Below are 138709 nucleotides of genomic sequence, written 5' to 3'. Positions count from 1 at the left end.
CCCTCCCCCACATCCTCTGCATTAGCTCCTCTCTGACGCACCCAGATAACAGCATCTGATGCACATTCCTGAGTTGTTTTACAGATGCTAAAACTCCCACCAAATGGATGATGTTAACTGCTTGGTGACCATGAGCACGTAGCCCCCAGACCTACTGGCATCTGAGGATTGATGGTGTGAACACCTGTGACCCCTCCCTGTTACCTCACCATCAACCAATCAGAGAATCGTGCACAAGCTGATCACACACCATGGGACCCCGTTCCTCAGCTGGCCTTTAAAGATACTCACCTGGGACTTCCCTGGTGGCGCAGTGGTTAAGAACCCGCCTGCCAAGGCAGGGGACATGGGTTCAATCCCTGGTCTGGGAAGATCCCACATGCCGCAGAGCAACTAAGCCCGTGCGCCACAACTACTGAGCCTGCACACTAGAGCCCGCGAGCCACAACTACTGAAGCCCGCACACCTAGAGCCCATGCTCCGCAACAAGAGAAGACACTGCAATGAGAAGCCCATGCAGCGCAATGAAGAGTAGCCCCTGCTTGCCACAACTAGAGAAAGCCTGCGCGCAGCAACAGAGACCCAATGCAGCCAAAAATAAATAAATAAAAATAAACTTATATATATAAAAAGAACTGCTCCCCTGAAAGCATTTAGGTGAGTTTAGGGGTCTCGAGCACTAGCTACCCTGGACTCCTTGTTGGGTGCCTGCAGTAAACACTGCCCTTTCCTTCTCCACAACCTGGTGTCAGCAGATTGGCTTGACTGCGCACCAGCGAGCAAACCCAAGTTTGGTTCCGTAACGGGCCCAGTGATGAACAGCCTCTTCATGGCAGACTGAACATCCCAGGAGTCGGGGCCCCCAGAACCACCTCAACCACTCCTGGCCCTTCCCCTCCCAGACTCACAGGTTTTCCAAACACTCCCAGGACGTGGCTGTAGCATAGGCCGGACTTTGTCCTGGGTGGAGCACACCCAGGCACTTGCCTTCACCAGGGAGGTGCTTCGGGGTTCAGCTTTTCTCTAAACACACACGAAGGAGGAAATGAACAGGCCCAGCGAGGAGAGCGCAACCAGGTCTCCTAAGCAACCACCCGTCTGTTTGGCTCCGGCCAAATCCTGAGTGGCGAGACTCATGAGACTGCCTTGGGAGCTCGGGCCGGGGAATTAGGGTGTTGCAGCTAAATGGCTGCGCTGGTCTCCCCTACCTGAGCCTCTCTGTCCGGTGCTAATTAAGAGAAGCCGTGATGTGGCAGACAGGCACGCAGGTAACACCTCTCTCTCCAGGCTCTGTGAACAGCCTTGGTGACCGTGCGTGCAAGTTCCACCAGGAGTCCCCCGCCCCGCCCCACCTGCACCCCTACACACCTGCACGCACACAAGCAGAGGAACAGATGTTGACTTCAAAGCACTAACAGTCATGCAAATGTTTAGGCAAAATAGAAGTTACTTTAAGCAGAATCTACACCATATGGCAAACGGGGACCTGCTAGGTGAAGTGTGCTGTCAGCAGGCAACCAAACCCTCGTATCAGCTTATGGAAAGGAACAAAGAGCAATTTGGGTAACGTAACTGTATTCAAAAGAGAAGAGGAAAACGGGATGCTGGCATCTGGGAGGAAACCTCGTTTGCTGTAAGGTAGAATCAACACTTAAAAAGAAACTGCATGGTTCCTCATACCTGAAGTGTAAATTCGAATCCACTGCAAATCTTTTTTCTATTTGTAGGTTCAGAGCCTAGTGAACCACGGGAGGGGCACCGGGCGCAGAAACCAAACTGTTACCATTTTGAAAACAAGAGTTTCCCCCCGAACAGGGGAGATAAACCGTAACTTGTCTTGGAAAAAGATGGAAAACCTTCCACGCGACCAAGGTAGCTGGGATCTGCCTTCCGTCTGGTTTCCACCCAGAGCTCCGGAACCCGTCCCTAACCTGGACAGGCCTGGTTTAGTCCCTTCATCACTGTTGCTATCAGATGAACCAATTGTCTCCCTTCCCGTAAGCCGAGCTGTGCGAGCTGGCGGGGGCGGGGGGGTGGGGAGCAGCCTGGAACAGGATGCCTGGGCTCACTGTCTCTCTAGCCGTGTACCTGTTTCTTCATCTAAACATAGAGGATGAGCCATGGCACCCACGGTGCCTGGGCTCTATGGGGTGACGTGTGCGATGCACTCAGCCCGTGCTTGGTCCTGCGTGTCTGCCGTTAACACTGAACTGACAGGTGGCCCCGGGCTCCGTGAGCCTCCTCCTGCATTTGGCGGCCCGTGAAAAAACCCAAAGGTTGGCTGGTAGGGATTTGGATTGGTTATAACTGACAGAAACTCAACTCAAACTGCTTCAACAAACACACAAATAAAAGCCAAGGGAGAGATCATCTGCATCCTGTATGAGGGGCAAAAACATCAGGACCTGTCTGTGTGTCTCTGCTTCTCTTTATTTCATTTTTCTCTTTTGAAAACAATCTCTATGTGCTACTGTAATAGGGAAGAGCTAAGTCAGACTCCATGTTCGATCTATTTCTATGACCTTAACGTTTGCTTTACGTTGCTTTTACTACTATAATCGTACATAATGGCCTGCCTCAGGGAACCCTGCCCACCTGGGGATGGCTGCAAGAAAGAAAAAACTAACACGTCCCCTCCCCGAGGCTGGACATTCCAGGAGATGTTTTGCAAGACTGGTGGCCATTTTACTTGACTTCCTCACCGCCTCTCCCTCTCTGACTCTATAAAAGAAACTGTCATCCAGACCCAGATAAGATGGTTTTTCGGAGACACTCGTCTGCCATCTTCTCAGTCTGCCGGCTTTCTGAAAGAAGTCGCATTCCTTGCTTCAGCACCTTGTCTCCGATTCATTGGCCTGTCGTGCCGTGAGCAGAGCGAGCTTGGACTCAGTAACGCCATTAGGAGATGGCTGTAAACTCCAACTGACCTCCTTCTTATAGCCTTTAATTCCAGATGAAGAGACCTAGGTAGCCGTGATCTAATCTCAGGGTAGACCCTGATTGGTCCTTCTTGGGTCAATCAAGAGGAAGGAGAGCTCTGATAGGCCACCCTGGATGTGAGCCCACCTGAAAACTCTAGGAAAGAGATGGAGGGAGGACCCTGTTCCCAGAGCAGGTGAGCAATGCCACCTGCCCTCTGTGTCGGGGGAGTGGGAGAGAACTGGACAGTGAGGAGGGGGCTGATGCTCCCCCGGCATAACGAACCCTGGTGATAACAAACCCTGGTGACTGCAGTAGGAGGAATGTCTCTCTGGACAAAACGAAGGTTTTCTAAAGAAATTGATTCCTGTAGCTGCAGTGTGCTCACTCTGTGAACAATGGATGAGGATGTAAAAACCCACGACCTGGAGGGGCAAAGTCAGGCTCCGCCACCACCACACACCCACCCCCCACTCCTGTCCTTCCTCACCACGGACTCCATCTCCTCCTCAGCCAGAGAAAACAGGGAGAGGGAACTCCATTGATTGAGCAGACCCTGGAGGCGCAAAAATCACATCAGAGAAGGGCCTTGGGCCTTAATTACCAAGGAAGGGGTAATGCTTCCTAGAAAATGAGAGAAGCAGGAACTCCCTGAGGATGAGGGCTTTAAGGAGACTGGAGAGAAGGAGCCTTGCCCAGGAGAGGCAGTGTTTGCAGGGGTGGTGGTCAGCTCCATGCCTGACCGCTCCGCCACTGAGCACCCACTCAGAGGGGCGGCCGTAGCTCCGCTGGACCCTAATGGTGCATCCTCCCAACTCCTTACTAGGGTAAGTTAGCCCATCTCTTTGGATGTGTATTGATCAGCTCATACTAGGTTGCGCTGCGGTAACAAACGATCCTCACATCTATAGCTTTATTTCTCACTTCCATTCTACGTTGGTTGAAGGTTTGCTGCAGTTTTGCTCCCATTTATTCTTCATTCCCTTTTATTCTTCATTCTTCAGGCAGGGGAAACAGCCAGGCTGGAGCATTCACTATCACGGCAAAGAGCAGAAGTGGAGCCAGGTGATGGTTCTCAAACCTCTACCTGTAAGTGGTCCATCACCCTCCTCCTCATTTTTCAATAACCAAAGCAAGTCCAACGGCTAAACCTGACGTCCATGGTGGGGAATGGCATCCTCTCATGGGAAGGAGCAGGGAAGATTCCAGAACAGCACAGTCCACCACAGAGTGACAGCCTCTTGGCCCCTGTCCTACCTCTAACCTGAGAGGACCCCTTCACAGGAGCCACAGGGTTCCCCAGCCCCAACCTCCCAAGGCCTGAGACAGGGCAGGCATGACCCCATTTCTTCCTGGACACGTGTGTGTCACGGTGCCTCCAAGCTCTGATGGCACAGGGCTCTCCTTTGGGCAACTCCAGACCAGAAAAGAGCTCTGGCCTCTGTCTACTGCTGCAATTATTCATTGCTCTATAAGAAATACCTTAAAACTTGATGGCTTAAAACAGTCATTTTATTTCACAATCCTATGGATTGGGAATTTGGCAAGTCTCAACCGGACAGTTCTTTTGCTCCACGGGCATTGATTGGGGTCACTCACTGGGCTGCATTCAGCTGGGTGCTCAGCTGGGGCTGGAAAGTCCATGGTGGCTCAGAGTCTTCCTATAGGGCCTTTCTTCCTCTCCATCAGGTTGAATTTCTTACATGGCAGCCAGCATCCAAGAGACAGCATCCCAAGTAGAGAAGGTGGGAGCTGCGGATCTCTTACGACCTAGCCTTAGGCGGTCACTTATATCACATTCTGTTGGTCAAGCTCCATAGGGCCAGCCCAAATTCAAGGGGAGGAGAAACAGACCCTACCTCTTCACGGGAGTACAAAGGCTTTGCAGCCATCTTTAATCCAGTATATTCATACATGTCCCCAAACTTTACATGGCATGTGGTGAGAACATTCTCACCACACTGTTCTCTAGCCACAACCTGGGTGGCCTGGTAGGTATCCTCACTCCGAAAGCATGAAGCCAGGGAATGCATGGCAGCCTTCCCTTCTTGAGACGACTTCTCACAAGATATTCTCTCAGAGCCCTCTGACTTCACTTTGCGGGAGGAGATCCTGCACTGCCCCAAACGCCCGTGACCCTGACCCCCTTCCCTCCCCACCCCTTTTACATAGACTCAGTGGGCAGGGGGACGGTGATGGTAGGACAGGATATGCCCCTCTTGAGCCAGTCCCATCTCTTGGTAGCTCCTTGGTGCTTTCAGATAGGGGGAATTTGGCTCCTTTGTTCTAATCCTTGGGTATTAGTTACTTCTCTAAGACAACAAGAGAAAATTCACCTCAGCATGCTGTTACTCTAGACTAAGGGCACACAATCCCATGATTACCATCATCCTCACCACCACCACCACCATCATCACCATCATCCTCACGATCACCATCTTCACCATCATCATCACCATCACCATCATCATCATCCTCCTCACCATCACCATCTTCACCACCATCATCACCATCCTCACCACCATCATCATCATCACCATCATCATACCATCATCACTGTCATCACCATCTTCACCATCATCATCACCATCATCAGCACCATCACCATCATCATCATCTTTATCACCATCTTCCTCACCACCACCATCATCACCATTAGCACCACCATCATCAGCACCACCACCAACATCATCACCATCACCACTAACATCGTTCCATAGCTGAGGAAACCCAGCCACAGGGAACTAAGTGATCATCACATGATAAAGAGATTAAATTAATCTAAAGCTCAAGAAATCCTCTTTTTCCTGGGTTCTCCTAGGCCAAAAGGAGCAGCAGTGAACCCAGGCTGACCGGACCTCATTCAGCCAGTGGATGGGATGAATGGGAGGGGTTCAAATAATGTCATCAGAGCATAATCCTCTCTCTTTCTGCCTCTCTCCTCCCGCTCTCCCTCTTGCCCTCCTCTCTCCCCCGCAGCCCTGTTTGTCCCATGGTCAGCTCCATCCTCCCCCAGGTGACTTCTGGCAGCTGTCCTGACCCAACCCCACCTGCTTGCTGCCCCCAGGCCTCTCTTCCTTTGTCAGCCCCACCCAGGGCTCCAGGCAGCTCGGATCACAGGCTTGTCCCGCACCAATCAGAGCTCTGAGGAGAGTGCTGTCACCAGGCCTGGGGCAGGAGCCAATCAGCAGAGCTGGACAGGGGGTGTGTCCAGGCCCAAGGACATCTGGGCTCAGGAGGCAGAGGTGATTCTAAATGGAGACACTGGGGCTGTTAGCAGCAGGTGAGACAGAGGTACAGTCAGGACCGTGATCTGCCCCCGGATGGGGTGGGGACTTTGCCAAAGACTAGCGGGAAAGAGTCTGAACTGCTCTGGTTGAGCACGGCCTGCTCAGCCACGCACTGGCTGTGTTGCAGGATGGAGGACCCTTCCAGGGCCCGAGAGTGGGCTCTTCTCTAACACGCGAACATGAATTTTCCGAGGAGACCCTCGTGCTGACGAAGCAAGAGACTTTGTTGGGAAGGGGCGCCCGGGCGGAGAGCAGCAGGGTGAGGGACCCCAGGAGAACTGCTCTGCCACGAGGCTCGCAGTCTCGGGTTTTATGGTGACGGGGTTAGTTTCCGGGTTGTCTCTGGCCAATCACTCTGACTCAGGGTCCTTGCTGGTGGCGCACGCATCGCTCAGCCAAGATGCATTCCAGAGAGAAGGATTCTGGGAAGTTGGTAGGACATACGGACTGGTGTTTCCCCTCTCTTTTGGACCTTTCCCGAATTCTTCCAGTCGGCGGTAGCTTGTTAGTTCCGTGCTCCTTAACGGGACCCCCTGTTGTAAGATAACTCACGCAAGCGGTTACTATCGTGCCTGGCCAGGGCGGGCAGTTTCGGTCAGTGGTTCCCCTAATAGGTGTGTCGTCCTGGATAAGTTACCCTCTCTGTGTCTGTTTCCCATCTGCAAAATGGGAAAAGCAGTATATCTACATCTCAAGGATGAGTGTGCATTAAATGATGAATGTGTGCATACGCTCAGACATAGCTGTGTGCCTTGAGGTTACCGTTAGGACAGCAGAAGCTTCATCCCACCAGGGAGAAGAATTCACCTGGAACTAATGGGGCTAACTCACAGGACTTGGACACTCCTGCCGGCCCCAGAAAAGACACTGGAAAGAGCTCCTCCCACCATACCCCAGCAGGGTGCAGGGAGAAGGGGCCCAGGGCAGACCCTGAGAGGTGAGATGGCCTCAGGCCGGCGGCATCCCGGGACACGACCTCCAGGCCCAGGCCTTACTGTGTCTCCTTCATGCCTAATTGGATTCCGTTGTAAAGAGATAAAGGCTGTTACTTTGTATCAGCAAGGCATCTTTTTCTGCAGGATTGAGTTCCTGAAAGGGGGGAGACTCTTGAGAGAGACGAGCCGGGACATGGAGGGAAAGAGCCGGGTGTGAATAGACTTTGGGATAAAATCCTGACAGACTGAAATTGATTCTGCCGCCGGAGAAAGCTGAGCGCAGAGGGAATTAGATTTATGCCCTGTCAGATGTAACTGTCTCCTGGTGTCTGTACCAAGAGCTGTTAAAGTGGTAATCTTTAGAGATGTATGGAAATTGTGTGTGAATAGACCCATGCTCCATCCGGGGAACAGGCTTCTTCTGTGGGGATGTACATAAGACGGCATCATGATTATTAACGACACGATAAACACGATGCACTGTGGGTGGAATTTAATCAGAGCATCTCAAAGCACAGCAAAGCTGAGGCTCCTGGCAACTTCTCCGTGTCTGTGGTCACTCAGGAACTCTGCGGGCTACTGAGGAAGGCTCTGGGTCCATCGCCCCGGGCAGTTGATGGACTGTGGGGTCCCCCAGCTGAGGGTGGGGAGGGCAAGATTCACTGTGCATCCACCAGCCTCAGTCCAGGACGCGCTCATGAGAGGGCTCAGACCTGCCCCTCCCTCGTGACGGAGCCCTGGGACCCTCATAATCCCAGTCCTCCAGACCCCTTGCCCCCCACAGCCAGAGCTGTGCCTCCACCCAGCCTTGCCCACACCACACAGAGCACCCCTGGAGCCTTTCTTTTCATTCTCTCTGACACCCTAGAAGTAAGGTGTTTTGAACCTCACTGAGAAGCAGACCTGTGCCCACTCCCTCTGAACCAGGAGCAGAGAGACAGCTGCCTATACATGTTTGGGGGAGTGTATCAGTCAGGCTGGAACAGGGTCTGCTGTGTAACAAACACTCTCCACACCAGCGGCTGAACACATCAAAGGTACGCCTCTCGCTCATGCTATGTGTCCAATGTGGGTTAGCAGGGCCCTTTGCTCTGGGTAATCACATGGGACCAGGAAACCAGGCTGACACAAGCTTCCACAATCACCAAAGCAGGAACTAGGAAACACCATAAACTGACCTTTAAATGCTCACATGGGGTTTCCCTGGTGGCACAGTGTTTAAGAATCTGCCTGCCAATGCAGGGGACAGGGGTTCGAGCCCTGGTCCAGGAAGATCCCACATGCCGTGGAGCAACTAAGCCCGTGCACCACAGCTACTGAATCTGCCCTCTAGAGCCCGCGAGCCACAACTACTGAGCCCATGTGTCACAACTACTGAAACCCACGCACCTAGAGCCCGTGCTCCACAAGAGAAGCCACCGCAATGAGAAGCCCGCGCACCGCAACAAAGAGTAGCCCCCGTTCACCGCAACTAGAGAAAGCCCATGTGCACCAGCGAAGGACCCAATGCAGCCAAAAATAAATAAATAAATAAATTTTTTTTTAATAAAAAAAATAAATGCTCACGTTTCATTGTCCAAAACAGGTCATATGGCCAGGCCAGACTTCAAGCGAGCAGAGAAGCATAATCTCCCCAGGTGTCTGGAAAAGGAGGCCAAATGATTGGTGAACAGCTCAAACGACTCCGGGCCAGCTCATTCTATTCTCCCTCATCTCCCCAAGCAAGACGACCCCAAAATTCCAGCCACATACAACCAGGACCTGTGGGCGAAGCTTTGTACCCTGTCCACATGGGCCCCACTGCATCTGAAGACCCCAAAACTAGAAAGATAAATCCTTTCCTTCCACACACTCAGTGTTGCATGGAACAGAGACAGGAAAACCACCGTAAGCGGGGGAAGGACGGAGGTGCAGCTGTCGTAGAGGAGGAGCCCTCCCTCCCGGCAGACACTCCGAGCCCCTGCAGTGGGCCTGTTTCTTCCTGGTGGCCAGATTCGGGGCCTGCCTGGAAGCCGCCCCCCAGCTCTGCCCGCTGGGAACTTCCAGACTTTCCTCTGGCCTCTGGGCCAGTGTGACGTGGGACTCGGGTGGACGCCGCCCAGGAGCGGCAGTTTTCTCAGCCTGTTCTCTGGTCGCAGGCGGTTAGTGGAAGTTTGTCTCAAACGTTCCCATTCCTCTTTTCTCCTAAACGGGTCTTGTTTTGTCATCACAGCTGTCTCGGAACCTTAGCAGGTGTCTTATTTCTAATCCTGGTCAGCTCTGATGCCAACAGCACCCACAGTTCTTTTGCCAACACCCGCAGGTTTGCATGGTTGGGCGCCTCGCCCTCCTCTGTCAGCGGGTGGCCACGTTCCCTGCCCCCGCACCATGTCCAAAAAGCGAGTCTGACACGCCCTTAGGCACAGGGAGATTTTAACAGAGGCCACGATGCCACACCCTTAACTTGGCTCTTGTCATATCTGTGTTTTAATTGAGTTTAAGTTGGGGGGTCTTAAATTCAGTCCGCTTTTCCAACTTGGTGGAAGCCCTTTTTTCACTTTCACTCCTGCTTCAAGATGGCCAGTTCTCCTCTGAGTTTGGCAGCCGACAGCTGCCACCAGATACCACTACTGGCCTCTCGCCCCGGAGCTATGGTTTCACTAGGTTCACGGTCTGAGGTCCAAGTCGCTGCAGTCACGTCCGATCAAACACTTCCCACTGCAGAGCGTGGAGCTCTCTCTCCATCTTCCGACTAAGCCAGTCCACATGCTTTCCAGTGTTTATTTTCTGTTACAGCAGCACCGTTTCTGGGTGTCACTTTCAGTATTAGTCAGGGCTGGTTAGGTTCTGCTGCACCTACTAAATGATCCCCAGTCCTCACGGATGGAAAGTGACGAAGGCCCACTTCTCACTCACATCACTACCCTCCCAGGACCTCAGGTCACCTGCGCCTTGAACTCACTCACGGGCCCAGGCTGATGGGCACCCCGTCCACCCATCCGGCCATGACTGTGGGCAGGAAAAGGGGACATGGTGACAGGGTGGCTGCTCGAGGCCTCTGCCGCCCAGCCTGTGGTCCCGTCTCATCTCCTGATGGTGTCTGCAGTTTCCTAACACACATCAATAGGGGAGTTTGGTGGGTAGTTACTTGCTGTTATAGAATTTTTTACAAGAATGATTCAGGCATAAACTTGTGTGGTTAAAAAATGTTTCTTGTGATTTTTAAGAAGAAAATTGGGAGAAAAAAATTGGAGTGTTGTTGCAAAGTACACATTTGTACAATGCGGCAAAGGGAAAGAAAACAGTGGAGGCCCCCTGCACAGCTCGGCCGGCTGCTGCCAGCCCCGTGGTCCTAGGGCTCTGGGGGTTCCCGACGCCGTGAGCTGGCGCTCTGAGGCCTGCCTTTCTTCATCAGAGCCTTATCAGAACAGATCTAGGTAGTGTCAGTCTGAGGATTAAGTTTCTTCTGATAGGCTCAGAGTTTCACATCCTCACCTGTGTCCTGTGGGACAGATCCACTCAGTAAATATGTGTGGGGCACCTGCTGTTGCTGAGCACAAAAGGGCGATTTTCTGCTGGATTCGCTCTCTGCTCCCTTTGTTCATTCATTTATTCAACAAATACTTATTGAGGATCTGCTCTATGTCAGACATTGATCTAGACCGTAGGGATGCTGCAGGGGAGAAAACACAGGCACACACAGAGAAACCCCTGCTCTCATGGCGTGCACATCCTAGCAGCAAAAGGGGGAGCCAGGAAACAGAGTGCCGAATGCTGATGACAAATGTGCAGGAAGGGACAGGGCTGTGGGAGGGGGTTAAGCTTAAGTAGGGGGTCGTGCGAAAAGCGAGAGGGTGACCTAGTCGCATAGCTCAGGGAAAAGCATCCCAGGCAGACGAGACAGCCAGTGCAAAGGCCCTGAGGCAGCTTGGACTGTCCAAGAAGAACACAACATGCACGGGACTGGAGGAGAGGGAGCAAGGTGGAGGAGAGTTCAGATCGAGGGGTGATGAATGAGGCAGGGCCTGTGGGCTGCTTCAAGGACTCGGGCCTTTGCTTGGAGTGTGAGGGGGGCCCTGGGGACTGTGTGCAGACACGTGATGTGAGCAGTCTGGCTGCTGGCCGAGAGCAGGGTGTGGGGCATGTACCAGTTATCTGTGGCTGCGTAACAATTGACTCCAAAATTAGCAGCTTAAAACAACTCGAGTTCACGCCCTCACATTTTCTCAGGTCAGGAACCTGGCGTGGCTTAGCGGGCTCCCCAGCTCAGGGTTCCTGGCAGGCTGCAGCTGGGTGTTGGTGGGCTGAGTTCTAATCCGAAGGCTTCACTGGGGAAGGGTCCACTTTCAGGCTCACTCACAACTTCTCAGCAGGACCAGTCCTCCGAGGGCTCGGTTCCTGGCTGGCTTTCAGTGGGGCCATCCTCGGTCTCTTGTCACATGGGCCTCTCCACAGGGCTGCTCTCAACGTGACAGCTGCTGACTTCATCAGACTGAGAAGCAAGAGCAAGAGAGGGGGAGAAGGTGGAAACCAGAGTCTTTCTACAACCCCACTTAGAAGGGACCTCCCATCACTTTGGCCACTTTCTATTCGTTGGAGGCGAGTCACAGGCCCCACCCACACTCCAGGGGCAGGGATACGCCAGGGTGTGACCAGCATCAGGTGAGGCCCCTGGACAAGCTGGAAGCCCGCACAGCGGGCAGGGTCAAGCAGGCCTGGATGGCAGCAGCACGGAGCAGAGTGAAGGTGGTAGGAAGTGGCCAGATTTGGCTACTTTTTGAAGGTGCTGAAAGTGGTCTTTGGGCTGTGAGACCACGAGAGGCGTCTTGGTCTGATTGTCTTTCAGCTTGAAGGGGTTTTGTCCTGACCTAAGATGGGACTAGCCGGGACCCACTCTGGGTGGGGGTCCCTCCCATACTCTGCGACCCTCCTCCCAGCAGAAGAAGGACGTGAGAAGAACGTGTGGGAAACCCCAAGTCCCAAAGCCCCCTGAGAGCAGATGCCCACCCAGGCCCCAGCTCCAATCACCCCACCCGCTCACATCCCCCAGTTACTAAGTGAGTTAATCGCTGTGAAAAGGGAGCTGCAGAAGCCTCGGAGGCCCCCCTGAGGCCCTAAGCCAGCTAACCCTCCCACTTAATCTGCTTTAAGACTGAAGCCTCAAGGGGAGGACCAGTAATCAGTTTTTAAGGTTACAGACAGCATCCCCACTCCGGTGGTTGCCCAGGGCAACCGTGTGGGGCTGAGCACTGGGCCTGAGATTGGATTACTTGCCTTGTGGATTCATCCTTACAGTTTATCCCGCTCTGCCTGAGGCCGAGAAGGGATCTGTGGCTGTGTCATGAGAGCGCGTGAACGCAAAGAATTTACGTGGGAAAAAATGCAGACCGACGACAGGGATTCATCTCAGCCAGGTCTGGCTTCCTCGTGCACCTTTCGGTTCAAAATATTCCCTGAACTGATTGTCTCTGACAAGGACCCGGCCAGCGGAGGGGATGCTCAGCACCTCCCCCGGGAAGACCGGGTTCTGAAGGAAACCGATCCAAGACCTCAGCCTCCGTTCTCTGGGGACGCAGGTTAAGGCCGTCTTCCCAAGGCCGGAGAAAACAATCCTGCCCCAGAACTCGGTCTCTGAGGGCTCTCGTAGGGAAGGGGACCCCCAGGGGCTTCCACAGCTCCATCTCCCCACTTCCCTGACCACATGCCTCCTGTCCTCTGCATCAGCCATGCCGGCCTCTGCCTCGGGGCCTTTGTGCTTGCTGGGCGATTCCCGCCTCCCCCTTTCACACGCCCGGTGCCCCTCCGCAGGTCTCAGCTCGCTGCCTCTTCCTCCTGGACGCCCACCTGATGCACCGCCAGCACTCTAGAGCCCATCTCAGGGCACTCGTCCCCTCCTGAAATTAACTTGTAGTGAAATTCCTTGCCCAGCACCCGGCTCCCTCCCCAGGATGGATGTCCCGGAAGCTTACTGGCCTTGGTGCAAGTGTTCTCCCTGATCCAGGGAGGGCCTGGATGAATGAGTGGGTGGGTGAATGAATGAATCAGGAGGACATGTGGGGTTGGACAGGAGCAGGTTGAGAGGCAGCGTCTTCTCTCAGCCGGAAGTGGGCGTGGGCCCAGCACGGATGGGCGGCACCTTAGCAGACCACGCTCGAAAGGCAGCCCAGCCAAACAGTGCTGGGGTCGGGGGCAGCTGAAGCCACTCCCACCTCTTCAAGGACACAAGCCCAGTCGCCACCTCAGCCTGTCCTGCCAGCGCCCTGTCCCACGCTGGCTGGGTGACCCCTGCACCCTAGATGAGGAGTCAGCCCAGGCACCCACCAGGGGATGGAGGGAGCTGCCTGGAGTGGAGAGGCTCCTCCCTGGGCTGTGGCGGCTTCGATGGGGCGGCTGCAGGGACATCGGCTTCCTGGAAGCGTCCTCCCGTCCGCGGCACTTTGTCACTGTGTTAGGCAGAGGGTCTGGGTGCTTCCAGCCCAAGTGTTCCAGAGGGTCCTGCCCTTCTTCAGTCTCCAAATCCTTCCCAAAGCTCCTGCAGGATGATGCCCAGTAGAGGATGAAGCAGAAGGTGAAGGAGGCTGGGGAATGAGGCGTCTGGGCCAGGCCAAGTCTTGTGACCCGTGAGACATGCCCCTGCCAGCAGGACTCTGGGCAGGGACCACCGCCGAGTCTGCATCCTGTCCCGGAAGAGCCCCAGGTGTGCTGGGGCCAGCCTGGGAGGGCTGGAATGTCCCTGCGCCGCTCGGGGCAGAGACCACCAGGTGGCAGTGTGAGAACATCCCGCCTGGGTCCAGCCCCTCAGCCCTAGCTGGGCCAGAAGAGACTTGGAGCGGCGTGGCCGAGAATTGGGGAAAAGTCCCATCTGCTTCCTGCGCAGGTGGTCATAAGGCATCAGCAGACCTCCCACACTAGACCTCGGGCCTCAGGAGTCTAGGGTAAGACATGCTGAAGTGCCTGGATTCCTGGTCCTGGCACCCAGCACACCTGCACACACCTGGGTGCACACCTGCACCTGTACCTGAGCACACCTGTGTACACCTGCACACCACCATGCTCTTCTCACTTGGCTGTGGCACCCTCCCAGGCAAGCCACCAAAGCTGAGGCCGCACGAGAACGCGAAAGGAGTTGCAAGGCGGTGAAGAGCCTGTTGTGACGCAACAGGGAGTGGTGGGGACCGGGACACGTCAGACCGGGAGCCCACGTGCGGGGGCAGCCGCTCCACGCAACACCAGCTGACCGTCACCCTGTAGAAATGACCAGCATGCCCACATCTGGCCCTTCGAGAGAAGCTGCAAGCCTGGATCTGGGGGTGAAGATCCCATTTTTAGAAGCATCCTGTTGGCCAAACAAAACGTGTCTGTGAGTTGGATGTGACCTGACAGGCCCTGGAGTGTGACTTCTGTTTCAGAGTCCAGGTGGCATGTGGATTCCACGTCTGCACTGACCACGTCCTGCGTGGAGGGCCAGGCCTCCAGCAGGCCTCCACTCAGTTTTCTCATGTGTCAAAAGATGTCATCCCCTGACCGGGCAGCTGTAGGATGACAGCGATGGTCCAAATAAAACCCCTGCACCTGCCCTAGGGCCTGGCACACAGCTGGTGCTCAATAAACCAATTTGTGTTTGAGAGCATGGGCCCTGGATCTAGAAGGCCTGGGTTTGGAACTCACGTCTATTCCCAGATTGTAGGTAGATTGCATCACAAATGGCCAACCCAGTATTTTTCAGTCCCCCACACTCTTCCAGAAACTGCCACACCCCTCGTCGCCATGAGGCGGAGCCTAGTCCCCTCCTTTGAATGAAACTGGATGGGCCCCAGTGGCGGCCTCATTAAGCAGAGCTGTCAGAAGGGATGCCGCAGCCTTCTGAGGCTTGGTTGTCTATAGCCAGAGTCTCCGCCTGGTTTTCTCTCTGTGCTCGGGATGCTTGTGCCTGGAACCAGCCGCCAAGCTGTAAGGAAGCCCAGGTGACATGGTGAGGCCAGGGTCCAGCTGAGGTCTCAGCCGACAGCCAGCTGACCCACCAGACCTGGGAGAGGACCTCACCCCCGCTCCTGCCAAGTGGAGCAGAGACCAGCTGTCCCCACCCACCAAGCCCTGCCCAAACTGCAGACTCACGATCAAAATCAATGCTGTCGTAGTTGTATGCCACTAAGCTTGGGCTGGTTTGTTAGCTCAACGACAGGGAGCTGAAAATGTCTGCTCCCTCAGGGACCTTGGACAAGTCGCTTAGGGCCTCTGTGCACGTTTCCACGTGTGTAATTACAGATAGTAAGGTGCCCACCCCTCGTGAGCATCATGAGGATTAAGTAAGAATGTATATGTGATGCACTGGGTTGAATAGTGTCCCCTGAGCATGCAGGCCCCTCCCGGAATTTCAGAATGTGGCTTATTTGGCAGTAGGGCCTTTGCAGATATAATTAGTTAAGGTGAGGTCATCCTGGATTAAGGTGGGGCCTAAATCCAGTGACTGGTATCCTTACAAGAAGAGAAAACAGAAACACAGCAGAGATGCAGGGAGGAAAAGGCTGAGTGCAGGTGGAGGCTGGGCTGGAGGGACGTGTCGGCACAGGGAACACCCAGGCCCCAGAGCTGGGGAGGGCAGGAGGGACCCTCCTGGAGCCTGCGGGGGCAGCCGCCCTGCCCGCACAGTGATCTGGGACGTGTGGCCTCCAGACTGGGAGAGGATAAACTGCCCTTGTTTCTAGTCGCCCAGTTTGTGGTGACGTCACAGCAGCCAGGGCAGCCGCGCTTGGAGAGATGCCAAGAAAGCATCCGCTGTCACTCAACCTGCACCCAGATCTGCTGCCGGATTCCAGCTGGGGTGAAAATGCTAACTTTAAAGTAATAATAAAATGAAATCCCCCTCGCCGCAGGCCCCCTGGCTCCTAACGGGATTCCTGGGATGGAATCTTCTAGCGAGCACCTGCTCCTCAGTGGATAGGGCTGTTCTCGTGAGAGGTGGCATCAAGCATGGCGTCCACGGGCATGGGGCCGAGGGCAGGAGACCAGCCCCCGCCGGCCCTGGGCACACACTGCTGCCGCCCCGCGCCAAGCCCAGGTCCCCCGCTGGGAAGCTCAGCCATGGGGTGGGCGCAGTCCTGGAGACCCCATCGCAGCTCCCAGGCCTCTGCCTCCTGGGTTGCCTGGTGGAGGGAGTGCTCGGCACTTGCAGCCCTGCAGCCCCCTCCTGCATTTCCAGGGCTGGCAGCTCAGAGGCTGTCCACCTCGGGGAAGATGTCGCCACGTGGGCCCAGGGCAGGGCTGGGCTGCAGCTGCTCGGGGCTTTTCCTCCGGAGCACGGCCTGCCTCCGCTCCTGCCTTGGGGAGTTTTGCCAAAGGCATTTAAGCGAGGAACATGCCCCTCTCCCCACACCCAGGTCCCAGAACAGAGCCGGTTGTTCAATCCAAGTGGAGGCAAAGACCCCCCCAGAGGCCAGGGAGCCAGGCCCTGGTGTGCACGGCCCTGCGTCCTCGGGCCCATCTGTCTGTGAGCACATGGGCCCACATGAGCACGCGTGCACAAGGAGATGCAGGTGTGTCTGTGGGTGCACACATGTGTGCCTCTGCTTATGGACGCATGGAGGCCCACAAGGCACGTGCGTGAGTCAGGCGTGTGAGTTTGAATCTGGACGCTCATGTGTTTGTGAGTGTCTGGAAGTGTGCGTGGCCACCTGTGTCCGGGTCTGCAGCTGGGCCCGGATGGGCATGAGCGCGAGTGTGCGTGTGTGAGCACGCGCGTATGTGGGGGGTGTTTGCATGTGCACGGGGTTTGTGACATGCATGTGCGCATGTGTGAGAGTGTGTGTGTGCAGGCGTGCTCGTGTCTACCTTGGCGGGGTTTCTACATTTGAAGTACACTCGTGGGTCCGTGTGTGTCCTCCTGTCCAAATGCACGTGTGTGCTTGAGGCATGTGCAGGATGGGACAGCGGGGGGGCGGGGGACAGAGAGGATACACCTGCAGGGGCGGGTCCTCCACGGTCGGGAGTCTGTCCTAGCTGCCGTCGGAGAGCTGGGGTCGGCAGTGTCCTGGGCACGGCCTCTCCTCTGCTGCGCGGCCCACCCAGGGTGGGCGTTTCTCCAGTGGGTGCACAGGTTGGGGGGGGGAGGGGGCACCTGCCCCAGCACCCGGGTCCCCCTGCAGAGGTCCCCTGACCTCCCAGGCATCTGTCCCTCTGCCTGAAGCTCAACCTGCAGGAGGAGCAAAGTACAGAAAAGGGAGAGGAAACCAAAAACCCTCCAGAGAAATGGAGCACAGGTGCCTGAGAACAACTTCCAAGGGGCCCCCGCCCTGCCAGCGTCCCCGAGTCCCTGCTGGTCCAGGCTGTCTCCTCCTCCAGGGCCCGTGTCCTGCCCCAGCCCCAGGATGCAGGGGAGAGCAACCCTATTCACCGCCAAACCCTTCCCATTCCAAACTTCCCTTTGGAGGAATTTGATGGCTTAATCCTGTCACCGCAGGGATGGGCTTATCATCAATAAGAGGAATTTGCCACGTTTGAGGCGGGGCTGGCTGGGAGCTGGGGCCTGGTGGGCTGACTCAGAGAGGTTGCTGCGAGAAACAAAACAGGAGGGCCGGGGTGGGAGTGAGGGTTATAGGAAAACAATAGAACAAATGAATTGGTGGAACCTTAATGCTGCTTCCTGATCACCGTGTGACCAACCATGCTCAGCGTCGTGGGGTCCTGAGAGCCCAGGCCTGGGCCGGATGGGCCTTCCCTGAGGCCTGAGGTGGGCGCCCAGCTCTAGAATAGTAGGGCCTCAGCTGGGGGACTTCGGAAGCTGGGTCTGAGATCACGGGGACGCTCCTATCTGCCTTCTTTCCACATCACGACCCTGATGCCCCCAAAGGTGGATGGGAACCCCGTGAACAGGGTTCAAGATCACTTTCCGAAAGCACCGTCCCCAAATTTGCTCCAGGTTTTCCCCACAAACGTGCCGGGATGCTGGGATGGTCCTTCCTGGGCTGGGTTGGTGTGCGGCCGGTCAATGTGGCACACACCCTCCCTACCGCCCAGTCCATTCTCTGTCCTGGGCCGCCTTGCCGTGCCACAGATGCCTTGACGGCTGCACTTCCCAGGCTCCCTGTCCACTGGCTTCTGCACTGGCCGGCCAGTCAGCTCCGTGGGCATCCCCTCCCGGTCTCCAGCGCTCACTGGACTCACGTAACCAGTGCTCGCTGCCCAGTTACTTTGGAGGCAATGCCTCCCACTCTTGTCAGTCCCTGGGTATCCCAGCATCCCTTAGCCTTGCCTGAACGTCTGCAAATCGTCAATTTATACGGTTTCTTTGTTTGAATTCTGTTTCCTGCTGGTAGCCTGAATGTTACAGGCAGAAACCCAGCAGGGCTCCACCACTGCCTGGAAAGAGCCATGAGCCTAGACGCGTGAGAACCAGAGACGGGGGTCTTCATGTGAGTCCTTTTCCTAAAAACCAAGCAGATAGGGACTTCCCTGGTGGTCCAGTGGCTAAGACTTCACCTTCCGATGCAGGAGGTGCAGGCTCCATCCCTGGTCGGGGAGCTAGGATGCCCACACGCCTCGCAGCCAAAAAAACAAAACAGAAAACAGAAGCAATATTGTAACAAATTCAATAAAGACTTTAAAAATGGTCCACATCAAAAAAAATCTTTAAAAAAACCCAAACCAAGCGGACATCCGCATTCCCTCACCACCACCACTGTCACCCACTGTCACCAACAGCCACGCCATTATCCACAGCACCCCAAACACAGCGGCACCGCTATTGCCGACACCGCTTTTGGCATCCCCCCCCGCCCCGCCCCACCGCCAACAGCGCCACGAACCAATCATCCATCTACCGTCCCAGGATTCAGGAGCCAAGGTCCGCACCCTCAGGTAGCTTGCATTCCAGTGACATGGGACAGAAGACGAACAAACCTCCACGCAGATACACAGCACTTGTGGGCCGGCTATGTGGGCCCGGTGTAAAAATTGAAAAGCAAGGCCCCTTGCTCAAAGCACAGGGGGAGAGGGTCGTAGGCACTAAACTCTTTTTTCTTTTTTCTCTTTCTTTCTTTCTTCTGCTGTTTCTCTTTCTCTAACTGTCATAGTGTTTTCCACTTGCTATTTAATGTCATTCTAACTAAATAAAATATTGACACTATTAGCACGAATTTTGCTCTTCAGTTCTGCATCATGCAGCGCACATGCCAGAGCATGTAATCTACAGGCAGCGTCACCAAACTCACATGATGTGTGTGGCTCCTCCCTCAGCCGGCCCAAGAGAAAACACAACCTAGACCAAGGGAAGTCACAGGGGGAAGAGAGGACCCCCCAAAGCTTGGAGCCTGTCTGAGGGACGTTGTAAAGCACAGTGTACTGATGGGAATGTGAGGTGCCACCAGGCCAGTGGATCAGGAGACCACGTCCACTTGATGGGAGGGGGTTACTCCCAGCTCCCAGGAGGAGGGGCCACGGGGAGGTCAGGAGGTCAGGAGGCAGAGGGTGGGGTGCACCAGGGTCAGAGCCTTTACTGGGCTTCCCAGGGGAGATGCCTCAGGGGAGCCCAGCAGTGGCTGGCTGAGCCGTTCCCGGGGTTCTGGGGCGCGGGGCTGGCCCAGCCCTGGGTGTGAGAGCCCACAGAGGGGGGTCAGGGTGGGGCTCAGGCTGGCTGGGTTACACGTGACAGGGGCGCTCAGGTGAGTGGTTTACAGCCTCCTGGAATCAGGAACCTGGGAGAGGCCATCCCTCCGGGTCAGCGAGGCCCCAGACACTCATAATTACAGAAGATGGAAGGCGTGGTTGATACCAGGGAGGGTACCAGGCATGGGGATGTCTGTGGGGCCTGTTCCTGCCACACGGGCGTGTGCTCGGACCTGACGACTGAAGGGCCTCCTCCTGATGGTCTGACGGCCAGCCAGGGTCTGGGGGTGTTGGGCCAGGTGTCTCCCCTTCCCAGAGGCCCGCACCCCAACAGACCACGCAGACGGGTGATGCCCCAAGGAAATTAGACTTCCGTGCCGGGACGCACGTGCTTCCCTGATCAGGGTCCCAAGGGGCTTGCGTCCACCAGGCTTGCTACCGTGCTGCCATCCGGGTGGAGCGGCCACCGCCACCCAACGCTGAGACACTGCAGGGTGGGCTCCCAGCCTGATCTGACCCCTCTGCCCACACCAGGCCCCTTGGAGGGCAGGGAGCCAGGGCCTGGGGCCCTGGGGTGAGAGAGGGTCACTCTCCTCCATCCCATCCAACCCCACTCGCCAAACAAGCTCAAAGACAAAATCATTAGACGTTTCAAGGCAGGGACCGCAGAGCATTAAACTTAAGTGTGGTCCCTTGGGTTGGGGGCCCATGCGGTGCTCGGGTGACACTCTGTGACGCCAACCCGAGGTGGTGTTTTGATCAGAGGAGCCCAGGGGGAGAGCTGTGCTGTTCAGTCCTGGATGGAAGGTGGTTCCCGGCCGAGGCCCCAAGGAGGGAGCGGGGTGGCCAAGCAGGTACAGGCGGGAGGGCAGTGTGGCCGGAACAGATGAACAGGGTAGAGGATGAGCTCAGACAGGATGCAGGGAGGAGGGGCTCAGCCGCGGACAGACAGCAGGCCAGGGGAAGAAAAACAGAAGCTGGGGGCTATGGAGGGAGAGTCACGTGTGTAGATGGAAGAGCGCCTAGAGAGAGGCTGTGGACGATGCAAGAAAGAGGCAGCTGCTGGGGGGCCACGCGGTCCAGGTGAGGGACGCGGGCCTGGGCGCAGAAAGCCAGAGGATCCTGGCAGCTGCCCCTTGCGGGCGGGCAGGCGGGCTCCCAGCAGATCAGGAAGCGGGCGGACGCAGGGTGCAGGGCTGGGGAAGTCCTCTTCCAGCTGCTGAAGCAGGAGACGAGGGGGTCGGGCGAGAGTGAGGATGGGGAGGGGGCACCTGATGTTGGAGAAGGGGAGAGACGGACGCCGGGAGAGAGACCAGGACTGGGAAACGCAGGACAGACAGCTGCGGCCGCACCCAGGGGTCAGTGGCTGTGGATCTAAAGCGAGAACGGCCGGCACGCTGTCCTTATCTCCCCCGCAGCCAACTGCAGCTGAGCGATGCAGAGAGCGGCCCAGGATGATAGCTTCTCAGCAAAGCGCGATGAAGAGAGAGCTGACGGGGCCAGGACACCTGTGCAGGAGGGACCGTGAGGGCTACCCGCCGAGGAGCAGCGGGCGGGAGAGGCGGGGGCGACGAGAAGGCGGCGGTCCTGGGGCAGCAGAGGAAGAAGCGGGACGGCCGGACGAGGCTCCGGAGACGGGGCTGGAAACCGAGGTGCCGAAGGACGGGGCACTGCAGACGAGGCTGAGCATGGGGGGAGGTCAGGGGACCCGGCACATGCCAGAAGGTCACCTCTGTGCACCCTGAAATAGGCAGGGGGGCGACCCAAGTACAGCGGATGGGTGTGGGGGGAGCCGGACCTGAATGCCTCAGGGAGTGAGGGGCGCCCAGCAGTGGGCAGACCAGACCCCGGCGGGGAAGGCAGAGCGGGAGGGCGGCCCAGGCCCCGGGGAGGCCGTTCAGGAGGGGCCCACGGAGGCTGCACAGTCACACCAGCCGGTCTGACTATGTCGACTTGTCAGGGACACGGGGTGCTGTCCTGCTCCTGCCCGCTCCACCAGGGAGACCCCACGATGCCAGAGCAGCAGGTGGGCACATGCAGGGCACCAGAGCCCACGTGGCAAAGACGCCAGGCTCCAGTGGGCTCAGGTCTCCGGGCCTGGAAGAATCTGATGTCGCTGCTACCCACGTGGCCAGCAGAGAGGCGGCGGGGAACAGGAGTGTCCCCGAAGCCTGCTGCTCTGGGGTCAGAACAAGACAAAGGCAGATCCTACACACACAGAGGCAGACCAGGACCTCGTACCTTCACGTGTGAGACTCTGGATCCATCATTTAACAGTGGATGGACCTCCCGTGACTTGGGGGGGCGGAAGCACCCTCCTGTGTTCAGGCAAGTCCCCATAAGCGCAGGGGTGGTGAGGGGCGGACCCTGTCTCCCACTGTCTATGCTGACAAGTCCAGACGCCGCCTCTCAGCCCCCGCGGCACGGGACCCAGCTCTGGCCACCCAGACACTCCTATGCCTGTCTTTGATGCAGAGCAGAAGTTGTGCTCATAGTAGCCGTGGGCAGGAAAGGGTTAACTCAGAAGGTCCCGCTTGTCCATACTCTGCAAGCTCCCAAGGTCCTTAGGACTGGCCCTGGCCAGTTTCAGGGCAGTGACCTCTGAGTCCTGGGGAGGTCCTGCCTGATAAAAGTGTCTTTGTTTACCTGGGGCCTTGAGCCACAGCACACTGTCTCTGCTGCAATGTGATTTATGGTCAGGCCTTTGGCCACACAGCATCAGCTCGACTTCCAGAGGGGCGGGAGGCTAAGAGCAACCACATGGGCAGGCAGCTATGTCTATGTGATCAAACCCAGTGAGAACCCTGGACCCCAAGTCTCGGTGACCCTCCCTGGTCGGCAGCACTGCACGTGTGGTCACTCATCACAGCTGGGAGAATCCAGCGTTGCCCACGCGACTCCCCGGAGAGGGCAGGACCGGGAGCCCACGCCTGGCTTCTCTGGGACTTGGTCCTGTGTGTTTCTTCACTTTGCACGTTCTAACCTGTACCATTTGCTGTAATAAACTGTAGCCCTGAGCATTACAGCTTTCCTGAGTCCTGTGAGACTTAGCAAATCATTGAAACTGAGGGTGGTCTCAGGGACCCCCAGACTTGCAGTGGGTGTCAGAAGTGAGGTTGTCTTGAGGACCCCACACAAGCAAGAAATGTGCAGGTGTTTCCAGGTGCCTGAGCCCCGGCACAGGGAACCTGTCACGCTCTGGCCTCTGACCTCCCCGTGTGTCTTCTGCACCTGGGAGCTAACCAGCATCCTCTGTACTAAACTCATTTCCTGCGTAGATCACCGAGTCGATTTCTGCTGCTCCAGATCCAGAATGCTGACTGATCCAAAGGATGCAGTCTCGCCAGGACCTGAGACGGGACCACTGAGAAAGGTCGTCATGCCAACGGCAAATCCACCTGGAGACCAGGAAGGAGCAAGTGTGCAGCCCTGAGTGGGAACAGGTGTGCCACGTCAGCAACAGCCGCAGGTGAGATGGCTGGTCATGCTCTTTGAGGCAGAAGGAGGGACAGACATGAAGTCCAGAATGGGGTTTCTCACTGAGACACCGGGAGCCTTCCAGGCCCATGACGGAGTCAGGGACACGCTCGGATGAGGGCTCAGCAGGGCAGCTTCATTCAAGGTCGGCTCAGCTATTTTATCTAATTCCTTCCTTGTCACCTGCAGTTTGGGGGTCCCCGAGACCACCCTCGCCCTAACCCTGATTCTCTCCAGCAATCGTGCATAATGTGCATTTGTTTACTTATGGTCTGTCTCCTGCACAGGGGCAGCCACTGAGGGTGGAGGCGTCCCTGGTTTATGCACTGCTGGGTCCTGAGCGCCTGGCGAGGACTCGGGGAAGGAGGGGTGGGGACGCCAAGTTCCTGGGGCTCAAGACCACCCCCACTCCAGCCTGGTAGTGAGGACTCACCAGGGGTGACAGGCCCAGGCCACGGCCAGAGAAAAGGCCTGGAAGGTGCCCTCCATCACCGGGAACTCGCTGAAGGCCCTCTTGACCGGCAGGTGTGGGGCAGGGCTGGGTCTGCTTTGCCAACACATGGTCATGGGCACATGTTCCCGCTCAGCATCACCACGCCCCGGGAGGAGGATGCCCCAGATACCCCCGTCAGCCGTGCTGTCTGAGTGGGGCACCTCGGGCGCTAACCCAGGCCTAAGGTGTCGGCTCGTGACCCTCCCTGGCCGTGTGACCAGTTCTGGGATGGACACTATGGGAGCCAGTGTGACGAGTGAACCGCAGGACTTGGGAGGCTGCTGGGACAAGGGCTTCCTCTTTCAGGACCCTCCACGCCGGCAGGGCCAACGCCCTCTGTCCCTCCCCCGTGCAGCCGCCGGTCACCAGGGCACCTCTCCCTCCCCGCTGCTGCCCTTGGCCCTGCCAGCACTCTGCTGGCTGCCCCCTGCATCCCACTGCTCTGTTTGGGCCCCCCAGAGGCTCCTGACTGACAGATTGCAGCCACAGCTCCCATGAGGAGTCCCGACGCCTGCCCTGAGTCCAAGGTCACAGCGTCTCCCTCTCTGTGCTGTTGGCACCCGTCCACCCGCCCCCGGGGCCACCCCCTCGGGTCCTGGGAACACAGCCCGTAAGTCCTCTGCAGAGGATGGCTCAGTCCTAAGCCCCCAGGAGAAGTGCTGCTCCACCAGCTCTGCGAAGAGAATCCAGTGTTAACCCACTGGCCGCTGCTCAGAGCACCTGCCGGAAGCCGTGGCCCCCATCTGCCAGGCGAGCTTTCCAGCTGCATCCTGGCACCCGCTGCTCACGCTGTAGCCCCGGGGCCGCAGGGGACTGAGAGGCCAGAGGACCCTCAGGCGGAGGCCACAGGTGCTGAGTGTGGCCGAGCTGGGCCAGAGGTCCTGCGCAGTCAACCTCCGGGTACATTTTCCAAAGTTCAAGTGTAACATGCTTCCGCTCAGCTTGGACTGGCGACCAGAGATCTCCGGGCGGTGACAAGTGACTTCCTCTGAGCTCACCACCCAGGAACTGGATCTCCCAGCAGGACCACTTGAACGGGAGGGTGTCCCGGGGACCCCTGGGCTGACGTAAGGGGTGTAGATATCTGGGTCTGGGGGTCAGACTTCCCCCGCCCCGGTGTGTGGACACACCCTGTCAGGGAGGGCTCTCAAGGCAGGCACTGCCCGTACAATCCCAGACACCCGAGTGACCCCCACGGGAGGGCCCCCAGGAGCCAGGGCCAGGCCTGATTGCCCCTGGGAGACGCCCCCTGGCCTGTGAGAAGAAGCCACGCAGAGCCCAGCAGAGAGGAGGCCGGGCCCGCTGCGCAGCCCCCGCCCAACGGAATAAAGGGTCCCCAGGAGGCCAGGCAGGACTGAGCGGTCCCCGCTCACGAGGCCAACGGGAGGAGGTTGAGCCCAGCCAGCTCGGGATGGCAGGGGGCAGTGAGGGCCACCCGGCACCGCCCGGGAGCCTCCAGGGCCTGCCCGCACCGCCCCCATGCCAGGACCGCATCCTCTCTGGTGCCTCCTGCCACTGGTCAGAAGTGTCTGAGTAAAGAGTTCCCAGGGCTCGCTGTCTGGGGGATTCGTTGAGGATTTCACTGGTTTTCCTTCTGCAGCGTCAAGAGTGAGCTGAACGCCCTCTTAACAGGAGAGGCTGGGCGGGGGGGGTGGCGCTTGGGGGCACACCCATCCCTCCTTCCACTGAACATGCAGCAGCCCAGGGGGCCAGCCAGGCGGGCTCGTGTCACGGCTCTGAGGACACAGGCCCCCCCAAGGGCAGGCTCAGAGGCCAGGCCGGGGTCCCCACAGGCTGAAGTGCACGGAGGCTGGATGGATGGTGGCCCCAGAGGTCAGGCCCACGAGTCACAGGGCAGGATGTCCACCGCTGGCGAGGAGTGGCCAGGCCTGGAAGAGGCGACTGCAGCGCCCGCAGCGGGGCTGTGCTCTCCTGCGGCTCCTCCGGCCCCTGTTCGCAGCCCTCAGGTCCCTGGGAAAGGCATCCAGGGCTGCAGAGCCGTCAGGGGCAGGTGTGCAGCAGGGCCAGGCCCAGCCTCACCCCAAGCGGCTCCCACCACGGGGGCTCGTGCAGGTGTATGAGGGGGTGTGTGCTGGTGTGATGGGCCCCATCCCCGGCCGCCTTCCCCCAGGCTGACCCCAGAGCCCCGGTCAGGTTGCTGTCAGGGCAGCTTAGCTCCTACGCCCTCTCTATCAGGGCTGCCGGCTCCCCCTTCTCAGCCCAGAGCCCACGCAGGTTCTCCCTTTTCCAGAAAGTTCTAGAATATGGACACATATACCCACAAGGAGATAATTTCTGAAAGTGAAACCACTAGGTCAGAAGGGTCTGAACCACTATGAAACTGCCCTCGAGAAGGGCCAGGTCTATGTAATTTGTCTGCTGACTTCCATACTGAGCTCCTGTGCTAAGGGACAGAAACCCACAGTGACTGCCCATCAGGGCACCCATATCTCTCCCAATCAGTCCCCCCATGGCCACACCCGGTACCTGCTTGTATGTTTTTTTTTTTTTTAAATAACTTTACTTATTTCTTAACTTATTTTTGGCTGCGTTGGGTCTTCGTTGCTGTGTGTGGGCTTTCTCTAGTTGCCGCGAGTGGGGGCTACTCTTTGTTGCGGAACGTGGGCTCTAGGATGAGTGGGCTTCAGTAATTATGGCACATGGGCTCAGTAGTTGTGGCACGTGGGCTCAGTAGTTGTGGCGCACGGGCTTAGTTGCTCCGCAGCCTGTGGGATCTTCCCGGACCAGGGCTCGAACCCGTGTCCCCTGCATTGGCAGACGGATTCTTAACGGCTGCGCCACCAGGGAAGCCCTATTCGTAAGTCTATATGCATGTTTATTCACCCTGCTGCCTCTTCCAGCGTCCCGCGGCTCCTGCAATCTCTGCTCCGTCTTCAGGGGGCCTTCTCCTCTCTGTGTCTCCGTCTCTGTCTCTCCTCTTATAAAGACCCCAGTCTTTGGATTCAGGGCCCACCCTAATCCCATATAACCCCATCTTAGTTACATCTACAAAGACCCCATTTCCCAATAAGGCCACATTCTGAGGTAGACATGAATTTGGGGGGACACTCTCCCACGCAGCACATTATGAAACCACAGTCCGTATACAGGCTTTGGAGGCCTGTTCCCTCAGCCACCGGCTCCCCACGCTGTGCTCTGGTCACGCGTCCCCTCAGGGTGTGGCCAGCATTCCAGCTTCGTGTCCGAGGGCCTTTGCATGGGCTGCTCCCTCTGCCCTCTGCCCCCATGGTCCCGGGGCTCGTTCCTCACTGAATTCTAATATCACCTTCCTTGTCATCCAAAGCAAACCAGCCATCCTGGGCCTCCTGAGCCCCATTGCGAGGCACTAACCTCCGTATGGCACACAGCGTGGCTTCATGAGGCCACATGTCCCTCTAACTGGATGGCGCCCCCAGGGCAGGGCTCTATCTCTGCTCACAGAGGCACCCCAGGCACCTGAGCAGCATCAGGCACGTGACCTGTGTGGAGGGGGTAAGGGTCCCAGACAGAGCCGGCAGCTGGCAGGTCCCCCAGAGCAGGCCTCTCAGCATGCCCAGCAGCAGGAAGATGGCTGATTTAATTGAATTCCAGAATCCCTGCAATAAGCTAGGAAATTTATACCTGCAATTTGTGGGGCCGAGCTGAGCAGGCAGACGCCTCAGGCCTTGTTATGCATCCCATGGGAGGATTTACTGGGGCCAAAGTCACTGCAGCCTGGCTCGGCTCCAGCCCACCAGCTCGCTCTGGGTGGCTGAGCGGCAGGTTTAGGGGCACCCGCCCAGCCCTGCCCAGCAGGCCTTGGGGGGTCAGGACGAGCTCCCAGCCAGTCTGGGCAGTTCTCTCCGGTCTGCTCCCTGGCCTGCGTGAGAAGGGGTTAAGGGAACATCTGTCCAGCTACTCAGTTGTGCCAGTGTCATCCAAGGGACCAAGCGGGGACACACCTGCCAGCTGGCAGGGCAGGACCAAACTAAGGCTCAGTCCACAGAGTAACCGGCGTCCCCAGATGGACACGTCAGAGCCCCACGTGAGACCACAAGGCAGCTGTGAGGCCAGCGCCCAGCGTTCGGAAGGCTCTGTCCCTGTTCCTAGGCCCAGGGGGGCCTCCTGCCACCCAGGGAAGAGTGCCAGCAGAGAGAGCTGTCAGCACAGAAGCCCTGAGGAGGCCACCTGGCCGGGACACAGGAAGGTGGGGGCCAAGGAGGCCGCGAGAGAGCAGGGCCACCCAGGCCATTTATAAAGACTGGCTTTTATTCAAGTCGGGGGACCACTCGGAGAAGAGGGAGGGGTGCTGAGCAGTGCAGGGTCTCGCCTTTTCCCTGCTCAAAGGCCCAGGGCAGAGGGCAGGGATGTGCCTGGGGGTCAGCCAGGGGGACCAGGACGAACCTGAAGGGCTTGCTGCCCCCGGCCCTGCACCGGCTCCGACAGGAGACGCGGGGGAGGGGAGACATTAATTTGGAATAAATAGGGGTGTGTGTGGTTTTACGGGTTACGGCTTTATAAAGAAGATTCTGGGTCTGTATGTGAGCATGTGTGAATGTGTGTGCATATGTGCGGGAGTGTGTGGGCATGTGTGTGAATGAGTGTGTGAGCATTGAATGGTGGGTGTAGTGTGTGAATGTGCTGCCTGACTGGGGTGGCCTAAGGTGACGTGTGTGACACACCCTTCCTGAAGTTCAGAACAAAAGAACAATCGAGTGCCCCCCTGGGCTGTGGGGCAAGGCCTCCTGTGTGCCGGCAGTCGTGGCAAAGGCGGCCAGGGCGCTCCGGACCCCTGCACCCACGCCCCGTGACTTGTGACAGTCTTCCCATCAAGGTGGTGGAGGGAGGTATACTTCCCCTCCCCCGGAATCAGGGCTGGCCCGTGTCCCACCTGGATGGTCAGATCAGGGAGTGTCATCGCTCGAGCCCCGGACCCAGGCCTCAGGAGGCCCCCGCTTCCGGGGAGCCCCTGGGGAGGTTTCCGGGGAAGACAGAAGACCTGGGCTAGGCAGCCGAGGCGAGAGGCCACCGCTCCACACCCCCCGTGCCCCAACAGAGCCCCGACAGACCTGGAGCAGCACGTGGAAGGGGTTTCCTTCCCAGCACAGCCGAGCAGCTGAGGCCGGGCCCTCTGGAGGCCGAGGGGGTGGGCGGGAAGCCCCGAGAGGATGAGAAGGCCGACCCCAGGCCTCCTGCTGCACGAGCTTGCGGCCAATATAGCACAGCACCGGCGAGCATCAGCACTCATCTAAGGACGTGTTACGGGTCGGAGGGTTGAATGGCCTCTTCCAAAAGGACGTGCCCAGCACCTGTGGATGCGACCTCACTTGGAAAACATCTTTCCAATGTGATCAAGTTAAAATGAGGTCTTCCTGCCACACTAAATCCCCAGGACCAGACGCTGCAGGGCACGAAGGCTGCTCATCGGCTGAGCTCAGAATAAGATGATCCTGGTGATCAGGCGGGCCCAGCGCCACCCCGAGCCCGTAAGTGGGAAGGGAGGAAGGGAGGGGCTGTACGTAGAGTGGGTGTCACTCCTGCCGCCGTGCGTAAGTCAGAAATGTCTCTAGACAGGCCCCGGGGGCAATGTCACCCCAGTGAGACCCGTGCCCCGCCTGACGTGCCGGCTGGGGTCCCCACGACCCACACACCCTGTGCCACGTGGGGCTCAGCTGCTGGAGGTGAGGGCCCAAACACAGAGGAGGCGCAGGCCAGGCGCCCCGCACCCACCCCTGCGCGCCTTGCACTTACTGAGCACTTTCCCACCGAGCTAAGTGCTTCACGCGGGCCCTCAGTTCTCTGTCGCCAGCTGACAAGTCGCCCAAACTCGGTGGCCCAACCCAACTGCACTCAGTTCTTTTGCTCATGCGCCTGCCAGGTGGGCAGGGCTCAGTGACCACACTTGCCTCTGCTCCACACCTGGGCAGCTCAGCTGGGCGGGAGGACCCACTTCCAAGATAGTGCCGTCGCATGGCTGGGGGCCAAGGGCCTTGGTTCCTCCCCATGTGGCCTCTCCCCACGTGAGCTGCTGGGGCTTCCTCACAGCATGGCGGCTGGTTCCAAGTGCAAACATCCAGCGTCACACAGCCCAGCACACGGCCCGACGTGCACTGTGCTGTGTCAGCCAAGGCAATCACAAAGGCCGGCCCGGTTCCAGGGCAGGGAGCAGGCCCCACCAGGACCAGAGGAGGGCATGCAAGTGGGAGATGCTATGCTGGCATCTTTAGAGACTCGCCGGCTACACGTGGATCAAATCACTGTAACCCTCACACCCCCATCTGAGGCAGATGTGTGCTCCTGTTGAGCCACCAAGGATGCAGCGCGGTCAGTAAGTTGCCCAGGGCCACGCACAAGGACAGCGGAGCTGGGATTGACACCCAGACCATCCGTCCCCAGGGGGTGGACATTCCCTTGTTGCAGCTGAGTGGAATCTTTTGGACCATCAGCACGATTACAGCCACGAGGTTGATGAGTGTCCCCTAAGGATCCTCGTCCACCTTCAGGACCGGCGAAGGAGCGGCCCGGTTGGCACACCCCGTCCGTCCCCAGGCGGCAACCCGCAGTCCAGCGGTCACTGTCTGCTTCAGCATCCAGCCTTGTTTGCTGTTCGCCACAGAACAGGTTGGAAGTCTGGCCAAACGCTAAAATTCACACACGTTTCCCCAGCCGCCTTATTCCTCGCTGGTCTAGCACGGGGGTGGGGTGCAGAGTCACAGCCCCCAGAGATGCCAGGTCCCAAACTGTGGGATCTGTGAATAGTTACCTTATAAGGCAAAAGGGCCTTGGAAGAGATTATGAATTAAGGTCCTCAAATGGGGAGATTGTCCTGGGTGATGAGGGTGGGCCCAGTGTCATCACAAGGGTCCTCATAAGGGGAGGTGGGGGGTCAGTCAGAGAAGGTGACATGACAGCGGAAGCAGAGGTTGGAAGGATTGGCTCTGAAGTTGCAGAGGGGCGGAGCCAAGGGTGAGGACAGCTTCTAGAAACTGGAAAAGGCAAGCAAGGAAAGGACTCACCTGCCCAGACCTGACCCCCCAGACTGGGATTCGCGGGGAGAAGAAGGGCGGGTGGCTGTGAGCCACGAGCGCGTGGGATTGTCACGCAGCAGGGGAGCCTGCCACCCGGTCACTGTCCCCTCTCCCAGGGCCACCAGTGTCCACTCGAGGTCTGCCCTGGAATTGTGCCCAAGACCACGTCCACCTCAGAGGCCCGAGGGCTTGGCCCCCATCCTCTCCACCCTTTTGGAAACTGAAATCTCACTTTGTTTGGTCCCCAGCCTCCTCCCCTGGCCGCGAGGTCTCTCCCTGAGCTGCTGGCTGGGGCGCAGTCAACACCGCCAGGCCAGAGGTGCCCCTGGGGAGGGCTTCGTGGAGGGGTCAGGTGTCTCTGGCCATCAAACCGCGTCAGTCCGATGTTTGCTGGGAGGGCTGGAGGGCCGGGCTTGCATCCCATGGTCTGATGGTCACAGGCTGGGGGTAGTGGGCGGGAATCAGGAGGCAGAGGCAGGGAGCCAGCCCTCCTCGGGGCCCCAATGCGGCAAGCCTGGGACCCCCATAAAGAGGACTTCCTCTCCCGTGATGCCAGCTCTCCCAGGCCAGCAGCCTCCTGCACCTGCAGCCAGGCCACCTGGCGGCCAGCAGCCACACCCCGGCCCCCAGACCAGGATTGGCTTTGGGGGACATCGAGGTGCTGGTGTTTGCACCTTTCTCTCCTATTTGTAGGTCACACTTTGAATTTAATTTTTAATCTGCATTTAATTGCCATCATTGTCCAGATATTATATGCTCAGAAATGAAGTCTAAGATGGAACAAGATGAAAATCGGGGTCATCCCCCCGACCTCCGGCATCCCCGTCTCTCGTCCCATCCCTGAGAGGCCCTAACAGAGCTGGCTCTTGATTTACAGTGAAAGCAGCCTCCCCCTGGTGCTACCCGTATCACGCCTGCATTTACGAATTCATTTATTCCTGGGCTGGGGGACTCCTGTCCTCCTGAATTCCAGCTCTCTCACTTACCATTTGGTGGCCCCCAAAGGTCATCAGATGAGAAAGGGAGGGGACACAGAGAGGTGGAGGTGACGTGATGACGCAGGCAGAGACGGGGGCAACGCAGCCACCAGCCCAGGACAACGAGGATGCTGGCAACTCCAGGAGCTGGAGGAGGCCCGGCCCAGATTCGCCTCGGAACCTGCAGGAGGGAGGGCCCAGCCCTGCAACCCCTGATCCCAGAGTTCTGGCCTCCGGGCTGTGAGAGGACAAAGTCTGCTGGATCCAGCCCCCAGTTTGTGGTTACTTGTTGCCGCTGCCCAAGGTGACCTGCCCAGCTGGATGGCGGGTGTGAGCTGGGTGGAGAGCAGGTACAGTAAGTGGTGCAGTCGCGTCTGGACGATGGGCTGTGCGTCTGCACTGGAACATTCTTTCGGCTTCCCCGTGTGATCAAAAATTTTTCATGACAAAGTGCTGGGGAAGAAATGAAATGTTAGCAAAGTAAAAAGCTGTCTCTCCCCACCACCGCTTAACAAAATCTGAACAAATGTTTAAAGACTAGCAGTCTGAAGGACAGCTGAACTCTGGCCAGCGGATCCAGGCCACCCGGACGTCCCCGTGCTACCTGTGCAGAGGCCTTCCCCTCCCCGGCTCCACCTCAGCTTGGCCTCCCACTCCTGCACCCCAGCCTGCCTGACCTCCATCGGGTCACCCGTCCTGGTGGGGCCTTAGCAGGAGGACCCTATTTCTCGCCAACGTGTGAGGCCGGACATTCTAGGGACGGAGGGCGGGGCCACGTCCTGCTCCGCCCGTGGCGGCCACCCCGAGAGCCCTGGAGCAGGACAACCCCATGGGGGCAGGGCCTCTCCGTGCATGGGCTCTGCCTGCTGCCAGCGCCCAGACCAGGGCCTGACCCACAGGCCACAGTCAGCACTTGCCCATTCAAGTGACAAGTGAATGAGAGCGTCAGCCACCACCCCGCCGTTGCCTGGCCTGGGGACGCCGTGGTGGACACGAGGGCTCTCACAGCCATTTAGGTGAGTCCTTGTCTCGGGTGGAGAAAATATCTCTTAGCTCTTTTCATGTCGTTGCTGTTGTTAGTCAAGCAGAATAAATATGACCAGCCACCAGCTGGAGGCTGGCCTCCTGCCGCCCCAAGGAGCCGGTGGGCCTCCACCAAGAGCGGCTCTGGTCCTGTCCCCTCCCCTTTGCGATACGGCCTGGAAGCAGGACACAAGCCTCTGTTTGGACCTCAGCACCACAACCTCTTGCTGAGCAATCTCAGGCAAGTCGCTTTGCCTCTCTGGCCCCCATATTCGTCATGAAATGGGTACAGCGCCACCAGCCTCGGAGGCGACCTGAGAGCCAGGGGCGTAATGCAGGTGAAGTGCCATAGAGAGCCTGCAACTAGCTGAGCAGCGATGCTGTTGCAGGTGCTCGGATGGCCACCTGGCGTTAGACGTTTTCTCCTGGAACGAAGTCCATGTTGGGGTGAAGGAGGGGAAATCCCTGTCGAGAGACAGGCCACACCCACACAGACAGATCCAGGTCTTATTCCCGAGCCCTGGGTAAGTAAGCAAGATGCCTGGGAGGGGCCTGCACCCTGGAGAGGAAAAGGGCGGGAGGAGGGCTGGGCAGAGGAAGAAGTCCAGGTGGGTGCAGGTCAGAGACAGGAGTGATGGGGCCACAAGCCCGGGGCACCTGGGGCCCCCAGAAGCTGGAAGAGGCAGGAAGGATCCTCCCCTGGAGCCTCTGGAAGGAGCGTGGCCCTGCACACACCTTGACTTCAGACTTCGGGCTTCCAGAATGGTCAGAGAATGCACTCCTGTTGTTTCTGGTTTGTGGTGCTTTGTTACAGCAGCCCCAGGAAGCAAGCACGACACCCCGAACCTGCCCCTCACACAGCGCCCCCCCCGCCTTGAGAGACGACTGCTCCGTCCTGGTTTCTTAGGTCGATAGGAGGACCTTCACGCCTTCCCATATTCCTGTCCTCCCGGCCACGTCCAGCGCATTGGCACGTGCTGGCGCATCACCGGCAGCTGGGTGCCGGTGCGCACAGTGGTCCAGGGACATGGTCTCGGAGCAAGTGCACCTGACCAGGGCGAGAAGGACTCGTATCCAGATGCACGTCCCCAGCCCCGCCTCTGCTGCCTAGGTTTGCAGTGGCGTTAGCCAGCCTCCTGCTTGTATTCATTCATTCATTCATTCTAGGATTGAGCTCACGTGATTATGGAGGCTGGGAAGTCCCACAACCTGCCGCCTGCAAGCCGGCGGCTCAGGACAGCCGGTGGGGTAGATCAGCCCGCCTTCTAAGGCCTGAGAACCAGAGGAGCCGACGGGGTGAATCCCGGTCCGAGGGCAGGAGGAGGTGAGACGAGGTGTCCCTGATCGCCAGTGAGGCGGGCAGAAGGGCCGCGTGCTCCTGCCTGCACCTCGGGTGCTCTTCAGGCCCTTCCGGATTGGAGAGGCCCTACACCCGCGAGGCCTCTGCGGCAGGGGCCCGCCCTCAGAGGCTCATCGCTGACCCTGAGCGGTGTTGGGTGTGGGCTCCAGGGCCAGGCAGGCTGGCACACGAGGCGCTGTCTCCGCCTCTCCTGCCTCCCGGGTCTCACGCCCTCCCCGGCGCCCCTTTGGCTCAGAGGCCGCGTCACAGCAGCGATAGGGGACGGGCCTGTGCACACGCCCCGCTGCTTCCCCGCTGGGCAGCCCGCTGGCCCCCCGCTGACCTTCCCCGGGCATCACGTGGCTCGCTCCCTCACCCCCTCCAGATAAGGCACCTTCTCAGCTGGCCCTGCTCTGCCCTTTGAGTACCCTCGTTCCCTACCCTCTTCCTGCTCTATTTCTCTGTGTGACACTGGACAGGACACACAGCAGGCCAGCTGCGTCCTGGGCCCAGAACATCAGCACACAGAGGGCACCCAAGCCGTGCCACCCGAGGGAGTGACAGCTGGAGACCGAGGCACAGCGCTGGGGCAGCGCAGAAGCCCCACACCATGTGGCCACTTAGTGTGCCCCCTGCCCCCGCCCTGGCCCAGAGCACGGGGACGGGACCCAGATGGCACTGTTGGCAGTTGTAGCCGTGAGGCTCTGCCTCCTGGAAGGACTTTGTGTGGCAGGTAGCACCTTCTGACCCCCCCTCGGGGATTCTCAGTCGGCTCCAACCTCAGTCTGCTCCAACCAGAGGTGCTTTGCAGAGACTGTAGAACTAACCACCCCCCAAATTGAGGGCTGGACTTTGTCCGGCTCCAGGAGGGACCCGAGGCCCCGGGCGTCCTGATGGGAGTGCCATCCGTGGGGCCACGGCCTGTCAGAGTCCCAGATGGGGGTCACGGCGGGGCTTTGGGCTGAGTGGCATCCGCTCCCCCTCCAGAGGGGCTGGACACTGGGGGCAGCCATGTGGGTCCCACAGCCCTGGTAAAAACGGGATGCTGAGGCGGGGAGCCCCCGGCTGGCAGCACCCCATGCGTGTGCTGTCACACGTCAGGGCCCACGAGGAAGACACCGGACGCTCGGGGTCGGGGATCTCCTGGGTCTGTCCTGCGCCCTTCCCTTGGCTGAGGCTACTTCACGCTCCCTCCCTGCAGTGAACCAGGACCGTGAGAACAGAGCCCTGAGGGGGCTCGGGTAGTCCTCCCGGGGGGTTGTCCAACCCGAGGGGATCTCCGGGGCCTTGGACTTGTAGTCGGTGTCAGAAGCAGGGCTCTTGTGTGCGCTGGGCTCCCCCTAACTTTGAGGGTGGCTAACGCTCACACAATAGCCAGCACAGCTGCTTCCAAAACTCACACGGGGGCACCTTCTGTGCTCTGTCGCGCTGCACCCCAGTAATGAGAAGAGAGCCTGACACAGAGCAGGTGCTTAATCAGTATCGGTTGGAATCAGTCAATTGCCCGGTTGGATGTGAGGGTGGGGGAGAAGCAGGGGTGCCTTCCAGATCCCAGGAGCGCTGTCTGGGCCTGAGGACCCAGGCACTGGGTCACAGCGACAGAGAGAAAGGCCAGGGGTCAGGCTGACCCCTCTGCTAGCACCTGGCCCCTTGCTGCTTCCCCGGGAAAGCGTTGGCCCTGTGAGAGTCGGAGATGACCTTCCGTCGCATCTATGTGGACGGCGGGTCCTCCCAGGCTGCAGGGGCTTCCTGCTCCGAGGGCTCCGTCCCGGTCCTGGGAGCGCCAGGTGGCCTTTGATGAGCCAAGGGTCCCTCAGTGCACGGTCTGACCTTGACCCAGGCTGCAGTTCACACCCAGGTCACATATGCTGAGCCCACTGGGCGCTGGGCCGTCGCCCCCTTGTACTCACAGCCTCTGTCCCTCACTCAGCGGTGGCCGCGTGTTCACGCGCTATCCCCACCGCCACAGCAGGGGCCGCTCCTCAGGCCTTCACCCAGGCTTCTATTTGACGCCTCCCCCGCCCCGGCCTCCTTTTTAACTGACCTAAGCCCCCTGGGCCCTGTCTTTGCCAGCCCTCACCACCGACTGTCACCCATCTGACTCACTTATTGTGTCTCACTGGGGTGAGGATTGGGGCCTGACTGCAGGCAGCCCTCAAGAGCAGGGCCAGCCGGCTGCCTGGGGCGCCTGCCGACTCCTCGACCCCTTGGCCCCCGTGAGACCTGCGTCGGGCTCCTGGCCTCCAGACCAGGGAGCGCCTCTGGCGTGGCCCTCCCTCCGGCAGCCAGGAACCCGCACGCCCGGTGACAGTTGTGAAAGCACATTCATCCCAAGGGCTTTGCCAAAATCAATCTGTTTGAACAACCCCCTGACAGAGCCCTGGGGTGGGGGGACAGACGGAAGCAGCTGTCACCAACAGCTGGTGGGTGCCAGGAGCCTCCCCCAGGGCCTCCCCGCAGCCCCAGAATGGCCCTGGGCCGTCCCCACCCTCTGGCTACATCCCTGCTTCTACTCGCTTGTGGTCGCCTGGAGGCTGTGGGGCGGAGAAGGCTTGCATTTGTTAGATGAGTAACGTGGCTGATTAAATTTGCTGGGCAGGCTCCTGGCACACCACGCCGTCTCTCCCTGGTGGGCAGAGCATCTGTTTGAGGTCGTTAAAAAGACGGTGATTGAAACATCCTGAGGACTAGGTCCAGCCCTGAGAGAGCACAGCTCCCAAGGACAAAACCCTGGCCCCGTCACTTAGGCTCCAGACCCCCCAAGGCGGGGCGGGGAAGTGAAGCCCAGGAACAGAAACAGGCGTCTAGCAGCTCCCAGCTACTGGGAACGGGGGCAGGTCACCATCTGTGCCTTTCCTGGAATTTCCCTGTCCCACACTTCCCCATCCTGCCGTGGGCCCGGAGAGGGCAAGTCACGGGCTCCCTGCCCTCCGGCCACCGCTGAGTCCAGCCCAGGGAGCGTCCGCAGGAGAGCAGGGCCAGGGGCAAGAGAGGGAGGGCCCCTGGCTGCCGCCCTTGACCTACCTGGACCACAGCTCCTGCGGGCGCCCTGCCCACGTAGCGTCCCCTCCTCTCCCCCTCCCCGTGTGTCTGTCTCACTCCCTCGGTTCCCACGTCTGTCCCCTCCCCTCCGCCCTTCAGCCCCAGGTGGGACGGCTCCTCCTGTGCCAGCCGCACCTGTGGACGCCCACGCCCCAAACACACCTGTGTCCCTTTGCAACACGGCAACTGTACTTCCTGTAAAAAAAAAATGTTTGGTAGTTGCCCTAGAGTTTGCAATGTACATTCACAACCAATCCAAGTCCACTTCCAATAACACTGCCGGGCTCCACAGGCATGTCAGCACCTTCATGGAACACTGCTCTGTTCACATCCCCATAAGCTATAATCACCCGATACATTGTGCCAGTATCATTTTGAAGAAACTGTTACGTGTTAGGACAATTAGAATGAGAAAAAGCGAAGATTTTATTCTGCCTTCATTTATTCCTTCCCCAGCTCTCTTCTCTTCTGCAGACCTGAGCTCTGGCCTAAATCGTTCTCCGTCTGCCTGAAGGCCGTCGTCCGCCATTTCTTTCGAGGCAGGTTCCTGGTGCCTGTCTCTTTTCTATACCTTCCTCAAAGGGCCCCGGTGGAGGGTGCCTGACTCGTTCCATTTCGTTTAAACCTACGATTTTCAACAACCCTATGACATGGGCATGATTTTTCGTTTCCTACAGGTGAGGGAACTGAGGCCCAGATTGCTGTGTGCACAGCATTGGAGGTCATTCACCCACACGATGACTTTAAAGTCAGGCTCTGAACCACTGCACCTGCACCCAGGAGACTCTGCAGGATGGGTGAGAGGTGAGCTTCGGTTGGTCCAGCCCTGCCTGGCCCTGCTGGGAGCCCCCGGCCTCCTTCCACCTCCTGCCAGCTGTGTCGCTAACGCCGCTGTGGGCCACACCCTCAAGCCTAGCTTCTTCCCTCATCAGGATGCAGGACACGGCCTCATGTCCTCTGAGAGGCTCGTGAAGTGCCTTCCCAGCTGCCAGCTGGCCCAGTTGTTGCCATGGAAAAGCCCAGAGCGTGTGGGCCGCCTGGCAGCCCGACACCCGCTCCCCTGGGACCCCCCGGCCAGGCTGCTGGCCCAGTGCCCAGAGCACACATGTGGCTGGGGACCTGCTCCCAGCGGGCCTCACTGAGGAGAGCCAGGGGCCTTCCCTGGGAGGGACAGGCGATGCTGGGCCCCTCTGCATCCGTCAGGGCCAGGGGAGCCCCACTGCGGGGGACAGGGCTCTTTCTGCCTGCCTACCTCCCTCCCCCTTTTTGCTAATGGCACCCCAGCCTGCTTTGAGGAGCAGCCTCCCCCTGTGAGTACAGACTCAGGGGCCCCACCCTCACCTTGGTCGAACCCAGGTCTGGCCAGTCAGCAGGTGTCACTCCCCCTACCTCTGGCCGTGTCACACAGGTTGGTCCAGGTCTGGGCAGGTAACCTTAGTCAGACCAGTGATACTCCTGGATACGTGCAAACACCTAGCAAAGGTGAATGGCTGAGCACCGAGCCAGAAAGACTCAGATGTGTCGGCCTGGGTTGACCTCTGGTTCAAGCCATACCTGAAACCAGTATCCCTGGCATCTCCAATTGCCTGAGGTAGCACAGTTCCATTTGTATTCATGCCTGATTGGGTTGGGTTTTTGTCATTTTGGGGAGAGCCCTCACTAACACTCTTTGGGTCCTAAAAAGATCCCTACAGGTAGGCTGTGTCCTGACTCCACACTGACCCACCCTGTGTGCCTTTAAACAAATCACCCCCCAGGGGCTTTGGTCTCTATGTCATGGGGACTGGGTGCTCACAATGGCCTCTCACGCTGAGAATCCTCCACTCTGTGCCATCCGGAGAACGTCAAAAGAATCTCCTGTGACGTCAGCCTTTCCCCATCTTCAGAAAAATGTCAGGGCACCCAGGGAAGAAAGAAGAGCTGAGTGTTATCTCTTTAACAGAGGTTTGAGCTGCCTGCCTCACTGCAGCAAGAAGAGACTTGTCTGCGCATAGCCAGCCAGGAGGTTCTTTCTTGTTTCCACCCTTGTGTTCCAACTTGTGCCCAGCTCTTTGCCCTGGGACTCATTCCTTGCCCATTCCTGACCCTGCAGGTGGAGCCTCCCAGGCTGGCTTCTGCCTGGGCTCAGCCAGGAGCCTTTGGTGGGAGACTGTGTGTCCATCACCCTGGATAGGAACACATGGCCCTCAGCGCTTCCTGCAAGACCTGGTGTGGGTGTTCCGGGTGGGGCTTGAGGGACTGGGAAGGAGTCACTCCACATCCAACTCTGCCTTCTTGGAGGAAAATTCCACAACTTTCCCCAGCTGTGAGCAAGTCCTCATGTCCCCCCAGCACCTCACATCTATGAGTAGTGACACTGCAAAGAAAGGGAGCCTGAAGCCAATATATTGGTCCTTCAGCAAAGGCTTGATATTTCCAACGTGCTTCCCTGACCCTCCCCATGCAGGCAAAGCACTCTTGCCTGACATCTGGGCTGGAGACCCCAGTGCCAGAGAGGTCTTCCCTGCGACCCTCACCACTATCACCACCTCCATCTCCACTTTCACTCTCAGGATGTTGATGATGGTGGTGGAGACGATGAGGAGGAGGAAGATGGTGAAACAGGCGATGAAGAAGGTGATGGTGGTGATGATGAAGGTGAGGTAATTTGGGACCCATGATGCCTGGCTCATGACCAAAAGCTATGTGACTTCTAGGTCAAGTTATTCAACCTCTGTGTGCTGCAGTGTCCTCAGTGATAAAATGAGGATAAAAAAGGATTGATCTCACTGGGTTGCTATGACAATTAAATGTCTAGGTAGGAAGATGGAACTCTGGCCATTGATGAGCACTCTAACTGCTAACTATTAGTGTCATTGTCATCATGCCCCCAGTCACAGTGTTTGATCAAGGATCCCCACGTGAGTCCAATCACAGTGAACCCTGGGATTTTACTAGGACCGTCTCACTGGGGTCACTGCCCTGGTAGAGTGTGATCGGGCAGCTTCAGTTCCGGGCCATTTTTCCCCAACCTGCACCCCAGGGTGTGAGCCTGGCCAAGAACAGGGCCAACATAGGGGACACCGGAGCTGATGGAGGGAGACAGGGTCTTGGCAGATTATCTGAAACCCTAGGTCAAGCTGGGTCTGCCCTTTTCAGCAACATGAATAAAGTCCTTTCATTCTACGTACACCAGTTGAGTTGGGTTTAGGTTCTTCACAACAGCAGGGGTCCCAATGGATCCTTGTGAGCCTCTGCTGAGCCCTGAGGGCAGGTGATAAGTGAAGGATGAGCCATGCAAGGTCTGAAGGGTGAGGGAAGGAGGGAGAAGAGGATATGGCCATGGGCAGCAGCTTGAGCTTCCTCACACCATGGTGGTCAGGTTCCAGAACTGGCCCATCTCTCACTCCCTTCCAGAAAAGGGTCGTCGTGTACACCCACACAGGTTGTACACTGCACAACTTCAGGAGACGCCAACCTTCAGCACTTAGGCTTTCCAGCCTGTATTTGGAGTGACAATTTTCAGCCCAAATCTCTAAAGGTCAGCTCAGGTCAGGTTAATCATCAATTCTCTGGAACCACCTGAAACAAGGCTTAGAGAGTAACCTGGACAAGCAGGTAAGGAAATCCAGGGGCAACAGATATCTGCGGAGACAGGCAGGAACCAGATGAGCGAAGCATCTGGTGGAAGGGAATAGGGAGTGGTGAGGATTGTGGCAGGGAAGCACGGACTCTGCCTAAAGGTGTTCAAATGCCTTGACCTTCCACCTGCCCAAAAAGTGAGCCCACAGCAGAATTCAGATCAAGTTCAGAATCTTTGAAATAAAGATGCTATGCCTTAAGCAAGGATGGAGTCTTACGTGTCCCTCAGAGAGCCCAGCAGAGCAGGTGCTCGGTGATAACACGGACCTGGGGTAACCTGAGACTCGAGACCTCGTGTGATCTCTGAAGGACCAGAAAATAGGGCTTCTGCGTACGAGTCCAGAGAGTTATAAGCGCAACAGCTGGTGCGTATCGAGCCCTGTCTACGCTCCAGGACCGTAAACGCTGTTGGAGAGACATCTACTGCTTACAGATACCTGTGAGCTCCTCTCGCTTCCCAGCCCTCTCGTGTTTTGGGGACCCATGTGGCTGCTCTGCCCTGTGTCACTTCAGGGCCACCGCACGACGGGTTGGGGCCTTCCCTCCCAGCACCCTCTTACACGGCTCGGGCAACTGATACCGTTCCAGACAGTAGACCCTCCACCGGCCTGGGTCCCTGAATGCCCACGTGGATAGGAGTAGAATGAGCCTGTGAGAAGCACTGCACTTCCAGCTCCACTCGCACCGTAAGCTAGCCTGTCGTGGCTAAGGCCTAGGTGTTCACAAACAGTTCAAGGCAATGGAGAGGGAAACAGCTCCAAGAGCAGCCGCCGCCCCTCGGAGCACGTGTGGACGTGCACCTGAGCCCCCATTCCGGTGGCTCCTGAGCGCCCCCGCCCCACCCTCCAGGGGTTATTTGCTCAACCTCCCTCCCGTGTCCTCGATATGCTCCTCCGGCCCGAGTCAGTGGAACCTGAACTTGGGTGTCTGCCATTTGCAAGAACAGCCAAAGAAAACCCGACAAATCCATCGCTGTCCTGCTCTTCTCTGCATTCTCCATAACCGAAGGTAAGTTCTGGAGTTCCAAGGAGCTCAGGAAACGTTTGCTGGACAAACAAAGAAACCGAGCGTGGCACGGGTGCCTGAGAGCTGCCGGGGCCGGACTCCTCAGGGGCCACTTCCTGCCTGAGGAGGTGGTGGGTGGCATCAGCCCTGACTGAGGGACAGCCAGGAGCCTGGGAGGGAGTATCAAGCTTCAAGGCACAGGGAACCAGAGAACCCGGGCCCCATCCCCTTGTTTTCACGCGCTTTTGACAGGTAACGGGGTCATTTCAGATCCACTCTTTCAGTAAGATGTGCTTGTGGCAGAAGACTCAAACTGGATTAAGCAAAAAGGGAATATATTGCATCATGTGTATGTGAAGTCCATGCATAGCACTGGCTTCAGGTACAGCTGGATCCAAAGTTAAAAATGTCGTTAGATCTCAGTCCCCTCAGTCTCCTTGCTCAGTTGTCCTCCATGTGGGATCCAGTCTCTGGCAGCCACTCCCCCTGTGATGACAATACCCCAGCTGACACCTGCCTGCCCCCAAGACCTGAGGGAAGGAGGGAACCTCCCTTCCATGGTCACCACCAAGGCCCTGGGTCATGTGCCCACCCCTGGACCAATCACTGGGCACATAAGTGGGATGTTCCAACTGGCAAGGCTTGAGTGACACACCTGGAGCCAGAGATGAAGTTAACAGCTCCTTAATTTCATGGACTGAGTACAGGAGAGGAGGGATTCCCCAGAGGAAAATCAGGGTGCCAGCACCAAAGACATGCTGCACAATGTATGATGGACAATGCTCACTGTCCACCAAATAGCCATCCATGCCCCTCTTCCTGGCTCACAGAGCCCCATTTTGTTCCTTTAGAGGCAGAAACCCCAGGACCACAGGACAGTCTGACCCCCAACCCCAGCTTTATGACAAATCATATTTGGTTGAAGACTGTCATTAGTAAATCCACCCCCCTTTGCCAGATTTTCACTTTCCCAGCTTCCTTTACAACAATTAATGGCCATGAGACACACTATTCTGGTGATGAGAACTCCTGGGACTTGGCATCACTGTTGCTTTCCTCTCCTCATGGGGTGCTGGAGTGAGGCCATGATGGCTGGAACTGCAGCAATCATGTTGTATCAATAAAGCATCAAGTAAGATAAATAAAAGCCAATGCTGTAAGTAGCGTTCTATTTCTTGATTGTTACATGGGTAACACAGAACACATAACATTTTATGAGAATGTGCCGAGCCCTGCACTTTTCCAGCTGGAGACAATTAAGAATTGCAATTAAGAATGGCAACCTGTACTAAGAACACCTACAAAGAGCCTCGTGTTAGCTCAACTAAGAGATTAAATGAGTTAATGCAGGAAAAGGACTTGGAACCACATCTGATAGGTACATTCTCAAAAAGCGATGGCGATTAGTGCCCTTGTCACCATCACCACTGCTGCGCCACCACACGGTGCTCCCTCCGTGGGGAGCTTCTCCCGGCCCCACCTTTCTCTCCAGGTACCGTCCCACACCATGTTCCCCTTCACTGTCACACTCATTGAAAGAGGTGCCTGTGCTTCCTAACCTCACACCCACAGCCAACCAGCCATGGCAGAACCTGGTAACTTCGAGTGTAATGACTTGCTAACTACCCACCTCCAGTGCTGACCGCAGGCCCCCGCAGGCCAGGTCTGTGCCCCTCGAGGTCACACTGCCTTTGCTGCACACACAGATGTCCTGAAAGTCACTGCAGAACCAACAGCTGGCTCCCACAGGCTGGCAGAGCAGAAACGTTTCAGTCCCTGACCGCTGGGCTCATCACAGTCCATGCCTGAGGCACCAAGCTGTAGCTAAGGAGCTATGTGAGGTCTTTTCTGAGCCTGGCTGCACATCCCCTCTGCCCTCCTCATCCCCATCTGCATCAGTCAGCTAGTCCACAACATGCTGAGTAACAAACAGCCCCAAGATCCCAGCTTCTTTGCACAACAAGTGTTTATGGTTCATGTGTTTGGACATTGGCTGGACTGCTCATTTCAGCTGGACTCACTCTAGGATGGGCATGCCCAGCACTGTAGCCAGGGCACTCAGTCCTGGGTGTGTCTCACCCTCCCTATCCTCCAGTGGGCTAGCCTGGGCACAGCCTTCTCACGGCCCTGGCAGTGGCGTAAGAGAGCAAGTGGAAACACACAGGGTCTCCTGAGTCTAGGCTCAGAATGGGCCCATGGCCACTTCCATCCCTTCCATGGACCAAGGCGAGGTTGTAGGGGGCTCAAGGAGGGGGTGCTGGTAGGGGAAGCAACAAACCCCCCTCAGGGTAGCAGCCTGTAGTCATTTCTTGTGGCCACAAAATGGGCAGCTTAAAGCAACAGAAACTCACTCTCTCCGAGTTCTGGGGGCCAGAGGTCTTAGATCAAGGTGCCAGCGGGACTGTGCTCCCTCTGAAGGCTCTGAAAAGACTGCCTCTTTACTGTTGACCTGAACTTAGCAGGATGAGACTGCTGCAACCCTCACCTGCCCAGGTGAAGCCAGTCTGAGTCCAGCCCGACCTGAGGCCCAGGTGCACATCTGAAGCTCCACAGCAGAGGAAGCCAGGCTGGGTTTGGGCTTCTGTCCACTTCAAGTGGAAAAGCCCCAGGGGTCCCCGCGGCCCAGTCCTCCCTCCCACAGGCTGCCACCCCCAACCTGCCGTGCATACTGCTCAGGGCCATGTTGGGGACACAGGGACAGTACAGACAGGATCTCCCTGCCTTGCAAACACCCCTTTCTTTCTTTTTTAAATAAATTTATTTATTTATTTATTTTTAGCTGTGTTGGGTCTTCGTTGCTGCATGCGGGCTTTCTCTAGCTGTGGCAAGCCGGGGCTACTCTTCATTGCAGTGTGTGTGCTTCTCATTGCAGTAGCTTGTCTTGTTGTGGAGCATGGGCTCTAGGCACGTGGGCTCTGTAGTTGTGGCTCGCGGGCTCCAGAGCGCAGGCTCAGTAGTTGTGGTGCACGGTCTTAGTTGCTCTGCGGCATGTGGGATCTTCCCGGACCAGGGCTTGAACCTGTGTCCCCTGCATTGGCAGGTGGATTCTTAACCACTGCGCCACCAGAGAAGTCCCCAAACACCCCTTTCTTGCGTGAGCCTTCCACTCCTCCAAGGCTGGACCTGCTGGAAGACACCTTCCAAGGAGAATCAGGAAGCCGGGACTCCTGGGGCACCCCAGACAAAGGATACTCAGGGCCCCCAGTACGTGCCGGCACGGAGTCAGGCCCACAGCTGCTCTTCTGGAACTGACGCACCCACGAAGGAGAGGATACCAAGATGGCAGGAGGGAGCCTGTGCCTGGAGAGGCCTCGGGGCCAGGGAGGTGCACTGCCTGTGGGACTGGGCACCGAAGCCTGTCCTTCCGCGATGGGTGGATAGGGGTGGCGGGGACAGCGCTACGGGGTGTTGCCTGTGTGTCTCTAGCATGGCCAGGAGGCTGGGCAGCAGCTGTCAAGATAGAGCCTGGACAAACCCGAGCTCCAGAGGGACCTCTCACAGCCGTCCCAGGGAGCCAAGCCCTTCCTTGGGGCTCCAGGAGGGGCAGGAGATGGAGGAAGCCCCCGGGGCTGCAGCCCAGAGCTGCCTGAGCCTCTCAGGGACGGGGGCTGGTGGATCCTGACTCCGTGGGTGACGCTGGCAGGCCGGGCGCCTTGCAGGGCCCCCGGAGGTGAACTGACGGCTCTCGCTCTCACTTCTGCCTGCCAGAGCGCACGGACTTCTCACGTGGGCAGCCCTGACCGGCCACTCGGGGAGGGGAATTCTGAGAAATGTTCCCACTCAGCTGGGCCGACCCAGCACGAAGCGCCCAACTGCACTTCGGGAAGGAGTGGCATCTGAGTTAGGGCTGATGAAGAGGGAGGTTGTGGACGGGGGTGGGGGGCAGTAGGGGGTCAGGACAGCTGGGAAGCCGCCGAGCAGCAGTGGCTCAGAGCCCAAGCACAGAGCAGGTCCCGAGCAGCAGGAATGAGTGGGGGGGCATGCTTGGGATAAGCACATCCAAATCCCAATCCCCTGGATACCCTGCTCAAAACAGATTCTAGGGACTCCCCTGGTGGTCCAGTGGTTAGGACTCTGCGCTTCCACTACAAGGGGCGCAGGTTCCATCCCTGGTGGGAACTAGGAACCCACAAGCCTTGCGGCGTGGGCCAAAAAAAAAGACAGAGTCTAATTTCAGGCAGAGGCCATTGGATTGGCGTAGCCTGGGCCCCTGCTGTGACAAATGGGAATATGGTCTCCAAATCTCTACCTCCTTCCTGTAGCAGGGCCACACACACACACACACACACACACACACACACACACACACCCGCCATGAGAACACAGTGCCACCCTCCCGTCCCCACACTGGAGCGGCAGGCCTCAACTTCCTGTCCCAGGGGTGGCAGTCTTGGCCGAGAGACTTGCTTTGGACGGGATGTGAGCAGACATGATGAGGCTCAAACATAGACTTTCAAAGTGCCTGTGCGGTGTGGCTTGGCCCCATGAGTTTTGCAAAGAAAATGCCTCAGGTAGCTCACCTCTTGCAGCCTGGGTCCCAGAGAGAGTCCCTTGAAACAGGCCTGAACTTGACCCACAGTCTGAAGCTGAGCCCCTCCAGGAACCTGCAGCCCCACCGGCAAGAAAGAAAGAGTTATGTTCTAAGTCACAGAGATTCCAGGGGCTGTTTGTCATGCAGCAGTAATATGGCAGGACCTAGGACACCTGCCCGTTCCTGGGCTAGGAGAGGGGGAGCATGCAGTGAGCTGTCCACCCCTCCCAGCCTGCGCCCATGGAGGTGGGCTAAGTGTCCAAGTACGTTGAGGCGCTCTGGCCAGAAGGAGGTGGAACGGATGCCGGGAAGGTGGAAACCAACATCATCTCTCACCGTGCTGGAGCAAACAGCTGTTCACAGACGGGGCAGCAGGGGCTGGCCTGTTAGCAGGAACTCATTTTCTGGCTGTCACCCTACAAGCGAAAAGTATGTTTGAACCCCAAAGGAGCAGCCGACTGATGATTTATGGGGCCTGAAGCGGCTCTGTGAGGGCAAACTGCATTCTGAATACAATTCCACACCAATTAACTCTGCTCAGAGCCTGACAGAAAAGCGGTGACTCTAACGCAAAGCCAAACCGCGGAGACTGATGGGGCTGACAGGCCACCCTGGAAGCAAATAACTTGCAGCGATGCCTCTCAGAGCTCTGCTGGGGAGGGCACTCTGCTGTGTGTGGTGACCAGGCGAGGGCCTGGCTCTGGGGATGAGACCAGGGGAAGGCTGGGCTTCTGGCCTCACAGCAATGGGCCAGCAGGCTGGGGGTGGGATGGGGGGCTTCTCTCTGGCATTGTCCTGCCCTTGGGGAGGGTCCCCTTTCCCCTGTTGGACTGGGAGGGATGAGTCCTCAGGGATGGGATGAGGCAGGAGAGACCTGGCCTGGCTGCAGGCCAGAAAGCTGAGCCCCAGGGGCCTGGAGGGAGCTCGTGGGAAGGCAGAGAAGAGGGAGGAAATCCAGGTCATCAAGAGCCAGGTCCCGCACAACCTGTGATCCCCAGACCCTCAGCCCAGCTTGTTGGAAAGGCAAATCCCCAGGACCGGATGAGTCTCTGGTAGGTTAACAAGCCTCCTGCCCCTGTGTCACTCGAGGTGAAGCTCAGACCACCCACCACAGGGAGCATCGTCATCACGCCCCCCACCCAGGGTTCATGGAAGGGACAGCTGATGCAGAGCAGTTAGACCACCTGCCCACAGTCCGATGACAGAAGCTGAGGTTGGAGCCCAGGTCCCAGATGTGCCCTGCCCAGCAGAGTAGCCACCAGCCACAAGGGGCTATTTCATTTCAGATTCAAGTTAATAAATAAAATGTCCAATTCACTTCTTTAGTTGCATGAGCCACATCTCAAGGGCTCAAGAGCCTTGTATGGCTGGTGGCCACTGGACTGGACAGCATAGATCCAGAAAGTTCCCATCACTAGCATGGTCTAGAAGCTATCCCTTAGCCACTGTTGGTGTCCGCACTCCAAAGCCCTGCCATGTCTCTCCAGGAAGAAGAGGGCAAATGTGTGTGCAAGCAAACAGGTCAAAACGAGAGGCACAGGGGGCCCTGCCACCCGTTACACCAGCAGAGAGTGGAGGAGTCAGGCGCTCAGCTCTGCAGGGCTTCTGCGAACCCTGAGGAGCAGGTTTAGAACCCTGGGAAGGGTACCCAGTCATTCTGTTACGATGTGCATAGCTGGGGGAAAAATGAGCACAAGGCAGGCAGCAGGCTTCGGCCTCAGATCGCCCCACCCTGCCCCTCTCCAGAGGGGAGGTTCCCTGGGCCCAGAATCCTGAGGAGATGGCGGCAGCTGGTCCCTAAGGCGCTGGCTAGCCACCTGGAAATGAATCGAAGGAGGGGGGTTGCTCCCCAGGAGAGCTAAGAAACTCAGAGAGGGGTTCCCACAGGGGTCTACAGAGACCCCATCCTTCACCCTGAACGCACATCCAAGCGTCTTCAAGAACAGATGAGCAGACACAGTCATTTCTACACTTGAAAATTTCAACACTAGAACCTGGACCTTCCCAAGCATTGCTCTAGGAGGGTGGGGAAGGGGTGACAAGGAAGGGCCCATAGGAAGCCCCTACAGTCCCCAAGGTCAGTTCAGCAGCCCAGGCTGCAGGTCTCTGAGGCCTCCGGAGCAGGTATGGGGCCTGGAGGCCCCTCTGGGGATGGGCAGGCAGGCCCAAGGGCCTAGATCCAAATGAAACCCGAAAGTATTTCCCCTGGGACCACCCCCCAACACAGGTTTTCTGGCCTTCTGTCCTCAGAGGGGAATTACGGGAGGACGAATGCAAAGCAAGTTTTCTGTGCTCATGACAAGGCTCTTAAAAATCAAAAGGGATGCTGCTGGGGGAAGTCAGAGTTATAACAAAATCTGGAATGGGAAGAGGGGGAGGGGGACCCTGCCCCCACCCCAGAGAGGCTAGGAGAGGCTGGGGGAGGGCCCAGAGCAGAGGGAGCCTGGCAGGATGGGCCTGGGAGGACTGGAGGATGGTCTGGAGGCCTGAGCTCCCCACCCCCTGTATCCAGAAGTTTGTAGAGCAGCCTTTCCAGCCGCCCCCAGGGACAGCCCTGCCAACAGCCTGTGACAGCCCGGACCACACAGCTCCCTGCCCTGTGCACGCTGGGGCCCTGGGCTGGCTGCTGGCTGGCCCCTTCTCATCTGGTGGGTCTCAGCTCGGATTGCCACTCCTCAGAGGCCTTCCGGGACCACCCCATGCCCACTTCCTATGACACTTCCCTGTTCGGTTTTCTTCAAGTCACCCTTCCATATTACGTTACTTGGCGCTGTGTTCATGTTCTCTCTCACTTCTAAAAGAGCCATCTGTCTCGTCGACCACTGCACCACCAACAGTGCTGGGATGTAGGGCATTTGGTAAATATGTGCTAAATGAATTGATGACCTTAAGATTTGAGGAAGACAGCTGGCCCCTCCCCACCTGCAGTCGGTCCTCACCACAGTCTCCACCGGTGAAAGAGGAAGGTCCTCCTATACCTACCTAGCTTTCAACTCTCAGGCTGCCCTTTCTCATCCGTTCCTGCCATGATGCAGCCCTGGATGGGGAGCAGCCCCTGCACCCCAAATTGCTGTCTCTGTGCCAACCAGGCACGCCCGGGGCCTCCCACCCAGAGGGGTGAGGTGGGGAACTTGACCCGGGAGAAGGGAGAGGGTTCTGCACTTCGTGTAGAACTCCCCCTTCCCAGACTAGAACCCAGAGGTCGGGGTGCCTGGGCAGGGGCCGGTGGAGAGCACGGGGAAGCCGTGGAGGGGCAAGACCAGCCTGCAGGAAGACCCCGGGGGAAGAGGGGCAGGAGACACGTGAAGAAGCCCTGGACTGGGGTGCAGGGTAGTGAGGGGCCTAGAAACTCTCACCCGACTTTCACACGCCCCCACTATGGGCGGAGGTGGTCTGTGCCCCTCCACAAGCAGAGTAAGGCCCTTACCCTCCCCTGTATCAGGAATTGGCGGCGAGGACGCCCCACCCTCGGCCCTCGCATCAGGGCTGGGACGAGGACGCCTCATCCATGCTCACCCTGCGGGGGCGGGGGCGGAGGGGGGTGACGGTGAGCGTGGAGAGGCCCCCACTTTTCTGCTCATGCGCTCCCATTTAAAGATTCTTCGGAACGAGGCTGCGCCTGGGGAGGCGCAAAGACGCCCCCCCCCACCCCGCAACTGAAACAGCGGGCAGCGATCCAGCTCCCCACACCTCCCACTTTCAGGGACGCTGGCCCAGGTGCGAGCGGAGGGGCGGGAAGGGGGGCGGCCTCCCAGCTCCCTCCCCTGAGGGGCGGGGTGAGGGCTGGGCGGAGCGCGGCTCGGGCGGGGCGGGGCCGGAGGCGGGGCGGTGGGGCAAAGCCGAGGGGCAGAACGCGGCCTGGGCGGGGCCAGAAGGGGCGGGGCCAGGACGGGGCCAGGGCGGGGCGGGGCTCGCGTCGGCCCTGCTGAAGCGCCCATTTCCTCTGGCGCCGGCTGCCTGGCGGAAGTACGTCAGTTGTTATCCGCTCGGGGCGCCGCTGCCACCGCCGCCTCACGAGCCCAGGCGCCTCAGCCCCGGTCTGCGCCCCGCCCGCCCACCGGGCCTCCGCCCAGCCTTCGTCCGCCGCCAGCTGCCCGCCGCCAGTCGCGCATGGGGCGTGCCCCCGGGGCCGCGGCCGAGGGCCGCTGAGCGCCGGCCGCCCCGCCGATGCGCGCGGCCTCCCGAGCCGAGGCGCCCAGGCCGCGCCGGGCCCGGGGCTGAGGCCACCCGCGCGGCATGTCTGGCCCGACCCGCCGCCCGCCGCCGCCCACGGCCGGAGTCGGCGCGATCCGCACCGAGCCCGGCGGTGCCGCGTAGCGCAGCGGCAGCGGAGCGGGAGCCCGACGGCGCGGCCGCAAGGTCACCGCGCGCCATGGAGGCCAAGGTCCGCCAGAGCCGGCGATCGCGCGCGCAGCGGGACCGCGGCCGGCGCCGGGAGGCGGCCCGCGACGCCCGCGATCAGAGCGCGTCGTCGGGGGACGAGCCCGAGCCCGGGCCCGGCAAGGAGAACACGGGCCTGCCCCGCGCGCCCCCGCCCCGCGCCGCCGCCGCGCGTCCCCCGCGCCGCCGCCGCCGCGAGTCCAGCTCGCAGGAGGAAGAGGTCATCGATGGCTTCGCCATCGCCAGCTTCAGCACGCTGGAGGCCTTGGAGGTAGGTGGGCCCCCCGCGAGCATGCTGCCGCGGGGTCGCGAACGGGAAGCCCCTGGGGCATGGGCACACCCACCCCTTAGGGCTCCCCGGGCTGCGTGGGCCCCGCGCGCCCTGCGGGTTGCTCCTGGAGGACCCGGCACCCTGCGTTGGGTGCAGGTGTGTTTGTGTCTTGAGGTGCTGGGGAGAAAAGTCTCTAAATTACACTGTCCGAGCTGGGGGCTGTCTGGCTACTCAGCCGGTCTTTTTTCAGCTGTGTTTCTGTTGCCAAAATATCACTTGATTCGGTTCAGGATGTGCTAGGGAGGTGGACACTGCTGGACTTGGTGGAGGCCGTGATAAAATGGATACATGGGGAATTCCTCCTGTTCCTCCTCCTCCTGGAGGTTTCTGTTCAGACGGGGAGAGGGAGGGTCATGTTTTATCCCCCTCTCTGCGACCGCTGTTTGCTGCGTGGTTAATAGGATGGCAGAAAACTATTGTTTGTCTGGTTGAGTTATCATGGACAATATTTGTTGAGCAAATGCTTCCGTTCTCGCCTGGAACCAAGTGAGTGGAGAAGGAAATGGATGCTGTCAGAGTTGGCAAGTGGACTGGTTGGGGGCTGCTGTCTCCTAGAACCGGCCTGGGGAGGAATGCCGCCTGGCTGCGGAGTTCCGTGGGCCCCAGCCAGCTGGCCAGCCCCTCCACCCTCCAGGGGCCCCAGGGGGACCGGCACCCGCTGGGTTTGGGGCCCCAGGGACCGCTCAGTTAACAGCTCCCCTTTTCCTGGGGGTTGGGGGCCAGTGGCCTAGGACTCACCAGTCGCAGAAGCTGAGCTTTGGGGGAAGGGAGGTCCCCACAGTGCCGGTCTCTGCAGTGAGCCCCCTCCCAGGGGTGCCCCGGGTCCGTAGAGAGCCTCAGGGTCAGGTGCTGGCAGCCAGGGAGAGGTGGCCCAGGGACAGGTTTGCCCCTTCTTGTCTGGGCACATGGATACACAGAGGTGGGGCACCTGTGTCAGAGCTTGTGCGAACGCACAGCCCCAGGATCGTCTGTTGTGCACATCTGGGGGGCCTGAGATGGCTCCTGGGCCTAGGGGTCCTCAGCGAACGCGCTTTGGTGGGGCGTGGTGGCACGTGCCTTGGCTCCGTACTGGGCAGGGGAGGTCCCAGGGCTGTTTTCTGCCTTTGTACAAGCCAAGTCCTGCCCTGCGGCCTCTGAGAGGGGATACACCACCCGCCTTCCAGAAGTGTAACCGCTCTGCCCCGTGGGGAAAAGACAAAACCCCTACTGCGGCCTCCAAGGCCCTGCGTCCCATCAGCTGGCCTCTGCCACCTGACATCCTCTCCCACCAGCATATCAGCCCCTTTCAGGTTTTGCCTCAGGGCCTCCGTACTTGCTGTTCCCTCTGCCTGGGTTGTTTGGCGCCTTCATGTCTCCGACGCAAATGTCACTCTGAGAGGCCCTCTCCGGGCATGGCCTGAAGCAGCATGCCTTTCCCCCCAGTGTCCATCTCCCCGTTTTATTTCACAAACTTTCTTTGCTGTCAGTTACCACTCTTTCCGAAGCTGTCTGCTCTGTTGTGAAGCTCTCCCTGCCAGAACTTGTAGCTGAAAGAGAGCAGGCACCGTGTCTGTGTGTGTGTGTGTGTGTGTGTGTGTGTGTGTGTCCCCTGCGGGGTCCTAGTGCCCCATACGTGTTTGTGGAGTGAACAAGTGAGAGGAGAAACTGAGGTTCAGGAAAGCTGCGCCCAGGGTCACTCAGTGCACCTGTTGGGTCCACACGCTGCCTGCAGTGGCTCTGGCTGCACCCCTTCTGCATCAGGGGCCAGAAAGTGCAGCCTCAGCTCTAGGGGACTTCTGCAGGCTCAGACCAGTCCCGGCCGGGTCATAGTGAGACTGAGCTTGCTTTCTGCTTGGCATTCACACAGCCGCATCACCGCAGGGCCACTCCATGCACCTTTCTCTGCCCTTCTGAGCCAGGGAGGAGTCTGCCTGCCTTGGAAAGTACGGGGCTTCTGGACGAGTCATAACTTCTAGATCAGCCCCGCTTGTTTGGCCTCATTTCTTGCTAAAGTGTAGTGGTTTTCCCCCAGAGTTCAGATAGTTGATAATGAGGCTGATAGTGACAGCTAGCACTCAGCAAATGAGTGCGCTCTACCAGGTGCTGTTCTGAGGCCTGCTTGTCCCCATGGCACAGATGGGGACACTGAGGCCCGGCATCATGAGCGTTGAGGCCTCAGCCTGCCTGGTCTCAGAGCTCTGCCAGGCCCTTGGGAGTCCGTCTTGGCCTCCATGCGGACACGGGCTGCCACCTCTGGAGCATAACCTAATGTTAGGTGTGGCCCTGCTCAGGAGGTGGGACCTGTGCGCGGTGCCAGTGTCCCTCAAGTCCTCCTTACCTTTGTCCTGAGGATGCAGGCCCCCCCGCCTCTGCCCGGGTAAGGCCTTCCTGCCCCTTGCGTCCCGGGCAGGTCCCAGGCACCCTCACCCTCTACCTTGTGTACCTGAGTCTGCCCCTGGGGGAGGATGAGACCAATCCCTGCCTCTGGGGCAGCTGAGAGGATCACCGCCACCTCTGTTAGGTGCTGTGGACACAGCAGGAGCTCCACAGTGTGGCGGTGATGTCGGCTGAGGGCAGCACCTGATTTGGCCTGGCTCAGGATGTGTCCACAGTCCTGGGGATAGAGTTGTCTCCTGGAATCCTGGGTCGGGCGGCTGGAGTCCAGCGTCTGAGCTGAGGGTGTTCAGAGGCCACAGTCTGGACAGGGGGGTCACACACCTGAGCCCTCATCCCCATCGGCTTTCTGAGTCTCTATCTGTCCGTGTGGGGGCAGTGAGCAGGTAGCAGTGGGACAGCAGTCTTGTGGTTTGGGCAGGACAGGGGCTCTTTCTTCTGTTCTCACTGACCAGGGACATTTGGGACAGACTGATGGACAGCCTTTGCTGTCCCTCTGATTCCTGTGATGTCACCACCTCCTGGTGTGTTGACCAGAAGCGATGGGAAGGCCCTTGAGGGCAGGCCAGAGCAGCACTGTGGTTCTCTCCCCAGGTCCTCTCAACCTTTCTTCCCTATGGCAGATCTGCCCTCCGACCGCAGGGCAGGTTGTGTGGGCCCCGAGGTCTCCCGGGAGGTCGCCTCACGGGCAGTCAGGACGTGCCCAGCAGACCTACTGTGCGCCTCCTGGGGCTTTCCCTCAGGGCCGCCAGCCCTTGCCCTCAGCTCCATCTCTGCAGGTCTGGAGAGAAAGCATTTGCCGCTAGAACCACTCTTCTGGTTGGGCATCCATATGATTCTTTGTTAATTTGCTTTTCGAACAGCAAAACACTTTTACGTGCTTCAAAAGTCAAGCTTTATGACAAGGTGTATTTTGAAAAAAGTCAGCTCCCAACTCAGCCTCCTTCAGTGACCACTCTCGCCAGCCCCTGGCCTTTCCAGAGCACGTTGTGCAGCTGTAACCACGCTTTCAGTCTCGTGTCTCCTTTTTTGCAGCAGGAAAAGGTTATTTACCACATCTGTACACATGTCTGGGAGGTGTGTACCTGGGAATAGAGATGGAAAGGAAAAGACCCCACATTTTAGCTGTGGTCACAGGTGACTGCCTTCCTCTAATTCTGTTTCCTACACGCTGACCAACACGTGTTACTCTTATGAGCACAGAGCACACCCCGAGGCTGCACGTGAGCTGCTGCACGTGGAGTCGTGCCTGCGGAGCCCTGCCGCTGCTGCACACCACGTGGGGGCTGCCCAGGGGCTTGCTGTGCATTTCCCCTAAAAATAATGGCGCTCTTCCAGCTTGGGAGGCGAGCCTCACGCCCGCTGAGCAGTGGGGTCCGGTCTGGACCTGGTCCCGTGGGGGGTCGGGGAGTTGGTGAGGGGTGCCGAGACGCCCCCTACCCCCGGCTACATCAGGAGGCTCAGTGGTGGCGGTCTGTCTGCGGGCCGGGTTCAGCGGCCCACGGGGGCGGAGAGTGCGTGGTCTGTGCCGGCTCTGGGTGCTCAGGGAGCTGGGGTGTAGCCCCCGTGGCCCATGGACAGAAGCCCATGCTATTGGTTTGCCTGGGGGGCCACGTGTCCAGCCCAGCCCTCTGACGGGGAAGCAGGGCTGAGACCACGCAGATGATTGGGCTCTGTGAGGAGAGCCAGCAGCCAGAGAAGCCTTCAGCTTGGAGAGCGTCCGAGCCTCCAGGCCAGAGCACCTCCTCCAGGCTGCCTTCTAGTCTTCAGATGGGGAAACTGACGCTGGGCGGGGGGACAAGTCCTTGCCCAGGATCTGCCCACCACAGTCCCAGTCCACAGATGGGAAGAGGCAGGGGGTGGTCCTCCGTGACATCGAAGGGGCGGCCTTGTCCTGTGCCGCAGGAGCAACGCTGTGGCCCGGGCCGGCTGTCCCACCTCTAGGGAAGGGCCGTCCCTTCTGAGCACCGTGGGCATCGACGCCAGACTGCAGAGCCTGAGGCTGCACCAGGCTGGGAGGGCTCAGCTGCGTGCCCCGCGTCGCCATGTATCCATCACGGGCAGTAGGATCACAGAGTGAACACACAGAGGTGACACCCAGCGTGGAGGCAGCCACAGTCCTGGCGGACGGTCAGCTCGTTACCCTCCCCTGCCCCTGAGCACAGGTGCGGGTCTTGAGCCCCGTGCGGGGGGCCGGGGCCACCTCCTGTGCTCCGGCACGCTGGCCCACTCCCGTGCTCCCATGGCTGGGCTTGCGCGCACAGCACTGTGGCCCCTGGGCCTTGGTTTCCCTGTGTGTCCCACCCACACTGTGAAGGCCGGCGGGGGGCTGATGACAGGAAAGGTGGCGGACGTCTGTCTCCCCACGGCCGCCCTCTCCCAGGCGCCTGGAGGCTGTGCTGCGCCTGCGGCAGAGCGTCGTGGGCCCCCGCGGCCAGCAGCCTCCCCTTCCCACAAGCTGCGTTTGCCCCGGTGGTGCGGCCCGGGGGCAGCTGCACCCTGCTTTCCCTTTGCCCCACCCTGGCTTCTGGGCAGTGTGCGCATGTCTGCGCCGCGGAGGGCTGGGGACCCGGGTACGTGTGTCAGGCGGGCAGAGTCGGCCTTCTGTAGGAGGGATGCTGGCACCTGGAAACCACCCCTACCGTGGGCGTGGGGTCACTGTGAGCTGGGGGCCACCAGAGTGACAGCAGTGGCACTCAGTGAGACACCTGCTGGGGGACACCACCATCCTGGCCTTGACCCGTGTGGTTCACGTGCTCTGCGCGGAGCCCTGGGAGCGGGGAGCCATGGTCACGGGGGCCCTGTGCAGATGGGGAGACTGAAGCATTGGCCTGGCCTCTGCCACTCACCTGGGGCAGGGCCCAGGTGCCTGCTGTGGTCTCGCTGCCCAGGCCGTGCTGCCCGCCGGCCCGCCGGCCTGCACTCCTCTGCCGAGAGCCCCTTTCTGCCTCCTTGGTGACCGGCGTACCTGCTGGCCCTGGTGCCCCTGAGGACGTGTCCCCGGGTGCAGTCTCGTGAGGCCCCTGGGCAGCCGGGCCGCCTCCCAGTCAGAGGTTTTCAGCACCGTGGGTTGCGTAGCCGAGCCGCGGCCCCCCTCAGCCAGCCCTGGCGGCCCCCCGACTCCTGGACGCCTGCTCTGGATGGTCTCGTCACTCTTGCTCCTTGCGGCCCAGGCAGTGGTGGCCCCGAGGCAGGCGAAGGCAGGCTCGCATGAGTCTGCCGGGCCTCTGGCAGTGACCGCCGGCCACCAGGGAGGGCTCTGACCCGTCCTTCTCTCCTGACTCACTGAGCATCGATAAGCAGTGGCCGTGCCCGTGCCGGCTGCAGGCTTGGCTCCAGGCAGATAGGTGACTAGACTCACCGGAGGCTGGGGGGAGGTCACGGCCTGTCGTGACAGCGTCCGCAGTGCAGGCCAGGCGGCTGCTGGGCGGGAGCCGGCACGGGTGGGGCTCTCAGGTGGAGACGCCTGGGGAAGGTGGGTGAGGCGCTCGGCAGCTGGGGTGAGGGTGGGGACATGGGTGGTCACTGGGGTCACCTGAGGCGCTTTCTCCCTCGGGAGCTGGAATCTGAAACCTTCATGGAGTCAAGTGCTTTGGGGACTTGGGCAGATGTATTTGGCTCCAGTTGGGTGTGGAGAAGTTTCCAGTGCCCTGGTTTCCCACGGTAGTCCTGGAGGAAAACGCACTGCACTACGCTGCTCCCTTTGTTCAGCTCCCCAGGCCTCTGTGGGAATGTGGCGGGCGAGCTGATGGGATCCTGGTGGGCACGGAATGCACGTGAGGGCAGGGACTGCCGGGTCACGCCCTGGCCTGGGGAAGCATCTCAGTGGCCCCAGCTCCGCTCCTTCCTTGGAGCAGCCGTCTGGGGCGGTCGCTGCCCTCTGGACACCGCACGGAGCAGCACACGCTGACCGGCCGCGGGTGCCTGCAGGTCCCAGACAAGGGGGTGTTCTCTGGTGAGAGCTTAGCATCAGCCAGAGACTGGTGAGCGGAGCCGCCATCTGTGGAGGCACACGTGTGCCTCCGGCCCCGGCCGTGGTGATGCCAAGTCACGGAGATAGGAGCGCCGGCCTTCGGGGCCTCGGCTCACTTCATCCTCCGAGCAGCCCTTGCAGTGGGTGCTTGCTGTTCCATTGTATAGACGAGAAAACTGAGGCATGGGGGTTAAGTCACTTTTTGAGTCTACATGGCTGGCAAGTGGCAGAGCGGGATGGGAACCAGGCACAGGGCGTAGGTCTGTGCTGCGCCTTGGGGGCTGGGGGTGGAGGCCATGTGACCAGAGAGCGGCAGGGCTCCCACCTGTCCAGCCTGGGCTTCACCTTTCTGGCCTAGGGCTGCGTGTCTGGCCACCCTGCCTTTCCTGTCCTTGCGAGGGAGGGGCCTCACAGTTTCACGCTGAGTCAAGAGTTGACCCTGTGAGGATCAGGTTCCTGGTGGGTCCTCCAGACCAGCTTCCATGGGAGCTCCAGCCCTGCGTGACCATCAGCCACGTCCTGAATCCTCTCCCCTGGCCTTGTCCCACTGGTCGCCCCCAATCTGACATATTGTGCCACCTCGGGTGCCTGGCAGCTGCCACCCTCCCTGCAAATTCTGCAGCCTTGGATGGGGTGTTCTTGTGGCCCCAGGGCTCCCGTCTCTGTACGAGCCAGTCCCCACAGGGACCGTGGGTCTGCCACGACCCCATCACTCAGCTGACCTCACACACCACAGCTGTCCCTTCTGCCCCCCAGCCCTGGACCCACATGCTGGTCCTCAGACCCTGGCAGGCCCCTGGCCGATGCTTTTCCCACGTGCTGCCTGGCCTGCCCTCAGCCCTGGCTCCGCCCGCGGCCCCAGTGAGGATTTGTCAGACAGGAATGCTCATAGACTCGTCTGGATACAGCCAGGGGCCCCTGGCTCCGGAGATCACATCTCTGCCTGGCCCAGATCCCCTAGGGGTCCCTGTCTGTCATCTGTGGAATGAACCCATGTTCCCCTCGAGGCCTGGCCCTACCCATCTCCTCACCTCGGTCCCTGCACCCAGGAACGCCTGCCTTGGGGCCTTGGCCCAGCTCTCGCCATCACCCAGGAGCAAGTTTAGGATGCTTCTTCCGAGGCCCTCCCAGGCAGCTGAGGTGGCCAGTGAAGCTAGTGAGTGTCACCCTGTCCTCACGTGTGGCCCCTGGCAGCCCTGTGCCTGCTCCGGGTCGCAATTCCCTCGTCCAGGGCGTGACAAGGTGGAAGTACCTGCCGCGTGGCCCTGCGCCCTCCCCGTCTCCCCCTCGAGGCCCTTCTCTGAGCTTGTTTCTCTTTGTGCCCCGCCCGGACGGAAGGCAGGCACGAGATGCTTCAGCAGCAGCGGCCCCGGCCCCCGCAGCTTCCCCTGCCGGGCCAGGCAGGCCTCGGCAGCAGCTGTGCAGGTTCCGGGGCCGAGGGGGAGCTCCCAGGGCCACGAGCGTGAGAGCGGCTGTGGCAGTCGTGGGCGAGTGTGGGATGCGCTGTCTGGGCACGGAGGAGCTGGCGGTCAGGCCGAGAGGGGCCTGGACAGCCTGACCTCGCAACGCCACCGTCAGGACAGCGGCTGTGACCGTAAATCCCAGGCGAGTGTGGGGCAGAGGGTGGCCCAGGCCATCGGCCAGGGTCACGGTGGGAGACCCACACGTGGACGTGGTCTTGGGTGGCGGCTCAAGCGGATCCACAGGGCGCAGACCTGGGCAGGCCGGCCGCCTTCTTCCACCAGGCGTCATCTGGCTTGTCTTCAGCAATGGGGTAGGTCTGTGTTTTGCTTCCAGGTGACTCTTTTTGTCCCGGCACACTGCGGGGGCTCACTGCATATGTGAAGGGGTGGGTACAGTGCCTGGGAGGCGCCTCCCTCCTGGAGGGGCTCCCCACTTGCATGCAGGGGGCTGGTGCTCGGGAAGCACTCCAGATGCCGTGGTCGTCCCGCTGGAGGCCCGGCTCCCGACTCCCAGCTCCCTGACCATCTGCCATCCAGCCATGCCGGCCTCACCAGGTGTTCAGCGGGCCAGCGGGAAACGGACCCAGAGGGACCAGGGTGCAACGAGGCAGGTTCCGGAAGCTTCTGGAGCCGCTGAGGTGTCAGTGAGGCCTTCAGGAAATGGTCCTCAAGGGCCAGGTGACTCTCAGGCAGGATGACTTGCCTGCGGGGTTGGCACACTGGGCGTGGGGTTGAGGAGAAGACGGGCAACGGTGCCTGTGCGGTGTGAGTGTGACTTAGGCGGTGGACGGGTCAGGGAGGACAGTTCTGTCCCAGCAGCATAGCTGGAGGGGGCGACTGGACCTGGTCCCCACGCCAGGGTTGGGACAGCCGGGCCAGCTCCCAGTTCAGCGTTCAAGCCCGGAGAGAGGTCAGCCGCAGGTGCCAGAGGTGTCCCCGGCCTTCCTGTACCTGGAGCAGGGCCCAGGGTGGGGGTCAGGCCAGGCAGAGGGGCCTTCTCACCCCTCCATCCTGGCCCCCAGCCCACAATGTGGGCAGGGAGGGGCTCTGGCGAAGGCTGTCTAAATGAAGGAAGATGCTGTCGTCGTGGTTCACGGGGCCTCCCCAGTTTCTCTAGGACTTCCCTGATTTTGGCACTGAAGTCCCACGTCGTCGCCAGAACTTTCTTAGTCCCAGGCAGGCATGGAGGGTTGGTCACTTGGGGGTGTCGGGCACCAGTTGCTGGCGGGTGGTGCAGAAGCTGCCTCCTATCTGGCTAGGGCGAAGGGGAGGGGTTCCCGCTTGGGGAGAGACCCTGCGCTAAGCCACCTGCTGCCCCGACCACAGGAAAGGAGCACCTGCACATTGCGTCTCTGAGGCGTGGGGAAGGCGGGGCGGGGCATGGGGGCTGCGGTTTTACCCTGGGTGGGGTAGGGGGAGTTTGAGCCAAAACTTGGAGGTGAGGGGGAGTGAGCCATGTGGGTGCCAGGGCAGAGGGAACAGCCGCGCCAAGGCCCTGAGGCAGACGTGCTCTGAAGGGCATCCGGGTCGGGGCATGACAGCCTGCCCAGTGAGCCATGGGTGAGGCTCTGAAGGTAGAATGGGTGGGGCCGCACTCAGACTGGACGTGGGTGGGATGTGGCGTGAGCTCCTGGAACCATGGAGAGCAGGGGCCTGAACCATGAGTCGGGAGGGCTGCTGGAGCCCTCAGGTCCAGAGCTTCTGGGAGAAGGCAACCTCCGCCACCCGCAGCCTCCTGGCCCCTTATGGGGACGGGTCTCCAGGCCTGGCCCTGTCCCAGGGTGACATGGACATCCCACAAAGCCTTCCTCCGGGAGGTGGAGGGACAGGTCGGGTGGGGGGCAGTGGTGAGGGCTCAGGTGGGCCCTCTGCCTTCTTGCCCCTGGCGGCGAGAGTTGCCCAAGTTTGGTGACGAGGGGTGAGCTCTGTGGGCTGGGGCCCAGGTACTGGGGAGCAGACCCCAGCGTGGTTCGCAGAGTAGAGGGGCCTCCGCCTGGTCAGGGGTGTGTGGCCGCGCCTTTGCCTGCAGGGTCTGGGGACCTGAAAGGGCCTGATCCAGGTGGGAGCAGGCAGCCTCAGCCCCCAATGAGGGGAATCGTTCGGAGTCTGTGTTTACTAGTTGTAATTGCTTTTATCTCTCCACGGTCGGTTTACAGAAGCGAGTGAGAAATTGTATCGGTGCTGCATAGCAATCGTGTTTAGGGGAGCTACAGGTGGTCACAAAATCGCTGCGGGAAGATCTAGTCTGATTTCACAGCAACATGCCCACCCCCGCCCCCGTGGTCCAGGAGGGTCAGAGGGCCTGGCTACTGCCAGGGGCTTCACTGCAGGGCCATTGCCTCAAGTCAGTGGGGGCCCGCAGTGTGGCTCAGAAGTGTGGCTGTGGGTAAAACCCCCGCACGCCTCAGCCTCGCTTCTCCCTGCAGGCCTGGGCACAGCTGCCGCGCCAGTCTACAGATGAGGAAACTGAGGCCAGTGAGGGCAGAACTCTGGCACTGCGTGTGCCCAAGCACGGCTGAGCCTTCAAAACGGGCCCAGACACCCCCCCCCCCAACGGGGCTGGCGTCACAGGCGAGGGCAGCCCCAGCCTTGGGCCCCAAGCTCAGGCCTGGCTCGCGCTCACCAGCAGTGTGGACTGAACAGAAGCCCAGGGAGCCCTGCGCTCATTCTCACGGCAGCGGCTTGGGGTGGGAGCGGCTGCATCTGGACCCTGGTAAGCCCTGCTCCAGAGAAATCCTCCTTCCAGGAGAGGAAACTGGCAGGGCCGTTGGCTTAGAGTTCATCCTCTCGAACCTTCAGGCGGGAAACACTATGGGCCTCTCTTGGAGCCGGGACGTGTGCAGCACGAGGCCTCCTGCCTGCGGAAGCCAGGAGAGAGCCCGCGGTCCTGCTGTCCCCTCCGTCTGCACAGGCCCGCGCCTAGTGCACCTCAGCCCGGCCAAGGCAGGTGGCTTTCCTGCTCCCCCCATTCTTCCAGATGCAGAAGGTCCTGCCCTGGGCCCCACCTGCCACTGTGGGCTGTGGCCAGGATGGAGCTGGACTGAGCCCAGGCCAGGGGAGAGGCGCTGGTGTTTCAAAGATTCTGACAATCTAGTTGTTTTTAACTAAAAACAACAATGCCAGGTTTACAGGTTTACAGAAGATGTGACGAGTTAGAACAGTCTCTGGTTGACAGATGCGTCCTTTTTAACCACATGAACGATGCGGTGGCCGGATGTGTCTGGAGAGATGACCTAAATTTTTCCTGAGGCCCTTCCAGAACCTGTGGAGGGGCCGAGGTGGGTCCCGGAGCGCGGCGGGGGCGGGTCTGTCTGAGGTGCTCACCACGCGAGTCAGCACCACGCGAGTCAGCACCACGCTTGCTTCGCTGCACGTCTGCCCTGTCCTTCTTCTTTGTTCACAAATGCTTGTTAGAAAGGTCCCGTGTGTCCCCCCCGGGGCAGGCTGCCCCTGTAGATTCATGGTTAGTAGTGGACACGTTTTCTGTGTTTGCTCAGACGCACCACGGGCAGCCCTGTTCTGTTCCAGGGCTCAGACATGAGAGCCCAGAGGTTATCCCCCGGGCTAGAAGCAGTCTTCGTGACTTTAGCCAGGTAGGTCAAAAGTGGCCTCGGGTGGCCCTAGAAAGACTGAGGAGGGTTCTTGCTCCCTTCCTGCCCTGTAAAGGCGAGGCTCACCCTGCAGTGCCGCGGGACGTGCGCATCTTGGGACCAGGTCACACGGCGGCAGGATGGCTAGTTACTCTTTCCGGAAGGAGGTGGCCCATGGGGAGGTGGGGAGAGATAACTTGCCACTTTCTGTGGTGATGAGAAGGTCAAGGTGGCCCACGGTGGGGGGGCTCCGAGGTGGGGAGTCGAGAGGCCCGTTGTCAGGGCAGGCTTGGGCCCAGGGCCTGACCAGCATGGCCACAGCCCAGAGACTCACGTCCTGCCCGGGGCCCCAGGGTCTCCAGGGTCCCGGGTGTGCGGGGCGGGGTTGCCTCAAAGCCCCGCCTCCCGACGCCCGCGGGGCCCCTCAGGTGGCGCCTGCCCGTGCCAGCCTGGCCCCAGACGGGAGGCCGTGTGGACGGGGCTTCATTTCCACCGTAGACTGAGTGCGGCAGGCATCCCCTGCATGCGGGCGGGCCTCGTCCTGTCTGCTGAAGGCCTGTGTGGAACCGAAAGGCCCGCCCTGCCCCAAGGAAGAGGGGAGTCCTCCTGTCTGACGGCCTTTCCTCCACCTTCGGACTGGAGCTACTCCCGCGGCCCTCTGGGCTCACGAGGCCGCCTGCAGCGGGTCTCAGGACGCTGGCCTGCACGGTCGTGCCGCCGCCTCCTAATCGAGCTTCGCCTGCGTGCGCACGCTGTGGGTCTCTTTCTCTGGAGGGCCCTGACTGACGCACCCCTTACAGCGTGGTGCCTGGGGACTTTCCTTGTGTCTTCCCTGGGGCCTCTGAGCGCAGCCTGCTGGGCCCACCCTCTGCACCACGATAGGGCTGGGGGGAGGTGGGCACCTACAGGTGGGCAGTGAGGCTCTGAGGTAACTGATCTGCAGGCTGGCGCCCCGTGGTCAGGAGGTGACATTCAGGGTGGACAGGTGGGGACTCTGGGGGCCTCGCTGCTCTCCAGGGCCTGTGTGGGAGCAGCCTGTTAACAGTGAGACCTTGTGGGCTGGGTGACCAGGAATATTGCTGGACCTCTCTGGGCCTTGGCCTCTGTCTATAAGGGGGATGACAGTCATGTGTCATGGGCACACCAGGAGTCAATACGTATTAAGTACTCTGCGTGTGGAACGTGAGCCATCTTCACCAGTGCTTCCTCATCACTGGAGGGACAGCCTCAGCGTTCTTCTCCAGGGAAGCCCGTGGCCATATGCTGGGCCAGCTGCTGACCAGTAGAACCTCCCTCCTGGCATCACCGTCCTGAGGAGACGGGCACCAAAGAGGGAGCATGGAACTCCTCGTTGCCTCAGGGACTTTGCACTGGCTTCTCCCTGAGGGAGGCTCCCTGGGCTCTGACCAGGGGTCCTCCCCGAGCATCTCTCAAGTGGCTCCTTCCTTTCCGCCTCCCTGCCTGTGTTACCCTCCCGCCTTTTTGGGTGTCGTGACAACTCGCCTGTTGGGCCAGCTCCCTCCTGATCTGGTCCCAGGTGCCTGGAGCCAAGTTAGCATAGAGTCAGTGCTCACTGCCAGTTTAATGAGTTGGCCTGTGGGCCGGGCAGGCGCTGGGAAGTCCTGGGGTCAGCAGGGGCTCTGTCGGCAGGGCGTGAGGGAGAGTGACCCCCTCGGGCTAAGATGAGCTGGTGCCCTTGGGTGTTCTGGCAGTGGCCACGGAAGTGCAGATGACCTGTGGGTGTCCCTGGGGTCTGATAGCCCAGAGTGTGAGCATGGGGAAGGGTCAATCCTGCATCCAGGACGTTGGGGTCCCACCTGCTGCCCAGGTGGAAGCCTGTGGAACTTTGGGCCGATCCATGTGTGGTGGGAGTGCTTCTGTGTGGAAGGGTGTCTGACCTCACAGATGCACCAGGACGAGCGTCCTGCCCGCAGCCTCACGGTTCAGCTGACCTTTAGGAGCCCCCAACCCCACTGGCACAGCATCCCTCTCTCTCTTCCTGGTTGACGCTGAGTCAACTCCTGAGTTGACACTGGGGACAGGGCAGGGATGCAGGGCGTGCAGGAAGGTGAGTACGCCAGCCCTTGGTGTGGGGTCAGAGGTCAAGGGGTGCCACATGCCCCCTCTTGAGAGGCCGTGGATGGCCCTTCCCTCCCCAGGTCCTGCTTGAGCCGCAGGTCTGTGTGCCAGTGGATTTGGGCCTGGGAGAGGAGAGGGATCTGCTGCCACCGCCTGTGCAGCCACAATTGTGTGCAGCCGCCGAGGGGGGGGTCAGTCAGCCTGCGACTGGACGTGGCTGCTCCCAGGCCGGGCCACGGGCCACACCAGGCGGGGCAGCTGGGGGGCTTCCGTGCCTGGAGGGACAGCCCGTCTGGCTGACCTCATTGGCACTCCTCTCGAATTCTGGGAATTGTGGGCCCCCTTCACTGGACGGGAGGAGGGACGTGGGGAGTCATCTGGAGGTAGCTGCCGGCTCCAGGTCAGAGGACCCCACGCGGGAAGCACAGCACATCCCTTCCCCTGCGGCCCGTCCAGGGGACCACAACAGGCTGGGACGTTGGTCCTTCCTGCCACCTGCTTAAGTGGCTTAGGGACGTTTCCTGGGGGGCCGTGAAGGTGTCACCTGGGATGAGTCACCATTGCCCTCATTCAGGCTTTCCTCTTCCCCTCCTTCTTGGGCAGATGCTTTCGGAACCTTCTGGGTCCCTTGTTGGCATTTCCTTAGCTCTCTCTTCAGCAGCCCAGTGGCGCTGGTGCTGCCCCTGGTTCCCCCATGGACCCAAGCAAGAGGCCGGTGGGTGCCCCTTGCCTCTTCACCACCAGTGAATGCCAGGCATCTCTGGGCACATTGGCAGAGCTGCAGGTGGGGTGGGTCCAGGCCCCCTTTGCACAGTAGGAGCTGTGCAGGCAGTGCAGAGGCCTAGCCACCCATGGGGATGGGAGACCATGCTGCCATTGTCGGCATCGTTTTAGCACGTGCTTATTAAACACCCACTGTGTGTCAGGCCCGGCTCCAGGCACTGGGCACAGCTGTGAGCAAGGCAGGCCCAGGTCCCTGCTCTCGGGATGACATCTGGGGTCGCTGAAGCTCTGCACACCTGGCTGACATGGAGACTGCTTTCCCAAGACAGGTTCCCATTGGGTCAGGATGCCAGTTGGGCATCCTGGAGTTGGGCTGATAAACCCACGGGTGGCTCAGGACCAGGAGATGAGGCAGCTGGAGTTGCAGCATCTCTGCCTACAGCCAGCCACTGCGGTGATGGCCCTCAGCCCAGGGCTCGCCCCGGTCTCAGACCAGGAATCCAGAGGGCACCCCCAGGATGGGCCATGCCTCCTGAAGGCCAGCACAGCTGCCAGTCTCAGCAGCTGCTTCCTGCTGAGCTTAGGTGAGGCCTCACACTGGGCCAAGGATCAGGGCCCCACGTTACTGGCTGGGCTCCTTGGGAAAGTCACCCCAGTCACCCTCCCCAAACCCCCAGTCCTGACAGGCCCACCCACGCTCATCAGACCCGTCTCCCGCCTCCCCATTCATCCACCTCCCTTCATTCCCCTTCATGTGGCCCTCCCAGGATGGGAGGCTCCTTCCCAAGCTGTGGCAGCCTGACAGCCCACTGTGGGGGGGGGGTGGGGAGTGGCACCTCCAGGTAGGTGCGGTCACAAGCCCAGGGCCCCACCTTCGGCACAACGTGGTCTCTCATGGTGTCACTGGTGGGATAACACTTGCAATCGTGTCACCGCCGATTAACTGGCTTTGTCCTTCCTCACCCCACAGAAGGACATGGCCCTGAAGCCACACGAGCGGAAGGAGAAGTGGGAACGTCGCCTTGTCAAGAAGCCCCGTGAGTCAGAAAACTGCCCGTCTGCAGAGCCTGGTGAGAACGGGCGGCCCCTGGAGGCAGGCAGCTCCGAGCAGGACCTGGAGCCCACCTGCGACCGAGGGGAGAAGAAGGCCCCGCTGCAGCCCACCAAGCAGGTGAGCGCTGGGCCCTCCCACTCCGAATCAAGGGCTCCCGGGCGGCCTGGGGGCCACAGCAGCACCTGGACACCACCCATCGGCATCTGGGCCTGCCTGGCAACGTGCTCCATCGTTGTTGGGTGTGGGATTAGGGGCACACGTGGATTGGGGCCGGGGGCAGCCGCCTGCCGGAAGTCTGAGGGTTCTGAGCGGAGGCAGGAGACACCCCGGGGTGGGGGTGGTCACAGCCAGAGAAAGGCAAACCAGGCCAGGAACCCAGGAACTGGGGGCAGGGGGTGCTTGGCTCAGGCGGGACTGGTGGGTGCACCCGCTGATAGGCTGGCCCCGTTTCCCCATTGCGTCTGTCAGGCTCCGCCGACTATGGGGTGTCCAGTGTGTCTGTAACGCGTGGGGACCAGGCTCATTGCTGGGTGCTCTCCATGTGCTACAACTTATGCGAAACGCGGTGGGTCTGCGAGACAGGGAGGGAGTCACGTCAGTTGTGGTTGGTGGACCAGGTGCAAGGAGCAGCCCCGTTGGGAGGGGCCGTCCTTGCTGTCACCCAGAGCCCAGCTGGCATGGGGCAGGGAGACTGGGGCCAGGGGCTTTTCTCCCAGGGTATAGGGTTCTGTCCTAGGTGTCGGCTCAGCACTACAGCTGTTTTCCTCTCCAGGGACTCACTGATTTGCGCCTTCTTTTCAGAGAGGGGTTCTTCTTGGTGTTTCACACTCCACTTTCAACTCCCTTGGGGATTGGAATGCTGGTGAGGGGGCAGCATGTCTCAGGGGCCTGGGCTGGATGGGGGGTCTACAGGCACACCTGCCCAGGTGGACACGTGCTCTTTCTTCCATGCAGGTGTGCTCCCCAGAAGGGGGGCCGCTCCCAGCCAACCACTGGGACCAGAACGGCCCGGCCCAGCGCCAGCAGCAGCTCCAGCCCAGCCAGCCCCAGGGGTCACTCCCAGCCCCGTGTCAGCGCTGCCAGCCCCGTCGGGCTCTCCCGGACCCTGGGCAGCCCTTCCAGCCCCAGCGGCCACTCCCGGGTCAGCGCAGCTGGCCCCAGCGGTCACTTCTGGGCCCAAGACAGCCCAGCCAGCCCCGGCGGTCACTTCTGGGTCCAGGTCAGCCCTGCCGGCCCCAGCAGCTGCTTCCAGCCCCAGATCAGCCCTGCCGGCCCCAGCGGTCACTCCCGGCTCAGCCCCGCCAGCCTCGTTGGGCACTCCTAGCCCCCAGGCAGCGCTGCCGGCGCCTGCGCTCCCTCCTGGCCCCGTGGCAGCGCTGCCGGCCCCTGCGGTCCATCCTGGCCCCGTGTCACCTCTGTCGACCCCTGCGGTCCATCCTGGCCCCGTGGCACCGCTGCCGGCCCCTGCGGTCTGTCCTGGCCCCATGCCACCTCTGTCGGTCCCTGCTGGCCCTCTGGCACCGCTGCTGGCCCACGCGGTCGTGGATGGGCCCGTGTCTCCGTGGCCAGCCCAGCAGGGCATCCTCAGGACAGCGGTGCCGGCCGCTTCGGTCACTGCTAGCCCAGTGCCAGCGGTGCCAGCCCCCACAGTCACTCCTCATGCTGCGTCCACGTCGCCGGCCCACCAGCTCACTCTCAGGCCAGTGCTGCTGCCCCCGGCGGGTGTTCCTAGCCCCATGCCAGCCCCGAAGGTCCCTCCTGGGCCAGCCCAGCCGCCCCCGGCGGTCCCTCCTGGGCCTCAGTCAGCCCCAGCAATTAGTCGAAACCCCAGAGCAGCCTGGCCCCCCCAAGCCTTCACTGCTGGTCCCTGGACAGCCGTGCCAACAAAAGCGGCCACTCATGGACCCAGAACAGCCTCACCCGCCCAAGCGGCCACTCTTGGGCCCAGAACAGCCGTGCCGACGAAAGCGGCCACTTCTGGGCCCGAAACAGCCCTGCCAGCCCCTGCGGTCACTTCTGGGTCCGAGCCAGCCCTGCCAGCCCCAGCCGTTACTCCCCATACCTGAGCGCCCGTCACTCCTGGGCCGGCCAGCCCCACCCCGCCGGCCTCTCCTGGGGCCCCCGAGCCAGCCACGGCAGTCCCTGCTGGACCTGGTCCGGGTCCATCAGCCCCAGCTCTCCCTCCTGGCCCCAGGCCAACCCTGCCGGCCCCTGAGGTCACGACGGACTCGATCCTCCACCCCTGCAGTGGCCCGCCAGGCCCCATCTGTGAGCCCTGGAGCCTGACGCCCGTTTTCCCAGACCACCCCAGGTGTGGCTGTGCTGGGCTGGGCCAAGGCCCCCTCAGCCTGTGGCCCGAGGTGTGTTGTCAGACTGGCCGGAGGCCTTCTCCGGACAGGCCGGGCCGTTTGCGGCTGGAGGCTCGGGCTCAGCAGAGACAGGAGCCCCTGCAGGGCCACCACCGAGCCGAGGCCCCCCACGCCGGGAAGAGAGGAGAGGACCGCAGCGCCTTCCCACCTCCCGCCAGGCTGGCCCCCGCCGTGCCCACTGCTTTGTGACGTGCACGCCCCCGGGAGAGAGCACACAGCCACCCCCAGGGGCTCAGGCTTGTGGGGTGGGGGGTCCTTTAGCATCTCTCTGTGCCTCTAAAGTGCCCACATGTCCTTGAATGTTGGACTTCCGTGCCCAGGTGTGCTGCCCAGCCAGCGTGTGAGTTTGTGTGTGCATATACACGGCGTGTGGTCTGCACGTGTCTGCCTGTGCGTGGAGTGTGTGCGTGTGTGATTTTGGGGGGCGTGCCAGCTATAGGCCTTGCCCTCCTTGGGCCCCACCCCATCTGGCCAGTGTGCATTCCCGTCCCCCACCAGGCAGAATGTGGGCACACCCAGGGCCAGGCCTGAGGTCCTGCTGCTTCCCTCTGCAAAGGGTGATGTTTGTCCAGCTCTAGAGTCCTGTGACTGTGGAGAGGGGACACGATGGATGCTCAGGGCTGTCTGTGGTTGAGCAGCAACTGCTGGTGAGACAAGAGGCTCCCCCTCAGGACTCTTCTTCCACCCCAGTGACTGAGCACTGAAGCCGGGGGCAGTCTCCTGTCCACCCCCCCAGCTTTGGACCAAGAAAGCCTGCAGGGCCTGAGGCCACTCCCAGAACGTCCCCTCCCAGCATCCCACTCGTCCCCTACAGCTTTCCGGCTCCGGGACCCCTAGGACGTCCCCAGTCAGGACAGACCTCACACTACAAAACTTTCTCTGCTTCCCCCCACTCCCACCCGACCCGCACCTGTGCTCAAGGGTCACCACCCCTTGCCCCTGACCTCTGGCTCAGGGCAGCCCCGCACCTAGTGCTCCTGGAGTCCTGGGCCCAAGGTGGGAGAGCAGCGTCGGCCCCCAGGGGTGCCCTGGCCAGGCTCCCACGCAGTGCCCTGTGCCCAGTCTCATCCGGCTGCGACAGCCACCTCTAATACCGACCCGGCTCATGGAGGCCACGGGGGTGCCCCCCGGTTTCCAGACCCGAGCCTTCCTCCCTGCTTGGTCATGAGGACCCTGGCCCTCCGGGGGTCCTGACACCCAGAGCAGAGCCTACAGATCCCTGGTCTCCCTCCCAGAAACATGGGGCTTATTTTTATGATTAAAGAAAATAAAAAGTGCTGTGCCATTATTTTTATAACAGCATCAGTGTTTGTACTTTAACACAGTATGTGTCGTGCTGGACGCGTTTTGCTCTGACAAGGGGTTTTCTGCACACCTGGACTTGCCTGTCGTTCATTCCGGCTGAGCTGCAGGAGAGCCCCCCGGGGGGGTGTGGGGGGGCGGTGCCTGGCCGGGACCTGGCTCACTGCGTCACGTGGTGTGGGCTTGGGGGCACTCGGCTCGCCATGATCACCTTCCAGGCCTCCCTGGCAGCCTCCTTGATGGACCAGCTCCACCTGACCTGTTCTGGAGCCCCGGCTCTGGAAGGGGTCTTTTTCTAGATGCCACTGAAGGCGCTTCTGAGGTCTTGTTGACCCTTCACGTTTGTTCCCACTGTTCCCTGTCGTCATGCGCTGAGGGTGGCAAGGCTTCAGGCCACCCCCTCCCTCCCAGTGCCCTGAACTCCCAACCCGAGGGGCAGCGTGAGCATCTCTGCCCCGCCACGCCCCTGGCCCCGTGCTCTTGTCTGGGCGTGGCACGGGCAGGCCAGAACTGGACGGGTGCAGCTGCTGCCTTTCTAGGCCTTTCTGCTCTGGGCATGTTGGCTGCAGTGCTTGGGTGCCACTTAGTGGAGGAGACAGGACTGTCGGGGCACCCTCTCTGATGGCAGAAGGGGAGTGGGGAAGAGGGCTGAGTCCACAGGGACACCACGGCTGGGGCCGCCCTCCTTCCTCCCCTCCGGAGCTCCGAGGTGACTGGGGTGGGGCTGTTCCCTGTGTGATCGCTGCTGAGGAAGGGGCTTGGCTTCCGCCCGAACCTGCAGGGGCCCTCTAACCCCTACGGGGCTCCACACGGCCGCGGCTGGCCTCAGGTTCAAAGTACTGAGACCCTGAGGGACGTGCACTTTGGCAAGGCGCCCGCTGGCCACGGAGGGGACTGGGCTGCGTGTGTTGTGTCCTGGGGGACCCGTGTTGCCATGAGAAAATGTAGGTCCAGTGTGGCCAGATCTTTGTTTCTGCAAACAACTGGAAACCTGGGTTTTTCTGTGGATTCAGGGATTTTGGAAACTTTGGTGGCTAATTCTAATTTGATGACTCACCTTGTTGGCCAAAGGACACAGCTGTGTGGGTTCTGCATGGCCTGGTGGCAGAGGTTGGGGCCCTGGCAACTGACCTGGCCCCGAGGTCGGGGTGTGGGGTGTGGCCCACCCCGTCACAGGGAGAGTAGGGCAGCCCAGCCTGGTGGGTGGGGCTGGAGTGAGTCTTTGGGGGTGTCATGGGGCTCTGGGGGAGGCCCCATGCTGCCCCAGGGAGCCCTCGGACGGAGACCAGAGCCTGGGCACAGTGCTCTACTGGGACCTCTCCTCCGGCCCTGCAGCCCACCCCCCCTTCTGCAGACTGGGCCGTGGGGAGGGGACAGGCACCTTCTGGGCAGGAGCCCCTGACTCGGCGCCTGGTCCCTGTTCAACCTGTGATGGGCAAGGGCAGTGGTGGTTGTGATTTGCTGCCAGGTTGGATCAAGCAAAAAGGAACACAGGTTACCAGTGTCAGGAACGAAAAAGGCAAGTCCCCTGCAGGCGCTACAGACACGGAAAGGATGGCACAGGAACGATTTTATTCCAGTAATTGAACAACTTAGGTGAAATGAACAGATTGTTTGAAAAATACAACTTGCCGAAACCGACATAAGATGAAATAGGTGATCTTAATAGTCCTGTACCTGTTAAAGAAACTGACTTTGTCACCGGATGCCGTGCCTGCCTGTCACGGCCAGCCCACCAGCATCTCACCAGCAAAGAGAAGCTGACCTCACAGTCGGCCCAGGGACTGTGTCCAGCGACCACGCCTGTGAGGCAGCGTGTTGCTAGTGCCATTTTCAGATGAGGGCACTGAAGCAAAAGACAAGCAGCAACAGCAATAACAACACGAGGAAGCATCTCCGTAACTTGCCCAAGACAAGCGGGAAAAGTGGCTGAGCCAGAATTCAAACCAGGTGGCTCGGCTCCAGAGTCTCTGCCCTTGACCCTGACCTTTCCGTGGAAGACAGCTGCAGCTGGCCGGCTCCGTCTCCCTGCCTGTCTGCAGGCAGCGAGGTTCCTCTCAGGAGCTCACTTGAGCATGCCCTTCCCTTGCTGCAGGCGTTCTGGAAGGTCCCCTCCGCCCTCGGCAAGTCCTGGCTCCTGGCTATGGCCTGGGCTCCCCCTCCCCCCACAGCCTGCCTCCCGGCTCGCTCACCCTGTGGCTCCGCTCCCGCACCGCCCGCCCCTCCGCGCGCACACCGCCCGCCCCTCCGCGCGCGCCCCCCTCCCCTGTGCCTGTGCCCCTCTCCCGCCTTTTTTTTTTTTTTTAATTTTTATTTTGACTGGGCTGGGCCTTCGCTGCAGCACGTGGGCTTCTCTAGTTGCGGTGCGTGGGCTTAGTTGCCCTGCGGCATGGGAGATCTTAGTTCCCTGAACGGTGATCCAGCCCGCGTCCCCTGCATTGGAAGGCAGATTCTCAACCGCTGGACCACCAGGGAAGTCCCCATGCCCCTCTCTTTCCGCGCACCCTTCTGCGGTGTGGTGATGACCCGTTTCTCATCTGCACCCCCCCACCAGGCCTGGAAACCCCGAGGCTAGCAGAGGGCTGGGCCCCTGGAGCCTCAGTAAACGCCGAGAGTGAGACGGAGTCGCAGAGTTCTGGGTGCACTCCACGCTGGCCCGTCCGTCCTCCTCACCATCACACCTGTCGGCTGGGCCCGTATTTGTTTGCCAGTTTGTTTAGGGGTTTTCTAATCACTTACAAGACAGTTTCCAGACCGGGCCGGGTAGAGTCCTTCCAGAAGATTCACACTTGGCCTCTGGCAGATGAGCATTGTGGTGGGGAATAAGCTCTGACACCTACTAGCGGTGTGGCCTTGGGCAGGTGACTGCCCCTCGGTGCCTCAGTTTTCTCATCTGTACAGTGAGTGGGGTAATGACACCCCTCCGTAAGGGTTTTCGGTGAGTCAATTTAAAGTCAGAACCATTCTGGGTCCTGGCTAGCTGCTGTAAATGCCTGGCTCCTTTAATGTGGATGGTTTCTCCCACCTCCACCTGTTCTGAGGCCTGGGCTGCAGCTTGTGGGGAGGGGCAGCCGCGGGGGGCTTTCCTGGGTCGCTCCTCATCCTCTCCCCCCCCCCCAATCATGCCGTCATCGTCATCCTCAGCTCTGCGCCAGCCTGGCTGGGACCACACACGCGGAGGTGCAGTTCCAGGGTTAGGGGCCCGGGCTCTGCAGTGGCCCCCGGCAAGGACTCCTTCTTTTAGATGGCCTGTGTCCTCATGTGTAAAGTGGGGCTGTCAATACTGCACGCGCCTCAGGTTGCTGAGATGAAAAACTGAGTTGACGTGCACGGTCCATGCTAGATACGCTTGTTTGCTGCTCTTATTGTGGTTACTGCTTTATCGTTATTCCCTGTAGAAGGGTTCCTCCTGCCTCCTGGGTGAGGCCTGGCTGGGCGAGGCTCAGCTTTGGCCTCCTTGGAAGGCTCACCTGGCCCCATCCTGCGGGGGGAATCCGGCGGCCTGGCAGGGCCTAAGGGCAGAGTGCTTGGCCTTTCCGTGACTTTGGCGCCTGGGCCCGGGGCCTGCAGCCTAGGGAGCAGTAGGCTGGGTGCTGAGGCGGCCTGCAACACGGGCCCCCACCCCAGACAGGACCCTCACGTGGACGGAGCATGGGGGGCTTGCTGAGGGGCGCTGTTGGGAGGAGGGCGGAGGGGAGTGGACGCCTGGGGTGCGGCTGGCACCCACCCCACGTCCCCGGCCCGCCGTGCTGTCACAGCCCGTTCGGCGTGTACTTCTTTGGGCTCTGTTGTCAGTCCCTGTCTGGGCCCGGGAATGCCTCGGTGACTACGACACCCGTTGGAGTTCCAGACAGGCGTGACAGGAGTGGGGAGATTTGGGGGTGACAACAGGCCTGCCTGGAAACGGAAGGGGGCTGCTTTAGACCAGGGGATCGGGGCGGCCTCACCCAGGAGGTGACCCGAGCTGAGGCCCGAGTGACAAGGAGCCAGCTGGCCAGTACCCTGGGATAGGGGTGGCACAGGGCCTGGGCAAGTGTGAATGCCACTCGCCCACAGAGGGGCCACTGGGGGGGGTTAAGCTGCGCAGTGACGTGAGCTGAGTTATGTTTTTCAAAATTCACACTGGAGGAGGGCTGGGCAGCTGCAGGGAGGTGCTTGTGGCTTGACTCAGCAGACAGATGGGGACAGCAGTGGAGCAGGCTGAGTTGCTCAGCCAAAGAGTGGAGGTGAGACGGAGCCCAGAGGACCCTGCTCTGGTGGCACACGCACCCAGAGTCCACTGGCACGACTGGGGGCAGGACACGGCACACCACCCCGGTCCCCCAGCAAGAGGGGCCACACTCAGGCACAGGCAGGGTGTCGCGGACACTCACATGCACTTGCTTACATAGAGCTCCCAGAGCCTGCTGGCTCCTCGGGTTGTAGCCTCAACTCAGCCAGCATCCCGCGTACACAGTCTGTTGTACGTCTCCATCCCCCATCTGTCCATCCATCCATCAGTCACCCATCTGTCCATCTGTCCATCCGGCCGAGTCCCAGGGGAAGGACGTGGAGCAGCGGGAGGGGTGGCCGGCCTCCGAGGGCAGCAGCTCGCCCCCTGACCCTGTGCTGGCTGTGGGACCCTCCCCACTGTGCCGGGCCCCATGCCAGGTAGTGGGAACTTAGGACGGCCCCTGCCGATTGGGCACTCGCGGTCCAGCGACCCTGCTTCGCTCTCAGAGGGACACCTGGTGACGCAGGAGTGGAGGGAGCGTCGGGAAGGATTCCTGGGAGAAGCAGGGCCCACGCCCGGAGCCCGGGCTCCTTACGGCTGACTCCATGGCTCTGGAGCCTCCACCCCTTCGCAGCCCGGAGAACCGCCCCCCTCCCTCCCGCTTCCCCGGGTCACCCGGCAGCTGCAGTACCACACTTCACCAGCAGGCGCTGCTGTCAGTCGCGGACGCCAGCCTGCAATGCTGCACTCGGGGTGACCGTCCTCCTCGCGGAGCTGGGGGGTGTGCTGTGCGCATGCGGAGGAGAGGCCGTGCAGGCCGCCTTGTCGGGTGGGGCGGGGGCCCTGGCCTTCCTCGCCCACCCCAGCGTCGGACCCTCCCACCAGCCCCCTCGTGGGTGTGTTGGCACGGTCTGTGAGAAGGGCCCCTCCCTGGGCCAGCCTTGCTCTATGGCCCTGCCCGAAGCCCGGGCTCCCCAGAGTGGGAGGTAGAGCACAGACGTGGAGCTCGGAGGGCGGGGCCGGGGGGCGGGGGGCTGAACAGAGTAAAGTATGTGATGTCCTCACTGCTGTCACATGCCAGGTGGGGCGGGGTGCAGGTTCACTGGGGTCAGGCGGCCCCCTGAGCGACAGGGAACGGGGTACAGAGCAAGTAGTCTGGGCGGCAAGGGGCTTCCTGGGCAGAGCTTTGGGTTTACAGCCCTGGGGCACTGATGTAGCGGGGGTGACAGAGGGGCTAGGGGGCGGGGCACCATGGGGAAGGGGGCCCCATCCCCTGCACAGCCTGGGCCTCGGACCCTGCTGCAGTCCAGGCTTCAGGTGGACCGGACAGGCTGTCGCCCCCCACTTAGCCGTGCCGGGCACCTGCTCCGAGGGCTCATGGAAGGCTTCGGAGCCCACAGAATGCACTGGGCACTGGGGATCGGCTGGAACGAGCAGGAACCATGAGTGGGGGGCGAGAAGGCAGATGGGTTCTCATGGGTGAGTGCAGCTCGGCCTCCCAGTCCAGCCCGCGGGGGCCAGTCAGGGCCATGGGCTTGACCTATGACTGCCCACTCGTCCTTGAGGTGCCCAGGGGAGTCACCTGGGGCGCCCAGGAAGGTCTCTGAGACCCAGACCCACGGTGTCCAATCCCTGAGGAGGCCCAGAAGCCCTTGGTTTGCACGGGGGGTGGTCCCTGAGAGGAAATTGGGGTGCTGGGAGGAGTCGGGAGTGAAGGAGGAGGGGCCTCCGCCGCAGGCCTGGGTTGCCATGTGGCCCCGGCACGGAGAGGCCCGGTGTGTGCACACGCGTGTTTGTGTGTGTTCGCTGAGTGGACACGGGATGGGCTGTCTGGGGTGTCGGGAGCCTGTTTCTGCAGGGGCGTCGTGGAGTCGGCCATGGCGGCTCTGTTCCTGACTCCCTTCTCGCTGGGATGTGCCTGACCCTTGCCCCACCCCCCAGAGCCTGTCCCCTGACTGCTTTGAAGGAGGCTCTGGGTGGCCTCCGCCGCAGCCCCCTTCTCAGGGTCCCCCAGGGTCTACACTAGGCCATCCTCCACCCCTTCCCCTCCCAGGCCTGCAGGTGTGGAGGCCAAGTGGGTCTCTCCGTATCCTGGAGGCCAGTGCAGACCAGCCGTGGGTCAGAGGGCACCTCCCACCCCTGGGGGGCGGGGGGAGAGGCATGGGGCAGAGCCCAGAGCCCCTGAGACTGTGTGTGTGCTCGTGTGCACTCCTGAGAGCTCCATGGGCTGATGCTCGTCTGCGGGCAGAGCCGTCTGGTGGGGCGTGGGCTCCTGCAGGGGCTGTCGCGTGCGGCTGTCCGGGTTGTGCACTGCACAGCTCCAGGGCCACCACCCCCCCGTCTCCAGAGGGGGCGTGTGCACCTGCCTGCGTGCCGCGGTCGGGTGTGTGGAGGGAGGGTGCCTCTGCTCCGTCTGCGCGGCAGGGCTCTAGGGGTCGCGGGGGCCCCGTGTGCGCCCTGCTTCAGCCAAGGGTCTCGGCAGGGTGGTGTGCATGCGGGGCACCGGGCAGGTGTCAGGAGCAGGTGGACGATGGTCGGGATGTGGGCAGGAGAGGCCGGGGTGGGTTCACGCAGGGCCGTCCAGGGGTTCTCAGTAGCCCTCGTATCTGTGTGCTCTGGTGGGTGCTGGTCTGTGAAGGGTCTGGAGTCCCGGTGAGCCTGCTCACTGCTGGAGAGAGGGGTGCCGGGTGCCCCCAGCCAGCCCCAGGGCATCCCAGGCCCAGGGCGTTTCCTCTCCCCACCAGGGGGGAAGCCACCTGGTGTGCAGCTTGAGGGGCAGCCTGGGGACACCGCTGGGTCCCACCTCTTGAGCCCCTTCTCAGCTGCACCCCCTTGGACTGGCCGCCCACTCCCCACACTCTGTGGGTCTGATCACCAAGTGGAACCACATGCTGCCTCTCTGTGGCCAAGTGCGTTTGGCGGCCGGCCCGGGAGACAGACGCTTCCTCCTGGGATGTGCTACAGAACCCAGGGCCCCAGGTGCTCCTGGGGTGCCTCAGTCTGAGGGTGGTGTCCCTAACCCTGCTGGTCTGAGGGAAGTGTCCTCTCCCCACCCTTCTGAGGGCCGTGCCCTGACCCTGCCAGCTGGAGAGCAATGCCCTGCTTCCACATATCCACCCGTCTAAAGGGGAGTCCTGGCCCCGCCAGCCTGAGGACATGTTCTGGTGGTGCGCCACCTTGCACGAGCCGACTGTTACGTGTTCAGGAATTTTGCACACCTCGCGGAAGCCACCAGTGCTCCCCGTTAGGGCTCTCCTCTCCCCCAGGGAGCCGCACTGCTCCCAGGAGTGCCACCCCCCTGCCCTCCCCAATAGCCTCGTGACCCACCTCCTCACCTTTCAGAAGTGTCACCTGCTCAGTGAGGCCCTCCCTGGCGACCCTTCTTTACTCTTCTCTGCTGTTGTCCTTCCAAAGCACCTGTGGCCATCTGCCGACCGTGTGCTGGCCTCTCTGTGGGCTTCAGGAGGGCAGGGGCTTGTGTCTGTTTGTGTTCATCGCCCAGAATAGAGCCAGCTCATAGGCACTCAGTAAGCCTTGGGTGGGTGGATGGATGGATGGGTGGACAGGTAGATGGGTGGATGGATGGATGGATGGATGGATGGATGGATGAATGGATAGATGACTGGGTGGATAGGTAGATGGTGGATGATAGGTGGATGGGTGGATGGACGGGTGAGTGGATGGCTAGATGGGTGGGTAGGTGGAAGGGAGGAGGGATGGATGGGCAGATGGATAGAGCACAGGGCCCAGGGGTGGGCACAGGCTCAGGGGCTCCCAGCTGCCCTCCCAGGACAATCAGTGCCCAGGGAATCTGAGCTTATCTCTCCAGCTCCAGCTAGAAATGGAGGCATGGCATCCCTGGCCTTCTGGCATAGCTGGCTAGCAGCATTTCTGAGCCGCTAGGAAGCGGACAGGGCTACAGGACAGCCAGACCCCAGCTTGGGCTGTTTGGGGTCCAGGCCTAGGAAGAGAAGGTGACCAGCCATCCCAGTCCAGGGTTGGGGTGGTTCCCAGGGCACAGGACTCAGTTTTACAGGATTTTCTGGGAAATGGGGCTTTCAGAGCTAAAACCAACTGCCTGAGGAAGGATGACAGACCCCAGCCTGCCCGCCTCTGCAGGGCACCACCGAGGAGTCAGGATAAGGCATCCTCTCTGAGGCCCAGCTTAGAGAGGAGACAACTTGTGTGAATGTATGAAGTGGAATGTGGCATCCTCCCTCCTCACATTTCAGCTGTGTGTGGGTTGTTCTTCAGCCTCTGCTTCCCCTCCTGCTTCGCTGGGTGTCCTTGTGCAGTGAGCAACCTGCACAACTATACACAGCGGCCCTGCGCCAGGCCTTTCCTGTCCTTGCAGTGTCTCTGGGTCCAGCCTTCTTCTTCTTGGGCAGGGACCCTGCTCCGAGCCCAACCCAAAATACTGTCCCCCAGCAGTGAGTGTGGGGCTTATGGCGGTGATTACTAATGATCAGAGCTGTGAGTCTCAACTGGAGCTGCAGCAGAACCCCCCAGAGGGCCTGAGGACACAGCAAGTCTGAGGTGGGGCCTGAAGGTGCGCATTCGCACTGCTAACAAGCTCCCGGGTCCTGCTGCTGCTGCTGCTGCTGCTGGTTCAGGGACCCCACTTTGAAAGCCACTGGACGAGGTCATTTATTTTCTTGCAGAGGCTCCTGCCAGCAAGGCAGTGAGCAAGGTCCCCCAGGTTCCCATATTCCCTCCTTTTGGTGAGACCTGTCACGGGGTCCAGAGGCAAGAAAGGCCCATCCCTGCAGGGCAGTTAGAGCCCACTGGGGGCAACAGGGACAGCTGGTGGCTTCTCGGTGCTGGAGAAGGGTTTCGGCTCACACACAGAACCTCTTACCCCCATAGTGCCTGTGAAGGGCTCTGTCGGCACCCCCATTTCACAGATGAGAAAACAAGCTCAAGCACAGTCAGAAGAGGCAGCGCTGGCCCAGGGGCTGCACATTCACCGCTTGGCTGAGCACAATGGAGCTAGTGAGGCTGGGGTGCCACGGGCTCACGATGGGGGTGCTCCTGCCTGGGGTAGGACTGGAATCCCACCCTGGGCCTGCCTTGGGGCCTGCCCGGGGATGGCTGTTCCATCTTCCCAAGAGAGGTTGCCCTCTACTGGGTCCTTGCACCCAGGGCCCGGGCTGTGGATGGACACTGGCTCTGTGTTTTGTCATTACACTCTGCGGGCCACACATGTAGGGGCCTGTGGCTTTGGGGAGTTGTACCCCATCTCAGGGCTTAGGTTGGCCCTGGGGAGCAGGGGCTCTGAGGGGCTGCCTCGAGAGAGGCTTCTGGCTGAGCCCACCCTGGGGTCTGCAGGAAGAAGGGCTCAGGCCATAAGGGGGTTTCCTGGGGACTCGAGAATATTCCAGAGCATAGCTGGTGCACCTTGCTGACCCGTCCTGACCTTCCGCCCCGGCTGGGGTCTCTGGGGCTGAAGGATGCTTATGACAAAACGGCTGGGTGTGGAGGACTGGGCCTGCCTGACCCTGGTCGTGGCACAGGTTCTGAGCGCCCCTGAGCTACGCGAGCTTGTGCACTGGGCTGGGAGGCCTGTGGGTGGAGAGGAGGGCAGGACGTTCGCACGCCCTGCACGCCCCCCAAGCTGCCCCACAGGGACAGTGGCAGCCCCTGGAGCAGGGGTCATCGGGTGCTAGGCAGCGTGCAGGCCGAAAAGCACAGCCTCGGTGTGCTGCTAGGAGACGTCAGACACGCAGACAAAGGTTTGGGCTGTCAGTGTGTGTCCAGACGAAGCTGTAGGAATGTTCCAACACGGGGAGGCTGGAGAGACCGGGAGGTGGTGGGATGGCCGAGCTCAGTGGGTCCTGCCAGGAGGGCACTAGGAGCTGGCAAGACATGGGTGGAGGCTGGCCTGGTTCAGGGGTGGTGACTTCCTGGGCCTGGGAGGGTGGAGGTCTGGGGCTGTGATGTGCATCCCTGCCCCGCAGTTTTGTGAGGTTTGAAACTATTTCCGAGTAAAAAGAAAGATGCAAGCAGGATGCTGGGTCCACTTTCCACACTGTCACTTAACCTCTCTAGGCCTTGGTTTCCTCCTCTGTAAAGTGGGCACAAAGCATCTAACAGGGCTTTTGTGTGAGGAGCAAAGAGCTGAGGGCCCGCCGGGTGTACAGAAATTCCGGCAGGTATAGGACACAGCAGCGCCCGTCCCAGTGAGCACTACTTGCTTCGTTCTGCAGATGAGAGAACTGAGGCGCAGAGAGGTTGAGTCGTGGCCCAGGACGCAGGGCGGGCAGCGGCTCTGCAGGCCTGGCAGCCCTGACTGCCCACCGTGGGTTGTGGTGGGGACTGAAGGGGCCCCGGAGCGATGTGCATGCCGGGAGCGGGGGTGAATCGCCGCCGGCCTGTCTTGACGCCCCATGACCGGCCCTGCTGGAGTGGAAGAGGGCAGGGCGGCCCACTGGCCCGCTCCCCATCCAGGACTCTTCACGGTCGTCCACTGGGCCAGCGGGAGGAGAGAACGGACAGAGCGGGCAGCAGTTTAGGCTGCTGAGTGCTCACCCTTTGCTCTCTGAGGCGTGTCTTTCCCCTTCTGGGTAGGAGTGGGCGGTGGTGGGTTGTACATGTTCGACTCTGCCCGTGCCGCCCCCTCCCCAGGTTTCAGCCCAGAGGGACCGGGTCGCGGAGGGGGGAGGAGGCCGAGCCTGGCTGTGCCCCGGCCCCACCCTGCAGGGTGTTTGCTGAGCCCGTCTCTCCCATTCCCCAGATGAAGGTCACGGTGTCCAGAGGGGGCGACCACAACAGTGACGGCGACAGCGTCCGAGAAGCCACCAGCTCCCGGAGGAGCAGTTCTCGGGACCAGCTCAGTGATGTGAGTAGCCCAGCCGCTCACCGGAGCATTTCTGGGTCCCTGGGGTGACTGCCAGACCAGCCCCCAACCTTCAGACACTGCAAGCCGTTTGCTTAGGGCCCCAGAGTCTCAACTGAGGGTTCTGTGCTCACAATTAGCATCTGCCTTCATTAAAACATGATTTTTCACTAATTAGGGCTTCCCCGTTAGGAGAGATTTAAATGAGGAGAAACCATGAGGCACTGGCAGGGGCCCGTGGAGGCGACCGTGCTGGGGTGCAGGTCCTGTGTCCCGCTGGGGGCAGGCTCTGGGTTGGTTCCAGGCTCGCAGCTGGCAGGGATGTGGATGGGGAGTGACTCCCACAGATGTGTTTATTAAGAAGGGCAGGGGGAGCGTCTCTGGCCCGGTGAGTAGGTCTGGAACTGCAGGGAACAAGCTGGAAGCACTCCCACCCGCCCAGGCGGACCAGCCTGTCAGCTCAGGCTGGCAGTGGCATGGGTGTCCAGCAGTCCAGCTCTCTGCCTGGATGCTGAGGCAGCCGCTGGGGGCCACGCGGAGGGGAGGGTGCCCCGCCGAGGCACAAGCTGGCCTGGGTCTGGGGACACCCTTCAGTGTCCTGCCTAAAAGACGGGTCCCTGAGCTCAGGTCCCGGGGTCGGTGTTCTTGGGGCCCAGTGTGGGGATGACCCAGGCAGACAACACACAGGAGCTCCCGCTGGGATTTGGCCCACAGTGGGGGTGCTGGGTAGCCCTCCGGGGCCCCCGGGTCTCCCTGGACCGTGGAGAAGGGGATGGGCAGGTGATGTAAGGGCTAGGGGTGGGGACAGAGGGGCCCCGGGGGAGGGAGGGCTCAGGCAGAAGGGTCCCCAGGAGGGGGCACTGCTCCTGGAAGAGGCCTTTGTCTTCTTGACCCCCAGCTGCAGAAGTGGCCGCAGAGCAGAGGTGGGTTTTCTGCAGGGCTAAATGGAACGAGTCGTCTCTCATTATCATTTAAATGGGGGCTGGGGAGGGCGGGCACGGGAGGCCGGGAGGAGGGCCTAATTGCCCCGCTCCGATCTTGTTGCCACAAGATGGGAAAATAGGCTGGTAATTGTCTGGGGCCGCGGGGGCCGCCCTACTTCGAGCTCCTCTAATTGCCAGCCGGGGTAAATGAGCGGAGACCGATTCTGAGCACAGCGCCAGCGGCGTGAGGGCGCAAGTTTGGGGGCAATTATGGCACCCTACCCACCACCCCCAGCAGCAGGGCCTGGGACTGGGCCACCCCTGGTGGTGAGAGACCCCCACTGCAGTGAGCTCGGCCTGGCAGACCCCCAGGGGCTGGCCTGGGCGGCCAGGGTCTGCCTGGGGAGGGGAGGGGTGGCCTGGCCTCAGCTGAGCAGAGCAGAGTGGTGCAGGCTGCAGTGGTCACCCTCCCAGAAGAATCTTGGCATCTGGACCTCAGTGCGGTCTGGACCCTGGTCTGTGGGTCCCACACACCTCAGACAAGCCCGCCCTCGCTGACTGCGCCAATGTCCCCCGCACACACACCTGCCTGGTCACCATGTCCTGTCCACCTGGACCTCAGGGCTCAGCCCTGGTGACCACCGCCAGCCCTGGGGAGCTGGTGAAATGCACTTGACTGTTCTCTCCCATTGGATCAGAAATGCCCTCTTGAACCAGAGGGAGCTCCATCAAGCATTGTTGGGGTCACCCTCACAGGACCTCTGGGGTGGCTGCCAGCCTCCAGGCCACAGCTGACCCCCACATCTTGACATCTGAGGCCCCAGTTGCCCAGCTCCTCCTCCGGGAAGGCTTCCCGAGGTTTCCCGCTGGACCCTGTGACCTGGGAGTCTCGTGGGTGGTGAGGGCAAGGTCGACCTGAGCACAGAGAGGGGGTCGACCCCTGGCCCAGAACCCCATGTGGAAAGGTGGGGTTGGTCCTCTGGGAGGGGCTAAGATCTGGCCAAGGGCTGAGCCCATTCCCGAGGAACGTGGGGAGACCCCGCTGGGCTGGACCACATCTCCAGGTCTGGGGGTGGGAGGCTCCTGGTGCGGGTCTTCAAGCCAGGCCCCAGGCTGATCTGGGCTCCATGGTGTTTGGTGTGGCCCCAGGCCAGAGTTCCAGCAAAGACCCCGGAGGGGGCTGCCGGGCTCTGCCGGCTCAGGTCCTTGGAGGAGAGGGTGGCCATCAGGGGCGGCCAGCGGTGCCTGACTGTCCTTCTTCCTTCCCTGCAGAGCTCGGCGCAGGCGGTCTCAGGCAGAGGTTACTCCGTAAGTCTCCCGCCCTTCTTCTGCTGTCTGCTCCCCGCACCCCGGCCCTCAGGAGCCCCGACTGTGCCAGGCGCTGCCCCCAGGCTGGAGGGGGGGTTGGTGCAGGTTGGGGGTGGGGCCAGAGTGGGCAGAGGCTCCAAGGGAGCGTCCCTCCTGGGGTCCTGCCCTGCAGCCCTGGCCTGCGAGGAGTGTGGGTGGGCCGGACACTCTGCCTCTGGGTCCTGTGGGGCAGCGCTTGGTGTCAGGGGTCCCACCCGTGGAGCAGCTGCCCCCCAGCGCCCTGACACCATCTCCCGGACCATACTCGGCTGGGCCGGAGAGTCTGGACCGAGGTGTGAGGCCCCAGCCCCTTAGCTGTCGTCTGGGGCCCAGGGGCAGGAGGGGGACGGCCTGCTGCTGCCTGATACTCCAGCCAAGGGGGGGCCCCATCCCTGTCCCCCAGCCCCCTCCTCACGACTTTATTTCATTTCCTCTTAAGTATCAGGAGGACTGTTCATGACACCATAAATCCCAGAGCTCCATAAAAGCCATTTCTGCAGATTTACAGCCCTTTGGGCTCATTGGAGGGCAGGGTCCTGGGCTCCGCCCGCCTCATCCCCGCAGCCCCTGATTTACTGCGAGTTCCAGAGTTCCAGGGTTTGACAGGCAGCCTCTCTAAGTCACAGGGGCTTTTTATAGGGTGTGTAATTGACCCATTAATTCCCCGGGTGGCATGGACAGCCATGGATCCCCGGCCGCGCTCGCCCCCAGCTCCCCGACCCCCACGGTCCGCTGGCCCAGGCAGCTCTGCCTTCCGCCTCTAGCCCCGGGCCAGGCCATAGCGTCTTTGAGCCTTTGACCTGGGGGGCTGGACACTGCTGGGTGGCGGTCCCGGGTGCCGCCGAGGGGTGTCTTCCCGGGGAGGCCTCTGCCCTCCTGGGGCAGCCTTGGTGCTCTCATCCGTGGTCACGGTCATGGCTGGTGGCCTGTGCTGCTCCTTCCTCCCGTGGGCCTGGGCGGGCCTGACACACCTGCCTCCCCTGGAGCTGACTGTGTTGGCAGTGACATTCAGGCCAGGAGCTGGGCCAGGACCAGGGCTGTGGGAGATGGTGGGCAGTGTGGTGCAGGTCGGCATGGGGGCGAGCTGGCACGGTAATGGGGACAGTGGGGGCCAGAATGCCCACTGGCCTGCATCGGCCCCAGAGGGTCCAGGAGTCCCGAGAGGCTGGGCCCAGGGATGCCTTGTGTGGAGCCTCCCACTGGGTCTGAGATGCCCAGGGCAGCTGGGGTCTCCCTGCCCCAGGTCTCCTTGCCAGAGCTGCTGGGCGGCCCTTCTGCTTCCAAATCACCATGTGCCATTCGTGGTTTCTCCCCAGAACGCTGCTTTGAATGTTTCCTGGAGAAGAACCTGTAATTAACATGCCAGCTGCTTGCAGCTTAGCTCCGTACCGCCGCTGCACGGGAGTGACAGATGGTGGCGGGCAGCGGCCCAGCCTGCTGCTCAGCCGTGGGGTTCCTGAACCATGTCTGCAGACGCCTGTGTGTGCGCACCAGGCCCTGGTGTGAGCAGATGTGTCCGCAGGTCCCTGATGTGTGCCGGCCAGCACTGCAGGGCATGCATGGTCAACCCGGCCCTGGTGGCCCTCTTGCCTAGTTGGCATGGTAGCAGGTGGGGCTGCCCCTGGAGCTGGAGGAATGGAAACGGGCCCAGAGGACCCTTGCCCAGCAGGCAGCGGCTCGGGGCTGGGGGCAGGCAGGCGGCTCTGCCAGGAGCCAGGGGGCTGGGGTTTGGAGGCCAGCTGGGCTGAGCTCAGGGCGGCTGCAGTCCTGCCTCTAGATCCAGATTTCACTGTGGAGGCCTCAGACACACCTGAGGGTGCCACTCAGGTTGGGGTCCGTGTCTGTGTGTGGCTCTCAGTGAAAGGAGAGTGTGTGTTGTGTACCGCTGTGTGTTGACATATGTCGGTCACATGCACGTGCCTTGAGGCAGTGTCTCTGTGTGGCCATGCGGCTGCACGCCTACGCCTAGAAGCGTTACATGTTTCTCTCTGGCCATCTGCGTGTGTGTCTGGGTCTTGTCCTCTCGAATGTCTGTCTGGAGGTGCCCGGATGTGTCTGTGTATGTAGCAGGTGGGTGTGTGCCACACGTGTGTATCTGCATGTAAGTGTCCATCTGGGAGCCTGTGTCTGGACGTGGCATGGGTGCATCTGTACGTGTACAACTGTGATTCTGCAGTACGTGTGTGTGTGTCTGGCCACGTGGCATTGCGTGTAGGTGTGTACCTTGGCCTGTGTCCCTTGCCGTCTGTGCGTGTCTGCAGTTGGGGCCTCAGGCCCAGCAGGGTCACGCTTGTCCTTGCCTCTCCCCGACAGCGTCCCCCCACCCCCATACTAGGTGACAGGGCGGCAGGGGGTGGCATTTGTCATCTGACCTGGTTCAGAGACCGTACTTAAAAGAGTATAATTTGTCGAGATTTACCCCCAGCAAATCCCCAATTATCGTTCATCCTCAACAGCGTCTGTCCCGAAAGCTCCGTGCAGCCTCCCCTGCCCGCCGTCAGAGGTTCGTTAGTGCCATAAAATTACTTAGAAAATAATTTTCCTAATTTGGCTGCTTGCAACCAAGGACACGAGGATTCGTCTCCCGCCGAAGCAGGGGACTTGGGGCTTTCCTCTATTAAAGAGAAATGAGTATCTAGACTCCTGCCGAGGCGGGAGGCCGGCCCTGCCCCCACCCCGAGTGTGCTGCCCCGGGACGGGAGCGGAGGACGCTGAGCAGCAGTGACGCCGCGGTGACCCGGGCAGGTGTCCCACGGCCACCCTCCGGGGTGGACGTTGTTGTCCTGGCGATGACTGCCCACCCTGTAGATGAGGACGCCGAGGCACGGGGGCAGAGAACCCGCTGCAGCGCCCACTGTCAGGAAGGGTCTCTGCTAAGGGACCCCCGGCCGGGGCCACACCCCGGCGTCCCTGCCGTCCCCTCCCACCCAGCCCTGCCCCCGCCCCGGCCCCTGGTTGTCACCGATGGGAGGAAGCCTGCCCGCCACCTCGCCCGCCTGTGCCTGAGGCACAGCACCCAGCCGGCTGCCTTTGGCACCTCTCCCGCCCTCACTGGCCAGTCTCAGCTGAGCCGCCGTCCTCCCGCCCTCCCCTGGGCTTGGGTGCATTTGTTTCTTCCCTCCTCCCCTCAACACACCTGGGTTGAGCGTCTGCTCTGCACCGGTCAGCGAGCGCCCTTCACGGGGCTGGAAAGGAATCAAACAGCCAATGCCCCTGCCCTGGGGATAAGTAGCGTCCCCCGTGGAGGTGGTAAGCGCTGCGGAGGAGTTTGCTTGGCGTGGCGGGAAGGCCTCTCCACCTCGCCCTGACACCGGAGCGGCCCCGACGCACAGGCACACACAGGGAGCGGCCCTTGCGAAGGCCCTGGGCCGGGGGGCCCACGTGTGTCGTGTGTCGGGAACAGTGCGGGGGAGGCCAGTGAGCCTCTAACTCTGGTTCCCAGTAGAGCGGCGGAGGGCTGGGAGGAAGGGGCACCTGCCTGCACCCCGGCCTCCAGGATGCCCAGGCCCGCCTGGGTCGGGCGGGGCCCCACCTGCCAAACCTGCCGGGGTGGCCCCCATACACACATACACACGAGGCGTCGTTAGCTGATGGGCGTGACTGCCTCAAGGGGGTTTCTGGAAATGAACTCTGAGCTGTTGGCCGGGCTGCAGAGAGCCTGCCAATCTCACAGCACCTGCACTGCAGCACCAGCCCCGGGTCTCAGGGACCTCCACACCTCGCGTTCCTGGCACAAGTGGGTGAATAAGACGTGTCAAGGCCCAGCTGACGCCCTCTCCCGGGGCCACAGAGGGGGCTGCTGCGGCCTGTGGCGCGCCCCTGGCTGGTCCCTTCCCCTCGGAGCCTGGGCAATGGGGCGGAGTTAAAACTAGCAGCTGGAGTGGCCCAGACAGAGCCGACACAAGGGCTGGCAGGGCCCAGGCTGGCGCTGTGCCCAGCTAGCTGTTGCCGAGGACGTCTGTCTGGAGGGGCGGGGAGGCGGGGCGCCGGGGCTCATTGTCGAGGAAACACCTCGACATCTGGGGGTCACGGGAGGCTCCTTTCCTCCCCTGTCTGGGGCTTGGTGCCAGCTCGTGGTTGGTGGCCTCAGTTCCTCTGACGTGGGCCTCCCCCGGCGGGCTGGTTGGGCTTCCTCCAGCGTGGTGGCTGGTTACCGGGGTCCCGAGAGCTAGGAGGAAGCAGTAGCGGTGGTGTGCCCTCAGCTCCGGGTGGCACGACATGGCTTCCTGAGGCTCTGTTGTCATAAGCACCCCTTAGGCTCGTGGGGAGGGACTGTGGATGCCTCCCCTCTCTGGTCAGAGTGTCAGCACCTCATGAGAGGGGTGCAGGCACCTGGGCAGCCTGGGGAAGCACAGGCTGCTCACTAACTGGAACCCCTACCCACTCTGACGAGGCCTCTCACACTCGGGGCACAGCGGCTTCTGCCCAGGAAGTCAGCCGTGCACGCGTGTGTGACAGCTAGCATCAGCCCGCGCGCAGCCCTGTGAGGTGTGGCGGCGGCTGAGGCCAGCTGTGCTGTAGCCATGACGGCAGGGCCATGTCCCATGCCTCGCGTGTGCACGTGCCCACCGCCCTGCGGCTCCTGCCGGCCCTCCTCCCAGACGGGCTTGTCGGGGCTCCCGGCTCCACACTCGGGTTTCTGCCCCACCACCCTCTCTGGCAGGAGTGAGTGGCCCAGCCCTGCCTTCTGGGAGCCCCGGTCTGGGGCTCGGGAGGGCAGAGCGGGTGGCCCCCGGGAACGGGGTACCTGGTTGGCCACCTGCAGGTCACTTGCCCGCTTTGCCCGTAAGCCAGGGGCGATCGTGGCTGAGATGAGGTGCAGCACGTGGCGGGGGACTCGGCTCTCATGAGCCTTCGGGGCGGGAGGGCTGCTGGATGCGCGCGGCGGAGCCCTGCAGGCTGGCAGAGGCGCCCGGGGTGCCCCTGGGACGTCCTGAGGCCTGCCTGCCTGTCCCCGTGCCCACCGCGGGAGCGGCTCAGCGCCCTCAGCCCCCGCGGCGCCCCCTGCACGCTCTGGCGGCCTGGCCTCCTCTAACCTGCCCCACTGCCCCCCTGCGGCAGGCTCCGTCTTCATGAGGCGGGTTTACGACATCTGTTTCCCTGCTCCTTGGGCCACTTCCGAGCAGCCGTAATTTGTACAAAAGCAATAAAAGCCTGTCAGGCTCTCCCTGGAGCCGGGAACTGCATCCTCGTCCCACCTCTGAGCACAGGACAGTCCTCAGCCGGCCGCTGGGAAGGGGTCGCCAGGGACGGCGGGTGTGCGGTGGGCAGTGTCCTCACCTGGGATGCAACCCCAGCCCGTGCCCAGCCAGCCTTCTGTCAGGAGGCACCGTCTGCCCATACATCCATCCGTCTGTTCGTCCATTCTTCCATCGTCTGTCCTTCACTTAGCCCACCTCTCAGGGTCCTGGGGTGCAGCTGTGCCCCACATTCGACCAGGTGGAGGACACGGAAGTCCTTCCCTGTGGGTTGATAGAGAGCCTGTGTCCCGCTGCCCCTGTCATCCGGCACCTCTCCTGGCCTGGCTTGGGGCAGGGGGGTCAGCACCGCCTCCTCGGCCAGTTGTGAGGGGTTCTGAACGTGGCATGTGGGTACATCGCGGTTGTTATTCCCAGGGAAGCAGACCGTGATGTGCTCGCCTTGGGGGCCTTCGCCTTTGGGAGGAGGGCCAGGAGGGGAGAGTGCCCAGGACAGCCGGACCGTTCGTCGCCGACCTGGGTCAGTGGATGTGGCACCAGGAAGGACGTGGCCCTCAGGGCCTCTGCTCAGCTTCCTGTGAGCGGGCACTGGGTGGGGGGCCTCCCTAGGCAGGGGGCAGCAGGTTCTTCCTAGAAGGGGTCTAGGCCCCAGATAGAGCAGGGACAGAGTAAGTGATAAAGAAGAGAAGCAGGTGACGTGCGCGGTGCTGTAGGCCTAGGTGCTGCTGATAGGGGGGGTGGGTGCTAGCTTTAGAGGGGGTGCTGGTGTAGACGGAGGAGCCATCAAGGGCTCGGGATTTTACCGGCACGGGCGGCCCCGAGTGGAGCCGTGCGCACCTGACAGGTCTGCCTGCCGGGGCTTCCCGTGGGTGCGCTCTGGGCCCCTCTGTCTGTGGCCATCCTCTGCAGGCAGCCGGGTCCTTGGCCCCTGACTCTGCTGTCCCGCACAGAGGTCAGCCTGCCAGGGCGGGGTGTGCAGCAGGCAGGCCAGGGCAGCACACCCTCCCCCTGAGGGCTCCAACATCTGCGCCCCTCCGGGGTTCTGGGGACCTGGCCTCCCGGCCAGGAAACCTCCTGCAGCCACCCTCTGTCCGGCCAGACGCTGGGGTGGGGGAAGGAGGCGTCCCGTGCTCCCTGGGGGTCCCTGGCCCTGAGCCCGCGTCACTCCCTCCGCCCCACTGCTGGATGCTGCTTGCCCTCTCGTGAAGCAGCGCCCCAGCGTGTGCTGTGGGGAGGCCGTCTCAGGGACCCCACGGGTCACAGACTGGGGTGGCACAGACCTGGACAGCCACCTGCCTCTGGGAGTCCTGGGCCTCCAGGCCCCTTGGCCTTCGGGCGCTTGACCCAGCAGGATGACTTGGCCCTCCGGGTTGGTGAATGTTCTGGCTTCTAGCGCTGCTCTATCAGGAACACGCTGGAGCCACCTCCGGGAAGGTCACGTGTGGCCCCCAGGTGTCGATCAGGGGAGGAGCAGGGATGGCAGAGCTGAGGCCGCTAGCCCCTGCCCGCCTGGAGGCTGCACTGCCAGGTGAGTGGCCCACTGGGCAGGGCCTAGCAGGGTCTCAGGTCGGGAGAGGAGGTGAAGCCGCCGGGCTGGGTGCCACCCGGTGCCCCAGTCTTCTCATCTGTAAGACAGTGGAGCCCCGGAACCCGCCCCACAGGGCTGCGGGGAGAATCCACGAGCCCGCCAGGCACCTGCTCTTACTCTGTGCGCTGCGCGGCGGGTCGCTGTCACACTCCACGTGTCTGCCGAGGGCATCCCTGAGGCCTGTGGCCTCTGCGCCACCCGCCCTTGGGGCCGTGCTCCACTGGGGGCACAGCAGAGCGAGTCTTGGGGTCCCTGCCCTGGTGGGGAGATGGTGGGAGAAAGCAGATACATCAGCGGCAGGTGCTTCCAGAGAGTGCTGGCTGCTGCGGAGGGCATCTGGGGGCAACTGTGCCAGCGGTCAGGGGCAGCGTCCCAGGAAGAGCCAGCAGGGAGGTCGGGCCAAGGGCAAATGCAAGCTGGGGTGCAGGTGCGCCAGGGGCCCGAAAGGAGGAAGGGAGGGGCCCGCCAGCCCATGGCTTCAGCAAGGCTCGTCCCAGCTGCCCAAACACATCAGGCGTTGGCACTCCTCTGGGTGGGTGGCTCCATGGGAGCTCTGGGGACTGGTCAGCAAGGCGGACTGGAAGCTGGGAGGCCCTCTGCTCGCTGGGGGCCTGAAGCTTCAGGTTGGGTTGTCCGGGCCTAGGGGTTGACATGGGTGTGTCACCCGTGTATATCTTGTGCTGTCATCTGAGCAAGGGTCGGCAAGAGAGTATTCCTTTGTGAGAAAACCTCGAGTCTCCATGGCACTTTGCAACCATTTTGCACCCCCCATTTAGGTGGCCTCACTCACACCCCTGGCTCCTGGGTGGGCATGGACCCACCCTCTCCGTGGCAGCTCGAGGCCCTCCACGGGGGTCTCCCTGTGGGATAGTGGGGCGGCTCGGGGCTCTCAGGGGGCAAGGCAGCCCTGGGGCTGGCCTGGTGGCCCATGTGCCGCTTTCCGTTGGTCGGCTCAGCCACGCCAGCCCAGGTCCGAGGGGAGGGGATGGGCCTCGGCCCTCAATGGGAGGGCGACTGAGACCATGCCTGCCGCGATGTGGCCCTGCCACCTCAGGAGCCCCCTCGCCAGGCCAGCGAGCTTCTTCTCACTCGTGTGTTTGTCATCGGTTGCTAAGTAACCAGTTGCCCTGACTTAGTTGCTTAGGGCAGCAGCATTTACCATGACCGTTTCTGAGGGCGGGCATTCAGGGGAGCTTGGCTGCGGACCTCTCCAGAGCGCAGCCTGTGGGGTGGGGGGGTGAGGCCCAGCTCTGGACAGCGTGGTCACTCTGCAGTGCGCTCTGGGAGGGCTCGTGGGGGCCACCACAGCCCCCTCCCCAGGTTCCTCCCCCGCCCCTCCGGGCAGGCGGCAGCTTCTGCCCCCGGCCCCACGCCTCCCGCCCCTCTCTGCCTGCTCCCACCCCGGGGCGGCTGCAGAGGCGGAGATGCAGCAGGCAGCCGCCCCTCCTGGCCCGACCTGGGGTGCGGGCAGACCCTGAGCAATTCAGGCCCCTGGAGGCCCCGCTCCCCTCACACCTGCAGGCAGCACAAGCCAAGGACTCCCGTCCAGTCTGGTCCTGTCCCTAGAGGCTGGACGCCGACGCTCTAGGGAGCCCCTCAAGGCCCCGGCCACGTGTGCCAGGAGCCATGGCTGGAGGGACGGTCATTCTGGGGAGCGGGTGGGTGACGGGCAGGCCGCTGGGAGTGAAATTCAATTATGTGGAACAGGCGGGGCTGCCGGGACCCAGAAGGTTAGGAATTAATGTTAACACCGTTCTGGTTAAGACTTCTTGTGTTGATAAATAATTCATAAGTCAGTTAGCGCTTTGACTCTGACAACAGGAGAATATATTAATACAGTCGACTCCAGAAAGGTCAGCGGCGGGCGGCAGGGCCGGGGGCCATCTTCTATTCATTCCTGACGTGGGATCGTTCATCATTCCAGCCCAGCGCGGGCTGCGGGGAGAGCCGCTGATGAGAAAAGGGAGAGCGGGTTTGGCGCGACCCACCGTCCTGGGTGTGGAGGAGGGACTGGCCCCAGGCCCCAGCAAGGCCCCTGCGATGGAGCCGAAAGCTGCAGCGAGGCCCCGCCTGTTCCCCTGCAGCTCAGGCGGGGCGGGGGGTGGGCGGGAAGTGGGTCCTAAAGCGGTGACTGCTGGCCGTCCCCAAGTATTTGTGGCGCCCTCGCTGTGGGCCAGGTACCACTCCAGGCCCCAAGGTCAGAGGATCGAAGAGAACCCAGAAGTCCCCGCTCTCGTGGAGGCCGTGGAGGGAGGGGCAAAGGGGGGAAGCGAGTCAGAGGTGCACGGAGCGGGTGACGCAGGAGGGGGGAGGGTGTGGAGGGCGCCCTGAGGCTCGGGGTCCAAGGGTGCCACCCGAGGAGAGGCTCGGGGGAGGGGCCCGGCCGCTCCGGGTACCTGCGGCATGGGCGCTCCTAAGGGGAACAGCGCCTGGGACCCTAGCCATCACGTGAGCGCTTGTGTGTCAGTGTGTGTGTGCTTGGGCATGTGTGCATGTGTGTGTACAGGTGTGTGCGTGCACACGACAGCGTGAGTGCACGTGCGTGCATGCAGGTGTAATTACAGTCACGATGTGGCCAGCCAGCGGCGGGGGGATGTCAGGTGAGCTGGTGGCCCGTGAGGCCTGTGGAGATTTGGGGCCGTCACGTTTGCCCCGGGAATGAGGCGGATGCCACTCTTGGCCCTGAGCAGTGATGTGGCTGCTGCTCTGTTGCCAGGAGCTGCTGGTGGGGACAGATGAGGCATAGAGCGGAGGATGGGGGCTGCAGGGACAGACACGTTTGGCCCAGCTGGGGGCAGCAGATTTGCTAATTGGCTGGCGGAGCCTGTGTGGAGGGCTCAGGGAGGGCTCCCCACAAGGACGGGGCTGCCCTCTGCGCCCACTGTCACAGCATCCTGCGTCGCCCCTCACGGTGGGACCACAAAACCCCAGCATAGAATTAGAAAGCAGAGGGTTCGGCCCTTGGTGAAGCTGATGGGAAGAGAAGTTGCTGGGGGAAAACGACTGGTTCACGATGTGAGTGCCAGGCCTGGGTCCCGGCGTGGAGGCGCAGAACAGAGGCCATGGGGCGCCCGCAGCGCATCCTCGTCGCTCTTGGAAAAGCTACCCACAAGGAGATGCCCCAGTTCTCCTTGGTATCTGTGGGAGCTGCACCGGGAGAAAATGAAACGTAACTTTGTGTTTTTCATAACAGGGTCAAGGCTCTGGTGATACTGAGCAGGTTGTCGGCTTCGTGAACTTTGTCTGACAGAACATTCCAGAATTATGTGAGGTGCTAGGCAATGCTGTGGGGACGGCCCCCAGCACAGGCAGAACCCCTCTCTGTGTGACACCCAAAGCACCCTCTGGATGCCGACCCTTGAGACCCTGTGAGGGGAGGAGGAGGAGGGTGGACCGGTCAGTTGTCAGGGCCTAAGTCATCCACCTGCTCATTCACTCGTTCCCTGCCTGTGCTGTCCGGGGTCTGTGCACCCCCGAGTCATCCATTCAGCCACTCATTCCCTGCCCGCGCTGGACTGCAGGAATGAGATCTTTGTACTTTTCTTTTTTTTTTTTTTGGCCTTGCCGCGTGGCATGTGGGATCTTATTTCCCCGACCAGGAATTGAACTCGCACCCCCTGCATTGGGAGCACGGTGTCTTAACCACTGGACCACCAGGGAAGTCCTGGAATGAGATCTTTGTTCTCAGGGAACTTGGGTTTCACTGGAAGGAGGCTGATGATAAACAAATTAGCAACTAACTGAAGATGGCTGCAGGGCGAGGTCAGGGCTGCACAGGCGGCTGTGGAGCACTGCGCCCGAGCTCAGCTCAGGGAAGGGCGGGGAAGGCCAGCCTGGCAGGGGTATGGGGGGCGGGGCAGCAGGCCAGTCGCACAGGCCAGGCGTGGGAAGGCCTGGAATTCTGTTCCAGGTCCTCCTGAGGTTGGCGGGTTGGGAGGGGCGGCTTTTGCTGTGCCCACCTCCCCTCTCACTGGGCACCGGCTCCACCCCAGACTCTCCCCACTGAGGACAGACCACGCGCTGGCTGCTCGGAAGCCGCAGCGTCCACAGCGACAGCTCAGGCTTGGGGCCTGGGATGACGCCGGGCTGCCAGCAAGCCCCGCACCGTGTCCCCGGTGGCTTCCCTCAGAGGCAGCTCTCAGCCGCGTCTGAAAGTGCGGGAGGGGCCCCAGCCCCCCCCACCCCCACCCCGTCTCTCAGGCCCCGCGAAACCCTCGGCCTGGCTGCAGGGCCGTCTCTTCTCAGCCAGACGTGGTGGCCGCTGTGGCCCTCAGAGCTCCACCCACTGCCACCTCTGGCCCCCTGCCGGCGAGGCCCAGGCGCGCAGGCAGGAGCGGGGAAAGGGGAACGGGCAGCCCTCCTGGACCGGAGGGGCCTGGGGCAGGCAGGTGGGCCGTGTGGGCTGAGCACCTGGCCCAGGCGGACTCGGGCCCCTCTGTCCCCGCCGCGCCCACCCCGTGACGGATGGCGTCCCCACAGCGCATCCCTGCTCGGTGGTCTCCTCCCCCGCTTCTCTCTGCTCACAGAGGCAGTCTGCGCCCGGCTGTTAGGAGGCAGTAACTTAATTGCTCGTTAATCGAGTAATTAGTGCTTTGTCTTGCTTTAAAGCCTAAACACTCACAAAAAGTGACTTAGCTGAGTAAACAAGAATGGGATTTTCAGGATCCACCATCCAGGCATCATGCCTAATTAATCAGGGCCGACTGTGACTTCCGGGGCCGAGGGGGCCAGGGGCTCTTTGAGGGGCAGTACTGGGACCTCAGTCCAGTCTTGGCCACCACGAGGGAGTCGCTGGCGTGGGGCCCTGACGACCTGGGCCAGGTTAAGACTGTAGGTTCCAGAGCCCTGCTCACCCACCCTCCAGCCATGCCCTGGGAGGACTCCCAACCGCTCGGCCTCAGTTTCCCCGTCCACAAGCAGGTAGATCTGTGGTGGGGGCTAGTGAAGTGTGTGGAAGCAAAAGCCCAGTGAGTAAACGCAGCAGCAGCCCCACGCCCTGCGGTTGTCTGGGCCTCTCTTCTGCCCCGACTCCTGCCAGCCCTACGGTCCCAGGGCTTGCCTGGGGTTCTAGGGCAGGTGGACCGTGGCACAGGGCCATTTGGGGCCTGGACCCAGCTCACGGCCCCTGCTCAGTGGGCATGTGGCCGCAAATAAATCCCTTTACCCTTTGAGCCTCTGCTTTCTCATCTGTGAAGTGGGCTTATGCCACAGTGAGCACTGGTGGCTGCAGCCGCCCTTGAAAGGAGGGTGGTGCCAGCCTTCTCCAGCCGTGTGCCCAACTCCCAGCACTTCAGACCTGGTCACCCGACAACCCCACGGGCACCCCATTCCGCAGATGAGACAGCGGAGGCCCCAGCACTGCCCTCCTCGCACCCCCGCCCCCGAGGGCCCCCAGGGTCTACTTCTGACAGGGAGGGGATGCCTGGCTGAAACCCTCAGCCGCGGTGCTCCTTTACGTGATGGAGGTGCGCATACAAGGGTGAGAAGTGGCCTTCCCACTCCAGAGCGTAACCAAGCAGTGCTGCCCCTTCCCAGGCTGCCCCCTGCCCAGCCGGGGTCCACAGCTCCTCGTTTGGCTCCGTATTTTAGCTGAATCGCTTAATTGGCGTGTGTTCTACATCCCCACAGAGCGTTTGCAGCAGAAGCGAAGGCGACATTTCCGCCCGGGCTGGGGTCCCTCTGCTCTCCAGACAGCGACGCCCCTCTCTTCTCCCCCAGTTCTTCCAAAGCGGCTCCAAAAAGCAGAGTGTTTAATAAGCTGGAGCTGACGTGCGGGCCAAGGGCGGGAGTCCCGTGCGCAGACACGGACTGTCCACACAGCCACCGCTCCTGGGCCTGCGTGGCCCCGTGGCAGGTCGCCTGACTGTTCAGGGGCCACACACTCGTGGGACATCTGGCAGGACACACTAGGGTAGAGCAGCCCTGGACAGGGTGCCGGATGCTCATGTGTGAGATGCCTCGGAGCACGACTCCCATGTCTTGGCGCTCAGGTGTGCACAAGGCACACATGAGCCATGAGGACACGCCCAGCGAGCGCCGCCCGCGCCGAGGACTGGTGCCACCTGGGCTTCCCCGGGCGTCCCCTGGCACACCTCCGGCCACATGGCTATGACCCAGGGCGGGGGTCAGCACCGGCTGCCCAGCAGCTCAGCCCTTCCTCTCCACCACGCTCAGGTGGCCTGAACAGAACGTCCTGTCACCTTCCGCTCACGCACAGACCGCGGATCCTGCCTACTTTTTCAGTTCGCAGCTGCTCAGGCCTTTGCAGGTGGCGCTGCCCGCTGGGAGCCCGGCCCAGCCAGGGGGAAGGGCCGGCCCTCCTCGGCCCCCAGCAGCTCTGCAGTCAGGGCCTCCGCGGGCCCTTGTGCAGCTCAGGCCCTGCTGCTGGGCACGGGCCCGGCCCACCCCCCGTCTCCAGGCGCCAGGCCACACTGGCCCTGAGCCTGCTGGGCCCCTGGATGGAGGTGGGGCCGCCTGAGTGAGAAGGGCCGGGGCGGTTTCACCCCCTCCTTCCAGCAGCCACCCGGCCGCCCCTCGACCTGTGTCTCCGTTGCACAGTGGAGACTCCGCAGCGATCAGGAGGGACACCGCCGCCCCCATGGGTGACTTTGGCCCAGCCCTGGGTGCTGGCACGTCTGCTGGGGGCACAGGCTCAGCTCAGGGCTCCCTGCCCATGAATTTTTCACGCCTTTGTTTGGGGAGTGGGAGCGGCAGCCGTCCTCAGCGCTGCTGTGCCGCGCGGTAGTTAACGTTCGCTCTGAGGGCAGGACAAGGCCCGTCTCTGCGGCTGCTGAACAGCCGTGTCATCTGTGGAGGCCACTGAGCAGCCCTCGCCCCAAGCAAGTAGCTGCCCAGGTTTCTGGAAGGGTCTCGGTGACGGAGGCCAAGCTCTCCAGACCTGCTGTGCAGGTGCCCCCCGGGGAAGCAGGCACTGTCCGGCGACAGTGTCTGTGCCCAGGCCCATGGATGGCTCAGGTGCCTCCAAGGGCTGGTCGGGTGATATGGAAGAAGGGGCTGCGGCAGATCACGGTGACGGCGAAGGTGACAGTGGTGACGATGATGATGGGGGTGACACTGAGGAAGATGGAGATGACGATGACAGCGGCTCACATTTATGGAGCCCAGACTGCCAAGCAGCTGCTGCTCTGAGCTCTCCACCCACACCGACTAATTGAACCCCAAGCCACCGCAGCACGGAGGCCCCCCGTCTCGGCAGACAAGGAACTGAGGCTCAGAGAGGTGAGACGAGCAGCCACCATTACCGAGAGTGAAGGCAGGACAGAGCCCCGGGCTCCAGGGACCACCGTGGGGCTATGTCCCCAGCATGCGACAAGGGCCAGCACTTGGGCCCTGGACGTCAGGAGAGGCGCGGAGGGGGCCCAGTGGAGCCCTGCCTGGCACTGGGCAGGGCTGTACGTGGGCATGTGGCTCCGCATTCTCAGTAAGACGCAGGGTCTCATGAGAAATCTCCAGAGTTTTAAATGTTGGCAGCGAATTTTTTTTTTTTTTTTTTTTTTGCAGTACGCGGGCCTCTCACTGTTGTGGCCTCTCCCGTTGCGGAGCACAGGCTCCGGACACGCAGGCCCAGCGGCCATGGCTCACGGGCCCAGCTGCTCCGCGGCATGTGGGATCCTCCCGGACCGGGGCACGAACCCGTGTCCCCTGCATCGGCAGGCGGACTCTCAACCACTGTGCCACCAGGGAAGCCGGCAGCGAATTTTTTTTTTAAAGTTAGGCCAGTTAGGCCAAACAAAGCCTCATCCAGCTTATGGCTTCTCAAGCTGTGTCTCAAGGCCACGTCCACCCGTGGATGGGTGCCTCATCACGTCACGTCCATGAACGTGGGCGACACGCAGCTAACCCTTGGGCATCCCCACGTCACATCTATTAGCGTGAGTGACACGGTGGCCTGGGACGTGGAAGAGCTGAGCTTTGGGGCTTTGGGATGCGGGACCCTGAGCTCACATCTGCCTCTGACCTACACTGGGTGGTCTTGAGCTCCCAGCGGGGTGCCTCTCCCCAGCCACTCATTAGAGTCACCTGGCCCAGGCTTCAGGCTGACGGGATCTGAGGTCCCTCGGGTGAGCTGAGGTGCACTCAGGACTGTAACCCTCTGGGCTGACTGAAGGATGGGCAGAGGAGATGGTCCTGGATGAGTGGTCCTACTGGTTCATTGTTTGCTGGCTCGACCAGGCTGGGAGGAACTGGTAGGCAAGGTAGCAACTGGTGCGACCTCCTGAGTGGGATTGGGGCTGGGGGCAAGCAGGGGAGGATAGAGTTGATACTGGGCTCTCATCTGGGCCAAGGAGCGCTCCCTTTCTGGCCACCAGCCATCAGGGTCAGGGGCAAGAGCTGGCACTTCCAGGGCTGAGAGACACCTCCCCGAAACTCTCAGGTTTGGGCCTTCAGCCATTCCAAAGGGGAACCCCTCATTCTCGGCCTAGTTGGAAGACAATAATAATATTGAGTGTTGATGGTGGTGATGGTTATGGTGATGGTGGTGATGGTGATGATGGTGGTGGTGATGGTGGTGGTGATTGTGATGGTGGTGATGGTGATGACAGTGATGGTGATGATGGTGGTGGTGATGGTGATGGTAGTGATGGTGATGATGGTGATGGTGGTGGTGATGACAGTGGTGGTGGTGGTGGTAGTTGTGGTGGTGGTGGTTATGGTGGTGGTGATGATGGTGATGGTGGTGGTGATGACAGTGGTGGTGGTGGTGGTAGTTGTGGTGGTGGTGGTTATGGTGGTGGTGATGATGGTGGTGATAGTGGTGATGATGGTGGTGGTGATGATGGTGGTGGTGATGATGGTAGTGGTGGTGGTGGTGAAAATACAACCACACGGTATATCGTGATGAGTACACACCCAGCGCTGTCCTAGTGCTTTGCATGTATTCGCTCATATAAGCTGTACAACAATCCTGTAGGTGGGCTGTTGGCTCTGTTTTACAGAAGCATAACTGAGGCACAGAGAGGTCATGGCACTTGCCCAGGGCTGCACAGCATAGGTGGCAGCACAGCGTCAGAGCAGGCGTCTGCTCCAGAGCCCATGTCTTGGGCTCCCACCATACCTAGCACATCCCTTGGGGCCTAGGGTCTGTCCCCTGCTCTGTGGACTCCCCTCCTGGACCCCCACCCATACCAGGATGACGCTGTCCAGGACCGCCCAGCCCAGCCCAACCCCGTGAAGGTCGCCTCGCTCAGGCAGCTCCCACAAGACAGATGTGGCTCTTTTTCCCTCTTTGTCCTGATTAATTGCCTCATTCAATTCCGACTCTATTGCAGTTAAACATTAATTCAGTAGGACTTAATAATGTGAATTCATTTGCAATGCAGCCTGTGCTGGCTGAAAACGGTGAGCTGTTTGGTTAATTATAGGCTCCATGGACTCGCTGGAAAGCACCCTCACCCCCTCCTTGATGTCAGATCATTTAGCTGTCACCAGTGGCACCGTCCGAAAGCATGGAAGGGATGAAACCGGGCCTGGGGTGGAGCGGGGCCAGGCCTAGGGGTGCTTCCAGGCTGCCCAGGGGACAGGTGTGCTGCGCCCAAGGCCCGGCCCCCTGACGGTCTCATGGAATTGCAGTCTCCACCTCAAGGGCTAGTTAGGCATAAAGAGGTCTGATTGGGGGTGTCTGGCAGCTCGGCTAATTCCGCAGCGTCAGAGGGGTTCCTGTCCCCCACAGCCCCCCTCCAGGCCGCGCTCCCACAGGCCACGACCCCCGGTTCCCCCCACCCCTCCCTCCTGGCACAGAGAACGTCTGGAAGTGCCGGTCATGTGGCCGCACGACAAAGCTCAGTCCAAGCTTGCTGCGCAGTGAAGCTTTGCATGTTCTGGCCACTCGCCTTTCCAGCCTCATCTCCCACGTCCCCTCCTCGCCTTCCTGCTCTGTCTCTGGGTTTCAGCCACCCTGCTAGAGCCAGCCAGCCATGAGGGGCGGACCTGGCCTCTCACCGTGGTTGTACGGCCAGGAGACTGGGCCCGTGGCCCCTTCTGCCATTTGTGAAGGGACACCCGCCCTGGAGGTCTTGGGCCAGGCCCTGCAGGGTGCAGTGTGAGGTTGGGGGGCAGAGGGTCCACGGGGCTGCTGTGAGCCTCAGGAAGATCCCCCCAGATGCCCATTCCCCCTGTCCCCAGGGTCACTCTCCGCCTGCGGTGAGTGGCTGATAAAGCACGAGGCAGGTGGCCACAACTCGGTAAACTCTGTCGTTGAACCCACCCCGGCCCTCGCCCCAGGGCGGGTCTGGTGGAGGACCCCACAGACACAGCACGTGTCTGTGGAGCACCTCCACATGTCTGCCTGTGCGTCCCGGGGAGATTTATTTTCAGCAGTATAATTCACTTGACATAAACGTGTCACAATTACAGTTGCTGGGAAGAGATTCTTTATGGTTTATATTCTTTTAGGGGGAAAATTGCTGTGGTTTCTAGAGCAGGCTTTCTTTTTAAAGCTCTGCTCACTGAAAATGGAAAACAAGGATTTGTTTGCACGATTTTCACAATCTTCCCTTAACCAGCTGCGCTAACACGTGGAGCGGTTTCTGCTGGGGCATCTGCAGGGGCGGGCGGGGGGAGCAGGTGGCCCCACCCCGCAGGCAGCACCTGCGGCACAGGCTGTCCTGACTGCTTGTCTTCCACGGTCCCAGCCCTCGCTGCCCCCCGCCCTCCCTGCGGCCCCTCAGGCCACCCGAGGCTGGGCCTCTCTGTCTCCCTGCCCAGGCGGTGCCCAGAGTCCCTGCCCTGAACCCTGGTCCGTCGGCCTCATAAGCAGCCAAGGGCCCCTCGCATCCCACCGCGGCCCCCCCACTGCCTGGAGAGCTCAGCACCTGGGGGGGAGCCTGCGGGGGCGGGGGCCGCTCCATGTGTTTCCTGGGGTATCCGGGTAGCTCCGGCCTGCTGGGGCGTGCGGGTGCTGGTCTGCATCTGCCTGGGCACGTGCACTCCTCTGTCTCACCTACCCCCACGACCGGCCCCCTGGCCAGGTCCTCGATGGAGCTCCCACCAGGGCTTGCCTAGGCCCCCAGATCCCTCCCAGCTCCCGGCGCCTGGGCCCCTGGTCCTGCTGGCTGGGGACACCCCCATCCCACACCTGAGGCCCCGAGTCGGGGCGTGGGGCGGCCGGAGCCGCCTCCTCTGGCCCTCCCCCCCAGCCCAGGCCCCTCCCGCACTCTCACCTTCTCAGCCCCTAGCACCCGACCGCCTGTGGGGCGCTGACTCACCTCTCTCTCTCTCTTCCCCCCACTGCAGTGCGACAGCGAGAGCGACGGGGATGACAAGGTAAGCCTTCCCCCCCCAACCTGCCCCTCCTGCTGACCTGGACCGCAGGCAGAAAGGTCGTGGTTCTCCTGTGGGGTGCGCGGGTGACGGTCGCCTCCCCGACCTGGCTGAGGACAAGATGCGGTAGACGTCCACGCTGGGACCTGGGACGCTGCCCGGGCCCCTTGGGACTGCAGGACCGAGCCTCAGCTCCTGGCCTGTCAGCAGCTGTCTCAGTCCAGGGTTCCCTGGGATGGGGGAGCCGTGGGCAGAGCGGGGGCCACACTCTGTTGCGTTTCCATGCTGGGGGCCATAAACATCACCCCAAAACGGAGACTTCCGCTAATAGCAACAGCGCCTGGCCCCTCGCAATTCCCTCCTAACCCCCGCTTTTCAGGAACAATGAAGTTTCTGCTAACTCGGGATTTACGCAGTGGGAGAGTTAGCACAGGGACAGCCGAGGGGCCTCCGGGGGCGCCGGCAACCTTCTGCGTTCCTTTCCGCAGCTCCTGCCTTGGCCCTTGGGGTGCAGGAGACCTTGGTCCTGGCCCTCTGCAGGGCCCTGTGTGTCCTGGGGGAAGGGGAAGAGCTCTTGGCTCAGAGGTTATTTGCAGAGTACCTACTGTGTGCTGAGCTGTGTGTGGGCAGGGACACAGCTGGGGGCACCACTCGGGACTGGCTCTCGCGGGCAGCGACCACAAGCAGCAGCAACAGGCCTGAGACCCAGCGGGTGCAGGCGCCGGGCACTCACTGTCCCAAAGCCCTGTGGGGCAGGAACTGTCGCTACCTGATGTAGAAGTGGAGACCAAGGCACAGAGAGGGTGAGGAACCTGCCCGAGGTCACACAGCTGGAACCCGGGCAGGCTGGGCACGCCGTCCTTGGTGAACGAGCTAGCAGCCCACCTGAAGAGCCTTCGGTGGTGAGACTGGCAGGAGGTGGCCGCGCCGCCGTGGTGGAGCCCCTCGTCCTCGGGGTGGGGCCCCCCGGGGGTGGCGCTGGGCACCAAGGAGGACAGGTGTCCAGCAGTGGGGCCAGTGTGCACGAGGGCTCTTCGTGTGAGGTGGGTGGAAGGGCAGTGAATACCGACTGGCGTCTATAGGCAAGTTTCTGTGAACTGGAACGTGGTCCCGTCGGGGGGTCTGTGCGGTGTGAGAGCCTCAGTTGCTGCCTCTCTGGTGTGTCCTGGCCTGCGTGGGCAGGAGCTGTGGATGGACAGACGGCCAGCCCCCCTCGTACAGGCTTCACGCTCAAGCACAGAGTAGCCTATGAGCACGTGAGCAAGTGTGGAAGGAACCCAGAGGCCGGCTAGCAGGGTGCTCAGGGTCAGGGCAGGCCTGCAGAGGATGCCTGGGGTCCGGATGACCAGCCTCATGAGGTAGGGCACTGGTCTGGGCTGGGCGAGCGGTTATCCCAAGGGCCGGGAGGGGGACAGGAGTCGCGCGGTGACTGGAGGAGGAGCAGGTGTGGACGGGTGAGGTGGGGGTGTGGGTGCGCCATCCAAGGTGAGCTGGCCCAGAAGCCCTGTGTGGAGTCCTTGCTGTGGTCTAGACCGTCCTGGGAAGGTGGCCAGAGGGCAGGGCAGCTAGGAAGTGTCTGTCGTCCCGAGTGCTCCCCCCTCAGCCGTCCTGTGAGTGGGCAGGGTGTCGGGCCGCCGGTGGGCACTGGGACGGGTGCCGCGTTTCTGCAGGAGCTGTCACTCCTGATGTCTTTTTTTTTAATATAAATTTATGTATTTATTTTTGGTTGCGTTGGGTCTCCGTTGCTGTGCGCGGGCTTTCTCTAGTTGTGGCGAGCGGGGGCTACTCTTCGTTGTGGTGCGTGGGCTTCTCATTGCGGTGGCTTCTCTTGTTGTGGAGCACGGGCTCTAGATGCACGGGCTTCGGTCGTTGTGGCTCGCGGGCTCAGTAGTTGTGGCTCGCGGGCCTAGTTGCTCCGCGGCATGTGGGATCTTCCTGGGCCAGGGCTCGAACCCGTGTCCCCTGCCTTGGCAGGCGGATTCTTAACCACTGCACCACCAGGGAAGCCCCACTCCTGATGTCTTTAATGTATTAGATCGCAGCACCTGGGAAAGTGCTGCACTGGACCATCACCTTCAGCACCTCCTTTAATTGCAAATCTGCAGGAAACGCTCTCTGAGGCCATGGGCTGCCTTGAGGGGGGTGTGGGGAGGGGCTTCTGAGACCCTGAGGCTGCTGACTGCTCTGTCCAGGGGCCCCTTGGTCAGCGCTGGTCTTGGCATGTTTCTCCCTCCACCCCTCAGTCCACCCCTCCTGCCGGAGCGAGGACCCTGGAGTGGAGACCAGGCGCTGGAAGGGCCCGAGCCAGGGCACAGCCCCACATGGCAGCTCCAACCAGGCACGCCGAGAACTTCTGCCCAGGGCCGTCAACCCCGGGCACCGAGGCCGGCAGGCTGTGACCGAGGGCTAGCCGGAGGCCGTGGCTTTGGCCTCCTCTGCATTCACGCCCACCCGCATACTGGCGGTGGCCCCGAGCTCAGCCTGGCCAAGGACTGACGGGCACAGCAGGCGCGGTCACCAGGGGTGGCCCGGGTGGCCTGGGAGCTCGCTCTGGTCGAGCCTGGGGTGGGGTCTGGAACCAGCAGTTCCTTCTGGCGATTCCCTGTGCAGCGTGAGGGAAGAACCCCACTCTGAGGGTCTTTGGGAAGGCCAGGGTCCGAGTTCCAGAGGCCTCTGCTGGGAGAGACTGGGTTCTGCGCTGGGGCTGACCCCGTGGCACTTACACCGGGCCTCGGCGGCCGGGGGTCCTCAGGAGGAGCGGCAGAGCCTGGTCTTCCCCATGGTGACTGGGCCCCGGCGTGGCCATGGCGGTGGGCCCCCAGTGGGCTGCACAGGCGATATGGGCATGTGACCGCCCCTGGCTCCGTCGCGGGCAGGCCTTAGGGGGGCCCAGGCAGGGGAGGGAGAGAGAAGCCTCCCACTGTCACCACCTGCTCCGTGAGTGATGGGGTGCCTCTCCTGGGCTATGGTGAGCTCTGAGTGAGCTAGCACAGGGTGACTGAGCCTGCCATTTGTGGGGCGATGGGCCCCCTGAAGTGGGCAGAGCCGGGTCATGCTGCAGAAAGCCTCTTGGCTGATGAGCCAGGGAAAGGTACAGGATTCCTTCCCGGTCACCCGAGTTTGCCTTCTCCATGAGCACATGGGGCTTCTGGGTGTGTTCACTAGGGTGTGTTCCAGACAGCTTGAGATGCAGGCCAGAGGCCAGGGCCGAGATTCCATGCAGCTGACCATGGTGCCGCTCGGAGAAGGGGACCTGGACGGAGCCCAAGAGCTGCCTGGTGGTGGGGAGGTCTTGGGGCTTCCCAGAGCAGCCCCCTGGGATAGGGGCCCCCTCTAGGGCCCCAGGACTATTCACCAACCAGCATGGACAAATCTTGGTATCTCTGCCGCCAGGACGGGGATGTGTGTGGTCAGCACTGGCTGGGCTGTTGTGACTCGCCAGGCCCTGCGTGGCTGCCTGGGCTGTAGGTCTGGAGGCTGCAGCTGCCCTCACCCTGCCCGCAGCAGCTCTCCTCTGGGTGTGGCACAGTTTCCTTGCTCGCCAGCTCACATCTCTGCCCTTACCAGAAAGATGCAGAGACCTCTGCTGCCTACATGATAAACTCCCTACCCCTGTCCTGGCTTTCAAGGTGCAGACGCCAACTGTCTACCACATGGCCCCGTGTCAGGGAGGAAGCTGTAATGGAACTGGACTAAAGAAGGAGTTTGCACTTCTCACCTAAAGGCCCGGATGTGGACCCTCCCGGCTGGCATGGCCTGTGTGTGGTCCTCAGGCTCCTGTCTCTCTGCTTTTGGCTGTTCTTGGCGTATGGCTCCCTTCCTCATAGTCACCTCTTGATCCACAGGAGCAGCTGCAGCACCAGCCATCGCACCTGCATTCCCCTTTCCCACAGCATTGATCTGACAACCTGACTGATCACCTCCTGCGTGGTGAGGCAGGGATGATGTTGATGTAAACTGTCCAGTGGGGCCGAAGCAGAAGGAGGGAGGGAGGGAGGGAGGGGATGAGCTCAGAGAGGCCACACTGTAAACAGTCATGGCCAGAAGTTCAGCTTTTGATCCAAGTGCGGTGGGGAGCCACCATCCTGGGAGGTCCCTGGCACACAGCCTCACCCTGGCAGTGCTCCCTGGGGACACTAATTATGCACCAAGGCTATCACCTGCGGTCCAGACCTCTCTGTTTCCTCCATGGCAGGGACACCCGGTTACTCGAGGCTGTTTGGGTCTGAGTTGGGGTGGTAGGTATGGAGAGACCTTTGGAGTTCCTTCTGTCCTTTACCCGAGCTGGGTTTCTGGGCAATGAGTAACTTCCTCTGGGCCCGTCCAAAAGCAGGCGCAGGTCAGAGGGCCAGGGTGGACACTTGCCTGGGACCTCGGCCAAAGTTACCATCCCCCGCCTTCCCCACCCCATAGGGCGGGGAAAGCAGAGAGAGGCGTCCGCCCTCTGCGGCGCTCAGGGGCAGAGCCCTGCCTTTCCGAGGCCGCGAGAACACAGGTGGCAAGGAAAACACTGTCCACTGACAGCAGTGCCCTGGCCTCCCTGGAGCCTGGCCGCGAACAGGCTGAACGAAGCTGGGACAAGCTTGACTTGTCACGCTCCTCGGTGCACAGCAGACTGGAAGCAGCGGTCAGAAGCCCCCCGGGCTGCTCGGGTTGGCGAAGGAGACGCAGCTGGGTGTGCAGGTGGGGCGGGAGAGTGAGGGCGGAGCCCCGTGTGCGGGGTCTGTGGGCGCTGACTCCACACCCGTGCTGGGCGCTGGGGATGGCGTGCCAGGCAGGCAGCCCCAAGGAGGCCTCCTCCTGGGCAGGGCGGCGGGAAGACCAGGGCTCCGTGTCTCCCGGCCAGTTTGCTCCCCCCGCGCCCGCCAGCGTCTGAGGTCCGGGTCTGAGGGCAGCTGCACCTCCTCCTGCCCTGCTTGCCTCCCCGGCCCCGGGCTCCTGCCGGCCTCGGGCTCTGCCTCTGGGCTTGAGGTGCGGACACGCTGAGGACAGTGTGCCTCCCAGACACGGACAGACAGTCGGAAACCCGCGAGGCCTCTCCAACCAGCCCAGCCCCGGAGGCTGACACACAGACAGACAGACGGACAGACAGACAGATGGAAAACCTCTCCGCCGCCTCCCCTTCTGTGGGACCAGGCCCTGCCCTGGGATGCAGGCCCCCCGCCCGCTGACATGCTCCCCTCGCCATAGAACCCCTACGTGCTTCCCCGCGCCCCACCCCGGCCCTGCTCCGGGCGCTCAGTGCTGGCGGGGAAGGCGGCCTGAGCTGCCAGGAGGCTCCGGAGCCGGGCGGCCAGATGGCTGCGGTTGGTGTCTAACTGCTGTTTTATTGGAAAAATACGGGGTGAAAAATTGTGTGGGGCTCGTCAGGCAGCCTGCTGGTCCGGGCCGGCTGCCGTCTGCCTAAGCGGCCCGGCCAGCACCCAGGCTTCTCTTGAGGGGTGTCTGTCTGGCCTGCCTGCGAGGCTCGCCCCTCCAGCCCACCAGGACGTGCTCCCCGCACTGGGCTGCGGGAACTGGCAGGGCTGGGGATGGGGCCGTCGATGGGGCCGTCAGGCGGCTGGCGGGGGGCCGGGCGTCCTCGGAGGGCAGCCCTCCAGCCCCGAGCCTTGGTCTCCTCTTTGCTAAGCGTTGCGAACGGGGGGTTGTGGCGGTGCCTGCGGCCCGGGGTGGAGGCCGGGGCTCGGGGGGTCGGCGCTGGCTGCTGAGATGGCCGGGCGGGCATCTGTCCCCCAGGCCCCGGGTCAGCCTCGCTGCTCGGGGCCGTCGGTCTGCAGTGAGCACAGACGCCGGTCCAGGCGCCTCCGCCTGACGCCTGAGGGGGGCCTCCTCTGAGACCCCGCCTTCTCGCCTCTGACTCGAGGCTCGCCGGGCCCACCCCTTAGGTCCCTGTGGCAGCAAGGAAAGGGCACAACAGCCCGACAGCAGCTCCGAGCAGCGCCCGGCGTGCGTCCCTGCCGCCCGTCTCGGGGCAGCTCCCCTCTGCATCCCGGGCCCCGCTGGCACTTGCCTCCCATGCCACCACCGCCGCCCCCAGTTCCCGCGGGATGCCCCTGCTTGCCCTCGGAGCGTCCCTGCTCACAGAGGTTTCCTCCGTGTGCCGGCCCAGCCCCACTCCTGAGAACACCTTCCCGTAGTCTGTAGGAGGCTCACCCGTCCTCCTGTCTCCCAGCCGCGGGCACCCCTCCAAGGCCGGGTGCTGGGGGGACAGAGGTGCAGGGAGCTGGTGCTCCCCGGTGCAGGGGGTCCTACACAGGCGACCTCACCGGGGTGTCCTCACAGGGGCTCAGGGCTGTGCACCGTGACCTAGGGCTGCTCCACCCAGAGCGTGTCTTCCCACGGGTCTGCCCGAGGAAGAGGAAGGGCCTTGGCAGTTTGCTCACTGAGGGTCCCAGGCAGGCACTGGGGCGGCACATAGGTCCCAGCAAGGACCACGATCTGATGACTGAAATGTAGCCCGCGCCTCCTGGGCCCTGCACATGTCAGCGAATGTTCAGCCCCAGATAACCCTCTGAAGTGGCATCTGTCCTGCAGCCCCACCCTCAGCGAGGAACCCGGGAGACAGAGTGAGGATCTGCCAGGACCGGAGGCCTCAGGGGAGTCAGGCACCGTCAGGCTACTGTAAGAGTCCCAGCAGGCGAGGGCGGAGGCCTGGGCTGTGGATGCAGGGGTGGGAGAGGCACTTGTGTCCTACGGCTGCTGTAACAAATTACCACAGACTGGGTGGCCTAAAACAGCTCAAGTTTATAGTTCAGGAGGTCAGAAGTCCAAAATGGGTCTCCCTAAGCCAAAACCAAGGTGTCATCAGGGCTGGTTCCTTCCGGAGGCTCCAGGAAGAATGTGGTTCCTTGCCTGGCCGGCTTCTGGAGGCTGCCATGTTCCTGGGCTTGTAGCTTCCTCCCCTCGGCACTCTGAGCTCTGCTTCTGAGGTCACGTCTTCTTCTCTGACTCTCCTGCCTCCCTCTTATGAAGACCCTTGTGATCACATTGGGGCCATCCAGGCCCATTAGGGCCTGTTGGCTGGGACGCTAGAGCCCGCTGATGCTTTCAGGACCCCACTGCTCACCTGGGACGGCCCTGGGTGCGTGGGGGCCCGCAGGACGCCACGGGATAGAGGTAGGGGAGGGTCTCAGTCTGGGAGGTGCTGGGTCTGAGGAGCCTGAGGGGTGTCCCAGCATAGGTGAGACAGGTGTGATGGCCGCCAGGGACAGAGAATGGGGGGCGGGCCCTGGCCCCAGGGGCCCCGTCCACGAGCGCCGTGTAGCGTGAGGCCCAGCACAGCAGCGAAGGTGGGAGTGCCCGCTGTGCTCAGCAGAAAGCTGGGTGCGGAGAGTTTAACGTCCTGCTGGGGTCACACAGACCTACGTGCCAGGCGGGACTTGAACCTGCACCTTCGGCTGAATGGGCAAGCTGAGGCGGAGAGGCGGCCGGGAGGCTGGAAGAGACGGCGGAAGACCTCCACGGTGGGGGCCGCCTGCCCCTCCCGCCTCCCCCGCCCTGGCCTTTCCGGAACTAGCTGAGCAGGACCCCGGGCAGCTCCCACATCCACCTCCAGGTCTCCCCGGGCTCCCGCAGGGATGCACCGGGCTGCCTGGGCGCTTACATGGGGGTTGTCCTCTGGCCCTGGGGTGTCCATACCCCTCTGTGCCCGGAGGGGTCGGAGCGCCTTCAGACCACACCTGCCCTGCTAGCCTGGGAGGGGGCCCCACTGGGCGGGGACGCCAGGGGCCTGGTGCAGGCTTCCGAGGTGGGTGGTCCTTCTCTGGGGGCAGGTGAGGAGGCAGGTGGGAACCACGGGATCGGTCAGGGCACAGGCAGAGGCCAAGCGCGCAAAACAAGCAGATGCTTTTTCAGAAATGGTCAGAGCTTGAGGACCAGTCAGGTGGACGGGGCAGGGGTTAGAGGGCGGCTGAGACCCCCACCCCGTCCCTGCACGCCCCGGCCCTGCCACAGCGGAGAGCTGGGTTAGCGCCACAATGGCGCTGAGCCCCCGGGTCCCCAGCAGGACCAGAGGCGCCGCCCCGAGAGGAAGGGCTTTGCCGTTGTTCTGGCTGAAGTGAGCCAGGCCTCCGTGGCCTTCGTGCAGATGCAGACGCGGTTGGGGACAGGCAGCCGCCGCACGCCCCTGCCCTGCGTCGCACACACGTGTGCTCCCACGCGCGCACACGCACGCCTTCACACCCGCACACGTGCGCGTTTGCCCACAGTGTCGCACACACGTGCAGTCCGCGGGCACTCACGTGTGCACATAACACGGGTGCGCTCAATGCCCACACTCCCCTCCTGATACCTGGAGCTCGTGGCTTCTGCTTTAGACACCGGCTGAGAACCCACTCCCCTCAGGGATGGGCTGGTCAGGGTGCCCACCGCACACTCAGCGGACCCCAGTACCACACACTGGGCAGCGTAAACCATAGGAAGTTGTTCTCCTGTGTCCCAGAGACCGGGAGCCTGGCATCCAGGTGTGGGCAGGTCCGCACTCCCCTGGAGGAGGCTTCCTGCCCCTGGTGGCCTCAGGCTTCCATAGCTCGTGGAATCGCTCCCATCTCCACCTCCGTGGTCACGTGGCCTCCCTCCCCCACCCCCGTGTCTGTGTCTCCTCTGTGCAGAAGGATGCAGTCATAGGACTTGGGCCCCCAGTCCAGGGTGCACTCACCCCGAGATCCTGAATCACAGCCGCAAAGGCCCTAATTCCAAATACGGTCACATCCTGAGGTTCTGGGTGTGCATGTCTTTGGGGGCCACACTCAGCCGCTGCAGCAGGCTGCCCTGTCCTCCTGCTCGCAGCGGCCTCACGGACAGCGCAAACCGCAGAGGGTTGTCGTGGCCGCAGCGCTGAGGGCTGCAGAGGGCCCGGGGCCTCCTGCGCCCTAGAAGCCCCGCTCAGCCTCACTCTGCATCCACGCGGCTGTTCTCCCAAGCCCGTCAGATCCTCCCTCCTCCAAGGCTTCCCAGAGGGTCCTCTCAATTGCACAAACTCTCACATCTCTGGCACAGTCTGCAGTCACCCCTCTGCCGTTTTGCACTGAGCTTGCATTTTCTGGTCAGCCAGGAGGGCGAGCCAGCGTTGAGCGGGCTCTGTGTTTACCCTTGGTCGGCCCGTTACTGAGCATTTGTAGATTTTTCTGGCCTTTGCTTCTTTCCCAACACTGGACACCAATGATGGACATGCCCAGCTAGCGAGGACCCTCTGGACCCCGCCCCGCCCCCCATGCCCTCCCCTCCGCTGAGCCCGCCAGCCTGGCCGAGAGGGTCTGCGCTCTGGTCCACAGCCACGGGGTCGCTCTGTGTGAGGCCACAGTCGCAGCTCGGCAAGGATGAACCGAGGCTGGGGAGCCCAGCCCAGGAAGCCTGGCCCCCATCCCCCCAGCCACACTGGCCTTCTCACACGCATGGGGCCCTGTCTTGGCAGGTGTCCTTGTCACACGGCCCACGGGCCTTCGTCTGCAGCCCCTGCATCCACTTGCCCCCCAGAGAGGCAGCCACGAGGGAGCGGGCCAGCTGTCAGCGCCTTAGCCCAGCCGAGGGGAGCCCAGCGATTGACGTGGCTGATTGGCAGTGCGGTGGGCACTCCCAGTGCCCCCCGGCTGTGGGTGGGGCCCCCTCCATGGCCCCTGTGACGACACCTACCCCTTGCTCTGCATAAGGATGACAGATGTGGTTCTAAGATTGGTTGTCGGCCCTGCCCACCACGTGCGAGCGCTGAGTGCATTACCTCTGTCTGGCCTGGAAGTCGCTCAGGGACGTCCCTGCACTCTCTGATGGTGGCCTTGGTTCAACCCGGTAATCTAGTCCCGCTCCACTTCCTTCTAGATCTCTAACCTCATTAAATCTTTCATATCACAGCCACTTTCCTTTCTAAACAGAATTAAAGCCAGTCCTGCCCAAAGTCTGATTTTACCCCCAAACCGGAGGGCGGGGCCGTGGCTCAGAGGTGGCATGGCAAGGACCGCGGCCTCTGCAAGGACCACGAGTGCCCAAGGTGGTCTTAAGAATGATGTTTGAAGTGAAGCCGTGTCATTACAGGAAGACAGGCTCCTCCAAGGTCAGGCTGTGGTGGGAGAGGAGCCAGGGGGCACACTGAGACCTTGACCGTGACCTGATGGTCAGACTCAGGGGCTTGGTCTGGACCAGGGTGACGAGGCCGGGCTGGGGCTAGAGAAGCTCCTAGCTGCTCCCGCTGGCTCCCGGCGCTGGCCCAGCCCTCATTTGCCACCCGCCCTCCCCACTGCCACTGGCTCCAGGAACCTTTTACTGCCAGGGGTGGGATCTCCAGCTAGCTGGGAGAGACTGGGTGCAGCCCGCCTGCTCATCTGGAGGAGACGTGATTATGGAACGTACCTTTGGGGCCCCGAGGATTCAGCAGCTCAACTGGGGGAGGTTGCCTGACCTGGTGCACCAGGGTCACCGCCCCCAGAGCTCCAAGCTCCGTAACCAGCTGCCAGCTGACATCTCCAATGGGAGAGTCCCTGTCCCCACCTCTGGAGGGGCCCCACCACCTACCCCCTTTCATCCCCACGCCTGCTTGTCACTGCAGCGCCTAGCCCAGCTCCTTGTGCCCCACCCAGCCCTGTGGCGGATCCTACAGAGGGGTCTTTTCAAAGACCTCATCACCTGTCTCCTCAGATCCCACACACATCTCCTCCTGTTGCTCAACACAAATGCCCAAGCTCCCTCATGGCCCTCAAGGCCCTGTGCCCCACCCCACCTCCCTGGCTGGCCCTGCCAGGTTGTTCCTGCCTCAGGGCCTTTGCACTGGCTGTGGCCGCCCCAGAAGACTCTTCCTTGAGCTCCCCTCAGCTTCGCCTGGTCCTTCTCACCTTTCAGGTCTCAGCTCAGACGCCCCTCCTGGGAAGCTCCCCCAGCTGCCATTCAGATCAGTGCCCGTCACTGCTTTTCACACTGCCCTTACCGTCTGTCCACCCCATCTGCACTCGTATTACCTGTCTCCCTGTGTATGGCCCTTCTCTCCCACTAGGCTGTGAGCTTGACTCAGGCCTGCCGATGGGGCGGCTTGTTCTTCTGCATTCCATCCCCTAATCAGGGTCCTGGCTGTGAGTGTAGTTGAGTGTGGCTGCGGTGACAAGTTGTCACCAACTCGGCGGCTGAGTACTACACTATTATCTCTCAGTCTGGAGGCCAGAAGTCCCACAGGAGTGTCCCCGCGGGAGTCAAGCTGTGGGCTGGGCCGGCCCCTCTGCGGCTCCAGGGAGAATCCCTTCCTGGCCTTTCTGAGCTTGTAGAGGCGCCCACATGCCTGGGTTCCCGGCCCCTTCCTCCATCTTCACAGCCAGAGGGCAGCGTCTTCCCATCTCTCCTCCCACTAGTAAGGACCCTGAGATTAAGCTGTGCCCATAGCATCGTCTCCCCATCTCCAGGTCAACTGACCAACTTTAATTCCGCTTTGCTGTGTAAGGTTCACAGACTTCTGGGCTTAGGGCACCTTTGCTGCTGACCCCAGAGGGGTAGATCAGGACACCCCACTGCATGAACACCTTTCCCCTTCGCTGCCAGAGGCCTTGGAGCTGGGCCAAGTGCAAGAGCTCACGCCCTGCTGGGGCACGGTGCAATGGGCACGGGGGCACATGGGCCCGCAGACACCCACCCCTGAGGTAAAGCCACCCCCCAGCCTGGGAGTCAGGGTTCTCCCGCCAGAATCCCCCATCCCAGGGCCAGTCTCTGCTACTGTCCTAGAGGAAGAGCACGTCTCGGCTAAGTCCGCGGACCCCAGGGTCACTCTGCCGGGTTTCCAATCCCAGCCCTGCCCCATACCAGCTCCGTGGCCTCCAGCATGTCACCTCACTTCTCTGTCTCAGCTTCCTCATCAACAAAATGGAGATGACAATAGTATGTCCTCAGAGGATAGGCGTGAGGGCCCAGTGATTTCATGGTTAGAAGCCATTCAGCACGGTGCCACATACGTGCTGTTTTTATGGCAGGAAACGGTGTGTCGTGGTATGACGTTTATGGGGGCGGGGTAAGGGGAATATATGTAATTGGTAAATAATTCAAACAGAACAAAAGGACTTAAAAGCCCCACCTAGAGGCTGGCACCGTTGGCCATTTCTTTTTTACGGTTGGAGATTAACTGTGGGCTGTGTAAGTGCATGTGTCTGCCTGTGTTTTGCCGCCTTTTGAAAAGGGAGCGCTGGCCCAGTGCCCGCGGCTCTGGAGCTGTGTCCCAGGGTCCCGTTTGAATGGCTGCGCGCTTCCCCGCTGAATGGACCCGCCTCTGATCACCCAGCTTAGGGCAGGCGTATGCAGGCCCTGAACCTGGGCTCTAAGCTGTGGGTCCCTGGATGCCTCACCAGAGCTGACCTCCTGGTGCCCCTAGCTCCACAGCAGCTTAGAGGTGGGCTCTCAAACTCCTTCCAGGAGCCCCTAGGCCCCCTTACCCTCCGTGGATTGTTTTACAGCAAGTTTCATGATTGGGAGTTGTGCTGCTGGCGTCCTGGTGTTGCACCTGCGCGCTCTGGAATGTTAGGTGCCACCCCGTGGGCCTGGATCGGTGTGGGGCATATACTCGGCCTTCTCAAGGGGCGGTTGTTCCCCCGGATCTGAACTCGGTTTGGGCCCACGGAGCGGCCAGGTGGCTCCGGAGTAGTGGTCAGGGTTGGCGTGTACTGCGCAATTCGCAATTACAGTAACTACTTGGAACCCTTCTCCCACTTTGCATCCCCATTTCGCAGATAGTGAAACTGAGGGCGGAGCTTACATCGGACAGATGTGGGGGCTCTGTTGTCCTCCCTTCAAGTCCCAGCTCCTCGACCTCGCCGCTCCGTGACTCAGTTTTCCCCTCTGTAAACTGGGCGTAGGAGCCATCCATATTCGTTGCTGTGAGCGTCGGAGGAGCGGGCCCATACAGCGTTCGGCACAGCTGACACCGCGCGCTCTGACCTGGTGACGGGGATGGGACGGCGAACGCTCGAACCCAAGTCCGCGGCCCCGTGCGGGCAGATCCGCGTCTCGGGGCTGGATTAATCGGGCCTGCCCGCGCCCCGCCCCCGCCCCGCCCCGCCCCGCCGCGCTCCCTGGCCGCCGCCTGCGCGCCCGCCAGCAGTGCGACTGCCGCCGCTGTCCCCGCCGCTTGTGGGCCCTTCGCCGCGCCCGACGGCGTCCGGCAGCCCAGTGCGCCGAGAGCCGCCCGGAGCGCGTCGAGTCGGCGCGGCGGACATGCGTGCCCCGCGCGCCCCCGGCCTGGGTTCCGGCTAGGCAGGGCGCCACGGGAGAGGGGCCACCTCGACGGGCCGAGGCTGGCGGTGGCCCGCGTCCATGCCGCCCAGCTTCGACTCCGGCTCCGGTACGAGGACTAGTGGCGGTCGCCTGCAGAGCGCGCCGGACCCGGGGCGCCCGCGCGGTGAGTGAGCGCTGGTGGCTCCGGGGAGGAACTCGGGACTTTGGGGGCCGGGGTTGAGAGAGCAGCCGCCCCCTCTAGAGGAACGGGGAGCGGGAGAGGCCCCCGGCGCTCTGCTCACTCCGTCTCTCACGGGAGCCGGGCGCGCGGAGACCCCACGTACCTCCGCCTGCGCCCCTGAGGCGCACGTGGCGGCAGACCCGCAGAGAGTCCTGGGCCTCGGCCAGGGCGCTGGGGGGCCCGCGGCGGAGGCGGGGCAGGGCGCTGGGGGACGCGCGCCTTTGTCTGCGCCCTGGCGCGGGCTCGGCCGCCCGGGTTCCCGGCCGCCGCCGCGCTCACCTGCCCGGAGTTGGAGCTCTTTGTCTGGGGCGGGGCGCGGCCGGCGGAGTCTCTGCCGCGTGTCTGGGCCGAGGCTGCCCCGTAGGTTGGGTCCTCGCGAACAAAGCGCGCCTTGACCTCCGCCCGCAGCCGGGATTGCGTATCTCCGGGGAAAGAGTGCTGACCCTGACATTCTCCGTACGGAGCGGGCCCCTTCCACGGGGACCCTGAACTTGCAGCCCGGGGACCTCCAACCTGGACTTTGGCCTGAAGTGACCCTTTCGTTTCACACCCACACCGGTTCAGTGCCAGGATTGGAGGGTGCCGGCGCTGCCTGGGTCAAGTCCCAGTGGATAATCCTCGGGAAGTTATTAGCACAGATCTGGTGGTTGCGCTAGGGCTGCCCACCCGCCTTGGGTCTGCTGGCCGGCTCCGGACCCCTTGTCCTGGAAGGGAAAGAACCGAGGGACCTCGACCTGGGCCAAGTCCCAGCAGGGGTGGCTTTGTGCCTGTGCTGGGAAGGGCTGGAGCCTGAGCCACGGCCCCGGAGGACCTGGGAGCTAAGGGTGCCTGCGGGTGTTGGTTGAGAGCCTTGTCCAGTGGGCCTGGCTGTGCCTGGCCCGGTGTCCCGGCCCTTGCCGTGCGGTGGAAGCCTGCCAGGTCCCTGCCCACGACCCCTGTGGGGACTTGGATCCCTCAGCTTCCCTGAGCAGACTTTAACTTGGGCAGTGTGGCTGTGAGGACCGGACGGACGGGGACAGTGGCCTTCCCACCTGCCTCCCTCCTTTGCCCGGGCGGCATCCCAGGGCTCGGCAGGGCCAGGGAAGACGCTCCCCGTCGCTGCTCCTCGCCCCCCTCCACTCCCTCCTCTGCTCGCCTTTCACTTTCCCAGTGTCTGGGGCGCCACCTCCTGGCTCTGGGGTCCGGTGCTCCAGCCTGGGGCCTTGAAGTGAAGCAGAACGGGCCTGGCTGGGCCTCCCGGGCAGGGCAGGGGCGCCTGCAGCTTTAATTGGACTTGACTGCTCTTCCCCCCACCCCCAGTCTCGGACCGAGGGCATCCCTGCCCCACAGGAGCAAACGCACTTTCTCACAGTGACGCCTCTACCACGTTCCTTTGCGACACCAGCCTTGGTGGGTCGGGGTGCCCTGCTGTATCAGAGGAGGGCTCCGGTGAGGGCTGGCACACACGGTGCAGCTGAGGCAGGTGCTCGAGGCCGACCTGCCATGGAGTAGCCCCCTCCCCCTCCCAGTGGCCCAGCGACCACACCCCTGGGAGCTAATGACAGCTTGCAGGCTGAGCTCATTCATTGCACCTGCTGATGGCACGCGATAAGGCACTGGGGTGGGCTGCTGGCACGGTCAGCACCACCCCCAGGCCCAGAGGGGCTGCCGGTGCCTCAGGTAATGGAGACCTTAAGGGGGCGGCCTCCGGAGCGCAGAGTGGCTGCCCCTGCTCTGGCCCATCTCATGTGGGGAGGCGCCAGCCCTGCCCAGTCATGCCCGTCTCCCGCTGGTGCAGGGCAGCAGGCGAAGAGGATTTCAACGTGCGCCAGTGGGGGCGGGGCACCCGCAGACTGACGGGGTCTGGGAAGGCCTGTGGGGACTTGGCCGAAGCCACTGGGTCAAGGGCCCAGACAGGCCGGCCGGCCACACCCTTTTGGGGGCTGGGGGAGAAGCTCACACTGTAGTTTGGGGCAGTGGGAAGGCACTGGAGTGTTTTCAGTCCAGGGTGACTTGTTCTGGTTTGGTTTTTAAAGAGACTCTTGGCTGCTGTATGGAGAATTAATTTGTGAGAGTGTTAACGAGACCAGCTGGTAATTAAGCAGCTGTCACTCGGGCTGTGTGGCCTCAAGTGGGAGTGTCAGCAGGACCCCCTCCTGGGGTCATGGCCAGGGTCCAGTCCTGTTAGGCCTGGGGGTCTTTGGGTGGGAGGATCGGTGACTCATGGGCCTCTGCGGGAGGATACAGGGCTCTGGGGGCCCCTGGCTGGAGCTCCCAGCAGAGCTGGGGCCCTGCCTGGTGCAGGGTGAGCCGGCGTGAGCTGTCCCCATCCTGGCCCTGAGCGGTGGGCGGGCCGGCGCTGCTGACTCTGCCGTCCTGACCCCGCGGACCCCCAGCTCAGGTGGACCCCTCACCCCCCCCATCCCCGCCCCCCCGTCCCCCCCGGGGTCTCCTCGGGCGAGGCCACGATCCAGGCTGCTCACCACGCAGGATGCCTCGGGAACATCCTTAGGAAGAGGTCAAGCCACAGCCTCCCTGCAGAGGGCACGCCCGGCCTCAGCTCCCTGCTCCCCTGGGCGGGGGGACCCTCCGCTGGGGACTCCCGCGCGTTAGCAGACTCCCCTCTGGTGCGGGTCCGAGTCCAGCCCGGGGAGCGTGGGCCAGTGTTTTCGGGCTGCGTTTGCCACCTGTTTTCTTCCCAGTGCGGGGTTTCGGGGCGTGGCTAGGCGGGAGGCTCCAGCCCAGCACGAGTGTCAGGGGCACAGCGGTCTGTTCACGGTTCGCTCTGCACGTTGCCGTCAGCAGGCCTGGAGCGACGCGGGCCCGGGGAGCCTGGGTCCGCGCAGCTCCTGCCCTTTCCCACGGGCCCGGGCCCGGCCTGTGCCGGGCGTCCCATGTGCGTCACTGTCTGGGACTCTTGCTCCTGTTCTGTTCACCTGTCAGTCTGTTCTCGCCTCAGTCCCCTTCTCGTGACTGACTTTCTTGCACCACAATTTACATGCAACAAAATGCGCCTGTTTTGAGTGTACAGTTTGGTGCGTTTCGACAAATACATACCACTACATACCCCCCACCAGAGTCCGACAGAGAATGTTTTCCTCACCCCAGAGCTCTTTCATGCTTTTTTCTTTAAGTTTTTTATTTATCATGGTGAGATACACGTAACAAAACGACCATCTTGACCGTTTTAAGTGTACAGCTCGGGGCATTAAACACATTCATATGGTTGTGCAACCACCACCACCATCCAGCTCCAGAATTTCTTCACCTTCCCAGACTGAAACTGTCCCCATTAAACACGAATGCCTCCTCCCGTCCCCCGGCACCCACCAGCCTGCTTTCTGTCTCCATGGATTTGCCTGCTCTAGGGACTTCATGTAGTGGAATCACACAGGATTTGTCTTTTTGTGACTGGCTTACTTCACTGAGCATAGTGTCCTCAAGGTCATCCACGTTGCAGCCTGTGTCAAAGTTTCCTCCCTTTTTAAGGCTGAATAATATTTCATTGTGTGTATACACCACATTTTATTTATCCAGCCATCTGTTTATGGACACTTGGGTTGCTTCCACGTTTGTTGTTTTTTTTTGTTTTTTGGGGTTTTTAAAATACTTATTTATTTGGCCCGCGCCGGGTCTTAGTTGCGGCACTTGGGATCTTCGTTGCCACGTGTGGGATCTTTTTAGTTGCGGCGGGCGGGTTCTTAGTTGCTGGCATGTGGAATCTAGTTCCCTGACCAGGGGTTGAACCCAGGCCCTCTGCATTGGGAGCGCGGAGTCTTAGCCACTAGACCACCAGGGAAGTCCCTGCTTCCACGTTTTGGCTATTGTGAATAATGCTGCTGTGATCGTCGGTGGACGGATACATGTTTGAGTTTCTGCTTTCAGTTCTCTGGACATACGCTCACCAGTGGGATTGCCGCATCATACGGTAGTTCTATGATAGATTTTTTGAGAAACCTCCGTACCGTTTTCCACAGCGGCTGCACCGTTTTCCATTCCCACCAGCAACGCACAAGGGTTCCAGTTTCTCCACATTGTCCTCGCCAGCCCCGGCTGTTTTCTGTCTTTCTTGATCGTGGCCGTCCTGGGGGGAGGCCTCATGCCCTTTGGTACTCAGTCACCCCACGCCAACAGCAACCACTGTCTGCTTTCTCCCCGAGGAAGTCCACGATGGGGGCATCGGGAGACACTGGAAGCAGAGTAATGGTGCCCAGGGTGGGGGGAGATGCGAGGATTGGGGTGATAGCTGAAGGGCATGTGGTTTCTTTTTGGGGTGCTGAAAATGTTCTAAAACAGGTTGAGGTGATGGTTGCTCACAGCTGTGTGCCTTCAGTGGGCGTGTTGTATGGTATGTGAATCACATCTCAGCGAAACTGTTTTAAAACAACACCAGCTAGGGAGAAAAGGTCTGCTCAGAACAGCCTTACGGGCTTGCGGCTGTGAACCAGTGGGTGGGCCACATCCTCATCCTGACTGTCCTCACCAAGGCCCTGCACACACAGGGGCGTCTCCCCAGGAGGGGAGAGGCTGAGCGGCCCAGGGGCCCATCAGAAACTGCCACGTTCCCTCCCGCAGTGGGTTGACCCCACTCCACCCTGGACACTCTGTGCCTCATGGTGGCCGGGGTCCCCAGACCTGTGACTCAGCGTGTCTGGGGCGTGGCAGGTGGTGTCCTGCAGCCTGGGGCTGGGGGCCGGGGGCATCCCAACTCTGCTCCCCCCACCCTGCCACCTCCAGTGCCAGGCCCAGCGGAGCCCTCAGGTTCCTGGCGCCCCGATTCCCAAGTCTTAGCTCCCCACCCAGCAGGGCCACGCTGAGCCCCTGCACCCCTGCTGAGTGGGGCGTCCTTGGTTCCCTGATCACAGGCCCAATGACCTGTGTCCGAGTACTTGCAGCTGGGCCTGGGCGTGGTCACCCTCCTCCATGGGGGCTGTGGGCACAGAAGGATGCGTTCTGCCAGGCTGGGCGGCCCTTGTGTGCGCAGACCTGTTTCCTGGGTGCCGGGGGCAAGGGCTGAGGGCCAGGTTCACCCCAGCCCTGGAGGTCTCTCTGGCCCCTGACCCTCCTCTCTTTCTTCCAGGCGTCTGTGGGCTCCGAGAAGCTCTTTGCCCCGGCAGCCGATAAAGGTAGGTGTGTCCCTGGGCTCCTGGCCTCTAGGAAGGGACAGGACACATTCCTGAAGTCCGTGGCGGCCCCCAAGTTAGGCTCTGTCTTGGGTTTCAGGTGCAGAGCCTCAGGCAGGAGTTGGGTGCTGTCATTCACTGAGGGATGCAGCCCGCCCCCCCCCCGCCAACCCCCTGGGAAAACCACAAGGAAACAAGGGAAGCTGGGAACGGGGCCCGTGTCTCGGCCAGAGCTGGGCAGTGCTGGAGCGGCGGTTCCCAAAGTGGGATCCCTGCACCACTCAGGACCATGAGGAACGCACTTCCCCGGGCTCCCGGGCTTAGGTGCTCTGGGGTGGCCAGCAGCTCCTGGCTCGGGATGCGGCCCTGCCAGCACACCCAGGCCCTGGCCAGTGACCCCCGAGTGGCATGGCACACATACCCAGCATTTCACTGTCCCACAAAGCTCTTCTGGCCGGCACTGCTCTGGAGGGTGGATGCCTGGCCACGGTCCCATCAAGGCCAGGATAGGCCTTTGTGACCCAGCCTGTCGGCTGTGGGCTGTGGCCAGGAAGGGGGTTTCACTGGACCCAGCGCAGGGAAGGGGCCTTTTTGCTCGGAGGGCTCCCTCAGGATATGACCACACAGGACAGGCCTTCGGGCACCCGCAGCCCCGTGGGTCCTGCTGGCCTGGTAGCCAGGCACGGCCTCTACGTGCCTTGAACTCGAGAAGCCCCTTCCTCAAGTCGGAGCATTGCAGCCGAGCAGATTGCAGCCTGCTGGGGAGTCTGGGTAAGGCGGCCCACCAGAGGCTCCGGGGAGCCAGGCACACTCAGCTGGCATTTCAGACGGAATTAATGTAGGGCGTATCAGTTTCCACAAATGACCACAAACCGCACAGCTTGAAACACCAGACGTTCACCCGCTCATGGTTCTGGAGATCAGAAATCTGGAGTCAAGTGTGCGCAGGGTTGTGCTCCCTCCGGAGGCTCCAGGGGAGGGGTCCCTCCTGCCTCTTCCAGCTCCTGGTATTGCCTGCAAACCTGGGCATCCCTGGGCTTCTGGCTGCATCCTTCCCATCTCTGCCTCCGTCTTCACGAGGTCTCTTCCTCTCTGTCCCTTACAAGGACGCCGTCACTGGATTTGGGGCCCACCCGAGTCCAGGCTGATCTCACCTTGAGATTCTCGGCTTGATCACGGCCGCAGAGGCCCTTTCTCCAGATAAGGTCACGGTCACGGGTTTGGAGGTTATGGTTCAGCAGAGTTCAGGGAGCTCTGGGCTTTGAGGTGCCCAGAGAGGTGCCTAGTGGCGGGGGGTGGGGGGTGATGAGTAGCAGTGCTCATGCTTTTCCAGCGGCAGGAGGCTCTAGAAGGTTCCAGGCGTCTCCAGAAGGGCTGGGGCACTGGTGGCACACGTGGGGTCACGTCCAGGTCTGCATGGCCCATGCCTGCCTCTTTCCATTCTGATGGCTGCTCTTGCTTTGTGAGGGCCTCGTGTGGAGATGTGAGAGAGACAGGAGGGGAGAAAGGGCTAGCGTCCCTGGGCAGCTGTGAGCAGCAAGTGGGCTGAAGCCAGCGGCCCTCTGTTCCTGTCCTCGTTGCAGGAGTGGTGGCAACGGCCTCCTCTGTAGGTGCGTCCCTAAGCAAACAGACCCAAGGCAGAGGGAGGTGTTGCCCTAGGGAAGGAGACTTCCCAGAGGGTCCAGACCTCTCACCTCTCTGCCAGTCTGGGTCACACTGCCCTGCAGCCGCAGGAGAGGCTGTGGCCAGTTCTTCACTCAGCGAGCGTGGCAGCCGCGGGGTCAGCCCACAGCCCAGCGACCTGAATTTCCACTCCTGGGGACTGGGATGCTGCCCCCTGCAGGCAAAGCAGCTCACATGGGTGGTGCTGCCCTCCGCCTGGCTGCTGGGGCTGTGACCTGAGGCCTCCCTTGTAGCAGTTTCAAAAGGAGGGTCTGAAGTGAGCAGGCGGCTGGCTGGAGCTCACGGCCCAAGGGCAGGCCCGCAGCTCGGAGGGGAGCGGAGGCTCTGGGCGGTGAAGTGGGGGGCAGTGTTGGCCCGCAGCAGCTTCCTCCCGACAGACCAGGCAAGGCTGGCCATCCAGAAGTCTCCCCCAGGGCAAGGGCCCACAGAGGGCTTAGGCCAGGGGTCACCCGGGCGGGACCCGAAGGAGCAGCCACTAGCACGGGTGAAGCTCCTGCCAGAGGAAGGAGGGGCAACGGAATGAGCTGGGAGCCCAGCGCCCCGCCTGGCCCGGCTGCCTCGTGCACCTCCGTCTCCCTCTGTAAAATGGGGCCGGGACAGCCCCTGCGCTGGGATCTCCGTGGGCAGGAGGTGCAGGACACTCCCTGCGGGTCGGCCCTCGGCGCAGGCAGCCTGGGGGGCGGGATACCGAGGTGTTCTGGGCGGGAGCTCCGCGCCGCGTGTCTCCCCGTCGGAAACAGTCCTGGACAGCATTCAGTGAGCCGGGACCCGGGCTCACTCCGGCCCCTCTCTCCGCAGGACCCACGCTGGGCGAGAAGTCTGAGGCCAAGGCCGGGGCGGCGCCCAAAGTCTCGGGCCTGGAGCGCAGCCGCGAGCTGAGCACCGAGCCGCCCTTCCTGCCCCCTGTGCGCAGCCCCGCGCCGGTCCTGCCCTCCGCCGGCCCCGCGCCCGGCGCCCCGTCCAGCCCACCCGTCAAGAAGGAAGCCCCGGCCCTGCCCCGCCTCACGCCGCAGCCGCCGCCCGCGCCCCTGCAGACCCGGGCTTCCCTCCCGACGCACGTGCCTCTCCCCCCGGGCGCCTTCCCGGGCCCCGGCGCGGCAGCGCACAACGGCCTGCACAGCCTCAGGTGGGCGCGGGGCGGGGCCTGCAAGCCTCAGGTGGGCGCGGGGCGGGGCCGCGCAGCCGCCGGCCGGGCACTGAGCGCCCCTCCCTGCAGCAGGAGCAGCAGCGCCAGCAGCGGCGCCAGCCTGGGGCTCGCGAAGCACGCGTCCCTGTCGCCTCACGGGCCGGGCCCCCACCTCTCTACCTCACACTTGGCGCTCCGCTCGCAGGCCCAGCACCAGCACCACGCGGCGGCCATGTTCGCCGCGCCCCCGACACTGCCCCCGCCCCCGGCGCTGCCGGCCAACAGCCTGGTCATCCCAGGACACCCCGCCGGTAGGTCCGGGCGCCGTTGGTGGGGCAGCAGGGTCACTGTTCCCCTCCACTCTGGGATCCTAACCCCCGCGGGGAGGGACGCGGCCCCTGGGGAGGGGGCCAGCCCTGGACGTCTGTATCCTTAGTGATCATCTGGCTCTCCAGACCCCACCCGGCTGGATGTCAGTCCCCCAGCAGGCCATAGCGCTAGCAGGCCACCTTGCCCAGGGCAGAGAAAGCTTCCTGCCCGGGCCTCGGTTGTGTGCACACGCACACACATACACGCACACACACACAGAGATACAGGTGCTCACACACGCGTACGCGGACACAGACATCCCTTGCTCCATTCTGAGCCCTTGCCAGGCCCGGTCGGGCAGTCTGAGGCAGGGAGTTGGTGAAACCTGGAGCTGCTCCGTGGTCATGGCAGTGAGGGCTCCCAGGCCTGCCGTGGCTCTTCCCATCCACCGTCCCTGGGCTGCTGGGGGGGCGGGGGAGGGGAGGAGGGTTGAACTGTGGAGGAGAGGGGTCCCAGGTGAACAGCAGCTGGCCTGGCCCAGCCTGGCCTCTCCCTCCCTGCCTGATTCCAGCAGGGGCCCCCTCAAGGCCAAATCTTAGGTCACTAAGGATTTCTCTGTGGGTCTCCAATTTTTTTCTAAATCTCGTCGGCCTACCTTGGGTTGGGGGCAACTCAGCGCCCCAGGATGGGACCAGGACCCTGGTCTGGGGGCGCTGGGACGGGCAGGGCTCCCCTTCAGGGCTGTCTCCGGGGGCGCCCAGGGTGGCTCATGGTGTTCTCTCTTGCCTTTAGATGCCAGCCTGTTGATCTCATTCAGCCAGCCAATCATGTATTGCCAGCCTCATTCGGGGATTCTGATTGGTACTTGGTCACAGGCACCTCTCTTATCTCCACCCTGGGGCCCGCACGTAGCGAGCGGCCACCACGGCTTGGCCTGCCGAAACCGGGAGTGCCAGCAGGTGACTATCCGCCTCGCCCCGCCGGGAGCCCGCGGCCGACGTGCCTCTCTGTCTCTCTCTTTTTCTCTTGTAGATCACGAGCTGCTCAGGCAAGAGCTGAACGCGCGTTTTCTGGTCCAGAGCGCCCCCCTGGGCCCGGGAGCTCTGCTGCGGGCGGAGTTCCACCAGCACCAACACACACACCAGCACACACACCAGCACCAACACACATTCGCCCCCTTCCCTGCCGGGCCGCCCCCGACGCCGCTCCTGCCGCCCGCCGCACCCCCGCCGGTGCGTAGGCTGCGTGCCGGCCGGCCGGCGGGCGGGCGGGCGGGGGCGGCCCGGGCGCGGGACACGCAGCAGGCACACGCAGACGCTCTCTGCACGCATGCAGGCTGACACCATCCCCTTCCGTCCGGCTGTCCGTCCAGCTCCTTCTCTCGTCCCCCCGCCCCCGCCCCGGGTCATGCCATGAGGTTCCCCATCCTGAGCCGTTGTTTCGGGCTTGAGGAGCACCGCGTGTCCGCACGGCCGTGGGGCCAGTTCCACCCACGTGGGGTCCTCAGTGTCCGCTGGCAGCAGGGCGGCAGGTCCGGAGGCCTAACAGGACTGAGGGGCCACGGGAGCCAGGACTCTTCTCATGTTCCTTGTCCTTGAGGTCTCATGCCCTGAGCCAGCTGCTGTGGGCAGAGTTCCCTCTGCTCCCACCCAGCTTTGCTTTGTCACTGACTAGTCTGCCAGTGGCCTAGGTGTGTCCTGCAGCCTAAGCACCAGCCTTGGGCTCCATGCCCTCCCCCCGCCCCAGTCATGGCCACAGACACCAGATGGGCGAGTCGGCGCCTCCCGTGCTGGGACCACTAGAACAGGGAAGGCCAGGGGGTAGCACCCTCGGGGAGCCTAGGGGACAGCTGGCTGGAGGCCCCCAGCCTCGTTCTGGCCACTGCCTGGCCCGAGGGCGTGGGTGGGTGCTTGGCCAGCAGAGGGCGTCAGCGTGGCCGGAGGCCTCACTCTCTGCCTCCTTCCCTTCCAGTTTGACAAGTACACGCCCAAGCTGGACAGTCCCTACTTCCGACATTCCAACGTGAGTGTCCCTGCGCGCTCTGGGCTTTCCAGGCAGGGTGAGGGGTGTGGAGGGCGGCAGGGCTGTGCCATGTCCGTGTAGCCTCCCACCCAGTGCAGGGGTGATGGGGCGGGGACCGGAGGGCTGGGCCCGGCGTCCCTGCCCTGGGCGTCCAGGCTTCCTGCGAGGCCCCTGGAACGCCCCCCCTGCCCCCCCCACCTTCTCTTGCAGTTTTTCCCGCCCTTCCCTCCAGCCGTCCCAGGACTGCCCGCCCTGCTCCCACACCCAGGTCCCTTTGGATCCCTGCAGGGTGCTTTTCAGCCCAAGGTACCAGCTGCTCCCAGGAGGGGGGTGGGCACTGTGGGTGGGGTCTGCAGGACCGCCCCCCCCAGCCAGCCCTTCCCGTCCTGGGGCAGCTCCAGCCGCCTCACACGTGGTTGTGTGTGTCGTGCTCCCGGGTGGCCCCCAAGGGGCCTTCACCTCAGTGCAGAATATCCTGACCCTTGGTGGGGCCCTCTGTGCCCCATGGGGCCGGGAGAGACTGGCTTCGCTCGTTCTCACCTCTCCCGCTGGCAGCGCTCGGGGTTGGGGTCTGGGTGGCGGCAGCACAGGGTCATCCTCGCTGCAGGAGGCCCAGGCAGGAAGCATCCGCTGAGGCCCCAGGACCAGGGACTGGCCTTGCTCTGCTCACCTTCCCTGAAGCGGGGCTGCCTTGGCCCTTGGGGAAGACCCTGGCCCAGGCACGTCGATCAAGAGCCTTTTCAGAAACGTCCGGACAGGATATGGTGGGAGGCCAGGCCGCCCCTGGGTGGCGCCTGGGGGGGTCTCGTGCCGCCTGGGCATGGGACCTGCAAAGTCGTCTCGTGCCCTGTCCGTCTCTCCCCCTCAGACTTCAAACCCACTTGAGCTAACAGGCCAGGCCAGTGCTGTTCACGCCCTCATACAGAGAGCCCCCGGGGTAGGTGGCAGCGGTGCCCGTGCCTCCCTCCTTCTCTGGTGGGCATTCCAGCCAGCGTGGCTCCTCGTGGAGGCCACATGGTCCTCTCCCCCGACCCCCCGGGGCTGGGCTGCTTGCAGAGCCCAGGTCTAATGCTTCTTCCTCTGTCGATGGCAGGTGTCAGACCCATACCGGACAGCAGTCAGGGTGAGTGTGTGTATGCCTGCTTGCCTCACCTTGGGAGGAAGGGGCCTGGCGGGACCTCAGGGAAGGTCCAAGGCCAGGGAGGACTCTTGAGTGGCCACAGGGGGTGCACTGTGACAGCAGGAATCTGGAGTTGGTGGGGGGAGTGAGGAGGTCCTGGCCTCAAAGCTGAGCCCGTCGCCCGCCCTGTCGCAGAAGCCCGGGAAGTGGTGTGCTGTGCACGTGCAGATCGCCTGGCAGATCTACCGCCATCAGCAGAAGATGAAGGTGAGCCTGACTGCTCAGCCAGCCGGCCAGGCCTGCGGTTCAGAGGGTGCCCCTTGCCCAGGCGCTGTGCCGGGCTGTGAGGGCTTGGAGGTGGGCAGGGGACAGGACAGCAGTGTGTGGGGAGCTCAAGGCCACTTCCCACCTGGTCACCCAGGGCGACGCAGGCAGGGGTTTGGGAGGAGCTGACTCTGCGGGCCTCCCCACCCTCAGTCGAGTCCTCCCAGTGGGCCTTCGGCCCTGCCCCCTTCTTCCCCCCAGGTGTCTATTAGCACTTGGGCCTGCTGTGTGCCTGGGTTTTTAGCCAGGGGCAAAGACGACCAAAAGTGCTCATGGAGCCTGCGTGCTCCTTGGGGGGGCGGACAGGTGGTGAACGGGAACCCAGCTCGAGGCCGTCCCCCTCCCGGCAGGTGGTGCCAGGCGCCCTGGCCGAGTGACGCAGGGAAGTGGGAGACCTGGGGACCCACGGCTGGGGCAATGGGCCGGGGCACTGAGGGTGCTGGGACGGGGGCCCTCGTATTGCAGAAGGGTCTCCATGGTCTCGTCTGCCGTCTCAGATGACACGTTACCCCACGCACAATATTTTTAACTCATCACGTCCTAAATATGCTACAAAAGACCCGTCACAGAAAGGGATTTATGACAGATTATTGTGCGTTTCAACATGCAGATGCTCAGACAGGGCCACCTAGAGGCACAGTGAAGGAGGTGAGGCAGGGTCCCCAGCTAGGGCCCAAGCACCTGCTCTGTCGCTGCCATCTCGGCAGGTAGAACTCACCCAGCCCCATGCCTCCTGCGGCCCTTGTGACCCAGGGACCGGCTTCTTAGTTTTGTTTAACTTTAATAAATTTGAATCTTAATACTGAAGCTAAATTTAGTCATCGGAAAACTGGAACGACTTGGGTATGGGAATGTACTTTTCCAGCTCAATTTTACAAAATCTAAACAGACAAACTATTTCCAGTGAAAATGTAGCATCTAAATTGAGATGTGTTTTAAGTGTAAAACACACCAGCTTTCAAAAAGCGCATGAAAAGGAGTGAAACACCTCAATCAGGACCTTCACGTGTCAGTCACACATGGCGTTCAGTTATCCTGCATCTGCCGAAACGTCAGGATAAATCTTACCTGTCTCTCCGCTCGCTGGGCAAGGCCAGCGGAGCAGGTGACGTCCCACCTTGCTGTCAGCTCACTGGCAGCCCCTGTGCACACACTGTCCTGCAGATGCAGCTGGGCCCTCACAAACTGGACGCGGGCGCCAAGCTGGACTTGTTCAGCAGACCCCCCGCCCCGGGTGTGTTCGCCGGATTCCACTACCCGCAGGACCTGGCCCGGCCTCTCCTCTCCAGCTCAGGTAAGGCGGCCTGGCTTGTGGGCGCTGGGGGCTCGGCCACCATGCAGGCCAGAGGGCAGCTGGGCGGAGGCGTTCTCGCCTTTTCCCTCTGGCTGGTGTGGGTGCCAGAGGGCTCCGGCTGCTCGGGCAGCGTTCTTGTTTCTCCGGCCGTAGCTGGTGGAGTCTGGCAGCCCTGCCCTCCTCGAGCTTCTCTCCCTGCGGAGACTCCCCCGCCACCCCCGGCCCCTGACCTGAGCCCCGCATGGACTCTGTCCAGGATGCCCTCCTCTCTGGGGCGTCCTTCCGATGTCCTTCCCAGGAAGGGTCTGGCTTTTGTCCGAAAGGCGGGAAACAGCTCCCGGAACCCGTGTGCTTGCCCCCGCCAGCAGCCGCGCCACGGCCTTGCTGTGTCAGGGTCCCTGGGACTACCCCCAGGCTCGCAGTGCTCCCAGGACTCAGCACAAGTCACACTCCAGCCGTGGCCGTATGCATTGCAGCCGAGGGACACAGAGCAGTGGGCAAGGAAGAGCGGGAGGGTGGAAATGGGCGGGGCCTCCTGAGCCCTGCCCCGGGGGCCCCAGGATGCACTTCATTCCCCCGAGGAGCCATGACAGCAGGGCGAGGTGCTGTCTCCCTGGGAAACTCGCGGAGACCCAGCGCCCAGGGTTCTTACTGGGGGCCGTTCACGTAGGCAGCTCTGCCTGCATGGACAAAAACCCGGACTCCCAGAAGGAAAGCAGGTGCTCAGCACAGACCACCTTGTTTGCGCAAGCAACCTGAGCGTCCGTGAGGCCTTCCTGTCAGAGGGAAGCGAGAAACCTGCTGGAACCCGAGTTCCCAGGCGCCGGCCGAGGGCAGCCGAGCAGCAGGCCTTTCCGAGGTCAGCGGCCTTGAGCCCTCGCTCTGGGGCTGCTGCTGCTTCCTCCCCAGCTGTCAGGCCCTCAAAGGACGTCACCTCCTCAGAGAGCCCTCCCTGACTGTTCCTCGGACACCCGCCCCCGCCCCCCGTCTTCCTCCAAGCTCATGTACGCTCACACCCACCCACTGTCCCTTGCACATGGACACGTGGTCCATGCGGGCAGCCCGTTGGCACACTGGCATGACGGGTGTGGATGGGGTCACGCTGGCTGGCTTGGTGAGCATGGCGCCTCTTCCCAGCCCCAACTCCACCGCCCTGATGGCCTCCAGACCTCAGCGAGGCGTCAGGGCCCCTCAGAAAGCAGAGGGCCTCCCAGCTGGGCCAGAGCCCACAGGCTGTGGCCTGGACCCCTCTGTGCTCCACACCCACCCATGGCCCCGTCGATACACCATCCTCTTTAGCCCTGGGGCCAGCTGTCTTCCTTTGACTTAAGGTCACTTGGAGGCGAGGTCAAGTTTCTAGCTGGGAGCTCTCTGGGGACTGGAATCTGCCTGTGTCTGGGTGGAGGAGCCCACCTCTGACGCACACAGCGCGCCACTGTTGGGGTTCCCACAGGTGGAGGGACACGAGGGGGCGCCCACGTCACTGGTCTCGCCCGGCGCTCACTTCTAGGCTACGGGGTGGGGCACCCTGAGCAGCAGAGTTGGCCCCTGACTCAACAGCTCCGTCTCCAGACTGGGCCCACCGGCTGTCCTCCAGGTTCGGTCCTGGGGGGCGTCGGGGGAGCCGGGGCTGTTGCCACCGTGACGTTTGTGGGCTGTGGCCTGCAGCCAGGGGACGCTGCAGGAGGAGCTGCGGCCTCTGGCAGCCGTGACTCGGGCCAGTGCCCGTCAGCACCCAGGCCGCACCCACTGTTAGGTGACCGGGACGGTAGCTCTGGTCGGAAACTCCAGGGCCGCTCGCTTCGGGAGAGCCCCCTGAAGGCTCGATCGCAGGCCTTGTCTCTGCCCTTTTTCCTCTGGGGGCTCCACTGCTGTCAGCACCTGCCTCCCTGCTCCGCCCCCTCGGGGTCCCCCAGGCTCCAGGGAGATGAAGGCCCACCTCCTACCTGGTCACGTGCTTGCAGTGGGAGGAGCAGCCGCGAAGGGCGCGCCCACCCTTGGAAGGAGCGCCGCGGCCGCAGGTGCGCTCCGGCCTCCCATCAATCTGTCCCGCCCTTTCCCAGGTGCTGCCCATCCCACCACCAACCCGTTTGGACCCTCAGCCCATCCTGGCAGCTTCCTGCCCACTGGTCACTTGATGGGTAGGTGCCCCTTGAGGTCCATGCGGTCTGGCTGGCCTGTGCTGGCCTCAGGGCTGGGGGGATGCAGGTGGGTGGGGAGATGACCCCAAGAACCCGGGTAGCCCTCCGATTGCAGAGGTGGCACCTGCCAGGTTCGGGAGCCGCGGGGTGGGGGGAGGGTCTGGTGCGCACGTGGAGACCCCTGAGTCCTCGTTGCCCCCACAGACCCTTTCAGCAGATCAAGCACCTTCGGGGGCCTGGGGAGCCTGGGCAGCAACGCCTTCGGAGGCTTGGGCAGCCACGCGCTGAGTGAGTGACCGCGCCCCGTCTCTCCCCGCGCCCGCGCCCTCGCCCTCAGTTCGCGCAGGCGTCTTCCGCGCCCGCGCCCTCGCCCTCACTTTGCGCATGCGTCCTCCGCCCACGCCTGCGCGGGTCGGGCCGCCCTGACGCCGGGCGCACGGACCCTCTTCGCCGCCTCCTTGGGGAACGTGCGGGTCTGAGGTCGGGACTCTCCGTGTGTGTGTGTGTGTGCGCCTCCCTTGCAACCCGGCCTCACGCTCCCACCGCCACCCATCCCCCAGCTCCCGGTGGCGGCCTCTTTGCCCCCAAGGAGGGCCCCACGCTGCACGGCCTGCCCAGCCCCCGCGAGGCCTGGAACCGGCTGCACCGGGCGCCGCCCTCGTTCCCCACGCCACCCCCGTGGCCTAAGCCTGTAGACGTCGAGCGGGTCTCAGCCCTGACCAACCACGACCGAGAACTGGACAAGAGCAGGGAGGAACGGTGAGTGGGGACCCTCCGCCCTCCCATCCTGCCGGCTTCCCGCCCCCGCATCCCCTAGGCAGCTCCGCTGAGCCCCGGGTACCCGCCCGCGGGGCACGCTGAGCTCTGCCTTCAGACTCCTTGGTTGGGAGGGTGTGAAGTCTGTACCCGCAGGGCTGGGAAAGACTAGGGGAAGGGGACCCCGGGGAAGGGGACCCCACAGCCAAGCAGCCTCCATTCTGCCCACACAGAGAGAGGATCCTTGCGGGCGCAGCGTCTGGCCAGACGCCATCCAGGGCGGGGGTTCACTCCCTCCGAGGCCCTGGCGGGGACCGTGGGCTTGTGGACCACAGCGGGGCCTCGAGGGGGCTCAGATCAGCAGGGCAGAGAATGCCGTTGCACGCTGCAGGGGGCTGCTGAGCCACCAGGGGGACCGAGTCTGGGAGGTACACCTGTGAGCAGGTGGATGGGGGCTGAGCTTGTGCGTGCCCCCCTGCCCCCAGCCCCATGGGCTACGGAGCTAGGCCGGGGCAGGGGAGGTGGTAGCACGTTCTCAGGTCAGCGGCAGAGGTTGGGACTTGAGTGTTCTTGAGGAGTTGCGGCCCGCCACGTGGACGGGAGCAGGGGGCTCCCTGTCCGGCCCTTCCACCCAGGTCCTGTCCCCCACCCTGAACGTGGGGCATTTCACTCACGGGCAGTGCCGCGTGCCAGGCACTGGGTGCACAGGTTGGAGCTTGAGACAGAGCAAGGAGAGAGGAGACGACCTAGAGTCAGCCTGGGAGACGGCGGGAACGTGTGTCACGGGACCCAGGGAGGGTGCCAGGGAGCAGCCCAGGGCCTGCCCAGCCAGCGCTGTCACCACGGCGGGTCAGGAGCCCGGGGAATTTCAGGTCCCCCGTGGGGACCTCAGGGTCGAGCGGGTGGGGCTCAAGTAGAGTGATGGGGGCCAGGTGCAGCACTGAGGGTTGGTCAGGGGCTGCGGGGCCTGGGGACTCCCAGGGGAAAAGGGAGCCTCGGAGCTGGGCCACTCAAGCCCAGCTGCCCTCCCAGCGCCTCATCAAGGTGGGGGCCATGCCCACCGTGCTCCCAGCTCAGGGGCAAAGGACTTTAAAAAGTACAGGGTGGCGCCTCGGATGAGAACCAGGCTGCGATGGGGCGGGTGGAACTGTGGTGACCGCAGCCACAGGCCACACTGCGCGTGAGGAAGGGTTCGCAGGCCCCTGTCCGTGCAGCGGGTCTGGGGCCTGGGTGGAACTGCCCTAAGCTCTTCACTGAAGGACTTGTCCTGGCTCAGGGGCTCAGCGGCCTGGCTCCCCGTGGAGCACTCTGCGGTTCTGCTGCAAAGTCGGTCTCCATGGCGCTTGTGGAGGGGAGACACGTGTGGGGTAACCCTCGTGGGGATGTGGGTTGTGGTCACCACGTGTTGACGGGGTGCCACTAGCAGTGATTCCACGGGAGACTGGGGTGCTAAGCGGACCCCACACACGCGCACGCAAGGACCTTGAGGTCACTACGGTGGGTAGTGGCCTCGCCGCGTTGAGGTGGGAGCTTGGTGTCAGGGGAGCTCGCTGCAGGGTGTCCCGCCAGGCTGAGGGGGGCTGTCTTGTTGCTCCCAGGGACCTCCTGGAGAAGACGCGCCTGCTGAGCCGGACCTCGCCCGTGGCCGCCGTGGGCCACCCGGGCAGTGGCCTCCTGCTCCGCGGCCAGGGCGAGCCGGGCCGGCCCGGGCTTCCTGCCGAGCGCGAGGCTGAGCCTCGCGTCAAGGAGAGCCACTCCCCGGCCCGGGAGGACAGCGCCAAGCCCAGCAAGGCGGCCCTGGGGGACGGCCTGCGCCTGGCAGGCCTCCTGGGCCGTGAGCCGGCGAAGCCGCTCGAGGCGGCGGCCGAGCGGCCCCAGAGCGACGTGAAGGTCAAGGAGGAGCGCGGGGAGGACGGCGACGCGCCCCCGCAGCCCGGCCCAGGCCCCGCGGGCCGCGAGCGCCCAGCTTTCGTCTGGGAGCCGCCGCGGGAGGCCTACCGCGGCCCGGAGCCAGCCCGCCGCGCCCCGGGCCCCGCCGCCCTCCTCGAGCCTCCCGAGCGACCCTACCGCGACCGCGAGCCGCACGACTACAGCCCCGAGCGCTTGCGGGAAGCGCGCCGTGACGAGCTGGAGCGCGCCCGGGCCGCGCACCTGGACGGCGCGGCGCTCCTGCCCGCGCTGGGCTCCCTGCACTTCCCGCGCCTCACGCCCGCCGCCGCCGCGCTGCACAACGGGCTCTTGGCGCGGACCCCGCCGGCCGCCGCCGCCTCGCTCGGCGCGCCGCCCCCGCTGGTGGCCGCGGCTGGGCCCCCCACGCCCCCGGGGCCGCCGCGGAGCAGGACTACGCCGCTCGGGGCCCGCGCGCCCGGCGAGGCCCGCGACTACTCCCCGTCGCGCAACCCCCAGGAGGTGGAGGCGCGGTAGTGGCCGCGGGGCCGCGGCCGCCGCGTGTGCGGAGGCCCCTCCACGAACGCACGCACTGCTGTCGACTAACCTAAGCGTCTGTTTCTAGAACTTAAGCACAGTTCCATCGGCCCTGGGGCGATGCTCGCTCTTCCACTCGCAGCCTGCGGAGTTGGGGGTGTCATACACAGCTTTTCTGGGGGTGATCTTTTGTTTTCCGAGCTTGAGATGAGGCTACTGGAAAAAAAATTCAAGTTTGTACCTTTTTTCCCACAGGTGAGAAGCGTTTTTAATAGATTTGTATTTTTTTCAACTTTATGCTCTTTAGACATTTAAATGAAACAAAAAAGACTTTTGCTTTTTAACTTTTAGTTTGCTTTTGCGATTTAATGGCCTCAGAGCCCCAGGGGTTTTTTTTGTCTTATTTATGGAGAAGAAAACGGTCATTTTGTCCAGCGCACTGTGAGGTCCCCACTCAGGCCCGGCCCTGGCCCTTCCTTGGTACTTGGAACCGAAGTTACAGATATATATTAAGATAATTAATAATGTACAAAACTTTATTTGCCTTATTATGCAGAAGTGTAGAAGGGTTTCTTTTTCGGTTTGTTTTTTTAAAAAAAAACACAAACAGTGTAAATAGTCTGTTAATATAAACATATGATGTTATTAAATTCTTAACCTATAGGTAGACTTTATAAAAACGGTTTCTAGAAACTCCTCTGGTTATCTGTTTAACATGGTCACAAAAACCCACCCGCTGTCAGTTGGAAATGCCTTCGGACGTTTAACTGCAGCACCGTCCTTCAACTATGCAAGCGCTCAGGGCGGCCGGGCCGCGGGGGGGCACCACGGAGCGGCCCTGGGACGCGTGCGCACCGTGTGCTGACTGTGCAGTGTCCGCGGGATCCACCGCAGACGAGTAGGGTTTGGGAGGTGAAGAGGCTAAAGGCACAAAAGAAAGAACTGCTGTCTCTTCTCCCGGAGAACGGCAGCAGACGTTTGTCTCATGCTTTGCCACCGGCCAAGGCCTTGGCATGATTTCCTTTTGGTCTCAGTCTTACTTTCATAACCCCGTGAATGTCACCATGCCCTGTCGTCAGCGTCCCTTGTTCCCTGGCGTCCACACCTGTGTCCTCGGCGTTGGCGCCGTGGTTCGGCCGTCTGTAGCTGTTTGCTTTATTCCGTTCTGTACCTTCGACCCTGTGTTTCCACTGTAGACTCCGGTTATTTTAAACATTCTGTTCTCACATCAACCAATGACGGTAAATACAGCCTTGATTTTGGATGGACAGGTGGTTGAGTGTTTTGTGGGGCTTTTTGACAGCTGGGGGTCGCACACCCACCCTCAGTTCCTTCCCGCACCCTGGCTGCTACCACCACCAGGGCTGCCCAGTGGAGCGCCGTCCTCGAAGTCGTCGGCCTCACCTCGCTCCGCTCCCCCAGGCCGTTCAGGCTCTTCCCTCTGACCTTTGCCTGGCACCTCCAGCTTGGCCTTCAACTCTGCTTTGGTCACGCGGTCCCCACCCTGGTCATCTGCCACATCACCCCTGTGCGGAACTTGTCCGCTGGGTTGGTCTTCTCTGCGCACTGGCTGTCGGGGTGCACGTCCTGGGCGGGGCCGGCCTTGCCCCCCGCTGCCTCAGCAGAGCAGGTGGCGGCTGTCGGAGAGGGGAGAGCTCAGGAAGGAGGAGAGCAGGGGCACGGCTGGCTGCCTCCACCCGCTGGCGGAGAAAGGCAAGGGGGCGCCTGCCCGGTAGGGACCGCAGGTGCTTGAGCACTGGGCCCTTACTCCTGCCCTGGCCGTGGTTTAGAAATGGGGCCCTGGCACTGTACCCCAAGCGGTTTGGCCTCCTTGGGTGAGCAGCCAGGGCCTAAGCAGGGCGTCTGAGCCCATGACGGTCCCCATGGAGAGTTGGGGGTGCCCTTTATCCCCGGGGAGAAGCTCCTGGTCACCATTGCGCCCTGGAGCACCAGCCAGGGGCTTCTCCAAAGGGGTTCGGTTCCCGGGGACCAGCCCCACCGGGCCGCAGTGCCTTCCTCTTGCACATCTTGGTTTTGCCTGGTCTCAGTTGTAGCCTACACAGCAGAGCTTCAGGGGCGCCCCGTCACCGAGTTCTGTGATGGACTGGGGAGGCTCATGGCCACGCCCACCCTGGGCCGCTCCACCCAGTGGCCTGGGCTGCACCCCACCCCACTGCAGGGTCCCTGCGGAGCAGGCAGTGAGAAGCAGGGGCCCAGCCGGCCGGCACCCAGGGCTCTGGGACCCCACCCACAGGTGTAGTTGCAGGGTGGGTGCAATTCAGGGTCTGCCCTTGACCGAGATCACTTGGGAGTCCAGGGATATCACGTGAAGGAATAAAACATTTGAGTTAAAGCTAAAGGACGCAGTCTGCACTGAACCACAGGGACCAGGGGGGTAGGCCTGTGCTGCTTGCCTTTTCCCAGACGAGGGCCCCTAGAGGCATGTCACCTGCACGGTAGTGCTGGTATCTGCCCTGGGGCAGGCCATGCCTAAGGGACATCCTTTTCAAGGGATCGTGTTCTCTAGTGGAGTGTCATCCAGAAGGGCATGATTTTTGATGGAGCAAAATCAATAACGGAATTTGCCCACCGGGGAGCGCCCTCCGTGCTGGCACATCACCCAACGACGGCCGTAGTCTACGAAAGTGGCCCATAGGGACCGTTGTCTGTAAGGCAGCACCAACCTCCAGGGACCCACAGTCCACGCTGGAGTGCCACCCCCTATGAAGCATCTGTGAAGTTAAATGATTGTCAAAATTTTTTAATAAAAAGGTTAAAAGATAGAATTTATAGTTTATAAAATCCCCTAGAAGATAAAACAGAAAGACAGTGAGTTGAAAATGTGAGAAAAGGTGAACGACTTAGACGGCCTTTCCAGGACGTCCATCATCCAACTAATAGAATTGGGGCGGGGGAGCAGGGGGGAGAAAGCTAAGTGCAGTGGGACATTTTAAAGGAGCGATTTTAAAACATCCTGGCCAAATACCAGTCAAGAAAAAGACATATCAGACACGCAAGGGTTCAGACATTCATTCATTCCCTGCGTCTCTTTGCAAGCCACCGGGAAGAAATATTCCAGTAAAATAAGGGTGTAAACCAAGTGAAAGAGAAAGAGAGGGGCCCAGGAGGACGCCCTCCTGACCCAGGAAGGAGGTGGGAAGCCTTGGGGGAGGCTGTGAGCACAAAGTGTGCTGCTGTTCTTGCAGACAGTTTCTCTATGTGAACTTTAGGGTTAGCTTGTCAAATTTTGTTAGTTTTTTTTCCTGTCACTTTTATATTGGGATAGCATTGGATTTATAGACAAATTTGGGAGGAATTGACGCTTTTACAATGTTGATCCTTCCTGATCCATCCAGGACTTTCACTAATGTATTTAAGTTTCCTTTTCTGTCTCTTGGTAAAGGTTTTAATTCTCTTCAGCTGTCTCGCAGCTTCTCATGTGTACTCCTAGGTGTTTCATGCTTTCGGTAAAGCTGCGTGTCGCGCTGGTCATTACGACAGTGCCGAGTAGCTCCTGGTTCGCGTGTCTGCCGTAGGTCTCTCTCCCTTCCTGTGGCATCGGTGCTGCTTGCCGAGCACCCCCCAGCCTCCAAGTGCACAGGAGGGCCGTACCACTGGCCCCCGTGGGTGGACGGAGCTGTGGGACTCGCCCTGGTCATCGTCACCAGTGGAAGGGCATAAGCTGCTTCTGAGCAGGGGCGCTTGATCGCTGGTGTGGCGTCCCCCAGGGCCTCAGCAACCAGGACTGTTCCCAAGGGGGCTGCTCTGTGGGGCTCGTGGTGGGAAAGCACAGAGCAGAGCCCTGAGACGGGGGGCTGTTCATCAAGGCAACACAACCGGACCTCTCCCGACCGAGGTGCTAACCAAACCTCCTACCAGTTCCAATGGCCTTTCTGTTGGTTCTCTTACTTTCCAGGTAGACTGGGAGGTCGTCTTCAGGCATGAACAGTCTGGCTGTCCTCCAGCATCTTCTCGCTGTCCCCTCGTGCCGCCCAGGGGCTGGCACTTACGTGCTGTACGTATATAGTGGGTAGTTTGATGTTCAGTCACCAGGTTTTCTTCTTTGTTAGCTCACTTTTTAATTTTTAAATCAGACACAGGTGTTCAGTATCTATTAGCTGGCCGTGTGGGTTTTCTCCTTGAGTCGGATAACGTCACACATCGCACAAACAGCTGTCCTGACGCTGAACCGCCTTTGTGCTTATGCACTCAAGTTCTTGTGAAATGGCCGAGTCTGACCAAGCAAACCCCGTGCTCTCCTGCATGACCATCGCTGCCTTGAGCCAGGCACTCAATTTTAAAATGGTTTTGTAAGTTGCACACTTGACTGCTTTAACCCAACAGGTCTTTTTTTTTTTTTTTTTTTTTTTTTTTTTTTTTTGGCTGCGTTGGGTCTTTGTTGCGGTGTGCAGGCTTCTCATTGTGGTGGCTTCTCTTGTTGGGGAGCACGGGTTCTAGGCGCCCGGGCTTCAGTAGTTGTGGCTCATGGGCTCAGTTGCTCTGCGGCATGTGGGATCTTCCCGGACAAGGGCTCGAACCCGTGTCCCCTGCATTGACAGGCGGATTCTTAACCACTGCGCCACCAGGGAAGTCCCTCAACAGCTCTTTGGTGACCAGATTTTATTCTGCTTCTCCGAGTTCTGAGGAGGAAGTTGAGATTTAGTTTCCTGTGTCTCCGTGGCTGTTTAACGCGTTGCCTGGCAACCTTGCCGACATCTTTCTGAGGATGTTGCGTTCATCTGTGACCACATCTGTCCCCCAAGGAGGTCCCGGCGAGCCTGCCCCCGGCCAGGCAGGGGCACTGACCGTTTCTGATTTTAGGGGGTAACCAGTCTCTTCAGCATTACTACCTGGTTTTAGAGACAGTTTGGGCAGTTTTTATCTTCCTGGGAATGGGTCTGCTCTCTGAGGAATGTGGGCGCATCAAGCGAATGGGTCCACACAGCACGCTTCTTCCAGTTTTTAAAACTGTCTCTCCTCTGAGACTCTGTTGTCTTTCACGTTCCTCGGGCTCACCGGTGTCTCCTCTTTCGTCAGTCAGACTCTCAGAGGTTTATCGATTCCATTATATTCTGAAAAAGCCAAACCTTCGGGTCTTCCCTCCCTCCCGCGCCCCTCACGCCCGCAGGACGCAGCGCCCCCACCCTCCTTCTCCCCAGCAAACCTCCCAGCGCTCGGGGCTCCCTGCCTGCAGGTCCTGCGGGGCCCACGCCGCCCCGAGGCTCCAGCCACCGGCGCCCGCCGCTCGCCGCATCAGTACCACAAAGCGCCCGCTTTCTCTCCAGCCACGTTACCGAAGCCACAAAGCGCTTCCAGGGGTGTGCTTGCGCTCAGCCCGCGGCACCTCGGGGATTAGCCACCTAGAGACTTAATCCGAAACCCTACCCGGGGAGCCGACACCTCTTGTCACTTCTCATCAGAGTTTTGGGGGAGACCACGCGGAGTAAGTCTCTCCAGTGACGGCCACTCGTCCCGAGGGCGAAGCTCCCCTCCCCTGACCGTCTCCCCATCGTGGCCCCGCGTCCCCGGGAATTATTGATAGTTTCGTGACCCACTGGGCTTTAAGCCAGAGCTTCTTAACGCAGGAAGAGGCCGCGCTGAGCAGTGACCACCAGGCAGAGCCTGCAGCAGGGAGGTGGCTTCATCCCTCCCCACATGGATAGAGGGACGGCTCCGGCCGCCCACAGGCGGGGCGGCCACGGGCCGTGGGCTCGGCCTTTCTCGGCGCTGGAAGC

The 138709-nt window shown here is 61.7% G+C and overlaps 1 protein-coding gene across 4 annotated transcripts; it reads left to right on the top strand.

The window, feature by feature from the left end:
- Nucleotides 1-50610: 50610 nt before the first annotated feature.
- On the top strand, nucleotides 50611-134244 carry FBRSL1 (fibrosin like 1; the record flags this gene model as incomplete). Of its 4 annotated transcripts, XM_079717971.1 has the most annotated exons (19): nucleotides 50611-50889; nucleotides 66121-66321; nucleotides 80822-80926; nucleotides 83119-83154; nucleotides 101233-101262; nucleotides 119733-119778; nucleotides 122257-122584; nucleotides 122675-122895; nucleotides 123686-123754; nucleotides 123926-124125; nucleotides 124865-124915; nucleotides 125784-125852; nucleotides 126009-126038; nucleotides 126231-126302; nucleotides 127524-127653; nucleotides 129717-129794; nucleotides 129999-130082; nucleotides 130355-130553; nucleotides 132149-134244. In XM_079717971.1, 19 exons carry the CDS (start codon nucleotides 50611-50613, stop codon nucleotides 132972-132974), a joined length of 3054 nt encoding a protein of 1017 aa, XP_079574097.1. In that variant the 3' UTR covers nucleotides 132975-134244. The 4 variants fall into 4 exon arrangements, with proteins under 4 accessions (XP_079574097.1, XP_079574098.1, XP_079574099.1 ...); XM_079717972.1 differs by lacking the exons at nucleotides 123686-123754; nucleotides 123926-124125; nucleotides 124865-124915; ... (2 more) ...; nucleotides 126231-126302; nucleotides 127524-127653 and having other exon boundaries at nucleotides 122687-122895; XM_079717974.1 differs by lacking the exons at nucleotides 50611-50889; nucleotides 66121-66321; nucleotides 80822-80926; ... (4 more) ...; nucleotides 123686-123754; nucleotides 126231-126302 and having other exon boundaries at nucleotides 122817-122895.
- Between the last annotated feature and the right edge of the window lie 4465 nt (nucleotides 134245-138709).

Source organism: Hyperoodon ampullatus (genome assembly GCF_949752795.1).
Source record: "Hyperoodon ampullatus genome assembly, chromosome: 13".
NCBI classification, from domain to species: Eukaryota; Metazoa; Chordata; class Mammalia; order Artiodactyla; family Ziphiidae; genus Hyperoodon; species Hyperoodon ampullatus.
This window is presented reverse-complemented; position numbering and strand designations above follow the sequence as displayed.